This window comes from Pogona vitticeps, chromosome 5 (assembly GCF_051106095.1).
Source record: "Pogona vitticeps strain Pit_001003342236 chromosome 5, PviZW2.1, whole genome shotgun sequence".
NCBI lineage: Eukaryota > Metazoa > Chordata > Lepidosauria > Squamata > Agamidae > Pogona > Pogona vitticeps.
The window spans coordinates 92,772,188-92,900,114 of NC_135787.1; the positions used below are offsets into that span (position 1 = coordinate 92,772,188).

General features: G+C 41.5%; 2 protein-coding genes, 1 long non-coding RNA gene and 1 other non-coding gene across 27 annotated transcripts; 2 read left to right on the forward strand and 2 right to left on the reverse strand.

The window, feature by feature from the left end:
• Window positions 1–6,335: 6,335 nt before the first annotated feature.
• LYAR (Ly1 antibody reactive) lies at window positions 6,336–53,001 on the reverse strand. Of its 6 annotated transcripts, none has more exons than XM_078394086.1 (9): window positions 52,763–53,001; window positions 51,632–51,813; window positions 29,394–29,508; window positions 28,515–28,622; window positions 26,736–26,819; window positions 21,900–22,239; window positions 20,759–20,833; window positions 13,606–13,691; window positions 6,336–6,670 (listed from the first exon to the last, which is right to left on the reverse strand). In XM_078394086.1, the coding sequence occupies exons 2-9, from the start codon at window positions 51,751–51,753 to the stop codon at window positions 6,599–6,601; spliced, it is 1,002 nt and encodes a 333-aa protein (XP_078250212.1). In that variant the 5' UTR covers window positions 51,754–51,813; window positions 52,763–53,001; the 3' UTR covers window positions 6,336–6,598. The 6 variants fall into 6 exon arrangements, with proteins under 6 accessions (XP_078250212.1, XP_072857132.1, XP_020668969.2 ...); XM_073001031.2 differs by having other exon boundaries at window positions 21,885–22,239; XM_020813310.3 differs by lacking the exon at window positions 6,336–6,670 and adding an exon at window positions 11,683–12,009.
• LOC140707956 (U1 spliceosomal RNA) lies at window positions 8,630–8,790 on the forward strand. Its single transcript, XR_012088084.1, has one exon. It is a non-coding gene; the product is annotated as a U1 spliceosomal RNA (small nuclear RNA).
• A 271-nt stretch (window positions 53,002–53,272) lies between the features above and the next one.
• Window positions 53,273–113,425, forward strand: ZBTB49 (zinc finger and BTB domain containing 49). 19 transcript variants are annotated; one of them, XM_073001024.2, is made up of 9 exons: window positions 53,273–54,162; window positions 56,965–57,317; window positions 58,781–58,951; window positions 95,064–96,133; window positions 98,161–98,207; window positions 99,221–99,294; window positions 109,607–109,689; window positions 110,032–110,193; window positions 111,210–113,425. In XM_073001024.2, coding segments are annotated over exons 2-9 (2,280 nt in total). In that variant the 5' UTR covers window positions 53,273–54,162; window positions 56,965–57,315; the 3' UTR covers window positions 111,881–113,425. The 19 variants fall into 19 exon arrangements, 16 of the variants coding, with proteins under 16 accessions (XP_072857125.1, XP_078250207.1, XP_072857126.1 ...); XM_078394081.1 differs by having other exon boundaries at window positions 54,017–54,162; window positions 95,064–95,222; XM_078394077.1 differs by having other exon boundaries at window positions 54,031–54,386.
• Window positions 60,783–118,304, reverse strand: LOC144589453 (uncharacterized). Its single transcript, XR_013545563.1, has 3 exons — window positions 118,197–118,304; window positions 89,588–89,667; window positions 60,783–60,979 (listed from the first exon to the last, which is right to left on the reverse strand). It is a non-coding gene; the product is annotated as an uncharacterized LOC144589453 (long non-coding RNA).
• Between the last annotated feature and the right edge of the window lie 9,623 nt (window positions 118,305–127,927).

Here is a 127,927-nt window from a genome sequence, read left to right on the forward strand (position 1 = left end):
ATATGTATTTCAATTATGTCTATCAATTTACATGACAAACCCCACAGACCCCAAGAACCAGGATGAAACGGGTTCAGTTAAGTAGGGCACAAAAGCGAAAACTATCAAACATAGAAACAAGGGAAGACTTTAGGTTTAGAGTTCAAGACTGCAAAGGTGTCTGATTTCTTCACACAATTTCCACAACATGATATACCTATTCTGGGTCAAAACCAATCTCCATCATCAGAACTGGACACAAATACAGTAAATACCACTTTGATCACTTCAGAATCAAAATGTGATGATGTTAGAATCACTGAGGTGTCACAAGCAGGTTCATCTACCACATGCCTCATTACTCATCTCACCTTGCCTGTAAAGTCTCTCGATGCCTCTACTGAAAATGTTGAATCAAGTTACTTTACAATACATTATGGGGCTGAAATAATTGCTGAAAATGAAAATTTAGTGGACCATGGTGATGGGAGTTGCCACTTGTATCCTGTAATGCACCACCTTGGCTGGTAAGCAATGAGAGTTATAAATGAAGACAGGTTGACTAGCAGCAATTTACTGCTGCAGTTTATGGCATTAGACTTACACTGGCATTGCTAACCAATAGGATTCTGGCCAGGTTTCACAGAGAAGACAACAAGGAAATAATGGCTGGAATCCTGTTGCTTGGCACTATAAATTGCAACCCAATAGACCCATTGATTCAGTGAGGATTTGGTGAGTTAGCTTCTCCAGAAGTGCCATCGATTCAAATAGGCCTAGAGACCTATTTGTATGAAGTAAACTAGAGACCTATTTGTATGAAGTAAACATCCTCTCCCCACATCTCAGCCTATCTGACTCACTCACATTTTGTTATGTGCTGCTAGGGTCTTTCTTCTCTGGTGGTGCTCCAATCCAGGCAGGACCTCAGACTGCCCATTCCCACCTCCTCCGGCAGCTGACCAGTCATCTGCTGCACAGGGAGAATCCCCATCCCACCTCCTAAGCAGAGTAGTAGGCTGTGCAAAGAGGCCCGAATTAATTCAGGCCCATCTCTAGGCATAATCTAATCACAACATACTTTACTACAGTAAGTTGCAACTACACTATGCCTATTTGAATAAAATGCACTTACGGAGGAGTTGACTCACCAAATTACCACCAATTCAGTGTGTCTATTCTAATGTGATTTGTCCTCTAAGCCAGGGGTCCCCAACCTTTTTCACCCCGCTGACTGACTGGGGAAGGCCGGGCGAACAAGTGCACACTCTTTTGCACAAACGAGCGTGTGCTCATGCGCCTGTGCAAACAGTGGCATGGTTCTCATGCACATGACAGCGTAGCACTTGTGCAGACACATGTGCACTCATGCGCAAATGGCAGTGTGGCACTTGTCTGGGTGCGCTTGCACGCATGCACAAACGGTGGCACAGTGCTCACATGGCCAAGCACGCACGGATCAGCTGTGTGGGGTGTGAGTGCGTGTGGGGGTGGGGCGGAAGGTCTGTCTCCGTGGCCTGGTCTGGCTCAGGCCACGGACCGGCACTGGGTCGTAGACTGGGGGTTGGGGACCTCTGCTCTAAGCAATAGGATTTTAGCCAATATATTAAACAGTAGAGGTAACAAAATATTCCCACTATTACTGAGTGGGGGAAATGCATGATTTATGATTATTTAATGATTTTTAAACTGATATATTAACCAAGGAAGATACTGTAACATTAAAAGACATGTGAGGGGATTGGATTGCATATTCCTGCCATAGCTTCTAGCACAATGTCTGGATACATGTTGAATTACTGATAATTATATAATTTCTTCATAGAATTGTACCATGGAGCTATCAGCTACTGACCCTACTGCTGTACTCACTTTTTTTCCTGATCTCCCTCCAAATATCAGCTCCTGGTTTGTACCCATTGTGACTTGCCCCTTCCATAATTCTTTGTAAATCTCCTAATGCAACCAATCTGATTTCTGCCACCCATTTTCCTTTCTTGTTTGTGGTTCTGCCTTCAGTATCTTACCTTTAAGACATTCATCATGATCTCCCTTCTGTTCTAGTATTTCTATGGGATTTTACTTAGTATATCCTTAAGCTTATTGTAATTGGTTGTCCCACTAGAGGGGAAAATACCTTGGATCAGGTATATTGTAACATCATGCATGGATATAAGACGAAGCCATTGCCTAGCTTGGGACAGTCAGATCATATATCTCTTTTTTTGATTCCATCGTACAGACCCCTTGTTAAAAGAATCAGACCATCAATTAGAGAAATACAAGTGTGGCCAGTGGATGCAACTGAGCAACTTCAAGATTGCTTTAGGAGCACTGATTGGACACTGTTTGAGGAGGACAATGTTGATACTTATGCCTCGACAGTACTGTTTTATATCAAAAGCTGCATCGATGTTATTGCTACAACAAGACAAGTACAAGTGTTTTCTAACAACAAGCCTTGGCTAAATAAAGAAGTGCGCCTTTTATTAAAAGCCAGAAATGCTGCTTTTCATTCTGGTGATGAACTACAGTATAGAGAGGCCAGAGCTAAACTGAAAAGGGGCATTAGGAATGCCAAAGCTATGTACAGCCAGAGAATTGAACAACACCTTGAAAGTTCTGACACTCGCCGAGTGTGGCACGGCCTACGACAAATCACTGGTCAGAGTAACAAAAACAGTCTGTGTAGCAGCAGTGATTTTTTGGCTGAGCAGTTAAATCAATTTTTCAGCCGTTTTGAGGTGGAAACAGGAACCACCATTATTCCAGCACCTACTGTCCATAATACATCACTAGAATCTACCATCGACAGACAACCACTAGTACTGCAGATTTCAGATGTGAGACGCGCTTTCCAGAATATTAATATTCGAAAGGCAGCTGGACCAGATGGAATCATGGGACGAGTTGTTAGGGGCTGTGCTGCAGAATTAGCTGGAGTTTTTACGGATATTTTCAATCTATCCTTGTTGCAGTGTTCTGTCCCCACTTGCCTGAAGACATCTATTATAGTGCCAGTCCCGAAGCAGTCAGCTGTGGTATCTCCCAATGATTATAGACCAGTAGCTTTAACATCTGTTATTATGAAATGTTTTGAGAGATTGGTGCTGGATTACATTAAGACTAGTCTTCCACCTTCTTTGGATCCATGGCAATTTGCATACAGGAGAAATAGATCTACTGATGATGCTGTGTCCATCGTACTCCATACTGTATTGAGCCACTTAGAACAACAGGGAACTTATGCGAGGCTGTTGTTTGTGGATTATAGCTCTGCTTTTAACACCATTCTACCAAATAGGTTGTTTTTAAAAATGATCAACCTGGGATTACCTCAGGAGATCTGCATGTGGATAAAGGATTTTCTGACAGATAGGCCACAGTCAGTAAGGATGGGATCCCACCATTCTTCTACCCTGGTACTAAGTACAGGAGCTCCCCAGGGCTGCGTGCTGAGTCCCTTCCTCTATTCCCTGTACACACATGATTGCACCCCACTATATAACACCAATGCAATTATTAAATTTGCGGATGATACGACAGTGGTGGGACTCATAAATAAGAACAATGAGTCTGCTTATAGAAAGGAAGTACAAAGATTGATACTATGGTGTAAAGAAAATCATCTCACACTTAACATCAAAAAAACTAAAGAACTCATAATTGATTTTAGGAGGAAGAGAAATGTACATTTACCACTGTACATAAACTGTGAGGAAGTGGAGAGAGTTGGTAGTTTTAAATTTCTGGGTACTTACATCTCAGAGGACCTCTCATGGACTATAAATGCCAACATGCTAATAAAGAAGGCACAGAAGAGGCTGTATTTCCTGAGAATGCTCGGGAAGTTAAATTTATCACAGCATTTACTTCTGTCCTACTACCGTAGCACCATTGAGAGTGTCCTAACTTATGGCATTCTGGCATGGTTTGGGAGTAGCTCTGTAGCGGACAAAAAAGCTCTACAGAGAACCATTAAAATTGCCCAGAATATCATTGGGCTCCAGCTACCAACCCTGGATGACATCTTCACATCCCGCTGTCTGAGGAAGTCACACAGCATCCTGAGAGACTCTTCCCATCCTGCTTATAACTTTTTTGAACTGTTACCGTCTGGCAGAAGATATAGAACAATTAAGACTCGGACCACACGTTTTCTAAATAGTTTTTATCCTAGAGCTATAATTGCAATTAATAATGAGCTTAAAGACCACCAGTAGTGAATAATTAGTTGGACTGTGTTACTTGGCCTGAGGTGTACATGTTTGTATTTTTAGTGGGGGACTTCTAGTGGGTGGGGAGTGTTTGGGGAATGTTATGTGTGTGCATGTGTCTGGTCTCTGGGTGTCTGTGAATTTCGTTGTATGGTATACTGTGTATATACTTACAATGACAATAAATTATATTATTATTATTATTATTATTATTATTATTATTATTATTATTATTATTATTATTATTATTATTATTATTATTATTATTATTATTATTATTATTATTATTATTATTATAGTCCATTGTGGACATTGCACCACTCTCACCTTTCCTTTTTGTTAGTATAACAAATCCTTACTTTCACCCAAATTTTCTACTACTTTCACCTTGTTGACAATTTCCCCCTTGTTGATCAGGATTATGTCCACAACAGTTGATCCCCTTGTCTCTTCTTCCCTCCTTCGGATCGTGAAGTTGTCAACAAGGCAAGTGAAAAGTTTGTTGGATTTTGCACTCTTGATGGAATTTGACTTTAAAAATATATTAGTTTGAGTCACCAATTATTACTTATCTTACCTCTTGGAATGTTTGGTAGTCTGGTCTGATTGAGGAGGCATCGTCCAAATGTTGTTTGGCATCAGATACTATAAGATTCCTAGACTGGTATCACTGGTCTTTCCCTCTTTTGATACTTACTCAGGTGCATCCTTTTTCTTTTTAGCAACATGGGCATGATATTGTATAGCAGTATCAGGCCATTTCCTGGTGTTTTGAATCGTGGACCGAGAAGTACAATACAGTGGTGTCTCGCTAGACGGTTGCCCCGCTTTACGACAACATTGCTTTACGATGGGTTTTTTGCATTCATTTTACCCATCACAAAATGATTGTTCCAATGCGACTTTTTCACACCACGATCACCCGTGCCCGCTTTAGAGCACTTCAGAGGCTTTTCCTGCACAGTCAGGAAAAGCCTCCAAAGTGCTCTAAAGCGGGCGCGGGTGGTTTTGGGGCACCCCCGCCAGGGCTCTGATGGTGTAGAAGCATTTTTCCCTTCCGAGGCTTGCCGAAGGCTGGAGGAAGAGGCGGGAACTTTAAAATTGCTTTCAGTCAAGCCTCTGCAAACGCCGATCACTGTGCAGAGGAACCCGCGCGAGTCCTCCCATGGTGCAAGGTAAGCCCCGGGGGACCCCCAAAGCCAGGGAGTGTGGTTTCAGGGCACCCCCACCAGGGTTCTGATGGCTTCTCCTGTACCATCAGAGCCCTGGCGGGGAAACCCCAAAACCACCCGCGCCCACTTTAGAGCACTTTGCAGACTTTTTCTGCCTTTTCAGGAAAAGCCTGCAAAGTGCTCTAAAGCGGTGGTTTCAGGGAACCCCCGCCAGGGTTCTGATGGCTTCCCCTGCACCATCAGAGCCCTGGCAGGGGTACCCCAAAACCACCCGCGCCTGCTTTAGAGCATTTTGGACGCTTTTCCTGCACCATCAGAGGACTAGTGGGGGACCTCCAAAGCTGGTGATCGCAGGGAGGGGACCCCCCGCCAGTCCTCCCATGGTGCTTCCCCAGCTCCCTACCCCTTAAGTTCCTTTTTTTTTAAAAAAAATTCCCCTGGGAACGCATTAATTAATTTTCAATGCATTCCTATGGGAAATTTGGTTTTGCAAGATGATGTTTTCGCAAGACAGTGATTTCTATGGAACGGATTAACATTGTCTTGTGAGGCACCACTGTATCCCACATTCATAAACCGGAAGTTTTTTTTTTAAATTAATTGAATGTTTCTCACTTGTTCAAGATTTGTGGCTTGGCCTCAGCCCACTGACTTAGACAGTACAAGTATCATAGAGGTAGCAGGCAGCCATTCAACTGAGAGGAAGAGTCTCAGGCTTCACACGGGCCTGGTCAAGTCACTAGCAACTGAGGACTCACCCACCAGCTTCTTTCTTTGTATATACCCAGCCAAATAGTACCCAGCTATTCAGCTGAACAGGAATTTGGGAGGCACTTGGGTTCTGTTTTCTCTTCAGCACTCCATCTTGCTGGCTGAAAATCTTTCCACACACATGCACACATGGATAATTTTTAAAAAACAAATTTGCTACAGAGATCTTCCACAAATAATGTACCAATACATGATATTCACTTTATAAAGTTCTATTTTCAGAAGAAATCTTCCATTCACAAACACACCCAATTATGTGTAATCTAGCATAACAAAATGTTAACTGCTAACTGGTTTTACTATATACAAGGGGCCCAGTCCAAGGGAAGACAGCAATGATTATCCCACTCAACTCAATGAAACAAGTTACCGTAGTTGTTAACTCATGTCTTAGTTGTTTTCACAGGTAAAGGTTCCCCTTGACATTTAGTCCAGTCGTGTCCAACTGTAGGGCACTGCTCATTCCCGTTTCCAAGCCGTAGAGCCAGCGTTTGTCTGAAGATAGTTTCCACCGTCACTTGGCCAGCGCAACTACACACAGAACACCATTACTGAGGTGGTACCTATTTACCGTATTTACCACTGAGGTGGTACCTATTTACTGTATTTTTTGCTCCATAAGATGCACCTGACCTTAAGACACACCTAATTTTTAGAGGAGGAAAACAGGAAAAATATATTCTGAACCAAATAAGTGTAATAAAATATTTAATAAACTATAACAGAATAACATTTGAACTATGTAAAGTGAACAGCAGTCAACAGTGGCATTAAGAACCATTACCACTGTCATTAACAAATGGAGACTTAAAGCTTTGTGTACTCTAGTTTATGTACCATAAATTTGTGTACCATAAATTTAAGTCAAGTACCATATAGACCCTTATCAGCCAGTGATAAGACCTATACACTACCTATATTTTATATTTCCTTTCATCCACCTCCTCCCCCATGCTTATAGAAATGTCTCAATGACAGATGAGATTGTTGTGCAACTCTGCCCAGCTACAGCTCAAGCCTATATTAAGTTAGAAATGGTTCGTCTGATTTGGCACTGCATTGAGAGGTCCCTTTTAGTTGTGTGCAGGATAAATAGTGGAATTAAACTATTTAACAGCTGGTTTTCCTTATTTACTTTAGGTTATGCAAAAGAACAGCAACACAAAGCTTAACCTGATCCCATTCACCAGCAGTAGCACATGCTCAGCATAAGACCAAATCTCGGTTTTCTGACATAATTGAATGTTTATAGCATGCAAGGCACAACAGGTTATTCAACACAAAGCCAGGAACAATGTTCTTAGAGAGCCAAAAACAAACAAACAAACAAACAAACAAACCAATACAAACTATAGTAGCTGAAATCAGGAAGCAGGTACTGTAATCTAGTTAGAAGTCATGAAGAATTTTGACTTTTTAATTTTCAAACTACTGTATCAGCAAGTGTAGTATGTGCTACAGGCAAGAACTCTGTTCCAAAAACACTAACCAAATAACTATGCCCTGTCTCTGAGACTTCCTGGCCCTGTTCTGATTTAGATACATCAAAGAGATACCACAACCATAAGGACTTGGAAACAACTAAAAGTAAAACTGAATTTTGCTTTCCCATGTATGCAGGGTTAATTTCTGATCAGCAGCCAAGGTTGTGTTCTGGCTCATAAAGCATAGTTAGTTTCCTTGCTGGAACACCCTTTGGAAATACATTCTCTATTAGATGCCCAGAACTAGTTGAAAAGTTTGCAAGTCAAATCCAAATTTCCCATAGGAATGCATCGAAAATTAATTAATGCATTCTTATGGGGGGAAAAGTCAGAAACTTTTAAAAAATTAAAGGAAAGTCACTTACCAGGTACTGTAGACTGAGCCTGGCTCTTCACAGTGCCTTGGTAGCCCCCCCCAACAGCCAAAAAAGAGCACCAAACAGCTAAAAACCGGCACCCAGCAGGCAGCCAGCAGCCATTTTGTGCTCTTCTCCACTCCTTCCTCTCCCCACCTAACAGCTGATCGGCGCTGGTCTGAAAGGCTTCCCAGGCAGCTTTTAAAGCAAGTATGCACATTTCTACACAAGCAGGTTTCAACTCAAATGGAGCACCTTTTCACCTAAGCACTAAGCCCAAACAAGCAGCTTTTAAACTAAATTTTACATTTTAAAATGACAATACCAGGCAGTCCCAGGTCTCTCTCCCAGTTCTCTAACCACTTTGACTAGCAAGGAAGCAAGACAAGCAGCCTCTTCACTAACTGAAAGTTTGAATGTCCCGCTTTCCCTGCCTTCCCCGCACATTAGGTATGCTAATATCTGTGCACTGGAGGATTGTGGGAGGAACACCCAGCCCCTGATGGGGAGTCCTGTGGGGCACCCCAAAACACTGAGAAGCTCTCTTGGCCTCTGGCGGGACTGGGGCTGTGCACCCCTGTTCTGAGCAGGAGGTGCAGCCGGGGGAGTCACCATGCCTTTGGGGGGCAGGAGGTACAGGGGCCACTCCAACTCATACCTGGCAGGGGAGATACCATGATCATAAAAGTGGTTTTCCCAGGGTAAGGCTCATCCATTGCATTTGGGGTGTGCTGATCCCTGTGATTTCCCCAAATGTGGGAAAGTCAGCTGCCTAATTTATGGTAGTGGGTGTCATGGTTTAGGTTATTAAGGCTAAAATGTAATTTCTGAATGGGATTTGTAGTCATGGAATTGTGTAGAAGGAATCCATATTGGTCTCTGTTAGCATAACTAGATGCTTTGAGAAGCTGTTTTAGAGCTAGTTGGAATTTTCCATGAAGCAGACTTGGCCAGAGATTATAAGGGTCAAGACACAACACCAGGACGATGATGAACAACACCTGTACATCCAATGGGAAATGTAGGTGGAGTGGGGAGAGACAGCCCTTTGCTCTGATTGGTTAACATCACAGAAGAGTGGAGAAGGGGGGTCCAAGCATGGAAGAAGAACGGAGACAGAAAGAAGACTTGATTTTTGACTTGATTTTTGCTTGGATTTTTAGATTGATTCTTAGGATGGACTTTTGAGTTCCAATTGCTAGTTTTTACTGTTATGCTAGGATGTAGTTTATAGTAAGATAGAGAAAGGGGGGCTATGCCTTGCCTACCTTTCAAGCTATGTTTAGAGTTTTTTATTTTCATAGCTGGAATTTGCTATAGTTCTAACTGCTTTGTGTGATGAGATGGGTTTTTGAGTTAAAATCTTTTAAGGCATATGGGTTTTGTAATTAAGAAATGAGCCAGAGAGGTTCCATCTTGTTTCTTTGTATAAAGTATCTTTGCTATGCTGACAAGTTGTTTTCTAGGCGAGCAGAGAGAATGTTATTCTGAAAGCCTGAGAAAGGACTCGGTGTGATTAGATAGATGGGAATTGTTGTGACTCTTTGATAAACCACAGAAAACCCAAATAACATCTGGTGCGTATGGGAAGGAAGTCATGTGATGTAACAGGACTGTTTGCCTAGTAACGAACTCTGATTGGATGACATCGTGGGAAGGTGCGATGAGCCCTTGCCAGTTACTCTTGAAAAAGGAACTTTTTGCCTATGGACATTGTCTTTCCAAGACCGACCTTTCAGTCATTCGTGACCTACTCTTCAGCCATTCGGGACTCACCCTAATGTCTTTTGAGACGGACTGGTGGCCTACCTACATGGACTGGTTCCTATGCTTTGCTGGATTACTTTTGGACTTATGGGATTTTTCCTAAGGACTGTGCATGGACTATTTTCTATGGACTGTTACCTATGGAATATTCTTTATGGACTTCTTTTCTTGGAATACTCCATATGGACTATGCACTTGTAATTTTGTAAGGACTATGGTATATTTACTGGATTTTTCTTTTCTAAGGACTATGGGACATATAATGGATTTTTATTTTTGTTTAGGGGTTTTTATTCTATAGGATCACTGAGGACTATAGCCTTTTTATAACCTATTTGGATTATTTTGTTTTTACTAATGAATTACTGGACTGGAACTGTTTTTATTCTTTTTAATGGCTTTTTGTGTTTTTGTAAGGTTTTTGAACTCTTTTATATTTTTCATGTTTTCTTTGCCTCACTACATCTGTGTAACTAAACAGCACAATGCTAGTTTATTTGCTTTGGTTTAATTTGGCTTTGATACCTAGTAACATGCTTTTTCTTTAATAAAATAAAAATTATAAAACTCATTTGTTTTCCTGAACAGTACACTTGTCATAGGGTCATCTGAGAGTGCTGCCTCGGCCTAGCTTACTTAGAGTCCTGTCAGTGGTGCAAGTTAAGTCTAAGGACTACAAAGCCCACTTGACCTTTTCATAATAATATCCGAGAGTACCAGGGTGTTCTTATGTGGGCAGACCTGCGAGAAGGAGTGTTGTATCAAGGCTAGCTGAATTTGGACTCATTCAGCCCATTTTAGCATGTGCAAACTCCTGATTGCTCTCTGTCCAAGCTTACACGTGTGTTCTTGGACCCGTGTTTGTTGGCACTTTGATTTATGGAAATGTACTTGAATGCTATGCTTTTGCAACAAACTGAATATCTCTAAATACTTTATTTTTCTAATAAAACAATAATTCTTAAAATCCTACGTTTGGTCTCTCAAACAGCAAAACCGCAATATTATTTGTTAGGCCACAGATATGTTGAGTCCATTAATTGCCTGAGTTTTGTTCATCTTGGCAGACTCCAAAACTCATGATTTTTATCTTTGGTTTTCTTCAGTTAATTGCTTATTAGAAGGGACTTGGGAAAAGGAGTAAGTGGTCCTGCCTGGCTGGGTAACCGGACTCAGCTCAGCTGTATTAGGGGTACGCTTACACCTGGAACCTCTCTGTTCAAGCCTCAGGTGATCTTTAGAAGACCCTTGAGTGCTCACAGTGGGGGACTGTGTTTGTGGTTTTCCCTGGTCTTTCTAGAATCACTATTTCCCCTTTGTTCCTTGGCTGTTTTCACTGCCTTCTGCCATTTAAATTTGCTTCCATAGGCCTGTTGGCCCTGCTGGTTTTCCAGGTGGGCTCTAAGAGGCAGATCCTGGAAAGCCAGCAGTGCAGATGGCAGAGTGGTGAGGTCCAATGTGGCTGCCACAGCAAGCAGCCTCTGGTGCCAGTTCAGAGGCCTCCCAGCATAGCAGTGGGAGGATTCTGGGTGGTGGTGGCTGAACCCTTTTTTACAGTATTCACTCCATAAGACACACATAGTTTCTCTCCCACTTTTTTTGGGGACAAACTATGTCTTATGGAGCAAAAAATACTTGCATTTGCATGCTTTCGAACTGCTAGGTTGGCAGGAGCTGGGGCAATTGATGGGAGCTCACTCCATTGTGTGGATTCGATCTTATGACTGCTAGTCTTCTGACCCTGCAGCACAGAGGCTTCTGTGGTTTAACCCACAGCACCACCATGTCCCTTTAGTTTTCACTGGTACTTACGTTTAATTGGGGGGTAAGTTCTACTGGCCTATGATAGATTAACAATGGGACTGAATTCCATGTATTAACTGATTTTTGTTAACTGAACAATTCAGATTAGAAAGAAGAAACTCAAGTCTCTATAAACAATATTAGAAAGATTTTAATGAAACTTTTCGTCACTTAAATATAGTTTATCAATATAAATGGGAAGTAAAACAAAAGGAACTCATAATAAAATACAAGCTCTCTTTTGCTGCTATAACATGAAAATAATTTCTACATCCAATAACACAACTGGATAAAATGTACAGAATCTGATCATTTGACCACAATTCTATTTTAAAAGTTTAACTTTTTCCTTTAATACTCTGAACTTAGGATTGTTGCTGACTTTCTTATTAAACAAAGCCAAAATTTCCTCTTCAGATTTATGATGGCCACCTGCTACTGCATAATAGTGGGCTAAAACCTAAATAATAAAAAGAAAAGAAAATCTGTTATATTTAAACTTTTTCATGCTATTATCCCTTTAAATTGGGCAGATTTTCTGGACCCAAACCTTCCACAAGCATCCATTTTTAGATTATAAATGAAAGCATGCAAGGATGATTTCTTCCACTCTCTTATTGGGGATGCTCTGCAAATATAACCCCACTCTCAACATTACCACTTCAGACATACAGTTTTGGCTGTATTTTACCAGTGCTTAAGGATCTGCACAGATTCCAGGCACAATTTTAAATGCAGAATTGATTTTCAGATATCAACTTGTCCACAAATTCTTCTTCTGAGAACTAAAAACCCCTAGCTTTGGGGTTAGTCAAGATGTAGTATTTTCCATAGTGTCGTGTAGTTGAAAAAAAATTGCGCAAGCTTTGGATAGCATTTCACTGGTGCTCTTTTCTGTTTTTAAACTCACAAACTGTTTTCATACAAATGCCATTTATAGTATAGTACGATTGCTATAAATCACTCTTTGAGAACATACAGACTTGTGATCTTTGTTCATGTCAAAAACAATCCAATGATTCTTCTGGAGTGGAAGCATCAGCTAACAAGGAGCTACCCATGCTCTGGAGAAACCCAAATGTCTTCAGGGATGCCCCTTATTTAATCTCTGCCTTCCTCCTCAAGAGAACCCAAGGCAGCTCCTTCCATGTCCCTCAACATTTACACTGTAGAAACACACATTTGTTTTAAATAAAATGTTTTCAGTTGTAAGTCCAGGAAGGGCCCACAGAGTGCAAGCCCTGCTGAAATAAACTGGATTTACAACAGTAGAAGTTAACTCTAAGTCTCAATGGGACAATTCATTTCTACATGGATTCTATTTAGTTTCTGATCAGCCTATAGCTTAGTGGTGATTACATTCCTGATGCTACTGCAGGCTGCAAAAACAAGTTGTATCATATGCATGCAGAAGGTCCAGTGAAGTCCAGTGGAGGGGAAGGAAGGAGAGAAAATAAGTGGCTATTTCAAAGTGATGTCTGGATCCTAAGCATATGCATTTTATTTTCAAAGCTAAAGTCATAGTCAGTCCCTTGCAGATTACCTTTCCTAGTTATAAAAAGACAAATGAAATATCATGAACATATTATGAACAGGATGCACGGATGAAGGTGGAATTTATATTAAAATGCAAACTCCAATTTTTCAAATACTTGTATACTTATAGCCCCTAGACCTCAGCCTTCCATTGGAAAATATGGTTTTCCTAAACATTAGTTTAGTTGCTATTTTATGAAACTTCTGGTCAGAAGTTCAACAAACTGTCACCATAAAAAATTCTAGGGGCAGATGATGCTGTATACTATTGTTGGAACAGGAATGATTTACAAGAGAAGAAAGCAGAGAACATCACAGAAATGCTCTTCTAACAATTGTTTAACAAGACTTTGATGAAGCAGCAGTCCACAGTTTGGTTGCTGTTCAGATAATCACACATGGTTAAGAAAAAAAATATGAAGAAATAACTGAATTATCTTCAGAACACTTTTTAGTGATGCTTATGCGGGGGAATGTCTACCCGATTGTACTCTGTGTTGCATATAGCACTCCAACTTACCTTTTTCCTTAGTTTCTTAATTGATATTTCATTGTCAGGTGCCTGCTTCAGAACAGCTTTTATGGTTCCTTTCCAGCTGAACTTATCTGCATTGTTGGTAAAAAAATATAAACAAATAAAAGAAATGATCTGTATAAATGATGGGCAAAGTAATGAATATCACCTCACAGTGCCACAAAAATCACTCCCTGCTTCGTAGAAAACTTGCTGAGTTGAAATTGTTTTGTTCTACCACTGAGTGCAGCAGTGAATATTACTCTTCTAGGATGATTAAAAATAAGTTTGTATATAAACACACACACACAAAGAGAGAGAGATTGAGATAGAGAGAGATTTTCTGTTATGGTCTACCTTTCAATAGGTAACATTATCTTTCCAACTCAAAGAAAGTAGCTGCATAGATTGCAAATAAGTAATATAAATATGCTGATCCATATATTTTTGCAAGAAAAATCTTGACCAGTGTCCTGTGGCCTAATTAGAGTGGAAGGTGAATAATATAAATGGTCCCTCAGCTCCAGCAGGTTTCCTGTTGCACAACAAGTTGTGTGAATATTTTTGCAACCAGTACAAGAACAGACACATGAAAGGAGCCTGCCAGAGCAAAGGCAGGAAGATGAACCTTCTATTCCACATTTAGGCAACAGAATGCTGGTCTACATTGTAAAAATGAATGAACACCAGTACAGTAAGTTGTGTATGTTTTACATTCAATACCATATTTTACGACCAGGAGAAGCTTTAATTTTTTTTTGACAATACTTGAAAATTTGCTTATTTTTTAAAGGAAGTTGCTTGCTTTTAAAAAGAAAACAAGTAGCTCCCTACACTCTTCTTAAAGGGATAAAAGGGGTTGGATCCTGACTGGGAATTTAAGCAGTATTCTCTAAATTCTTTGTTTTCATCAATTCACGCGAACTCAACTCAATACATCTCAGTGAGGAACTTTCAGATCTCACATGATTCCTTGTCTCCAGAGGACAGTACGATTACTTCTGCTTGCCAGGGTCACCATACTTTGCACAAACTGTCTTACGTGCAAAGTTACTGCCCTTCTCCTTTGACAAGGAAAGTATAAAGAAAGAGAAGTATAAAATGGACTTATTGTTGAAAAAAAGAAGTTACAGTGGTGCCCCACTTGATGACGATAATGCGTTCCAGGAAAATTGCTGTTAAGTGAAATCATCGTCAAGCGAAAAAACCCCTATTGGAATGCATTGAAAACGGGTCAATGAGTTCCAATGGGGCAAATACCTCATCGTCCAGTGAAGATCCTCCATAGGGTGGCCATTTTGGGATCCCTGTTTTGCGAACAATCGGTCCGGAAAACAGCAGGGAGCCATTTTGCGAACCGCCAATCAGCTGTTTCTAATCATCGTCTAGCAAAAAAAGATTCCCGAAGCAGGGAACTATTCATTGTAAAGTGAAAAAACCCATAGAAACATAGCTATAGCAATCGCAAAAAAGTCATCGTCAAGCGGGGCACCACTGTAATATGGCTTCTAATCCTTAAAAGTTCATGGAACTAAGGAACAGAAATTATCGTACATAATTGATGTTCAAGCATCATTTGGCTAACCATTACTTGCCCAACTATGCATAATTTGCTAAAAAAAAAAACCTTCTCATTCACCTTCTCTTGTTCAGAACACCATAAATAATTTAACTCCTACAGATTGAGATAATTCTGTGGTTTCTTGCCCTCTTCTGGAAGGGTAACATTGGAAATGTACATATCCACTCCTAAGTTACACAGATGTGCAGAACAGATTTCATTCGCCTACCCATTTTCAGTCTTTGAAACAGACAAAAGAACTCCCCACAAACAAACAGGAGGAAAGAAGCCTGCATGAAGGAAGAATTGATGGCAATTAAGTGAAGGCAATTTTGCACAAATGGACTGGGTGGTAGGAAGGCAAAAAAGGCTTAACTGAAGAGGCAGACATTCACCCAGATGACTTCGGGTCCAACCAAGAAATGATAAAGTTAGGTTACCTACCTGTAACTTTGGTTTTCCTAGTGGTACTCTGTGAATTCACACAAATGGGTTAATCATGTGCCTGCGCAGGACATTTGGAAGATTCCAGAGCTTTAGAAAAGAGTCAATTAGCTCCCCCCGAGGGTATATAGGCTCCGCCTCCTCCAGCTTCCTTTCAGTTCCCTGAGTCCACCGTTACCGTATAAAAAGTAGATAAGCAAGGTATCATAGAACGGTATTGTGACGGACGGAGGGGAGGGATGTGTGAATTCACAGAGTACCACTAGAAGAACCAAAGTTACAGGTAGTTAACCTAACCTTCTTCATAGTGGTCTCTGTGAATGCACACAAATGGGGGAATAGCAAGCTGTACTCACTGGAAGGAGGGCCATCACAATATTAAGGATGACAGTATCGCCTGTCCAAACGCTGCATCATTTTTAGCTCTGACATCCAGGCGGTAGTGTCTGGCAAACGTCAGAGGGTTGGCCCAGGTAGCCGCCCTGTATATGTTCTGTATTTGAACACCTTTGAATAGAGCTGTTGAAGTGGAAACCGCTCTGGTAGAATGGGCCTTCAGTCCATCCAGTACAGGCTTATTGGTAAGCTGGTAAGCCAGCTGTATGAGCTGAACAATCCATCTGGATATTGATTGTGGAGAAGCAGGAGCATCTTTATGTGGTCCATGATAACACAGGAGGAGACGCGGGGAGCACCTAATGTATTTGGTGCGATGAAGGTAGAAGGCAAGAGCTCTTCTGACATTGAGGGTACAGAGTTTGCACTCTAGGGACATGAACGGAGAAGGAAAAATGTTGTACGCACGATGGGCTGGTTGATGTGAAAGTCTGATACCACCTTTGGCAAGAAGGAGATGTCCAGGTATAAGGTGACCTTGTCAGGATGCATTTGAAGGTAAGGAGGTCTGACCGGAGTGCAGCCAGTTCACTCACTCTTCAGGCCGATGTGATAGCCACGAGAAAGGTGGTCTTCAAAGAGAGCAGTTTCTCAGAACAGGTAGCCATGGGTTCAAACGGTGGCTTGGTAAGGGGTTCCAATACGAGTGGAAGGGACCATTGTGGTACAATGTGCTGTGAAGGAGGCCGCATATTCTGGCGGCCTTTTAAAAATCTTTTATCTGTAGGGTCAGAGAATAGCCTGCCGGAGTGGGATCGAGGTTGATGAGCCACTATTGCCGAAATGTAGACTTTGAGAGTAGAATGAGCCAGCCCAAGAGGCATAACAGAAAGGTAAGTACCGTGGATAGGGACTGTACCGTACTGTGACCATGCCTTCAGCTTGGGCAAATTTGGTAAAGGCTTTCCATTTGCTTCATATAGGTGAGAAGTAGACAGCTTTCGCACTTGATTTAGGACTGCACGGAATTGGGGGTTATCATCCATGCCATCAGGTGAAGAGACCGGACATCGGGATGGAGAAGGGCCCCGTCGTCCTGTGAGAGGAGGGATGAAATTGGAGGTAGGTGGAATATCTCCTCCATTATTTCCAATAGGTGGGCAAATCAAGGCTGGTGCGGCCACCATGGGGCAATGAGGATTGCATTCGTTTGGTACTGGATAATTCTGGTTACAGTCCTGAGGAGCAGTGGTATTGGAGGAAATAGGTAGGTTAGTGTCTGGACCACGGTATGAGGAAGGTGTCTCTGAGGGAGAAGGTGTCTATCGGTACTGGAGCAGTACCGATCACATTTGGCATTCAGATGGGACGCAAAGAGACCTATCATGGGCTGTCCCCATTGTTGGCATAGTTCTAGAAAAACTGTCTGGTCGAGAGCCCACTCGTGCATTCTGGTGGGCAGCCTGCTTAGGTGGTATGCCAGGGAGTTGTCCCTGGACATAATATGGATCGCTTGAGGGAAAATGTGGTGCGTACGACACCATTCCCAAGACTGCATGGTTAGTCAAAGGAGAGGCCGGGATTGAATTCCGCCCTGTCTGTTGATATAGTGCATCACTGTGGTATTGTCTGTTACCAGCTGTACTGCATGCCCCTTTATGCATGACAGAATGGCTTGAAAGGCTTTTATAACAGCCAACAGTTCTAGCTGATTTATGTGAATGGCCTTTTGGCATGTAGTCCAGAGGCCGTGTACTCGTAACTCTTGGCAGTGCGCCCCCCAACCTGACGGGCTGGCATCCATGACGACCTGTATGGATAGGTACGGAGGATGAAATGGTTTTCCCAGTGACAGAATGTTGGGGATAGTCCACTAGATGAGATGTCGTGCTACGTGCGGAGGGACCCGTAGCTTTTCTACAGAATGTTGGGGATAGTCCACTAGATGAGATGTCGTGCTACGTGCGGAGGGACCCGTAGCTTTTCTGCAGGAGGGTCCGTCACGGGATAGTATTGGGTGAGGAATCAGGACTGAAGTGGCCTGAGTTTCAGTCTTGCATAGAGTACCACTGAAGTGGAGGACGCCATCAAACCTAAAATGCGCTGAGTCTTGTGCGTGGTTACGGTTGTGGACAGAGTGAATCTGAGAGCCGATGCCTGGATCTTACGAATCCGCTGGGGCGGTAGAAAGGCTCTCATGCGAACAGAGTCCAGGGTTGCTCCTATATAGGAGACTATCTGGGAAGGTATTAGGTTTGACTTTTTCCTGTTTGTAGGGAAATTTTTTTATTCCCTTGTCCGAAGGTATGCCACGACTGGTGCCATGCATTTTGTGAATGTCCTGGGGGCTGTGGAGAGCCTGAACGGGAGAGCGGTGAATTGGAAGGTGTCATGGTGGAACCGGAACCAGAGAAATTTTTGATGAGACGGGTGGATGTAAATATGGAAATAGTTGATGGTGACGGACCAGTTTCCCTGAGACAGAAGAGGGAGAATGGAGTCAAGAGTCAGCATATGGAACTTCTTGTATAATATGTACTGATTGAGGTCTCTAAGATCCATGATAGATCTTATATCACCATCCTTCTTGGGGACTGTGAAGTAGCGAGAGAAAAAGCCCTCGCTGGTGTCTGAGGATGGTACTCTGATTATAGCCCCTTTGGATAGTAAGGACGAAATTTCCAAATGAAGTGGCATGGAAAATGGAGTAGTTTTGACCAAATTTGCTAAAGGGGTTCATGAGAATTCAATCAGGTAGCATTTCTCAATGATGGTAAGAACCCACTTAACCAGTAGTGATGGTGCTCCATTCGTGAAGGAATGGGAGCAATCTGGTAGTAAGTGAAAAATTAGGAGAACTGCTTACCCCTGTGGTGAGTCTTATGAAAGGACTGCTTGGGGTTATGAAAGCGTTGTTGCTTGAACAGCGGGGCGGTGGACTGTTGGGTCTGATAACTGCAGTCCTGCTGTTGTTTGTTATACCGAAAGGTTTGGTACTGAGTGGAAGATTGATACAGAGGTCTTTTGTAGCCCTGTTTGTGGTACCGATACGGCTGGTATGGTATGTAGGATTTTGCTGTCTTCCTCATTTTATGAATGTTCTCCATAATCTTGTCAGTTCTGGAATTAAATAGTCCGACAGCATCGAAGGGAAGATCTTCAATTTTAGTCTTTGTGTAATCGAGGATATTAGCTGTTCTGAGCCATGCGTGGTGTCTGACAGCTATCGCAGTTAGCATGGACTTGGAGGCGGTATCTGCCGTGTGTTTTGCAGCGAACCTCTGTTGCCTGGTGAGGGTGTTAGCCTCTTTGTAAACACTGAGGGCTTCAGTTTTAGAAGGATCAGGCAAGGATGGTAACATCAGGAGTATTTTATCCCAAAGATGTTTCTGGCTTGTTTAGAAAAATCCTTGCAGGCAATGCAAGTCTGATCAAGTTGGGATTCACCCAAACAAAACAAGCATTTGTCATGGCCATTTGATAAAGGAATCCTGCGGGAGCAGACGGCACACTGCCTGAAGCCCTGAGGGGCCACAAAACAAAAACGGGATCCGTCGATGGGGGGAGAGGGAAGCGACATAACAACGGCAAATTAAAGAATAAGGCAGGTTCTGTCAAATAAACTAATAAAATTAAAAGGGAGGCAAGAAAAGACTAGCTACGCTAGAATACTTATAATCACTCTGCTCTTCCTAACGTCCTACAGGAAAGGAAGCTGGAGGAGGCGGAGCCTATATACCCTCGGGGGGAGCTAATTGACACTTTTTCTAAAGCTCTAGAATCTTCCGAATGTCCTACACAGGCGCAGAACTAACACATTTGCGTGCATTCACAGAGACCACTACGAAGAACCATGGTACTTCATAGCTTTCTTTTCAAGGAAAACTCACTTAGGCAAAATATTCAAATATACTACAGTGGTGCCTTGCATTACGACGTTAATTCGTTCCAGCAAAATCACTGTAGAATGAAAACGTGTTAATCCGATTTTGAAAAGCCCATAGAAACGCATTAAAACCAGATTAATGCATTCCTAGGGGCTTCAAACTCATTGTCCAGCGAAGATCCTCCATAGCGTGGCCATTTTCGCTGCCTGTGCAGTGAGGAATCCATGCGAAAATATAGCGGGTGGCCATTTTGTTTACCCGGTGGCCATTTTGAAACCGCCGATCAGCTGTTTAAAAAATCATCGCTTTGCGATAATCGGTTCCCAAAGCAGGGAACTGATCATCACAAAGCAAAATTCCCCCATAGGGAACATCGTTTTGCGATTGCTTTTGTGATCGCAAAAACATCAACGTCAAGTGATTTCGTCGTCAAGGAGCGCCCGTCTTGCGGGGCACCACTGTATTAGGGAGTGTGCTATACCAGGGGACATCAGTCTTTCTGGTTCAGTAGAACATTTGGAATTTTGGAGAAGTGCCACAAAAGGCCCACCATTTTGTAACTGTTGTGGTAGATACATCCTGTCACAGTATACATTTTACAGGACCTGAACTAGAGAGGCTGCAATCCACACAAGAACCCTGACGAGCTCTCACAACATTGACCACCATGCCCAAACAGGGAAGATTACAGATAGTTGAGAGATTCTATACCTTTCTACAGCCCAGGTGACGAGGAGACCCAGTCATTGTTGGGGCCTGTGTCTTACATCACCTGCGTATAGCACTCAGTAATTTGTTTCCAGGGCAAGGGAGCTATTCCCTATACATGTTACATTTATCTTATTCTTTAACAATGATACTAACTCCCAAACCCACTTAGCTACCAGGTTTCTATTGTTACAAACATAATACACCTGAAGTTCAATCTTACAATTGTCTCTATGCTCCTCCTCTCTTTCTTCAGTTTCTGAATTTTTGGGTTTTTTTTGTACAATGGAAAATCCACCTGTATTTATGCATGGGGAGATAAACAAAATGAGAATAAGTGTTAGGAAGTTCAGAAATAGAACCATTAGAAGTAAATACTAAAGACCTGTAGTATTAGGCCCATTAAAACTAGTTCATGTGTTCATGCATCATGTGAAGCAACAAGGATCTGCTCTGCCTAATGTTTCACAGAAGACTCTTAGAAGCAAAGAGAGGATTTTGCTTGATACAGTCAATCCCCGATTTACGAACGGCCCTATTTATGAACATTTCAACTTACGAACCGCTCTGATAGGGAAATATTCCCTCTACTTGTGAACTTGGATTTGAGTTAGGACCTCCCCCGCCGCCCCACCCACCCACCCACCCACCGCCACCAGCGCCGCTTTCAGAGGTCCCCGGCCAGTCCTCCGAGCACCATCGTAAGAAAAAAAGTCACTTACCAGGTACTGTGGGCCAAGCCTGGCTCCTTACAGTTCCTTTGTGGCCTCAGAACAGCCAGAAAAAGAGCAGAGAGGCGGCGGCCATTTTGTGAGGTGACCACATGGCTGGCTGTCTCTCAAGATGGCTGCTGTCTCTCCAGGATGGCTGCAGCCTGCCTGCTGGTTGCTGACTCAGCTGTTGGGCGCTCTTTTTCTGGCTGTTCCACGGCTGTGGGGGTGCTGTGAGGAGCCAGGCTTGGTCTGCAGTACCTGGTAAGTGACTTTGTTTTAATTTTTTTGTTGTTTATAACTTTTTTTCACATAGGAACACATTAAGTAAGTTTCAGAGCATTCCTATGGGAAATTTGGATTCGAATTACAAACTTTTCAACTTAGGAACGTCCTTCTGGAATGGATTAAGTTCATAAGTCGAGGGTTGACTGTATTGATAGATCTTGCACATCTCAAGTTCTTCCATTGTGATTTGTAGAATTAAAACTGATCATGGCAATATTTTCTGCTCTCATTCCTGTTTTTGAAGGGTCTCATTAGTTTCAAATATATACTTTGCTGCTGTTTTGGTTAAGTATAGCCCATAGTTCTAAGATGCTACAATGGATTTTACAACATGTAATGCAAAATTTGTACTTTCTGAGACATTACGCTTGCATTTCTTCTTATTCGCTTTGGTTCTTGGTTCTTTGGTATTAAGACGATTTCCATTTACTTCCAGTACAGCTGGATCAACTCTCTGCTGCTTTGTCATCTTCAGACCATTGCTTTCAGAATTTTTTGAACTCAGTTCCTCTCTTTTTGACTTCTTGCATTTTAAAAGTCCAGTGCTCTCTTGTTGAGGCTGTAAACTTAATTCTTTTTCTGTTTTCCTCTTTTCCTCCGTTTGTTCCCTTTTTCTCTTTAGCTTTGTAACCTCTCGTTTCACATTAGTATCTTCTGATGGCATTGACATAACTTCACTTTTTGCAGATTGGTTTTCAACTGTCTCCTGTTAGGAAGGTGACATTGGGATTAAACTTGAGTATAATCAAACTTCTCATTCAAGGTGAAAGCATCAGCAGTTTAACCTCAGTGCTAGACAGAGAGGCAATATTAGCTATGCAACATCAAATACACTAATAATCACAGAAACCCAATTGTCAATTCATAAGAGCACAGTTTAGAACCCCAAAATGCGGGAACTTCCACCTCATTTCCAATATATCAGCTGAAATTCTCTTGCTTAGCACAGTAAGTCACAACTAGAGTAGGGCCATTTGAATCAATGGAACCTAGGGAGGAGTTGACTCACCAAATCCTCATTGATTCAGTTGCCCTACTCTAAGATAACAGGATTTCAGCCATTATCTCAGTAATTTTTGACGCAACCCTATAATATATGCAAGTAGTACTCAACTTTGCCGATGTGAGAATTGAAGCTAAAAAGAAAACACTTAACCATTATCTTTACACTTCAGTTAATGGAGAGCACTTTTTTATGGGTTACTCTTTTATTATTTATTATTTATTTATTTTATTTATTTAATTTATATGCCGCCCACTCTACCCAAAGGTCTCTGGGCGGCTTACAACAATTTGGTTTGCTCTGTATCTTAGGCCTTCGTCTACGCACTTCCTGTGGGTGGAGGCTCCACCTGATGCCAAAGCACCATGAAGCCAAGAAGGAAAACTGAAGACATAATAGTAATTATCATTGATGCTTAAAATAACTGAAGTATAGAGACATAAGGTAAAGGTAAAGGTTCCCCTTGACATTTAGTCCAGTCATGTCTGACTCTGGGAAGCAGTGCTCATCCCCGTTTCCAAGCCGTAGAGCCAGTGTTTGTCTGAAGACAGTTTCTGTGGTCAAATGACAGCGCGACTAGACACGGAATGCCGTTACCTTCCCACCATGGTGGCATCTATTTATCTACTCACATTTGCATGCTTTTGAACTGGTAGGTTGGCAGGAGCTGGGACTAGCAATGGGAGCTCACTCCGTCACATGGATTCGATCTTACGTCTGCTGGTTTAACCCGCAGCACCACCACGTAGTAAAGACGTAGTAGTAGAGACGTAGTAAAGGGCAATTCCCAGCATTCAGGTTATCTTAGTCTGTATCCTATAGTCTCCACTGATATGGTGCTTGCACAATCACTGCCATTGCACACGTGATGACCTCTGTGAAGAAAACTTACCATCTGCTTGTATAACAGTAATGCTTCCACAAGCAGTACAAATCCATGTTACTATGCTGGTGAGACTTTCTGCTCAGTGGAAGCACAGTGGGATACAGAGCTTTCATGAAATGGTAGAGAACTGTCCATCTGTCTTTGTAACCTATAAAATTATACCCTAGCTGGATAGAATGAACTCAAGAAGTGGTTCATACACTAGACCAGGTGCAAGCAACTTCCAGAGGTTTGGGGGCTGCACGCATGAATACACATATGAACCACTGCGGTTACCCATACCCATTTTAAAAAATTACATAAAAAGGCCACTGCTCCCTTGGAGGAGGGGAGGCTGTCCCAATTTTAGGCCTCAATTGCATAGTTTCATGCAATCATCCCCTCTGCCCCCAGTATGTGTAAATCTTTCTGAGTGAGGGCTGTTGGCTTTTAATGGGTGAATACAGGGTGTTGCACTTGGCCCACGGAGCGGTACTAAAGAATGTGAAGATATGGGTTTTATAGTACTTGTTTCCTAGGACTTGCAGGTGTTTCATCTTGGCCAGAGGCCTACCTGTTGTTGTGGAAGAAGAGCCAAGGCCACACCTCAAGACTTATAAATGTAACATTCCTTGCTAATGGCCTACTAGCTTGGGAAGGAGAGACGGGAGCTGTAGAAAGTTACAAGTTGGGCATGGACTTGCGAACAAAGGACTGTATGCTGACTGGATGCCATCATGAAGCAGAGACTTTTAAAGTCTTACAGAAACTTAATTAATACTTAGATGCTTGGCATTTAAACAGTACAATTGTATCTTTTTGTATTTCTTTTGTTTTATAACTTTTTACTCTTTTAAATAAATATTTTATATTTCACCCAAGTGTGACTCTTGGGGACAAGGATGCAAGTGTCTAAAGAAAGTACCTTAGCCACAAGGGCTATGTTTGCTATTTTTTATTTGGGTAAGTCTGGTGTGCAAGGTTCAAAGTACACAGCTAAAGAGTTTTAAGTTTAAATAAGTAAGTTATTAGAAATCTAGTGTTAGAAGGTTGTCCATAGTTGCCCAGTCACACACTTTCCAGGTCTCACCCAATCTAGAGAAAAGGTAGTGGACATTGAGAACTACAGTTGGCTCCTTCCCCTAGTGGAATGGCTTCTCTAAGGAGACACATTCCTGACAAAGAATATACTCCTAAGTCCAACATTTTTCTTCATTCATTGGAGAATCACATTCCTGAACTGGATATTTAGCACTGACGTCTAGCAGGATGCACCAAATTTGATAAAGATGTGCACTATTTTTGCTGGAACACATTGCACTCCAGCCATGGTGGGGTACAGAGAGTAGTAAGGTGTCCAACGTGCCCAGCAAATTGCATTACATTTTTTGCTAGCTTGCAGAGGATTTAATCATCATCAGTGGCTGCCAGAGTGGTGCTAGCAATGACATGCTTACTAGAGACAGCCAACACAGAATTGGGGGGGGGGCTTTCCCTACCACTTTAATCATTCTGTATGTGGTGTGTAAAAAGGAACAAACCAGGCTGAAGATCATGTCACCCACCCTGGTGTCACAGCCCAATATCAAAGGACCAGTGTGCTTTTTTTATCATCATCAATGGAAAACTCAGCAGTGGCCAGAGGATTGGAAAAGATCAGTCTACATCCCAATCCCAAAGAAGGGAAGCGCCAAAGAATGCTCCAACTACCGTACAATTGCACTCATTTCATACGCTAGCAAGGTTATGCTCAAAATCCTACAAGGTAGGCTTCAGCAGTATGTGGACCAAGAACTCCCAGAAGTACAAGCTGAATTTTGAAGGGGCAGAAGAACTAGAGACCAAATTGCTAACAAGCACTGGATTATGGAGAAAGCCAGAGAGTTCCAGAAAAACATCTACTTCTGCTTCATTGACTACGCAAAAGTATGGCAGAAAGTGAGGACTTAACCTCTTAATGAGGGTGAAAGAGGAGAGCGCATAAAATGGTCCGAAGCTCAACATCAAAACAACTAAGATCATGGCCACTGGTCCTATCACCTCCTGGGAGGTGCCCTCAGTCTCTCACACCTTCCTTTCCTCCTTCCCTCATTAACTTGATCCTTTTCCTTCTCCTGCTTGTTTGCAGTCATTTCTGGAGGAAGCAGTCATTCAGAAGCCCCGGATTGATTGATTGCCCAGGGGTGTGTGTTACTCCACAGCTGTAACCAATGAAGCAGGCTTATCTCCGATCTCTGAAAGAATGGAGGATTTACAAGTGCCCTGCTGCAACCAAGGAAGTAACAGGGAGAGGTGGCTTACAATTTGAGGTTTGGCTGCAGAGAGTGGGGGTGGGAGGGAGGGGGTAGCACTCTGCTCATTACCCCCAGGGTTTTCACTTTTACCCCATTTGGGGTAATTTACCTCTGTTCCCCGACCACTGATCTGGACAGTATGAAACTGAAAATGTTTGGGCCATAATGAAAGGGTGACTGCCCATATTGCTGAAGACAGCTGTGCATTTGACCTTTTTAGACAGTGCTCTACACTGGCTTAATGCAAACCATCTCTTGCGATCTATGGAATTCACTGTTCTTCATGATATGGAAGATGTAGCTGCAAACCATCCACTGAGAGTAAGTCCCTAGAAAGAGGCCTTACTCCCAAATAAGCTTATACTTGATGGGGCTACACAGAAATAATTGAAACAGAGATGAAGTGGGGGTCGAGGAGCAGGACCTATGTACTGCTAAAATAAAAAAAAATGGAAAGAAAGAGGAATAAAACTGCAATATTTGCTCTTTGGCCTTAAAGCCAAAGCAAACAAACATCACTGACAAAGTGATAAGAAATGGGCAAGATGCATATACACCCTTATGTGGGACTTCCACAGGGCTTTTTCCCCCTTTCTGTTTGGCAGACAAATACCATGGTCCATTTGGGTACACATTCCATTAATGTCCACATATCTCATTACAGATATGTCAGATTCCTATCTTCGGGAGACATGAGTTTGTAGAAATATCTGGGGGGGGGAGCAAACTATGAAGCCATAATATTTACATAAAGCAAACATACAGATCTCTGTAATGCAGTTGCCCAAGTGAACAAGATTTTTTTATTTGGCACACAGAAAAAAAGGGATGATTTTTTTCTGTTAATTTTTTTAAAAAGCAGTATTTACAAAGCATTTACATACAATTAGCATTTAAGACAGTAAGTCTGATTTCCACTGATTTTACAGCTAGATTATGATTCAACATTGTTAGTTAGAAATTAAATTCTGGCTACAGCAGAGTCAAAATCTGGGGATTCTAGCAGTAAAGCACTACCATAAAAATGTCTGATTTCTTACCTTTCTGGTAGCTTCGGAAAAAATATTCCACACCTGGTCTTGTAGAGCAGTGCTATGTATTTTCAAACTGTTGGCCATCCAATTCTATTCAGGCAGAAAATTGTCACATTTCAATTTTAGCACAATGATGCAGACCCACTTCCTGATAAAAGTCATTAGACGTATGTGACATGCCCCTTTCATGTCCCCAAATTATTTCATTAACCTAAGGCCCACGCCACATTCCCTTTTATGCTGCCACCAGTTGATCTCTGTCAACAATATTTACTTAGAAAGATTGAGGGCCATATGGCGTGTAAATTATAACAAAACAGGTTTATTGGATACAGTTAACATAAATAGGTTCCTAAAAGACTTTAAACTATTCAGTAGATTTGTATCAACTTATTTCACATGTAACTCTAAGTTCCATACTCTCAACTGTCTCCCTTAACTCCTCACAGACGAACTTTCCTCTCTGACTCCTCACTCCAGACTCTCCTGATTATCTCGACTAACTGCTCTTATCTGCCTCACCCCTCCCTTCTAGTTTGTCTGCCTCTGCCTCTCAATAACTCATTGGTGCATGCAAATACCCTCATACATGTGCAAAGGCAGGGTGATCGCTACAACATATTTGTAGTGCTCTGTTCATCAGAAGGCAACATCCATCTTTAGCTCATACATCTTTTTCAAAATCTGATAATATCCAGAAGCTGAGTAGTATATGTGCCACACACTGTTTACTTTTCGTTGCATCTAACAACAGGTTGTATCTACTGGTTACTTAATAATGTTGCATTTTTAACTACCATGTTAGCATGGAAGCACACTAAATCAATTTTATTACTCAAATGCAGCTGAAGTCGCTATTCATGTGTTCACTCAAAGTATAAGGAAGGGGATTGTGACCCTTGCCCTACCACTTGATTTACTGCTTGACAGCTAAACTATTTGGCAGACTGTATTATCTAAACAATTATTCAAAGGAATAGGTGAGCTGATCATAAATTGACCTCCTTTGCAGATACAAAGACTCAGTGCCAATCTATTGGGGGTGGTCCCAGAAGCGCAGCCCCATTCCTCATATTATGAAAGCCAGAAGGGACAACAGGGCACAAATGGTAAAAACTACTTTTTGGCAGGAAGCCAGAGTTTTCTCTTTCTTTTTTCCAGTTAATTGAATTGTCACATGTTTATTTAGAAATGCCAATATTTAAGGCAAACTTGAAATTACATTTGGAGTGAGTCTTGCAATGACAAAAGGATAATGCCTGAAGGCATAATGCTAGAATACCTCAAGCTCAGTCTGTTTACCACTGCAGCTGACATGAAGCTCAGCACAGCTGCAGAAAAAAGAACTTCCAGAAGTAGAAGCAGAGATTAAAGGAAAGGGGCCTGGAAAGCAACCACCCCATGGGCATGTTCTATGCTAGAACATCTACATGTAAGGGGAAATGCAGAAATTTGTTAACTCTTTACATGACAAAACCCTGCCACATCAACCTGACTTCTGCAGAATTCTGAAATGTGGGGGAAAATTTCATCCCACTTTTTAGGAACAGTTATTAGTGAGGGGGAGCACTGGCCACAGTTTATTACTTGGCTGTAACCAAGATCAATATGATTATTTCTACAAATTCTTTAGGAAAACTTGTCATCATTCATCTTTTTGTCAAGAAGCAATAGAAACCAATTGTTTCACAATACAAGAGTACAAATATCTATCGGAAGTAAGTCCGACTTTAAGTCTTATTCCCAGTTGAAAGTACACAGCTACAGTTAGCATCTAAAACATACCTGAAACTTCTGCTTCTTTCTTGGTATATTGTCATATGCATACATCTGTTCCAAAATATCTTTAACTTTGGGGTTAATGTTTGTTTCCCGTATTGCTTCATGAATCTTCTGCAAAGAGAAATGCAGTTCTAAGATGATGGTGATAATATGATTACACTAGATAAAAACAACAGAGGGGTTTCTCTTGGTCTCATTTCCATCACATGTGTGTTTGACAGCTACAAAAGAATGCTGTGGAATGCTCTTTCTTGGGAAATTAGATTGGCCTCCTCCCAGGATGGATTTGATTTAAATCACAATTAAAATTTTAAAAATCAGATTGTTTTTGATAATTTAAATTTTAAAAATCAATTTTAAAAATTTAAATTGAGAGTTAAATCTATTTGATTTTTAAAAAAATATTGACATTTATCTACCCTGTCTCCTTCCTTTTATCATTCTACTGACCATTGAAGATCTACAGTCATGTGGGGGGGAAAATACACCCTCTTGGAATTCTATGATTTTATATATCAGGACATAATAAAAATCATGAGGTGTTTGTGCTGATATATGTGGCACTGTGCATTATGGCGAAACATATCCACTTTGGTCTTGTTTGTCCAAAGGACATTGCCTTAGAAGTCTGGTGGTTTGTCTATTATTATAACACACACACACACACACACACACACACACACACACGTGTGTGTGTACAAAATGCAGAATTCTTTGTTGTCTTAGTGTTTTCCCTGTATGATTTTAAATATATTTTCCGCATTATTGTATTGTTTTATTTGAGATGTCTCAAAGACCATATATGGAAAAATTGTGGAGAATGACCATGAGGACATTAATTTGTAAAACATTAACTGTAATATTGTTAGGTGTGAGCTTTACCTGAATCCATTCTTGCTGTTTCATATCTCCTTTGTGGGTTTTGGCTTCATGACCCTTGCCACCATACTTTTGATCTTCACTGAGACACTTTACATGGTATTTATAATCATCACCCCTGAGAGGTTAAGAATAGCACATATAAACAATTATTATGGAACACTCTTTAATATCTTTAAAAGGGATACCTTAGAAATCAGTAACTTAAGAGCACAAGAGTGCTGTCCTCTGAAGATGCCGGCCGGCCACAGAGACTGGCGAAACGTTAGGAAAAAGAGTCCGAAAAACCCACAACAACCATAAGAGCACAGTTCTTTCAACTTTGGAATGTTAGAATATCTGTGTATGTGCCAGAGAAGCTACTGGTCTGTCTAACCCAGAATTCTATTTGACAGCAGCTCTCAACAGTCCTGGGCACACATGGGTCGCACAAATTTGCCTGTACATTTTACAACATCCTCAGAGAAGCATATTTCCCCTCTGTTTTCACTCTTTGGTGAATTACACATTCTCTGAAAGTTTTACCTTAAAAAATCTAGCCACCTTTACTTAGTGCCACTAGGTGAGGCTTTAGACTAAAGGATAGCCACCCCCAAACCTATTCAAAGTTTCTGGGTTGCCCTTTCAGTGTGCTAATCTGCAAATGCCTTCAAGCCCCATCTGGGATTAATATTATTTGATTAAGTGAAAAAGCTTCTTAGGTAAACTTTATTTTTTTCTTCTTATTCAGGTCTTGGTATCACGTTGCCTGAGCTGATATAGGTCTGTCTTCTATGACTACAAATACATTTACACTTTTCCCATGAATTGCATGGGTTTGAGCAGCACTGTTTGGTTATACAGTGGTGCCTCGCTTAACGACGTTAATCCACTCCGGAAAAAACCTTACTAAGCGAAAACATCGCTAAGCGAAATTAAAAAGCCCATAGAAACGCATTAAAACGTGATTAATGTGTTCCTATGGACTTAAAACCTCACCTTTAAGCGAAAATCCTCCATAGCGCCGCCATTTTCGCTGCTTCTTAAGCGAGGAAGAACAGCGGGCGGCCATTTTGTTTTCCCGGAGGCCATTTTGAAACCACCAATCAGCTGTTAAAAAAGGGTCGCTTTGCCATGATTGCTTCCCTGCGATCATCGCAAAGTGAAAAAACCCCATAGGGACCATCACAAAAACTCAGTCGCTAAGCGATTTCGTCGCTCAACGGAGTGATCGCTATGCGAGGCACCACTGTACATAAATTTTATTCCAATCAATCAATCAATCAATCCTGTGTTGCTATTCACCTCCAGGAGGTGTCCGAGAAAGGTGGGCTGTGGACTTATTGAGGCCCCTGTTGTTGTTGGTGTGGTAGCCTCAAGTCTGATGGCAGAGGCCCAGCGAGCCCCCTCTGGCATGGTGGCTCCATGTGGTGGTTGGGGAGGATGCTGGGGCATGCTGTACAGATAATACAGTAAACTCATCTGTTATATATAAGTTTGTGTCTGTGTGTTTCCCCGAAAATAAGACAGGGTCTTATATTATTTTTGCACACCCACCCCAGCATTAGGGCTTATTTTCAGGAGATGTTTTATTTTTACTCATGTACAACAATCTACATTTAGTCAAATGCAGTCATGTCATCTTCTTCTGGTTGCTGCACAATGGTGGAGGGTGGGATTTCACTTAACTGAGGCTTATTTTTGGGGCAGGGCTTATATTACAAGCATTCTGAAAAATCATACTAGGGCTTATTTTCAGATTAGGTCTTATTTTCGGAGATACAGGATATTTATGCTTTGTAGTTATGTTTTTGGGAGCATAAGAGTTATACATGGCTTTTGAAGTACATGGAGCTCCAGTGACCCTATTCCTAGCATTGGTGAAGGGTGGATAGTGCAATAAAGCATAAAATACTTTGTTTTCTGACCAAAGACCTTTTCAATATACAGTATACAATACATTAAAAAGGGGAAAGATTTTTTCCAGTTTAAAACAGGTAATTATAATACCTCAATAGGATGCTTGTCATCCATCTGATCATAGCATTCTTCAAAACAACCAAGCTTACTGCACATGTTTGTGGCAGCTATACAGCATTATGATCATTGACAAAACAAAATTCAACTTCTTGTCTGCAAGCGCAAATTGGGCTAGAGTAAGTGATAAATAACTGATTTTCAGAGAGCAGACATGATGCGGCTTCCTCAGAGGTGCATTTGGCAAATGACCAGATGATAGATGACAGAAATCTTTTTCTAGGATCCATATACAGTGGTGCCTTAAATAGCGAGGTTAATCCGTTCCGCAAAAAACCTCGCTATTCAAATTCATCGCTATTCAAAACACGGTTTCCCATTGAAAAGCATTGAAAGCCAACTGGAACGAATTGCCATCGCTAATGGAAAATCTCCATAGGAAACCTCGCTATTCAAAATGCGGTTCCCCCACTGAAATGCATTGAAACCTATTCAATGCTTCTCAATGGGGGGAAAAATCCACAACAAATTAAAAAAGAGTCAGAGCAAGGTCAAATTGGGTTAACAAAGGGTTTATTCAGTGCACTTTACGATCTCAAACATTTCAAACCCTAAACCTTAACTTTAAACCCTTTTAAAAACAGTGATCGCGCGGCTGTTTAAAAACTCGCTAATCGAAAACATGGGACCTAAAACGGACTCACTATTCGAAGTGCGGTCCCGACGATCGCTATTCAAAAATCACCTACAGGAAAAATCGCTAATCAAGGCGAAAAAATGCCCCCAAAACCACATCACTATTCGGTTTCTTCGTTAACAGAGGTGCTCGCTATTCGAGGCACCATTGTAAAAGGGGCAGAACAATAAAGAGTGAGTTATATCTTCAGTTTGATTACAGCCATAGACACATATTTCTTCTGAAACTGGGGTATCACCCTTCAAGATATGCAGAGGGCATCTGTTGGAATTTGAGTTCTGTAATAAGTTTATGGAGCTGTGGGAAGGTTAATCCTCAAAGTAGTATAGCCTTGTGTGATGAAGTTGAGGACACCTATGACAGACAGGTCAATAACCACTCCTGTCCATCACAATGGAACCTTGATTCAGGAGCCAATGGTTGTACAGAAGAGGCGGGACTAAGGAAATATAAGAGGAATGGAAGTCAGTTAAAGATCAGTTAGAGTTTGAGATGAGTTAGGGATGAGAGTTAGAGAGAAGCAGTTTAGGCAGTTAGGACCAGCCTTGTGTAGGTAAAGGTTCCCCTTGACAATTTTTGTCTAGTCATGTTCGACTCTAGGGGGCGGTGCTCATCGCCATTTCCAAGCCATAGAGCCAGCGTTTGTCTGGAGACAATCTTCCGTGGCCAGTGCGACTTAGACACGGAACGCTGTTACCTTCCCACCGAGGTGGTCCCTATTTATCTACTCGCATTTGCATGCTTTTGAACTGCTAGTTTGGCAGGAGCTGGGACAAGCAACGGAAGCTCACTCTGTTGCGTGGATTTGATCTTACGACTGCTGGTCTTCTGACCCTGCAGCACAGGCTTCTGTGGTTTAGCCTGCAGCGCCACCACATCCCTGTAGCCTTGTGTTAAAGAAGAGTAATAGAGAGATGGGGAATAAGATAAGAAATGAATAAATACTCTGATTAAAATGATTCTACCCAAATATAAATGTTACCAAAGCACAATTTATTAAATGAATAAAAGACGATCCATGATTCACTTTACATGATTTCCTGATAAACACTTAAATAAACATTGTTACATTGAAGTACTGTGATATATTTGATAGAGTGAGAATAAATCCTCTGGTGGCAGCGGAAAAGGGTTGAAAAATAAATGTCATACCCGAAAGTGGAACCTGGGTTGTGTGGAAGAACAAACAGGGGAACTGGGTGTGTGTGACAACACCAAACAGAGAATTTTGGCCCAACAATGGCAGCCCTTACCTGGCATCAAAGTCAAAAATCCAATTCCTAAGAGCTTGAGGACTAAAAAAAAGAAACTTCTCAATGACTGTAAACCTTTAACTGACACCACTGTGCCCGTCCTCCCATCTCCAATTGCTCCAGCCAGCAGTACAGTGGTGCCTCGCTTGATGATTACCTCATTAGATGAGGAAATCGCTTGATGATTAGTTTTTTGCAATCTTGCGATCGCTAAACGATGACTGAATGGGCTTTTTTCGCTTAACGTTGATCAGTTCCCTGCTTTGGGAACCGATTTTTTGCTTAACGACAATCAAAAACAGATGATCGTTGGGTTTCAAAATGGCAGCCCGCTGTGCAAAATGGCTCCCTGCTGTGCTTTAGGATGGATTCCTCGCATTACAGGCATTGGAAAATGGCCACCCTATGGAGGATCTTCGCTGGACGCTGAGGTATTTCGCCCATTGGAATACATTGAACCGGTTTTCAATGCATTTCAAAGGGCTTTTTCATTTCGCTTGACGAAGATTTCGCTTAACAGCGATTTGAACAGAACTAATTATCCTCATCAAGCGAGGGACCACTGTACTTGGTCAGGGAGTGGTCCTCCATGCTATTTAGCGTATCTCAATATCTAAAATAGGCCAAATCAATTCTGGCCATACTTGAAGGGAGAGCCAACTCTGCTCTAATATGAGCCAGAGTCCCTAGAGAGAACCCCAGTATCTGCCTCATGAATTTATTCTGTACAGTCTCTAAACTGGTCTTGATGTCTCCCCGTATTTCTGCCACATAAAACATTTGAACCAACATTTTAGGCAAAATTAAGGGCAGGATTGATTAGCTGACCTCTCTGACATAACCCTCCCCCTCTTTAGTTGCCCTGGCACTCAAGAAGGTTAGGACATTTAGGTGTTGTTTCTAAGAAAGTTTCTCAGCAAAATGCAGCTTCAGATATTTAAATAATTGCAGTTGTTCAAGGGTATGTTAATTAAATGACCAATTTGGGGCCTTTCTCCCCAAAGACTTAGTTTTTGAATAGCTCTTGGAGCTTAACTGTTCTCAACATCTGCCTTACACTGGCATCTGTTTTGAGGGACCATATAAAATGTTTTCCCCTTGTAAATAACCTGGCACTATAAGATCTGTTAAAACCCTGGACTGCATTTTAAGACTACTCTAAGGGTGACATGGTCACTATCGGGTCTATCATCAATTGCTACTGATTATGCATAAGGGATCACAGCAGGTGAACCCAGGATGTAGTTAACTACATTTGTTCCCTTATCAGTTAATTATGTTTAATAACCTTTTGAGTCATCCTAATGGGAACCATTAAGTCAGGCAAGTTAGAATGTATAAATCAAGTGAAAGAGAAATTGGTCTTACTTGTTAATTATCTTATCTTGAGAAGTTTAAGAGTATATCTCCTCCAAGCTCAAATCCTAGGGCTTTTTCCATCATATAATAATTGTTGCCCAATTTGCTAACATTTAAATTACCACAAATTAGAAGAAGATAGTTAGGACACACAGTAAAATTTATTTGACAGTCTTGTCAAATAAATTTTTCAGCTTTGTCTAAACCTCTGTTGCCAATAGGTGTTGGTGGAAGATAGACATTAGCACAAATTAAGAGGCCTAGTTTGATAGTCTCTTGATAGTCAAACTCTTGGTAGTCAAAACCTGCCAAAAATTACAGTTTAAGTCAGCTATTTCCTCCCTCTCCTAGAGTAGAAGAGATTGAGATAGCTAAACCACTACCACAGCCTAAAGGGGAGGTTTTCTGGGCAGAATGATCCCATGTCCTAAATCCCTGTAAATTTAAAAAGTTTTTCTCCAAGAGCCAGGTTGTTGTTGTTGTTGTTGTTGTTGTTATTGTTATTATTATTATTATTATTATTATTATTATTATTATTATTATTACAGTGGTGCCTCGCTTAACGATTGCCTCGTTTAGCGATGTTTTCGCTCAACAATGGTTTTTTAAAAAAGAATTCTATGCATTATTTAACGATGTTTCCTATGGGCGATTTTCGCTTAGCGATTTCGGGACCATGCTTCGCATAGCGAATGCATTTTTAGGTCCCCTGTTTTGCTTAACGTTTTTTCAATTTTAAAAGTGTCTTAAAATGTTCAAAAATGTTTTAAATGCTTGGAATCGTTAGTGCACCTTCTAAAACGTGTGCAAACTTAATTTGGCTTTGATCTGACCTTTCGTTAATTTTTTGTGAATTTTTTCCTCCCCCATAGGAAACAATGGAGCCGTCAAAAGTTGGGCTCCATTGTTTCCTATGGGGGAGAAATAAATTCACAAAAAATTAACGAAGACTCAGAACAAAGCCAAACTAAGTTTGCACATGATTTAGAAGGTGCTCTAACGAACCCAAGCATCTAATACAGTTGCTGACGTTTCGTTAATTTTTTGTGAATTTTTTCCTCCCCCATAGGAAACAATGGAGCCCAACTTTTGACAGCTCCATTGTTTCCTATGGGGGAGAAAGAAATTCACAATAAATTAACGAAGACTCAGAAACTGTTTTAAATGCTTGGATTCGTTAGAGCACCTTGCAAAACCTGTGCAAACGTAGTTTGGCTTCGTTCTGAGTCTTCGTTAATATTTTGTGAATTTTCTTCTCCCCCATAGGAAAGCATGGAGCTGTCAAATTTTGACAGCTGTCAAAAGTTGGTGGGGGAAAAAATTCAGCAAAAATTAACGAAAAGTCAGATAAAAGACAAATTAAGTTTGCACCCGTTTTAGAAGGTGCACTAACGACTCCAGGCATTTAAAACAGTTTTTGAACCTTTTAAGACACACTTAAATTTGCAAAAATGGACATCGCAAAACCATTGAAATGCATTGAATAGGCTTCAATGTATTCCAATGGAGGAAACATTGTATCACTTAATGATGTTTCCTATGGGTTTTTTCGCTTAAGGACGGCAATCCGTGCCTATTGGAACGGATTAACCGGTTTTCAATGCATCTCTATGGGAAAACGCGTTTCGCTTAACCATGTTTTCCCATAACGATGTTTTTTTAACTAATTAACATCGTTAAGCGAGGCACCACTGTATTATTATTATTATTATTATTATTATTATTATTATTATTATTATTGTTAATTGTATTTATACCCCGCCTATCTAGTCATTTCGACCACTCTAGGCAGTTTCTTGGAGGCAAATTATATTAAATGCGTAAAGGTACAGAATGAAATCTGAACCAACTAGTTTATTTTTCCATCCTGCAATATTCCAGGATAGTAGGTTGAGAGGCTAGCTTTGTTACTTACCTGCCAAGTCAATCCTGGAAGGAGGCTGCCAAAGGGGAATATCTGTTGCCCAAGAGCCGCTGAGAGTCAGGATCAGTAGTGATTCCAATTTGGGAAGGCAGATAACTAATCCCTTTGGATGTTTGCTGAAGTCTATGGCTTCCAGGGAGTTTGTAATCAATAGGAAGGTTCCTGATGCTTGATGTTTCTCTCACTTGGGAGCTTTGAATTTTGGTTTTATCTATAGAATCATGGGACTGGTTAATTGAGATACTACTGCGGAAGATTACAAATGGAGGGCAAACCAACTTCTCTCCATGAACCAAATTCGACCCAGGGTGAAGGCTGCCATATTGTATAAGAGATTTGCCAGTGGGCTTGTAAAATTTATATTTAGATGGTGGTTGAAGAGTTTGACTCAATGACATTACCTGTTCTTATGGATTTGAGCTTTTGACAAAGGATGTGGTTCTAGTTTTGAAATTAAACTGCAATTAATCTTTTTAGGCATTTTGTTACTGTAAAGGTATCTTTGTATTTTATTTATTTATTTATTTATTTATTTATTTATTTATTTATTTATTTATTTATTTATTTGCCGCCCACTCTACCTAGAGGTCTCTGGGCAGCTTACAACAATTAAAATTCAATACAATAAGAGATAAAATGATTAAAATACAATTAAAATACAATTAAAATTGCCATCAGGACCCACAGTTGATGTTATTTCAATTAAAAGCCTTCTGGAACAGGAAGGTTTTGACCTGGTGCCGAAATGTCATCAACGTCAGCGCCAGACGAATTTCAGTTGACAGGGAATTCCATAGTCTGGGGGCAGCAGCCGAGAAGGTCCTTTGTCTACAAGCCATTCCTCTTACCTCGAGGGAATGGCTCTTTCAAAAGAGCCCCCTGGCTAGATCTTAACTGCCAGGTAGGCTCATATGGAAGGAGGTGGTCCTTCAAGTATCCAGGGCCCAAGCCGTTTAGGGATTTATACGTCAGGACAAGCACTTTGAATTGGGCCCGGACAGCAACTGGTAACCAATGTAACTTATACAGAATCGGCTTGATGTGCTCTCTAGCAGTCCCACCACTCACCAGCCGCGCAGCTCGATTCTGGACCAGTTGCAGTCGCCGGACCGTCTTCAAAGGCAGCCCCACGTAAAGCGCATTGCAGTAATCTATGTGGGATGTTACCAGTGCATGTGTAACTGTCATGAGACTCCGCTTGTCCAGGTAGGGCCATAGCTGGTATAATTTCCGCAGCTGAAGGAAAGCGCCCCTGGCCACCGAGTCCAGCTGGGCTTCCAGTGTTAGACTGGGGTCCAGGAGCACCCCAAAGCTGCGGACCCTGTCCCTTAGGGGGAGTGTAACCCCATTCAGGGCAGGGAAATGGCCCTTCAACCTGTCCGGTGAAGCACCCACTAACAGCACTTCCGTCTTGTCAGGATTGAGTTTCAATTTATTAACCCTCATTAAGTCCATTATCAGGTCCAGACACGAGTTCAGCACAGAAACTGCCTCCCCTGGATTGGTGGAAAACAAGAGGTAGAGCTGAGTATCGTCAGCATATTGTTGACTCCTCAGCCCAAAACTCCTGATGACCTCTCCCAGCGGTTTCAAGTAGATGTTGAACAGGTTGGGGGACAGTATTGAGCCCTGAGGAACCCCATGACATAACTGCCATGGGGCAGAGCAACTGTCCCCCAGCACCACCCTCTGGACACGGTCAGCCAGGAAGGAGCGGAACCACCGCAAAGCGGTGCCCCCAACTCCCAACCCAGACAGCCTATCCTGGTCTTTGGATGGATTATATGCATTCCCCTTCTGAATGATATTGCTCTACAGTGGTGCCTCGCTTTACGATTGTCCCATTTAACGATGAAACCGCATTACGATGAACTTTTTGCGATCGCTTTTGTGATCGCAAAATGATGTTTCTTATGGGGGAATTTTGCTTTGCGATGATGGGTTCCCTGCTTCGGGAACTGATTCTTCGCAAAATGATGATTTTCCAACAGCTGATCGGCGGTTTCAAAATGGCCGCCCTATGGAGGATTTTCACTGGACGGTGAGTTTACAGCCCTTTGGGATGCATTAAATGGGTTTTAATGCATTTCAATTGTTTTTTTCTTTTCACATTACAACGTTTTCATTCTACAGCGATTTCGCTGGAACGAGTTAATGTCGTAATGCGAGGCACCACTGTACTTTTAAACTTATATAAAAGGTTCCAGAAGTTGTGGGCATGCTTAACATCAGCAAAAGTCAGAAGCATCTTGTCTCTCTACATTTGAGCTTTGTGATGTCATATCTATTAAGGGGTCTCAATCATCTCCTAGTATTGGATACCCATATGTTATTTGGCCTTCTTAGCGGCCAGTTGAAAATAGCAATATGCGGTGTGTGGTTGAGGGCTATTCATTAAAGGTGTGTGGTTGAGGGCTGTTCATTAAAGAGTCTTTTCTGCATGTTGCCACTGCAGGTGAGGCTGAAAGATGATTACTTTCCAAGTTTCATCCTGCCATTCATCTACAAGTATTAGGTCTGCATTTGAAAAGGCTAGATTGAAGACCTCAGTAACATTTCTTAAGTTACATATTCTAGCCAGGGACCTTGAAGTCTTCTCAGAATTAGTGGCATTATTTTCTTCAGAGGCCATATAGGACACTGGCCCTTTACTCAAACATTTTCCTCTCTCGTTTCTGATGTATCCATCACATTTCCAGCCTAGTAATCTCCCTGGACTGTATGAATGGGGTTTGGTGGAGATGCTGCTTTTAAAATCCCAGCTCTGTCAGAGCAGCAATACATTGTAGAGTTGCTTTCGTGTCAGAGATTTCTTGTTTTAAAGAGTGCAGCTTATCAAAGATGTTTTGATTTGCCTGTGCTGAGAAGAAACACTGATTGCATAGCTGAGTGTAAATATTTCTGGCATGCTCACTATCCAGTTCATGGGATGTTTCTGCAAGTTCCTCTGCAACTTTATCCTTGGATCCAGGGGTTGCAGAATATTAATGTTTATGGGGCAGATCCATTAATACAATTGAAGCCCTTTCTAGAAATCCTGAGTCCAGTGACCAGTTGCCAACTGTATTTCCAGAATGAAGGTCCCCTACTGCAGCACCTAGGTGATTCCCACCATTGTTCATGCCTCAGCTATCTAAAATAGTTGGAGTACTTGAGGCAATTGCCCCAGATTGCCTTTGCACAGGAGGAATGGAATAATTATGCTGTACAGTAGGATCTAGGAGAACACAAAACTCTAATTGATTTTTGGGATCGGCTGCTAACAACTTTGTTTGCCTAAGCATGGGATATCTAGGCCCTAGTGACAACCATAGGTTAAATCTATAAATTTAACTTTACATAAAAGCAGATAGTTGAAAACAACAACAACAGGAGGAGCACGGTTCTGAAGAAGTAACAGTTCTTATATAAACCTGCAAAAAACTTCTCTCTTCCCAATGCTCTTAATACTCTTGGGGACACAGAGTCAGTGGCAAATAAATACAGTGGACCCTCGACTTACGAAGGTCCCTACTTATGAAAATTTAGAGGTATGAAAAGCTCCCGCTGCAAAATTTTGGTTCAACTTGTGGCCAGAGCTTTGAACTACGAAAGGGTGGGAAATTCAAAGCCGCTCCCGCTACCCTTTGTCTCTGGTCCCCACTGCCCTCTGCCTCCCATCCCTGTGGGGACAGGAAGCAGAGGGCAGTGGGTGCAGCTTTGGAAGCCCGGAAAGCCAAAAGTCGCTCCGCGCCTGCTGCCAGCTTCCAAACCCCCTCCACTGCCCTCTTGTCTCCCGTCACCATTGCCCTCTGCCTCCTGTTCCCATGGGGACAGGAGGCAGAGGGCACTGGGGACAGGAGGCAGAGGGCAACAGGGACGGGAGGCAGAGGGCAGCGGATGCAGCTTTGGAAGCCCGGCAAGCTGAAAGTCACTCCACGCCCGCTACCGGCTCTCAGTTTCCCAGGCTTCCAAACCACCTCCGGTGCCCTCTGTCTCCCATCCCTGTTGCCCTCTGCCTCCTGTTCCCATGGGGACAGGAGGCAGAGGGCAGCGGGGACAGGAGGCAGAGGGTGCAGCTTTGGAAGTCCGGGATTTTTCTTCTTTGGCTGGAATGGATTAAATGGTTTTCAATGCATTCCTATGGGAAATGGACCCTCGACCTACAGACCACCATTCCAGTACAGATTAATTCCGTAAATCGAGGGTCCACTGTATAGAGGCACATTCCCAGGACAGCACAAAAAGCAATGTTCCCCTCCAAGGCTCTTCAAATAGTAGACAGACCTCTTTGCTCACTTAGGCAACAAAAAACATGAAAGGTTGCTAAGATACAGTCATGGCCAAAAATATTGGCACCCTTGCAATTCTGGATTCTTGAGTTAGTGAGGAGAAAGGAGTTAAGGAAATAATATGGAGTCTGTAGAAATAAAACAGATCAAATTTAGAATGTCCATTGTTCAGATGAGTGCTATATAAATTAAATGAATAAATAGGATAATAGATTATAAGGAAATATGTGAGAATATTGTAAAGGTTATATGTCTGTTTATTGTTTTTTTCACTTTAGTTTGAACTATGTGATAAATTACATTTCTTACTTTCCTTTATATCTGATTTCCACTAATAAAGTGTTTTTGTTTGACACCCTAAAAATGTCCCTCTTTATTTCCAAATAACACTATCCTTCCCATTCCAGTTTGAAGGAGAAACAGCATCTGTGCTGAGTTCCACTACCTTCTTAAATCTTACTAAATGGTTTATTATACTATAAGGCTTCAGCATTGAGCTGGATAAAGGAATGGATTATGCTGGATAATCAAAGACTTTTAAAATTAGGACATGATCTAAGACTAGGATGGCATGCATATATAAATCTTTTATTTCTTAAATCTTTTATTTTTTAATCCATTCTACAAAGAAACTTTTATTGTTTTTATTGTTTTACTAAAAAAAGAGTTCAGATTTTAAAACTCCACTGAGACTGCAAAACTGCTTAATAAGGCAGGAAAAGTGGGAGAGAAACAAGGAGGTTCAAGGCTGCAGTGTTTTAATTATTTAATCGCTTAATCATTGGAAGCTGCCTGATAAGCCGAGTTATTTTGCTTATTGGGTGGCCTTTGGAAAGGAGGAGTGCAGAGAAAGAATTTATCAGAATGCTGAGGCCTGGAATGAAGCTTTATTTGCAAATCCACACTGACCCGTTGAGGTTAACCTGTTGGACTTGGAGAAAAAGCTGGTTGTCCACACAAGTGGGTTGTTTGTTTATATGGGGTCTACTTCCACCTAGACATGAAATGAGATTTTCCTGCTCTTCATTCCCAGAGCTCGACTTTGTCAGAGCTTATAACAGGCCCCAAACCTCCTACAGTCATAGCCAAAAATATTGGCACCCTTGCAATTCTGTCAGAAAATGCAACCCTTCTCTCAGAATATTGTTGCAATTGCATATGTTTTGGTACTCACACGTTCATTTCTTTGGTTTGCGTTGGAACAACACACAAAAAAAAGAAGAGAGAAGAAAAGTCAAGTCTGATACAGTCCCACACAGAAACCCAAAAATGCACTGGCCAAAATTATTGGCACCCTGTCTAAATTGTAAGAAATAAATTATTTTCAATCATGTGATGCTGCTTTAATTTGTATTTAGACATACCTGTCACAAGTAAGATGTGTGGGCAATATAGCAATCAGACTTGCAACCAGTTAAGATGGAGAAAAGTTGACTCAACCTTTGTGTTGTGTGTGACACTGAGCATGGAGAAAAGAATGAAATGTAAACAGCTGTCTATGGATTGGAGAAAAAAATTATGGAAAAACATCGACAATCTCAAGGCTACAAGTCAGGGATTTGTGTTCTCAGGTTACCATATGTCACCCTGATATAGTCCCAAAGGAAAATATAATAGACCAGGAAAAGATTTCTGTTAAGGGAACTGGGGCTGAGGTTGTGGTCTTACCAATGGCTCAAATACTGGTGCAATACAAGACATGGTCTGGAATTTGGAAAGTGGCCATATCTGATCAAATTCCTGCTCCATGTTTAATAGGACTAAATCTGGCTGAGCATGTACAGAGAATGAGTTGTGACAACTCATTCTCAGGAAAGACTAATTAAAGCCACTGAGGAAAACAATGACAATGATAATCTACCTGAAGACAGTGAAGAGAAAGGAACAGCTTATTTAGTCACTATAAGAAATGCTAAGAATCCCTCCTTTATTCAAGAACAAAAGGAAGACCCTACCTTAAATGAATGCTTTGCACAACTTAAGCAAATTCCCCTGAAAATCCTTAATGATAACATATAGAGGAAGACCTATTATATAGAGAAGTTTTAGTGAATCCTACTAGGGGAGGAGGAAGTATACACAAACAATTGCTCGTACAAATTGTTGAAAGCCTTCGCGAATAAATTGTTAGTGCCTTTTAAATATAGAGTGATCCAGAATTAGTGGTTGAATATGTAGATAAGTTATAGAACTCATTACAACTGCCCTGCAAACAGCAGCAGAGAACTTATAGAGCTCTCAGGAAAAACAAAAACGATGGTACGACAGTAAAGCCAGGGAAAATGAGTGAAGTGAATTACGTAGTTCAGAGGGAAGGAGAAGAAGGCCAAAAGATGGTACACATGAATATGATCAAGCCCTATCATAGAAAGGAGAATTTTGCCTTATATGCTATTAAAGAAACTCCCAATGAGAAACTGAGTTGCAATGGTGGGAAGGGAGGGGTGATCCCCAGGATAACCCAGAAGAAGCCATTATTAGCCCTGCTCTATTACCAAAGCAGAGAGAGGAAATTAAAAACATTCTGCAGAAATATAAACAAGTGTTCTGAAATAAATCTGGTGTGGCCAAGGGTGTGGTGCACAAGAAAGATACAGGTGATGCACAACCCATAGCCGTCACTCCTTACGAGGTAACAAGGCCCTATGTTGCCAAGGTCCGTGGGGAACTTGATGAAATGTTGAAACAAACATTATTAATTCTTCCATGAGTCCTTGGGCAGCATCAATAGTGTTGGCTTCTGTATAAACCACCTCACTAAAACCGATGCTTACTTGCTGCCTCAGTTAGATGACCTTACAGAGGCCACAGGGAAATGCAATTGTATTTCAAGCCTCTACCTAACTAAGGGGTTTTGGCAGGTGCCAATGGACCCCAAAGATAGAGAAAAGACTGTTTTTTGTAGTCCCTGGGCCCGTTCAAATTTCAAGCAATGGGGTTCGGGCTCAAGGATGCAACCTTTCAGAGGCTAGTAGACCAAACCTTACAAGGGCTGAGAGAGTTTAGGTAAAGGTAAAAGATCCCCTTGACATTTAATCCAGTCATGTCCGACTCTAGGGTGCAGTGTTCATTCTCGTTTCCAAGCCATAGAGCCAGCATTTTGTCCGTAGACAGTATCCGTGGTCACGTTGCCAGCATGATTAGACACGGAATGCCATTACCTTCCCAACATGGTGGTATCTATTTATCTACTTGCATTTGCATGCTTTCGAACTGCTAGGTTGGCAGTTTACAGTAGTTTATATATTTTTAATTTTATTTTTAAATTAATTATTACAAAAGCAACTATACAACAAAAGGAGAGGCAAAAAAAACAGGACTGACAGCTAAATACAACAAAAACATATAAACAGGAGGATATTTGCTTTCATACAATATCTAAAAAGCTCTTGACTTCATGACTGTGATGTAGTAATCTCTAATGCATTCTCTACTCATCTCTGTTTCTGGGCCCAATCATAAAACATTTCCCAATTTTCCTTAATATATATTCTTGGGTTCTCACATAGTGTCTCTGATAAGCTATCAATTTTCAGAATATCTAATAACTTTTTAAGTCCTCTTTCTTCGGAATTTCCTGCATTTTCCATCTCTGGGCCCAGATCAGCCTTGCACCTGTGAATACTGTATGTACAACAGTATATATTTAATTTTTTATCAATAATTTCTGCAATTATAGTCAATAAAAACATTTCTGGTTTAAACGTTATTTCCTGATGTATAATTTCTTGTGCAATATCTTTTATCTGTTTCCAAAAATGTTTTGCTTTATTGCAAGTCCACCACATGAAAAAAAAGTTCCTGGTTGCTGAGAACACCTCCAATGTAAGTTGCTTGGCTGCGATACCATTTTTGGTAATTTTACAGGTGTATAATACCATCTATGAAACATTTTTAAAACAATTTCTCTCAAGTTTACTGATTTGAGCCATCTATAATTCTCGTTCCACATTTGAGTCCACTAATTTATATATTGCAACTGAAGTTTTGCACCCATTTGTTTATCAGTTTTACCCTTTCGTATTCTACATTATATTCTAACAAAAAGTATACATTTTCTGTATAATTTTCTCACTAGTATAAATCTACAATTCATCCACCTGTACCTTCCCCTCATAAAAGCCCACTGATTTATCTTTTTTAAAACTTTGGTTCTAATTTTAGCCTTGTCCACCAATCTGTTTGTAAACCCAATTGCTTCAACTCTTCTGTATTTTTAATTGTACTTTGATTAATAATTCTTTGTAGGTATATCTCCATTCTATCATTAATGAGGGTTGAGTAAAGGCTTCCAGCAGTGCTACCCAGATCAGGATTTTTTATACAGTACATTTGCTCTCGAAATCTTTGCCACACCTGGTATAATGCTTTCCTTACTATATGATTAAAAAACCTATTTGATCTTAACCCTTGCTGTACCATATATATGCATGCCATCCTAGTCTTAGATCATGTCCTAATTTTAAAAGTCTTTGATCATCCAGCATAATCCATTCCTTTATCCAGCTCAATGCTGAAGCCTTATAGTATAATAAACCATTTGGTAAGCTGATTGAGGAGACAGGGAAAGACAGGAGGGCCTGGCATGCTCTGGTCCATGGGGTCACGGAGAGTTGGACATGACTTAATGACTAAACAACAACAAAGCTCATTCCTCTTCTTTATTTTAAGTCCTGTAGAGCTTTTATTCTTGGTTTTTTAGCTTGCCAAATTAATGTAGAAATCACTGCATCAACTTCCTTAAAGTATTTATAATTCAGCAATATTGGTAAATTTTGGAATACAACCAACAGCTTTGGCAAGATATTCATTTTTATAATAGCAATTCTACCTAGCAGTGAGAGTTGTAATTTAGCCCAAATTTCAGGTTTTCCTTGTCTTTCTTTAAATATTGGAAGATAATTGTCTTTCATCAAAGTACTTGTTTTTTTGTGATGCATATTCCCAGATATTTAATCTTTGTCTTGTGTTCAAATCCTGTTTCCATTTCTAATTTCTTTGTCTCTTCTTGTCTCATATTTTTTGTCAAGAATTTAATTTTTTCATAATTTGAGATCTGCGACTGCCCCAAAGTTTTCAATCGTATCTATAATTCTCTGACCAATTCCTCTGGGTTTTCTAATAATATTACCAAATCATCAGCATAAGCTTGTTATTTACATTCTTTTCCATTTATTCTCAGCCCTCTGATTTTGGAATCATTCCTTATTTGTTTATTTAGTATTTCTAGTGTCAAAATGAAAAGTAAAGGTGCTAGGGGGCATCCTTGTCTTATTCCTTGTTGAACTTGAATCTCTTCTGAGATTTGACCGTTAATCTTGACTCTTGCTTTTTGTTGTAAATAAACTGATTCGACTGCTTGTAAAAAAACCTCCTTGAAGTCCCATCATCTTTAATTGACTCAACATAAAGTTCCAATTAACATTATCAAAGGCCTTTAATGCATCTAAAAAAAAATCAGCATCATTTGTTTTTCTGGATGCGCTTCATAATATTCCAATATATCTATCACTATTCTTATATTTGTTCCTAATCTCCTTTTAGGGAAAAATTTAAAGAAATAGCAATGAAATTTTATCAACATTTATATTAAAAGAAACATATCTTTGCAACAACAAGAAAAATATTTCCACCCTGGAAATTTTTGGAGCAACAGTTTAAAAATCTGAACAGTCCTATAGCAATATATGAAATAACAGAAGCTTGGAAAAAAAACAGAAGAATAACAAGACACTAGGGCCAGATGGGTTGCCAGAAGAATATTATAAAATCTTACAGGAAGAATTGATGTCACATTTTAAAAAACTAGTAGAAGCTATCGAGAAAGGTGGAAAATTTCCTGAATTATGGAAAGAGGGACAGATACCTTTAACACACAAATCAGGAATTGAAAGCAATCAAATTAAAAATTACAGACCATTAGCAATTTTAATGTGGACTGCAAGATATTCCCACACTTAAAAGAGCTACTGGTCTGTCAAAGTAAGATGATGATGCAACATCTGGGGATGATGCAACACCCATGTAAAGGAAGATGATGCAACCCTTGAAGTGATTGGACAGAAGCATCAGTTTAACTGTATATAAGGAAACATTGTGAACATGAATGTATCTCCTTCTTTCCTATATGCTACTATCCTCTATGTTACTTTGCCACACGGAAGGTCTGCTACTTTGTACATCTGTATATATTTGTTAATACATGTGTCTTTTTGTAGAAGAGCGTGTGTGTTTTTTCCTTCAACCAGAGAACTCTGCACATTAAACAGCAAGAAGCTGACATGGTCTATAATTTTTAATTTGATTCCTTTTCGTTCTTGATTTGTGTGTGGATTTGTGTGTGTGATTTAAATGTGGACTACAAGATATTCCCCCTGAATGAATTGCTGCCTTGTCGTGGCAAAGGGGCTTGAGTAATTCAGAGAAGCTATGGGCTATGCCATGCAGGGACATCTAAAACAGACAGGTCATAGTGGAGAGTTCTGACTAAATGCAATCCTCCTGGAGCAGGAACTGGCAAGCCACGTCAGTATCTTTGCCGAGAAAACTCCATGGACAGAAATAAAAGGCTAAAAGATATGTCACTGGAAGATGAGCCCCTATGGTCGGAAGGTGTCCAACATACTACTGAGGAAGAGTGGAGGACAAGTACAAGTAGCTCCAGAGATAATGATGTGGATGGGCCAAAGCTAAAAGGTCACTCAGCTGCAGACACGCCTGGAAGTGAAAGGAAAATCCGCAAAGAAAAATACTTCGCAGAAACCTGGAATGTAAGATCTATGAACCTTGGTAATCTGGATGTGGTCAAACAGGAGATGGCAAGAATAAACATTGACATCATGCGCATCAGTGAACTAAAATGGACGGGAAAGCGTGAATTCAGTTCAGATGATTATCATATCTACTATTCTGGGCAAGGATCCCATAGAAGAAATGGAGTAGCCCTCACAGTCATGTTGTGGGGAAAAATGAGTGTGAAAAGCTGTACTGGGATATAATCTCAAAAATGATAGCATGATGTCAATACAAATCCAAGGCAGACATTTCAACATCACAATAATCCAAGTTTATGCACCAACCACCAATGCTGAGGAGACTGAAATTGACCAATTCTATGAAGACTTACAACACCTTCTAGAACTGACACCAAAGAAAGATGTTCTCATTATAGGGGACTGGAATGCTAAAGTATGGAGTCAAGAGATAAAAGAAACAACAGATAAGTTTGGCCTTGGAGTTCAAAACGAAGCAGGGCAAGGGCTAATAAAGTATTGTCAAGAGAACAAGTTGGTCATGACAAACACTCTTTACCAATAACACAAGGGGCACATGGACATCACCAGATGGGCAATACCAAAATCAGATTGATTATATTCTCTGCAGTCAAAGATGGAGAAGCTCTATACAGTCAGCAAAAACAAGACCTGGAGCTGATTGTGGCTCTGATCATCAGCTTCTTATAGCAAAATTCAAGCTCAAACTGAATAAAGTAGGAAAAAACACTGGTTTACTCAGGTATAATCTAAATCAAATCACTTATGAATACACAGTGGAAGTGAAGAACGGATTTAAGGAACTAGACTTGGTGGACAATGTGCCTGAAGAACTATGGATGGAGGTTCATAACATTATAAAGGAGGCAGCAACAAAAACCATCCCAAAGAAAAGGAAATGCAAGAAAGCAAAGTGGCTGTCCAAAGAGGCCTTAATAGCAGAGAAGAGAAGGGAAACAAAATGCAAGGGAGATAGGGAAAGTTACAGAAAATTGAATGTACACTTCCAAAGAATAGCAAGGAGAGACAAGAGGGCCTTCTTAAATGAACAGTGCAAAGAAATAGAGGAAAATAATAGAAAGGGAAAAACCAGAGATCTATTCAGGAAAATTGGAGGTATTAAGGGAACCTTTTTTGCAAAGATGGACATGATAAAGGACAAAAAATGGTAGTGACATAACAGAAGCAGAAGAAATAAAGAAGAGGTGGCAAAAATATACAGAGGAATTATACCAGAAAGATCTAGATTTCCCGGACAACCCAAATAGTGTGGTTGCTGACCTTGAGCCAGACATCCTGGAAAATGAAGTCAAGTGGGCCTTAGAAAGCATGGCTAACAACAAGGTCAGTGGAGGTGATGGCATTTCAGCTGAACTATTAAAAATCTTAAAATATGACGCTATGAAGGTGCTACACTCAATATGCCAGCAAGTTTGGAAAACTCAACAGTGGCCAGAGGATTGGAAAAGATCAGTCTACATCCCAATCCCAAAGAAGGGCAGTGCCAAAGAATGCTCCACAATTGCACTCATTTCACACACTAGCATGATTATGCTAAAAATCCTACAAGGTAGGCTTCAGCAGTATATGGATCGAGAATTCAGAGATGTACAAGCTGGATTTCGAAGGGGCAGAGGAATTAGAAACCAAATTGCTTACATGTGCTGAATTATGTATGGAGAAAGCCAGAGCATTCCAGAAAAACGTCTACTTCTGCTTCATTGACTACGGAAAAGCCTTTGACTGTGTGGACCACAGCAACCTATGGCAAGTTCTTAAAGAAATGGGAGTGCCTGGCCACCTTATCTACCTCCTGAGAAATCTATATGTAGGACAGGAAGCAATCATTAGAATTGGATATGGGACAATTGATTGAATTCCAAGCCGGAATAAATATCAACAACCTCATATATGCAGATGATACCACTCTGATGACAGAAAGTGAGGAGGAATTAAAGAACTTCTTAATGAGCATGAAAGAGGAGAGTGCCAAAAACGGTCTGAAGCTCAACATCAAAAAACCTAAGATCATGGCCAGTGGTCCCATCACTTCCTGGTAAATAGAAGGGGAAGATATGGAGGCAGTGACAGATTTTACTTTCTCGGGCTCCATGATCATTGTAGATGGAGACAGCAGCCTTGAAATTAAAAGACACCTGCTTCTTGGGAGGAAAGCGATGACAAATCTTGACAGCATCTTAAAAAGCAGAAACATCACCTTGCCAACAAAGGTCCGGATAGTCAAAGGTATGGTTTTTCCTGTAGTGATGTATGGAAGTGAGAGCTGGACCATAAAGAAAGCTGACTGCCGAAGAACTGATGCTTTTGAATTGTGCTGCTGGAGGAGGGTCTTGAGAGTCTCCTGGACTGCAAGGAGAACAAACCTAACCATTCTTAAGGAAATCAACCTTGAGTGCTCACTGGAAGGACAGATCCTGAAGCTGAGGCTCCAATACTTTGGCCATGTCATGAGAAGAGAAGACTCCTTGGAAAAGATCTTGATGTCAGGAAAGTGTGAAGGCAAGAGGAGAAGGGGACGACAGAGGATGAGATGGTTGGACAGTGTCATTGAAGCAACCAGTATGAATTTGACCCAACTCCAGGAGGCAGTGGAAGATAGGAGGGCCTGGCATGCTCTGGTCCATGGGGTCACGAAGAGGCGGACACGACTAAACGACAACGACAAATCAAGAAAAAGGGCTTTTCTCAGATCACACAGTTCAACTTAAAAAATTAGAGTACTACTGGCATAAGCAAAGCTTAGTATGAAGAAGGCATTTTGTCATAGAGCCTCTTAACCTCTGTTTCATGCTTCTTTTTCAGTGGCATATATTTCTGTTCTATGTTTTGTTAATTAAGCAGTACCACTTCAAACATAACCATATACAGTGGTGCCCCGCACAGCGAGGTTAATCTGTTCCGGATTAACCTTCGCTGTGGGAAACATTGCTGTGCGGGAGGGAAAAAGCCATAGAAACGCATTGAACTTTGGCTTTCAAACTCACCGTTCAGCGAAGTTCCTCCATAGGCGGCAGCCATTTTCGCGCCCTCCCCGCGCAGCCATTTCGGGGCTTCCGCAGCGTTTTCGCGCGCTCCCCTTGCTTACCAAGGGCGCGAAAACGCTGCGCCCCGGCCCCTTTCGGCTGTTCCGGCGGCCATTTTTTACCCGCCGAACAGCTGATCGGCGGGTCGCAAAGCGAAGGTCGGTAAGCGAGCAGCTTACCGACCTTCGCTCTGCGATTTTTGCCCATTGGGGCCATCGTTGTGCGATCGCTTTAGCGATCGCAAAAGCGTCACCGTAGAGCGAATTCATCGCTCTATGGTGCGCTCGTTGTGCGAGGCACCACTGTAGTCCAAAAAGCAGTGTATTTCTGGATTTACCATTTGAAGAATAAACTTTAGAAAAATACTGGAATAGACTATATTAGAGATGAGGGCTTCATCTACAAACACAAAGTCCACTTGCACAGGTGGCTGGCCTGATTACCTCCCAACCCCAGACCACTTACTGCATGGTGCATGTAGCCAGAGTCATCTTCTGCACCCAATCACAGCAGTAGCTTGGCTGCTGCAGCCCCACCTCATTGCTCACCCACCACTCGGTGGCTGAGCAGGGAGACTCATCCTCCTGCCCCCTTGCTGAAGTGGCTGGGCAAGCAAGAGGGGCTACGGCAGCCAGGCAACTGCTGTGATTGGGGCACAGAAGATGATGCTGGCCATGCATGCTGCATGGTAAGTGGTCTAGTGGGATCTGGGGGTGGGTATGTATCAAGCCAGCCACCTATGCTAGTGGTCTTCGTATCTCTAGACTATATTATAGAAATGTTTATCTGATTATATGTCACTATTCAAAGGAACAGATTTATAATCCTAAATCTATCTGTTCCCATGCCTATAGCACCATTATCATCATACATACTTATAGCAAATGTAGATTTGGCGTTGACAACTTCAGTGCTAATGAACTTCATTAGGTACACAGTTATTTAGCAGTCTGATTCTACTTACCAGAAATCTCTGCCACAATCCATACATGAAAGGCACTGGCAGCTCCAGCATATATTTACATGTTTTCCAACATGTCCCTTCTTCACAGATTCTCCACATGCATTACAGGTAAAAACAACCATCTTGCAAACTAGCTGAATGTTTTTCAAGAGCTATTAAATTTGATAGTCTTCCAGAAAATTCTAAAAATAGAATTGACAGCTGTTATACAGTACCTAAAACAAATATACTTTAAAAAACAGTTACTAAAGAGAGATCTGACACAGATATACAGTATATCTATCAAAACAATACAAGAGTGGAGGAAGCGATTAGTCCGAACAAGCACATAACAGATATTTAAAGGTGGGGAAATTCTGTGACTGTTATGGCACCAGTCTAGGGTGCCATAATGTTCAAAGAACTTTGAACACCAGCACTGACTCAAAATAAGTTCTGGGAAACAGAGAATCAATACAGTAGGAAACCATTTCCTCTGCTCCTAATGCTACACTGATGATAATTTAATTTACAAGGGTGAAATTGGCAATCCATCTCATGAAATACATACAGTACTCCCAAACTCATTTCCCCCTTCTCATGGAGAGAAAATAAAAAAAACACAACATCTCCCTGTCAATGTATCACACCTGTTTGGGTCTAAATGTGCAGTCTACCACTTGCCAAGACCCAGATATCCGCAATGTCACACTACAACACAGGGGTGGCTTCTCATCCTTTATTCTCCTGCAACTCTTTCCTGGCCCTCAACTTGCAGTTATTTACTCTGGAATGCAGTCTGAAGCAAAGCGTATCAGTAAAACGATCCAGGCAGTTTGCTAACTTGAGAAAGTTACGCCTCCTTCGCAACACTGTCAAAACATATTCAGCAATAGGTATAAGGAGCAGAAGCTCACGCACAATGGGCCAGGTAGCTCTCAGGTTCACTCTCGCCGTTTGGTCTAAGGAGATGGAAGTGGCTGGGATGTGAAGAATGCAACCACTGGAACATTTTAAACGGAAACCCCCGCCCCTCAATTTATTAAATCAAGAAACCTGGCACAAAATATATACATCTAGGCCAGGAAGCGGAAACCAGGAACAAAAAATGTCGTGCTATTCGTACTTTACATGTCAGAAATCAGGTCTTACCGCAAGTAATCCCTTTGCTAAGTAGTTCTGGTTCCCTGAGGAGAGTTCCTGAGCGACACACGTGTTTCCACAGAGTGAGCTAAAGTTCTAGTTATACAGAGGTCGGTAAGATTCAAATGATCGATGAGGAAAAAGAGAGGAACTACGTGACGTTTACGAGGCGACCGGAAGAACTATCTGGCCCTTCTGCCTTCATTTTTGACCATGGAGATTTGTTTATAGAAATGGCAAGGGAAAACGCGACACGGATCCACTCTACCCAGAGGGCATTTATGACTGGCGACCTTTTAAACTCTAGCCAGAAACCTCATCCACTATTAGAAATACACCGCCTGAACTTCCACGACAGTGGCGTCGTGAATCCCTGACCATTTCCATGATCAACTTGCATGGATGTACAAGCAGAATCGCGCTCCCTATTATAACCTCCGACTGACTATTTGATGCCTCTGCTTGGTTTGTTTCCCCAGGGCGGAAATGACGCAGAAGAAATCGAGGATTTTAATGCCTCTGCAACTGTTCAGGAGTAACGCGACCTCCTTACTGTGCTGTTGTTATCTATCTCTCTTAACGAATCGCTTCCGACTTGCGTGGCCTCCGAAAGGTCCTATCGCGAGCAGCTTTGCCGGGTTTTGCAAAGGTCCTATTGAGTCAATCGATCTCACGCTCGGCCCCCTCCCCTTTTCGAACTGCTTTCAGGTTTTCCTACCAATATTGTCTTTCCCAGTAAGCCTTGTTTTCTCATCATATGGCTAAAGTATGATAGCCTCATTTAGTCATTTTGGCTTCTGATGAGATTTCAGGCTTGATTTGCTGTCAGAAGATGACTGACTATATGCCGTGCAGTCGGTTCCGACGAATGACAATGTTTTCTAGAGATGGCGGGGCATCGGAAGTGTTTTAACATTCCGTTTTGCTGGCGGTGCCCTGGGACTCTGTAACTTGCCCATGGGCTGCACAGGGTGACTCTTTTCCCAGGAGGCTCTGGAACGCATTCATTTGTTTTTCTGACTGTCCACCGTATCCTTAGAAAGTTTACCTTTCCGTAAAAGACAATAACATCCTTCTCTCAATTTTTCATCTCTAGTGGTAATAGGATTCTCGTATTCAGTCATACCGACGATCTATTTGTAATTATTTTTAAGCGTTCATTTCTGAGGAAAATGGTCCTTTCTCAAACCAACCACGTCCAATTGTTGATGACGTGTGTAAATCTATGCTCACATGTGGGGCCGACGTGACGCAATAGGAAGTTGTACGGAAGCGCCGCGCGGCCTTCACGTCCTGGAGGCCCGGGGTCTGGGAGGAGTTTGCTTTCAGGAGGAAGTTGGAAAAGCTGCGTCTGCCTGAAACGGAATGACCGCGGAGCGACCTGGTCCGTTGTTTGCTTCTGCTTTCTGGTGCGCAGCAGATCGGCCAGGTTTTATTCGTTTTTAAATGTCACGTGTAGCTTGAAAATCTCCACTCTGACATAAAATCCAGTGCGAAGCCTGTTTGCTCAGTACTAAGCCCCATCAAGAAGACAGGAGGGCCTGGAGTGCTCCGGTCCATGGGGTCACGAAGAGTCGGACACGACTAAACAACAACAACAAGCCCCATAAAGTTTGATCGGAGCTTGATAAGTGTAAGTGAAATCCCATTTAATTCCATACTGAGTAAGTACGTTTAGGTTCCTTCTACCTCCAGGGTACATTAACGGGAGTAATGGAGAAAACTATTTTTACTGCTATCATTCTGTTAAAATGGGAGCACTGTATAATCAACATCCATCACAGCAGTCTGAACACTAAATGTGACATAGATTGGAAGAAATTACCAAGACAAAAGACTCAATGTTGGGATGTCGTTAAGGCACTGGAAGGGAGCCAGGAAAAACAGTTGTTCCTAGGTTCCCCCAATGCAGTGCAATCCAATTCACCCAGGCTTATTTAGAAATAAATCTATGAGTTCCCAGATTAATGTGTATAGGATTGCAGCCTTTGAAAATGTGTTTGTCTTGTTTTCCCTCTTTGCCATTTTTGTCAATCCACAGTATGTACAATTGTGGCTTTGGTTGTTGTGTGTTCATGTAAATGTAGGGCTGCCAACCTGCACATAAAAAAAAAAAATTCTGCCACCAAAGGTAGACATGCTCTGTCTACAGGATATTTAGGGTAAGAACAGGTTCCCACTCATTTGGAAAGTGCCACTCAACAAACTGCTTCTGTGTACCTGCAAAATGACTTCTTTTGGGGAAGATAATTGCTTTGTATTTTTTTAAAGGACTGAAGTTCACTATTCATGGACAAAGGAGAGTCTTTGCTATTGGAAGCAAAGTTATTTAATTCCATATAATCACTCTGTGTTGTGGATTTAAGTAAAAACACAGCACTCCTCGTATTCCATGCTGAATGATGCATAAAATCTTATAGAAAGTCTTTAGAAAGGGTATTTGATAAATACCTCTTCCCCACCAAGCTGTGTAGTCTTATAGCATTTCATTAAAGCAATAAAGTATATGATAGCCCAGTAAAAGAAAAAGCTAATTTGAATTTCAAGAGTGTTATCTCCCTAATCAAGTTACTTCCACATGTATTTAATCTCCAGGTATCATAGCTATTCTGTTTTAGAATGATAAGAATTTTAGAGAGAACTAGATTGGGAATGCATCCACATTTACTATAATCACTGGCAAATGCATTGTTGCATACTTTATGTAACATAGTGCAATATTCTTTCATGTTTAGAGGTGGACAACTGGCACTTTAACAGTAATGCTGATCCCTTTCCTGGCTTCAAGGTTTAGCTCTTCATGTTTATAGAATTTATAATGTTTTTAGAATTTATAAGGAGCCTCATGACGCAGTGGTTAAACTGCTGTACTGCAGTCAAAACTCTGCTCACAGCCTGGGTTCAATCGCAGGTAGCCAGCTCAAGGTTGACTCAGCTGTTTATCCTTCTGAGGTTGGTAAAATGAGTACCCAGCTTGGTGTGGGGACAGTCTATAGCCTGCACAATTAACTTGTAGACTGCCCAGAGAGTGCTTTAAGTGCTATGGGGTGATACATAAGCAGCACACTTAGCTTTTATAAACTGAGAAATACCTGCTGACCCAAGATGCAGCTGCATCACAGATAGTGAGATTGTTTAACTCAAACCCTGTACAGTCTTCATCTACATATTTTTTACAGCTGAAATCAAATTGGCAGTTTGGGAGTGGTCCTTTTGTTCAAATTTGATTCTCCTGAGGAAAAGAAGGGAAACACTCTCATAAAATAAATCAGGGAAGAACACATCTCAGAGTCAAGCTAGATTTTATTTGAGATCCTCATCTTATGATCTGTTGAACCTTCTACTCCAGCTACTCATCCACTGATTCCCCCTTTCTTTCACTGTACATACCAGTTTGATGCCTTGGGAAATGAAAGGAATTAAGGTTTTCCCCTTTCTCACCAGTTATTTTGCACATAGTGTACTGCTGTACAAGTTGCACCTGGAAATGTCATTTTCCACAAGGTAACTGACGTTGCAGTTATATTTTGGTTCCTGAGGACTAGTGGCAGCCTGTGTGATGCACAGCAACGTGCTGGGTGGCAAAGAGAGAATTGGCTTCAATCTCTGTCTTCCATTTGCTGCTGCTAATGTAGACCTGTGAGAAATAAAGATGAGGGATGTTCGTCCAGTACCATTTTTACCCTGAGCTGGAGGAAAGTTTGAGGGTTGTAATACCACCTAACCACCATTTGAAGCAAGTATTACAAGCTCCTTGGTCTTGTATTCAGATGCTCTGATTATATGAGGCTCAGTGGCATTGGAAACTGGAAGGAAATGGCATTAATGTTAGAAGCACCTGGTGATTAATGTGTATGATACCTTAAGATCTGTTTTTGGGCCTTGCTGTGTGTTCCAGTGCTGTTAGAGATATAAGGGTGGGCAGTGCAGTAATTTTATATTGTGTTCGCACTTCCTGGGAGGATCCATCAGGTTCCCTTCATACTGCATTCATATGAGCATTTAAAAATTGAAGCATTTGATTTTATCTTACTATGCCTGAATTACTTAATTAGTTTGCTTAAATGCTGTGATGAATTTGGGAGTTGGGGTATAAAACATCCGCTTTTAGTATACTTTCTTTGGATTGTGTCTAGAAATGCAACAAATGTTATGAAGCATACTAAGTTTATTTAATATACTTTAAATATATGCCTTGTTTGAATATACAGTGGTGCCCTACTTGACGCTTAGCCCGCATGACGTCGAAACCGTTTTACAACGAGTTTCTTGCGATTGCTATTGGGATCGCGAAATGATGGTTCCAATGGGGTTTTTTCGCTTGATGTCGATTAGAAGCCTGCTTCGCAAATCGTTTGTTCGCTAGACGACGATTTTTCCAGTTCCGCAAAATGGCTTCCCTTCGTAAAATGGCTTCCCTCCCTTCTCAAAATGGCTGCTTTCTGGACCCCTGCTTCGGAAGACAGTTTTTTTAAACAACTGATTGGTGGTTCTCTATGGGCAATCTTCACTGGACGATGAGGTATTTCCCCATTGGAACACATTGACCAGTTTTCATTAACATGTAAGTGTGAAAATATCAACTTTTGGTTCACTTCATCTGGATGGTGTCCAGTAACAATATCTAGCAGGATTAGTCCCCAAGTAACTTTTTTGTTATTAGTATCTTTCTCTAATTATCCATAAGGTGCACACAGAAGTTATATTTGGTATGTCATAAAATACAGTGGTGCCTCACTTAACGATTACCTCATTAAACGACAAAACTGCTTGACTATGAGGTTTTTGCGATCGCAAAATGATGTTCTAATAGGAAAAATTCGCTTCACCATGATTGGTTCCTTCTTCAGGAACTGATTTTTTGCTAGACGACTATTTTCAAGCAGCTGATCGGTGCCTCTAAATTGGCTGCACGCTGTGCAAAATGGCTCCCCGCTATGCTTTAGGACGGATTCCTCGCTATACAGGCACCGGAAAATGGCCACCCTATAGAGGATCTTCACTTTACGTTGAGGTATTTAGCCCATTGGAACGCATTGAAGGGTTTTCAGTGCATTTCAATGGGTTTTTAAAATTCGCTTGACAGCGATTTCATTTAACAGCGATTTTGCTGGAACGGACTAACGTCGTCAAGCGAGGCACCACTGTAGACATTTTAAAAATTGAATTAATATAGAGGTCCTCAAACTATGGCCCGCAGGGCACATCCAACCCACCTTGTCTTTTTATCCGGCCCAGCGGTCAGTTGTTGGTGGTATAGTGGTTGCTTGCGCAAGAAGGAGAATTTCCTTCTTGTGCAACTCTTCCTCAGCCATTGGAGGAGGAAAGCTCACCGGATTATAATGCTGAAGTCATCCCATGCACTTTCCTCCTCCGACAGCTGCAGAGTGTCACACTCCTGCTGCTGCCTGTGAGGAGAAGGAAGGAAGAAGACAGAAGAGAAGTGAGAACAGTAGGTAAGTATGTTTAGGGGAGAAGAGGGGCCCTCCTCATCTTTCAAGGAATAAAATTAGGCCAGTTTTGGAAACTAGTAGAAGTGAATTTCTTTGTATTGAATTTGTAATTTAATATCTACTAGATTCTTTATAATACCATCCAAAATCAAACTTTTCTATAGAGCAAAAAAGGTAGTACATTCTTACTTTTTAAAGCCACTTTTGCCATTAAAATAAAATCCCATCTTCCATTTAATCACTTATTAACATTATAATCATTAATTTACAATAACTTTGCATTTAAGAAAAAAATTCACCCCATCAAGTAAAAAAGGACCTGGGTCATTAAAAAAAACTTGATCCATTCGTTCATATTTGTTTCAAACTATAGTCCGTCCCCCCAACAGTCTGAGGGACAGTGAACAGGGCCTCCTGTTTAAAAAGTTTGAGGACCCCTGAATAAATTTTTTCATAATCTACAGTCATTTGTTTTGTATATCTTTATTAATTAATCTAATAATTTTTCCTGTGACTCTAATGCAATGTATAAATAAAACTGTCTCCCTGAGATATTTTACTTTCATTGTTTTAGGTTATTAAGGCATTCTAACATGGATGCTTTTGCAAGCCATAGCTGCTACCTCCTTCAACAGCTTCATGACCAGCGCATTCAAGGACTCCTCTGTGATTGCATGTTGGTGGTCAAAAGTGTTTGTTTCAAAGCACATAAAAATGTGTTAGCTGCTTTCAGCCAGTATTTCAGGTATGTTGCTAAAATGCTTTAGTTGGAGCACTAATTAGGACCCCATTCTTTAGTGCACATGCTTGGAAGTCTCAGTTAAATCAGTGTACCTTAACTTCCCTATAAACTTGTTGATAATTCTGTCCCACAAGTCATATAAACAGGTTATGACTCCAGACAGGTGTTCTTTCTATACAATTTGGAGACATAGACTTATGTATGGGAGAAAGGTGCCTCTCAGTGCATGTTGATATGGACATTGGGTCTAGCCATGGACATGCTGTTCATACAAATCAAATAGAAATCTTGTTTTCACGTAATTCTTAAGAGATTTGTGGCATCCCTATACATTTCTATACATTTTGACCAAACTCCGGGAGGCAATGGAAGACAGGAGGGCCTGGTGTGCTCTGGTCCATTGGGTCACGAAGAGTCAGACACGACTTAATGACTGAACAATAACAACGATACATTTCTAAGATGGTTAAGTTGTGCAAGTGTTACTGCAGGTATGAACTGGCTCATGGGTAGCTGGATTAGCCTGATTTCACTGAGATTTCTGAAAGTAAAGTAAGGTAAAGTTTCCCCTTGATATTTAGTCCAGTTGTGTCCGACTCTAGGACACGGTGCTCATCCCATTTACAAGCCATAGAGCCAACGTTTGTCCGAAGACAGTTTCCATGGTCACGTGGCCAGCGCGACTATAGACACGGAACACCATTACCTTCCCACCGAGGTGGTACCTATTTATCTACTTGCATTTGCATGCTTTCAAACTGCTAGGTTGGCAGGAGCTGGGACAAGTGACGGGAGCTCACTCCATCGTGTGGATTTTATCTTACAACTGCTGGTCTTCTGACCCTGCAGCACAGAGGCTTCTGCGGTTTAACCTGCAGCGCCACCACGTCCCCTTTGAAAGTAAAGTACAACACCACAAAACACTTCAGAGCAAAAATAAAACTAACATAAATAATAAGTGGAAAGTTATACAGTAGTCAGTAAAATTCAATAAAATCAAAGCCTAAAAATGACTATCTAATTGTGAACTCATTCCAGCTAGATTGGGAGGATGGCTGAAGCGACTGTAGATTAGTACACAACTAATCTTTAGCTTGAGGAGGAAGAATCATAGAGGTTTAGACCTGGAAAAGATTCTAAGGATGATTAATTCCAACCCTCTGCTGAACAGTTACTGCATCTCTGACAGATGGACACCAATCTTTATTTTAAAACCTCCAGTGAAGCGGATTGTGCACCTTCCAGGGCAGTCCGTTCAGCCATTCAACAGCTCTTACCTTTAGGAAGTACTTTCTAATGTTTAGCCAAAGTCTCTTGCAATTTGAATCCATTTGTTGAGATTCTACCCCCTGGAGTAGCAAAACATAAAGTTTTTCACATTCTGTTTCTGTCCTTCAGATGTTGGAAAGTGGCTTTTATACTGCCTCTCCATCTTTTCTTCATCAAGCTAAGTATGCCAAATTCCCTGCTATGTTTCTCAGAGGGTTTGGTTTCTAAATCTTCTACCAACCTTTTTGCTGCCCTCTCAGTATGTTCCAGGTTGTCAATATCCTTAAACTGAGGTGCCCAGTGGAGGGAAATCTCATTGTGACAGAATGGAGTGATGCTGCTACTTCTCTTCATCTGGACACTGTGCTCCTGTTTATGTAGCCTAGGATTAGGGTGTTTTTGCAGTTGCATCATACTGTTCGCTCATATTAGCTTGTGGTTTACTAAGACCCATAGATCCTTTTCACACATACTACTGCCAAGCATAGTGTCACCTATTCTGTAATTCTGCATCTGTTTTTTCTGCCTAAATAAATAGTAGTTTGCATACTTCCTTGTTAAAACCTTTTGTTTCTTTTGGTCCAGTTCTCCAATCTGCTGTGGTCATCTTGAATCCTCATTTTCTCTTCTGATGAATTGGCTATCCCTCTCAGTATTTAAGTCTGGGTAGATGGAAATGTTCTGAAACAGTTTTTGTGTATTGACATTCCTCCTGAGGTCAGATTTTTGTCCATCTTTTGCGTAGAGATTGTCCTGCTTGTCCTATATAAGAGTGCAGAAAAGCACATTAAAAGAGATTACATTAGAAGAAGAACAGGTAAACAGCTCCCTGATGTTATGTACAACATTTTTGGGATCTGTAATTGTGTTGCCAGAGTAGATGTGAGGACAGAGCAGGCATCTTGGTTTATAGCATAGTTTAGTCCCCATCTCTGTCAGTGCTGTGTAGCCCATTTTGCTTGAGTTTGGGGTGGGGTTTCATTGTGGTGAGAACCGGTCAAGTTTCAGGCAAGGTCCTGACACTGACCAGGACTCCTTGGTTCCAGGCTCCTCAAACCCGGGGGAGAGGAGGATGGTCCTCTAGGCCAGAGAACCGGCATCTGAAGCAGCAGAGATGACAGAAGGGGGAAATGGGATTGCTGAAGGCAAAATGGACTTCACTAAAAAAAAAATCTTACATTAGAAGTGAGCCTCCCGCCCTGCCCCCCAAGCTTGAATCAGGAGAAGAAGGGGAAAGAAGAGAGAAAGGGAGAAGAGAGAGAAAATTACCTTGTCATGAAAGTAGAGCAATTTAAGATAAAAGCCTCGCTGCTGTGACTATCTGAAATATCAATATCAAATCCTATTTACTTCAAAGCATTGCATAGCCTTTAAATTTTTATTGTTGTGACTTGGTGACTGTGAGAACTGTCACTGTTAGGCATCCTTCAGTCTCGAGAGAACATGGTAACGTGCTCTGCATGGAGGACATGGAACAGCATCCAGTGTGGCTGAGAAGGCCAATTCGAGAGTGGCAATCCCTTTCCATGTTGTTTTGACACTGTATGCAAAGCTGGAGTGTCCTCTGCAGAGCACGAAGCCTGGGTAAAATAATATGGATGATAGGCTGTTACCCCAGCAGCAAATCCCCCCTCTCCATGTCGCTGGCATAGTCTAATGGAAAGGCAAGAGCCAATACAATTGGTTCCAACAATGTCGCAGGAGTTGCCAGAACGACACGAACTGCCTCCAGGACTTCGGCTCTGGATTTTGCCTCAAGGTTAACTCCTGAAGCCTTTTCCATCAGTGGATATAGCCACAAAGCAGTGGAGGTTTGAAATCGGAGTTTTCCTTCTCCTAGATGGGCTGCCTTCCAAGGCTGATGAGCCCCACCTACCCACGAACTGTCACTACAAGGATTGCAATAGAAGAAATTGACATCTTAGACTGAATGTATAAAGGAAATTGTTAATCAGCCATATTTTACAGCTGTGTATAAAGCTGAGTCATGCTGACTAGGCAGAAGGCTGATGTAATTATTTTGAGATCCCCTACGCTGAGATAATGTTACCTGATTGGTCATATGTACTATGTAGTGTCCATAGGAACACACATGTGTTACAGATAGTTGGAGAGTTGCTAGAGGACATGCTGTTGGAGTATTTTGTGAAGAGTTTACATATGTAATATAAGCTTTAAAGAAGAGGCTGTTGTCTCTTTTTTTTCTTCTCTGTGAGGACCTTGAAGGCTGGTTGTATCCCTGCTTTGCTCAGCGGACTCTAAAACAAATACTTAACAAGAACTTTCTACCCAGAGGGAAGCTCCACCCCACTCTTGGATCAGACATGTAAATAAGACTGAGAAAGGAAAGTAAGGTTATAACAACATGTGCTGACAGAAGACTTAAACAGCATTCTTTAGAGGAAAAGAAAACATCTGACAAAAAACGTAAACAGCACCCCTTATTTACTTAAGAAGGAAGAAAAAATAATCAATATGACAACAAAAGGTGGAAAAGAGAGAACTCAAAGAGGCTCACCAGCACAGGAACAATCTCAGTGGGATGTTGGGGAACTCATTTAAGGACTGGCAACAGAGTATTCAAGAGGTGTTATCAACAAGGCTACAGCAATTACAAGAAGGGATGGCTCAGCAATGTGTACAAATAATTTAGGGATGCAAATGACTGATATTAAAAATCAAATTACAGAAAAAAAACAAATAGCCAGAATAGATGGGACATCAAAAGCAAGCAAGATTAAATTACTCTGTTAAATCTACAAATGGAAAAAGCCAATGCCTTAGAATCTACCAGAACAAAAAGACACAGTGCAAGTGATTACTTCTTATTTGGCATCTCTCATGGAGATAAAAATCTCCCCAGAGAAATTCATGTTAAATTTATGAGAAAGATCTTTCGAAGTCTTAAGAAATATACAAGGCAAGGAACCTAATAGAAAAGACAAAGAAACTAAGATCTTGAAACATATTTTGTGGCAATTGACAGAAAAGGAAAGAATATGCAGAGTTGACATACTACTTGAAAACAAATTCAAATTATTTATAATGGTTGGTGCCTGAAGGTGACCTCTTTGAATTCTGGAAACAGATATATTACCGTATTTTTCCATGTATAAGACACTACTTTTTCCTAAAATTATTACACTAATAATTGAGGGGCATCTTAAACACAGAAGTAAGCTGAGGGGAGAACAAAATGGCCTGTACCTTGCCTCTGTAAATAGACTTCCTTCAATCAGAAGGCTTAGCTTCCTAAAGTCAGGAGACTTAGCTTCCTCTGATCATAAACGTTATGGAACTGACTTTAGCTGATGTTGAACAAACCAATTGTAACACACCTCGTTAGAGGTGGAGTCTGTAGGCTCAGAAGGAACAAGGACTCGTAATGTGAGAGTGTTCTGAGCCCAGAGGCTGAATAATTTTTGAGTTACAAAAATATGTGGGGGAGTATCTTTTAAATGGAAAAATATAGTAATTCAAAACTGAAGGCAAAAGATTTTATGAAAACAAAGGAGAAATAGCTGGACAAAAAAACAGATGAGAAATAAGAAGAGGAGAAATTAAGTACACTATCAGTATCAGAGGGAGAAAGAAGCTTGACTAGAGCAGAAGAGCAAGCGAGAAGGCCTAAAGGAAAGTGCACTATAGAAACAAGAGGATCCAGAAGGAGGAAAGAAAACCTCAACAATAAAAATGGACTAAATGAATAAAATGGTTAAAGACTAGGATATAATGGGTATAACATGGTAGAAGAGTAATATTTAAAAATCAGTGACTATTAAAGAAAATGCAGATAAGATGTTTTATGGATGATATATGATTTACTCATGATACACAATGTCAACAATTAAAAAAAATATATAAATGTTTTTAAATATTTATTTATTTATTGAATTTGTACCCGCCCATTTAGTCAACTGACTACTCTGGGCAGCTAACAACATATAAAATAAACAATTTAAAATATAGAACAAGTAATACATCAGTAGACAAGAACTCAAAATGAAAGAACAAAATAAATCAAGAAGTGGCTGGAGGGAAGGCTTGCCTAAATAGCCAGGTTTTCAGTTGGCCTTTGAAGATGCCCAGCGAAGGGGCCATACATATCTCAGAAGGGAGGCTATTCCAAAGGCAAGGAGCCATTGCCAAGAAGGCCCGGTTTCTTATTTTTTCCTTCCGGGCCTCCCTCGGCCTTAGGCTCCTCAGCCTCACGTCCTGGCTAGATCGAGTGATACGAGTAGATTTAGGTGGGAGAAGGCATTCCGTCAGATATCGAGGCCCTAAATCATTTAGGGCTTTGTACATAAGCATTAGAACTTTGAAATCAACGTAGAACCGAATGGGCAGGCAGTGTGAGGCAGCCAGAGTGGGGGAGATATGATGATGTTTCCTCACACCACTAAGAAGTATGGCTGCCGCATTCTGCACCATTTGGAGTTTCCGCATTGATCTCAAAGGTAGCCCCACGTAGAGAGCATTACAGTGGTCTAACCTTGAGATTACAAGCGCATGGACCAGAGTGGTGAGCGACCCCCCCTCTGGGCAATCCGCCACAGATGAAAATAGGCGGATCGGACCACGGATGCCACCTGGGATTCCATGGTAAGCGCCTGGTCCAGATGAATCCCCAAGCTGCGAATCTCATTCTTCACGGTGAGAGTCACACCCCCCCAAAAAGAGAGGGCGTTTCCCAAACTGCTGATGGTACGTCTGCCCACCCTCAGGACCTCCGTCTTGTCCGGGTTCAGCTTCAGTCCATTCTCCTGCATCCATTGCAGTACAGACCCCAGACAGCGCTGCAGGGACAGAACAGCATCCACTGTAGTTGGAAAAAAGATGTAGAGCTGTGTGTCATCAGCATATTGATGGCACGCTGCTCCACACCCCCGATGACCTCGCCCAGTGGCCACATATAGATGTTAGAGTATTGGGGAGATAGCCGAGCCGTGCGGAACCCCACAATTGAGGCTCCACGGGGCCGACTCAGTCTCCCCAAGCTGAACTCTCTTAGGACAATCTCCCAGGAAGGATCGGAGCCAGGCCAACGCCAAGCCACCAATTCCCAACTCAGAGATCCTCCTCAGGAGGATACCATGATCGACGGTATCAAAAGCAGCTGAGATATCGAGGAGGACCAACAGAGACGTTTTCCCCGTCAGCCTCCCTCAATAGGTCATCATACAGGGCGACCAATGCCGTTTCTGTACCATGGTGCGGCCTGAAGCCTGACTGGAACGAATCCAGGGCATTTGTTTCATCCAAGTGCGCCTGAAGCTGATTGGCCACCACCCTCTCTACCACTTTGCTAATGAAATAAACGTTGGCGACGGGCCTGTAATTGTGAATATTGTCCGCTGCCAGATTGAGTTTCTTTCTAATGGGCCTAATGAGCATCTCCTTGAGGGTGGGGGGAACCCTGCCCTCCCAGAAAGACTCATTAATTATCGCTGTGGCCCATTCAGTTGTTATAGGCCTGGCTGCTTTGATTAGCCAGGCTGGGCTAGGGTCAAGAGAGGAAGTGGTGGCCCGACAGCGAAATAGCGCCTTGTCCACAATGTCACAGGCTGAAAATGGTCAAAGCTCACCGGACAAGGTGGAGTGCTGGATATCTCTGCTCGATCCACTGTCACCAAAAAAGGAGAAAGTTCCTGCCGAATGGCCTCCACTTTAGATTTTTAAAATGCTGCAAATTGGTCAGGTGTGATACTAGAAGGAGGCCCTTCACCCCGACCAATTCCGAATAGGTTGCAGGCTATACAGAAAATTTCCGCCTGCTGATTGGAAGCCTCGCTTATCCGGTCAGCAAGGTGAGCTCGATTAGCAGCCCTTATCTTGGCCAGATAATGGTTAGTCGCAACCCTGACAGCTTCTCTATTATAATCCGTTGGTTTCTTTCTCCACTTTCTCTCTAGCCTTCTCCTAGTTTGCTTTATTACTCGTAGTTCCTGGCTAAACCAGGACGCTGGCTGAGCTCTGCATTGGATAGGGTGTTTAGGAGTGATCGTCTCGACAGCCCTAGTGGCGGCCGTAACCCAACCGTCCACCAGAACCTCGACAGGAGCACCAGCCAGATCAGCTGGAATCCCTCTCATGGTATCCTGGAATCCTATAGGATCCAGTAGCCGAGGGTGGACCATTACAATAGATCCATGCTCCCTCCGAAGTGGGAGGGCCACTGAGAGGTTACATTATATTAGGTGGTGATCTAACCATGACAAGGGAGCAGACACAAGGTCTGTCACCATCAGATCATGCTCACTCCAGTCGGAGGAAAAAACCAGGTCTAGCATATGACCACCCATGTGGGTGGGACCGTTAACATGTTGGGACATGTTCAAGGAAGCCATGGTTTCCAAGAACTCAAGAGCTGGACTGGAAATCTTTGCCTCAGCATGGAAGTTGAAGTCACCCAAGACCAAAAGTCTCAGGGACTCCAACAGTGCTGGAGACAAAGTCCGCCAGCTCTGTTAGGGAGATGGCTGGGTCACGGGGAGCACGGTAACACAGCAAAATCCCAGTACCATCCGTGGCAGCTATTGACACGTGGAGGGCCTCCAGACACAGCTTCACCACCACAGAGCACCTAGTAATCTCCAGAGTGTTTTATATACAATGGATACTCCCCCCGTCCCTCCAGTCTACCCTGGTGCTGGACCACATATTCGGGAGGACAAACAAGGGCCAGGGGTGGACCCCCTTCCCCACTAATCCATGTCTCGGTTATGCACGCCAGTCTGCATCCTCTTCCAGAATAAGATCATAAATAATCTGGAATTTTAGAGTGGAAGGCCGGCTGATCTGGCTACCTCGATCCTGACAGTTGGTCAAAGTCCCAGAACAGTATACAACTTTCAAGCATCTGCTCACTGTTCTTCTGACACGAGTAGGGGCCCTTCCAGCACCATATCTCCCTCTACCCGTAATCACCCGGATATGCAATGGCTCCTCGCTGGGAAGGGAAGCCTTCCATTCCATAAAATTAACAAAAATAGTTTAAAGTGCAGATAGTTCAAATAATAATTCAAAAAAGAAAAAATATTAACTAAATAGTGTGGAAAATATAAAACACAGGAAGATACACAGGAAGAGACTTATTATCCTTTTGATTCCTGGCTCTAGGCAGAGCACAGCTGACAAATAAAGCTCAAGGCAGACACAAGGAGCTCACGACTAGAGCTCGTGAACAGGAGAGCAAACAGAGTTTGCCACAGGAGTTCACTGGGGGAAGCCCCTAACAAAGTTTTTTTGGTTCCTTTGGGTATACATACAACTATATTTAAACTAACAAAACAAGAGGGACAGGTATCCTAAACAAACAGTTGAAAATTAAAAAAGAAGGGATTAGGAAGGGTAGAGACAACTCAGTTGTGGTTACCTGCAAAGCTTGTGCTATGTTTGTCTTTCCTCCTGAGTGTAAAATGATGTATACGTGTAGCAAGTGTAAACTTTTGGCATTGTTTGAAGAGAAAGTCAGACACATGGAGCAGCGAGTAGCCACACTCAAGGCTATAGGGGAAGATGAAGCTTAGATTGATAGAACTCTTGAGTAGCAGCAGCTGTCAGAGGGGGCACTGTTGATGGAAGAAAACCAAAACATTGTCATGGAGGAAAGTGTTGTAGAGGCTACAAACAGAGTGGAGGAACCACCATGGAAAAGAATCACAGGAGCGAAAGAAGAAGACACTCTTTCCTGGTGGAACTACAAAACTGCTTTCAGTTACTTGAAGAAGAGTCAGTCGGACTTCGTGCAGAGGAGACCCCACAGGAGGATATGAGTAGTGCTGAAGCACAGCAGAATATAGTCACTGAACCTACACCCTACAAAAAGAAGTGGAGGAGAGTAGCTGTAGTAGGGGACTCCCTACTATGTGAAATTGAGACTGAAATATGTCAGAAGGATCCATGGACTTGCCAGGTATGCTGTCTCCCTGAAGGACGAATAAGGGATGTGATGGAAGGAGTGCCATCACTCATAAAACCTACAGATACATATCGCTGTCTTCTTGTCCATGTGGGAAGAAACGACACAGCCAAGAGGAGCTACCAAGAAATCATGTCTGACTTTGAAGCTCTGGGAAGGAAACTCAAGGACTTTGGGGCCCAGATAGTTTTTTTTCTAGCCGCTCAGAGTGGTATAGATGTATCAGATGGGCGGGATATAAATCAAATAAATAAATAAATAAATAAATAAATTTTTCATCCATCTCCTCAGAAGAGGAATCAAAAGGGGAAGGAAGATCCTCTGTCTACAAAGGTAGTGTCAACGAGGGAGATTTGGTTTTTGGGACCACAGGCCAAGCTTCCTGGAAGGACTGCTAGCAAGAGACGGTTTGCATCTAACAAGGACTGGGAAGGATGTGTTTGGCCACAGCATGAAGAACTTCATCAGTAGGGCTTTAAACTGAATTGGAAGTGGGAGGGAAATGCAAGCACAGAGTTAAGGATAGATGAAGCCTTACACACAATAGGAGGAATAGACCAAACTGATCAAAAGGGCAACAGTAATAACATTAACAATAATAGTAATAGTCATAAACAATAATCGTAATCATATTCATAAGCATGTACAAGGACAAACAGGCCACAAATCACAGAACCTCTGGTGTCTGTATACAAATGTATATAAATGCCAGGAGTATGGGAAAGAAACAAGAACTGGAAATTTTAATTCAGGAGGGTAACTATGACTTGATAGGAATAACAGAAACTTGATGAGATGACTCTTATGACTGGTATACAGCAATTGAGGAATATAAAATAATCAAAAAGAACAGAGAGAATAAAAAGGGAGGTGGAGTGGCGGTATATGTCAAAAATATGCATTTTTGTACAGGAATACAGGAGGAGGAGATTAGCTGTTCAATCAAGAGTATCTGGATCAATCTAGTTGGGGCAAAAAAAGGAACTTGGTAGTTGGAGTCTACTACCAACCACCCAATCAAAGAGAGGAAGTGGATGAAACTTTAGGAAAACAAATTGCAGGATTTTCAAAGAGACACAATGTAGTAGTGATGGGAGATTTCATTTATCCAGATATATGTTGGGAGGCAAATTCTGCCAAGTATGGCCCTTCCAAGAAATTCCTGGCCTATGTTGTTGATAATTTTCTCCTACAAAAAGTGGAGAAAGAACCTAGAGTATTTGCTGTCCTTGATTCTGATCAACAGAGATGACTTGGTGTGGGAAGTGGCAGTAATTCCACTTTCTGTGTGAGATTGACCCTGTCCTTCTAGAATTCTTGATGTCAAAGGAAACAAAAGCAGAATGTAGCCACACACTTCTGCTGGATTTTTAAAAAGCCAATTTTAATAATCTCAGAAGTAAGGTCCCATGGCAGGAGATCCTAACAAGAAAAAGAGTCCAGTACTTCTGTGTTTTGAAATAGGATTTCATGTCCAAGACAAAGAAAAGGAAGAGGGGCTCAATTCCTATTTTAGTTCAGTCTTTTCCCACAAGACAGACTATGAACTTTCAAACAAAGTGGAAGTGGGGGGCGGGACAAGATTGTAGCTGGAGATTGATAAATAGTCAAGGAATACCCTACCACCTTGAACGAGTTCAAATCTCCAGGGCCGGATTAACTGCATCTGAGAGTACTGAAGGAACTGGCTGAAGAACTCTCAGAACCACTATCCATTATTTTCTTGAAATCATGGGAATCGGGGGAGGTGCCAGAGGATTGGAGGAGGGCCAATGTTGTCCCTATCCCCAAAAAGGCAAAAAAGAGGAACCTGGGAACTACAAGGCAGTCAGCCTGACATCAATCCCAGGCCAAATTCTGGAACAGTTCATAGTCATTGTGCAAACACCTAGAAATCAATGCAGCAATAACTAGAAGTCAACATGGATTTGTTAAGAACAAATCCTGCCAAACTACTCTGATCTCATTTTTTGGTTAGGTCACCTCCCTGATAGGCAGGGGGAATGCTGTGGACGTAGTATATCTTGACTTCAGCAAAGCTTTTGACAAAGTGCCTCATAATCTCCTGATTAGCAAGCTAACTAGGTGTGGGCTGGATAGATCGAGTGTCAGGTGGATACACAATTGGCTACAGAATTGTACTCGGAGGGTGATGACTAATGGGTCCTTTCTAACTGGGAGGAGGTAACAAGTGGGGTACCCCAAGGCTGAGTCCTGGTGCTCTTCAATATTTTAATTAATGACTTGAATGAGGGAGTAGAGGGAATGCTTGTCAAATTTGCTGATGATACAAAATTGGGCAGAACAGCTAATACCCTAGAAGACAGAAACAAAATTGAAAATAGCCTTCTTAAGATGGAGCACTGGGCTGATAGCAACAGAATGAAATTCAACAGGGAGAAGTGTAAAGTACCAATTGCACAGTTACAAGATAGGGGCTACCTGGCTCAGCAAAACTACAAGCAAGAAGGATCTTGAAATTGTGATAGATCACAAGCTAAATATGAACCAAGAGTGTGATGTGGCTACAAAAAAGGCAAATGCTATTTTAGGCTGCATTAATAGAAGTATAGTTTCCAAATCCCGCGTGATGCTAATTCCCCTCTATTTAGCACTGGTTAGGCTTCACCTTGAGGATTGTGTCCACTTCTGGACACCGCACTTCAAGAAGGATGCTAACAAATTGGAACAAGGATGATCGGGGGGCTGGAAACCAAGCCTTATGAGGAAAGGCTGAAAGAATTGGGCATGTTTAGCCTTGAGAAAAGAAGACTGAGTGGTGATATGATAGCACTTTTCAGATATTTGAAATGCTATGCTATCATACCAAGGAGGGGCATGTGTGTGAGCGCGACACGCACCTCCACAAGTGCAACATGCCCACCCCGAGCGCGACATGCCCCTCCATGAACATAACCCCCCTGAGAGTGCAACATGCCCACTGTACGTGCGTGCGAGGGGCAGAGATCCGTCTCTGCGGCCCGGTTCCAGGAAGCCCACAGACCCCTGCCTCTGACTATTGGTTCTGGGGGACTTCAATATTCACATGGAGGCCGAGGTTTCCAGTCCAGCTCAAGAGTTCCTGGAAACCATGGCTTCCTTGGACTTCACCCAACAAGTTAGTGGTCCTAGCCACGTGGGCAGCCATATGTTGGATCTGGTCTTTGCTGGCAAGCAGAGAGAGTGTGCTCCGATGGTGGCCGACTTGATATCAGCCCCCTTGTCATGGTTGGATCACCACCTTATTAAATGCAGTCTCACAGTGGCAGTTCCCTCCTGCGGGGAGCTTGGGCCCATTAAGATGCTCTGCCCCCACAGGTTACTGGATCCTATTGGATTCCAAGATATGTGGGGATTCCGGCTGACTTGGTTGGTGTTCCTGTCAGTGCTCTGGTGGGTGGCTGGTATACTGCTGCCACCAGGGCGGTTGACACAATCACACCTAAACACCCTTTCCGCCATCGAGCCCAGCTAGCCCCCTGGTTTCACCAGCAGCTGAGGGCCATGAAGTGTAATTGGAGAAGGCTAGAGAGCATTAACGGAAATTAATTTAAAAGCCACCAGGATCACGTTTAACCTTTACCTTCCTAGGGTAAAGGTTGCTAGAAGATCATTCTTCACTGTCTGGATAAGCGAAGCTCTCAACAAGCAGGCAGAACTTGATCACAGTGATAGGCCTCCCACTAGTATTTCCTGTGATCAGTTTGCGGCATTTTAAAAATCTAAAGTGGAGACCATCTGCTGGGACTTTGATCCCTTTTTACAGACTTTAGATCAAGTTGAGATATCCAGTGCATGGTCTTGTCTGAAGAGGTTAACCTGCTTTCAATATGTGACGTCCAATTGGACTGGGTGCTTGCGCGCTGTCATGCCACCACCTCCTCCTTAAACCTTTGCCTAACTTTGCTCATCAAAGCAGCCAAGCCAGTAACAACAGAATGGGCCACGGCAATAATGGGTCTTTCGAGGAGGGCATGGTTTCTCCTGCTCTCAAGGAGACATTCAGTAGGCCCATTCGAAAGAAACCTAATTTGGCGGCAGATGAAATTGGTAATTATAGGCCTGTCACCAGTGTTTCCTTCTTAACTAAAGTGGTCTAGAGGGTGGTGGCTGATCAGCTTCAGGCACTCCTGGAGGAAACTGACGCCCTTGATCCGTTCCAGGCCATGGCATGATATAGAAATAGCATTGGTCGTTCTACAGGATGACCTCCAAAGGGAGGTTGACAGGGGCAATATGTCCTTGTTGGTCGTCCTCGGTATCTCAGCAGCCTTTGATACCATCAACCATGGTATCCTCCTGGGGTGTGTCTCCGAGCTGGGGATCAGTGACTTCACTTTGGCATGGCTCCGTTCCTTCTTGGGGGACTGTCCCCAGAGAGTGCAGCTTGGTGAGATGACTTCCACCCCATGGATCCTCAAATTGTGGGGTTCTGCAGGGGTTGATCATCTTGCCAATACTATTTAATATCTATAGGAGGCCGCTGGGCAAGGTCAGCTGAAGTTGTGAGGCTCGGTGTCATCAGTACACTGATGCTCTACCTCTCCTTTTCTCCAACTGCAGTGGATGCTGTTCCAACACTTGAATGCTGCTTGCAGCCTGTTCTGGGGTGGATGAGGGCAAATGGAGTGAGGTTGAATCCAGACAAGATGGAAATATTGCACATGTCCCTATCTAGATGTGGGGGCACTCACGACTTTGATTCATGCACTCATAATCTCAAGAATAGACTACTGCATTGCTCTCTACATGAGGCTACCCTTGAGGTTGTTGCAGAGACTACAACTAGTTCAGCAGCCAGATTAATAACTTGGGTGAAGAAATTTCAGCACATCTCCCCCATTCTGGCTGCTTTCACTGGCTACCAGTTCATTTACGCATCATCTTCAAAGTTATGATGATAACATTCAAAGCCCTCAATGGTTTAGGACCTCGGTACCTTGCAGAACACCTGCTCCCAGCCATATCTGTCTGTAATAGGGCGGTTCAGGGCCTTGACACTGAAGGAGGCCTTCTTGGCGGTCACCACCCACTTGTGGAACAATCTGCCCGTGGACATACACCTGGCACCCTCGTTGGACGGGTTTAAACGAGCATTGAAAATTTGGCTCTTCTGTCAGGCTTTCCCTGAGCATTAAGTTGCTGATATCTCTGCTTCCCTTTTATTAGCCTTTCTATCATCTTCATACCCATCTGTTTTAATTTATCATACTACTTATTGTATCAGTTGAATGCTTGTATTATTTTATTCTCATTGTATTTTAATATTGTGTACTTTGTCTTGTTGTCGTTAGCTGCCCAGAGTGGCATGCCTGCCAGATGGTGCGGGGTATAAATCTAATAAATAAATAGGCCCCTTCCAACTTCACTTTTCTACAATTCTATTATTATGTTTGGTGGATAATTGTATAGGAAATAATTTCATAATTAGACTCAAAAAATAGTCTGGAAAACATGGATTAAAGAAGAATGTGAAGGTCTAATCAGGGAATAGATGAATTAGTAACTAGAGAAATACTGGAAATTTTGCTGTTTTTCTTTCTATCTTTTTAGTGTAATTGTACAAGTTGATGTAAACGTAATAGCTCATTCTCTGGAATTTTACCCTTTCCCAATCCATACCTACCCTCTACCCCTAAATTCCCTTCCACATAATCCTACCCCAATTGAAAAGAATAAAAAATCCAAAATAAAAAAATGCTTTTGAAAAAAAAAACACAACCTACAAACAGTATTCAGTCCCACCAAAAAATACAACAAATGTTTCAGTCAGCAGATGATAAAAGAGACCTCCTTACCACTGCAGGAGTATATCGGATACCTTGTGGTTATGGCCAGGTATATATTCGGACCACAAAATGCAGCATCCACACCAGAATAAAAAAGCATGAAAGACATTGTAGATAGACTAAAACTGGAAAAATCGGCAGTATCTGAACATCCCTGAAACAAGCTGGTCGTGAAATCCTATTTCAAAATACAGACGTACTGGACAACACCAACAATCATTATGTTAGACTAAACAGGAAAATCCATTGAAATCCACAAACATCAGCACAACTTCAAAAAAGAAGAAGAAGAAAGTCTAAAACTCAACAAAGCCTGGATCCCAGCACTGAAAAATACAGTCTGTGAAAAGGTCAATGAACTCTACCCAGCTACAAGGAGTGGTGATCTCACACAAAAGACTAGCTAACAACACTTCTCAATCACAGTGACAGATCACCTCCCCTCTTGTCACATCAATACACCCATAACAAAAACACACCCTGATCACCCAATCTCCTGAAAAGGACAAAAAGCTGACCCCACAGCTACAAATACTGAACTATCCCACACACTGCACCAGAACACAGTTCTAACTCCTCTCCTCTGAAGATGCCAGCCACAGAGACTGGTGATACGTTAGGAAGAAAAACCTCCAGAAAACGGCCAAATAGCCCAAAAAACCTACAACAACCATTTTAGAAAAATAGTTTGTGCTTGAGAGCTTGTTTGTAAGCAAGTATACCGTGCCACCAAGCAGGGATCAATTATTCTTGTCAAGGATAGGTTGTAGAAGTGGGTGAGTAGTCTGAGTTAGGGTGACAACTAGTGGTAGTCAGTTGCTTTCTCTCCTGGTCTGCCTCACAGGATTTCTTTATTATTTATTTATTTAGGGCCTTTTTCCTTAAAAGTACCCACATCAACTTACATCATTGAAAGTACAATACAGTGGTGCCTTGCATTGCGACGTTAATTTGTTCCAGCGAAATCGCTATTGAACGAAAACGTCGCAATGCAAAATAAAAAAGCACATAGAAACGCATTAAAACGTGATTAATGCATTCCTAGGGGCTTCAAACTCACCATTCAACAAAGATCCTCCATAGTGTGGCAATTTTCGCTGCCTGTTAAGCGAGGAATCCGTCCCAGAAAACAGCGGGCGGCCATGTTTTTTCCCGGTGGCCATTTTGAAACCGCTGATCAGCTGTGTGAAAATGGTCACTTTGCGATGATCGGTCATCGCAAAGCGAAAATACCCCATAGGGAACATCGTAAAGCGATCACAAAAGCAATCGCAAAAGTGTGTTGCAAAGAGATTTCGTTGCTAAACAGAGAGCTTGCTAAGTGAGGCACCACTGTATTTAAAAGCTAAAAACAATTTCTCTTGCCTGGTTAATGTGTTCTTTAACCATATTGGATGGCTGTTGTAGCCTTTGTAGATTGAATTTAGATTTTGTGAGTCCGAGCAGATGCAATTATATCTAACAACTTTGGCTGTAGAGTGTAGCCAGTTGTTTTTGTAGTGTACTCAGGATGGAACCTGGAGGCCTGCAAGTATATATTATAAGTAGATACATATAAATCTAATAAATAAATAAATAAATAGTACAGGGGTCCCCAACCCTCAGTCCATGGCCTTGGTAGGACCAGGCTGTGGAGACAGATCTCCTGACTCACGCATGCCCCCATCCACGTATGCAAGGATTCATGCCTGCCCCTACCCATTCACAGGTGCACGCCTCCCCATGCATGGAAGCATGCAAGCCCACAGACACATGGACGCACACATGCAACCCCCCGCATGCATGGACTTATGCACCTCCCCCGCAAGCACGCACAGACACCCCACACACACACTAAACTGCTCCATGGTGTCAAAAAGGTTGGGGACCACTGCCCTAGTAAATCCAAAACAGGCATGTCCATCATAACAATTATATTTAAACTGCCCATCTGTTTTATTTAGTTTAAATTTATGTTTGTTCATCTTCCTTCAGTACATTATTGTGCCAAGATGAAAACAACGAAGAATCTTGTGGCAATTTAACTTTTTAAAAATTTATTGATAAAAAGGAAAATTACAAATAACAGAAATAAAACAAAAATACAAACTCAGTAGTAACTATTTACAATACACAACAAACATTTCCCACCTGTGCCACATTCACCCTTGGGACTTGGTGACCAGTAATATCAATTTGTACCGCTTTTCACCCCATTCCTCTCCAAAAATACATTGATTCTTCTGCTAGCATACAGCCTTTACCCTTCAAAAATACATATTTCAAGTATAAATCCTATACATCTTTGAAATCATTAGATTGCTATTCCTCTTCTTATTTTCATTTCACATGTTAACATTAATTGCTAAACTCCACATTTCTTTATACCAATCTTCAAGATCAATTTGTCACTTTTCCCATTCTTTGCAAATATTAATCTTGCTACTGTAATCATTATAACAGCTAACTCTTTCTTATCTTTTTAAAAGTGATCATTCTTAATTATGCTCAGAAGGGCAATAATTGGTGATATTTGAATATCACATCCAATAATTTTCCTAATTTCCTTAAAAACCAGTGCCCATTCTTTTTTTCTATTTCACATGTCCACCACAAATGCATATAAGTCCCCTTTTCTGTTTTGCATCTCCGGCATTGAGATGGTATATTTTTATATATTATATGCAATCTTACTGGAGTTAAATATCATCTCCATGCTACCTTATAACAATTTTCTTTTATTTATTTATTTATTTTATTTTATTTATACCCCGCCTATCTGGTCAGTGAGGACCACTCTAGGCGGCTTATATACATATTATATACCCTTATATACATATTATTCATTATTCTTTGTGACCATATCTTATTCCAATCTTCTCCTTTAATCTCTTCCTTAAAATCCTCCTGCTACTGGTTTTTCATTGTTGCTTGATTGAGTCCTGAATGTACTAAAATTTTATGAATTATGCTAATTATTCCCTTTCTTTTACTTCTTTTTGATCTTGTCTTTGTTCAAACATCTCCTCAAATTTTGTCAATTTTCTAGTCTCTCCTTTTCTTATCTACTCTCTAGTCCAACTTTCCATTAGGAATATATTAAACCAAGACATTCCCTCTTCCTCCCCCAAAATTTCCTTTCTAGTATTTTTATCTTTTTCATTCAATTCTTTATTGGGTTTAACCCTTTCTCTATTAATACTTCTTTAAGTTTATTTTTAAGAGTTTTGGGAAAGCTCTGAACCTCCACTACTTGTAATAAGGGTGAAATAGGTGGACTCGATATAGATCTATGATTATTCCAGCACTCTACCATATTTGTCAGACAGGAGTTAGTTATTCTCTAGATTTCTTCCACAATTTTTTCCTTAAAGACGAATCCCTCCATTCTATCAGGGTATTCTGGCATTTCCAGTTTCCTCCATATTAAGTTTCTATTATGTACTATAATATTTGGTAGATACCTAAATTGATTTGTGGTGTAATGTGAGGTAATTCAAGCCCTCCTCCTCATTTTTTGGAATATACCATTGCTTCTTATTAATCCTTGTTCGCTTATTTCCATTACAATATTTATTAACTTCTGCCAGTCTTTCAAGTATATTTCTCTGATTTTTCTTGGGCGCATCCAGAATACAAAGTTAAGTTTAGGGATAATCTTCATATTACATTACACTATTCTACAAAACCAAGACAATTTTATTTTTTATGCTGATTTATCTGTTCATTAATTTCTTTCTTCAGTTTATCCATATTTAATTTAATTATGTCTTGTAAATTCCATGTAATATAAATTCCTAAGTATTTAATTGCACTATATATTCTTCCTTTTAATTCTTTTTTCAGTTCCTTCTTGTCTGTTTCTGAATGATTTAATAAAATACATTCAGATTTCTCCCAATTTAGTTTTAAACCAGCTAATTTCTTCAAACAAATTCAAATGTGTTCTAATATTCAGCAGTGTTTCCTTTGGATTTGTAATTATTAATAATGTATTATCTGCAAACAAGTTTATTATATCATCCTCTCTAGTATCTCTAGAATCTATGACTTTGATTAAACAATCATTTCTGACTACTTGTGCCAGCACCTCTATTACCAATGTGAATAGAATTGGAGATAAGGGGCAACTTTTTCTCTTTCCTCTTTCAGTCATAGCCTCATTTATTATTATTTTCGCAAAATTCTGCAATTATAGTTGTTGAATTATTTGAACTGTGTGCCAAATCTGTTTTATCAAGATTTTTTGTACATCCAATTCAACCAAATCAAATGCTTTGAAAATATCTAGGGACATCACTCCTGCTTTACATTTTGATTCTTTTGCCAGATGCATTAAATTAAGCACCTTTCTCATTGTATCTGACATCTGTGTACCTTGTAAGAATCTATTTTGGCCTTTCTCAATATATTTCCCAATGAAACTATTTAATCTTGCTGCCAGAACTACCTTTATTTTAGTATCTTGATTTAGCAATACAATTGGCGTATAAGATTCCATGTTTATAGGGTTTTTACTAGGTTTTAAAATTATAACTGTTTAAAGATTCCTTCCAGGACTGGGGAAATTTCTTCTCCATTTAGTATCCCATTTTACGTGTCCTTTAATTGTGGGATAATAATTTTTGAAGGTTTTGTAATTCTCTGGGCCCAATCCATCTGTGCCAGGTGTCTTTCCTACCTTTAAGTTATGTATAATAGCTTCTGTCTCTTCCTCTGTAATTGTTCTCTCCATTATTTCCCTGTTCTCATCTATTAATACTCTCTTAGGTAAAGGTAAAGGTTCCCCTTGACAATTTTTGTCCAGTCGTGTTCGACTCTAGGGGGCGGTGCTCATCCCCGTTTCCAAGCCATAGAGCCAGCGTTTTGTCCGAAGACAATCTTCTGTGGTCACATGGCCAGTGCGACTTAGACACTCTCTTAAAGTTCCTTTTATTTATTCTTCAGTCTTTCCTATGGAAGCATTCTTACTAGAGATGGGGGTATTTGTACAGTGGTGCCTCGCTTAACGATGTTAATTGGTTAAAAAAACATCGCTATGGGAAAACATCGTTAAGCGAAATGGGTTTTCCCATAGAGACGCATTGAAAACCGGTTAATCTGTTCCAGTAGGCACGGATTGCCATCCTTAAGCGAAAAAAACCATAGGAAACATCGTTAAGCGATACAATGTTTCCTCCATTGGAATACATTGAAGCCTATTCAATGCATTTCAATGGTTTTGCGATGTCCATTTTTGCAAATTTAAGTGTGTCTTTAAAGGTTCAAAAACTGTTTTAAATGCTTGGAATCGTTAGTGCACCTTCTAAAACGGGTGCAAACTTAATTTGGCTTTGATCTGACTTTTCGTTAATTTTTACTGAATTTTTCCCCCCACTAACTTTTGACAGCTGTCAAAATTTGACAGCTCCATGCTTTCCTGTGGGGGAGAAAAAAAATTCACAATAAATTAACAAAGACTCAGAACGAAGCCAAACTAGGTTTGCACAAGTTGTGCAAGGTGCTCTAACAAATCCAAGCATTTAAAACTTTTTCTGAGTTTTCGTTAATTTATTGTGAATTATTTTCTCCCCCATAGGAAACAATGGAGCTGTCAAAAGTTGGGCTCCATTGTTTCCAATGGGGGAGAAAAAAATTCACAAAACATTAACGAAAAGTCAGCAACTGTTTTAAATGCTTGGGTTCGTTAGAGCACCTTCTAAATCGTGTGCAAACTTAGTTTGGCTTTGTTCTGAGTCTTCGTTAATTTTTGTGACTTTTTTCCTCCCCCATTGAAATGCAGTGAGCCCAACTTTTGACAGCTATCAAAAGTTGGTTTCAATGCTTTCCTATGGGGGAGAAAAATAATTCACCAAAAATTAACGAATAGTCAGATCAAAGCCAAATTAAGTTTGCACACGTTTTAGAAGGTGCACTAACGGTTCCAAGCATTTAAAACATTTTTGAACATTTTAAGACACTTTTAAAATTGAAAAAACGGACATCGTTAAGCGAAACAGGGGACCTAAAAATGCATTCGCTATGTGAAGCATGGTCCTGAAATCTCTAAGCGAAAATCACCCATAGGAAACATTGTTAAATGATGCATAGAATTCTTTAAAAAAAACATTGTTAAGCGAAAACATCGCTAAACAAGGCAATTGTTAAGCGAGGCACCACTGTATATACAAATATACCTGCACAGCTGGAGTTAATGAGGGTCCAGCCCCTGGGGCCAGACTGTCCACTCACATGTCCACTGCCACCTCTGGCAGCCCCACTCATCCCTCCAGTCGCTCCGGAGCGCTATTCTCGTCTCAGTCGGCTACCCACTCCTGGTAGAGGGAGGGAGGATGTCTCCCTGGAAGGCTGCCAAGTGGCTAGCCGAGCGGTGCTCCAGAGCAATTGGAAGGAAGAGAGGGGCCACTGTCATAAGCAGATGTGTGAGGGCCAGGCCCTCATTAAATCCAGCTGTGTGGGGATACTTGTATCGAATACCCCCATCTCTAATTCTTACTAGTATATAAATCTTCGTAAATTTTTTGAAAAGCTTCTACTTTCTCTTTCATTTTATTACATTTATCCCCATTCTGATTTTGTATAACTCCTATATTGTTCTTTCTTTTTATTGACTGGGATGCTTTAGCCGAAAGCTTCTAGTTTTATTACTAAATTCAAAATATTCCCTATTTAAATATATTAAATCCCTCTGGACCTTTTCCATATGAATCCCTTCTGATTCCGTCCTTTCAGTTTCTAGTGCCACAATTGTTTTTTCTCTCTTTAGTTATTGTAACTTCTTTTTCTAGCTTTTTAATATTATATTCTAATATAATATTAAACCAATAAAGGACACTCTGACACTCATCCAGCAGATCTTTCCAGAAGACATCAAGGCCCTCTTCCAACACTGCCTAACGACCAGCTATTTCCAGTGGGATAATGAATTCTATGAACAGACAGATGGAGTGGCCATGGGCAGCCCCCTCAGCCCAGTTATAGCAAACTTCTACATGGAGCATTTCGAAAAACTTGCCCTGGCTTCGGCACCCCTCACACCCACAGTCTGGTTCCAATATGTGGATGACACCTTTGCAGTTAGGAGCCACGGTGAAGAAAAATTGGAAGTATTTCTGAACCATCTCAACAGCATCCACCCAAATATACAATTCACCATGGAAAAAGAAATAGAGGGCCAACTCCCGTTCTTAGATGTCATGGTCCTATGCAAAACTGACCTCCGACTGGGACACAAAGTCTACAGAAAACCCATCCACACAGACCGGTACCTACACAAAAACTCCAACCACCACCCACATCAAAAAAGAGGCATAATCAAAACACTGGTAGACGGTGCAAATCGGAACTGTGAAGCTCAGTTTCTCAGCACTGAACTCAACCATCTGAATTGGGCCCTACAGGCAAATGGCTACTCCAAAAATGAAATCACAGGAGCCATCAAACCAAGAAAGCAACACAAAACTGAAAAAGAAAAACAGCCACCTACAAATAAAGTATTTCTGCCATATATCAAAGGGGTCATGGGGAAACTTTTGAAAAAACAACTTACAAACAATATTCAAGCCCACCACAAAAATACAACAAATGTTATGGTCAGCAAAGGACAGAAGGGACCCCTCACCACTGCAGGAGTATACCGGATGTCAGCAAACACGGGTTCGAAAACACGTGTAAGCCTGGACAGAGAGCAATCAGGAGTTTGCACATGCTAAAATGGGCTGAGTGAGTCCAGACTCAGCTAGCCATGATACAACACTCCTTCTCACAGGTCTGCCCACATAAGAACACCCTGGTACTCTTAGATATTATTATGAAAAGGTCAAGTGGGCTTTGTAGTCCTTAGACTTAACTTGCACCACTGACAGGACTCTAAGTAAGCTAGGCCGAGGCAGCACTCTCAGATGACCCTATGACAAGTGTACTGTTCAGGAAACCAATTGAGTTTTATAATCTTTATTTTATTAAAGAATAAGCATGTTACTAGGTATCAAAGCCAAATTAAACCAAAGCAAATAAACTAGCATTGTGCTGGTTAGTTACAAAGATGTAGCGAGGCAAAGAAAACATGAAAAATAGAAAAGTGTTCAAAAACCTTACAAAAACACAAAAAGCCATTAAAAAGAATAAAAACAGTTCCAGTCCAGGAAATCATTAGTAAACACAAAATAATCCAAGTAGGCTATAGTCCTCAGTGATCCTGTAGAACAAGAATCCTGTACTAAAAAGAAAGATTCAGTAAAAGTCCCATTATCCTTAGAAAAGTCCAAGAGTATAGTCCATATGGAGTATCCCAAGAAAAGAAGTCCATAAAGAATATTCCATAGGTAACAGTCCATAGAAAATAGTCCATGCATAGTCCTTAGGAAAAAGCCCATAAATCCATAGGTAATCCAGTATAGTAAAGGTTAGTCCCATGTGTCACGAATGAATGAAGAGTCGGTATGGAATGACTGAAGGATCGGTCTTAAAAGACAATGTCCATAGGCAAAAAGTTCCTTTTTCAAGAGTAACTGGCAAGGGCTTATCGCACCTTCCCACGATGTCATCCAATCAGAGTTCGTTACTAGGCAAACAGTCCTGTTGCACCACATGACTTCTTTCCCATACACAGCAGATGTTATTTGGGTTTTCTGTGGTTTTGCATAAAGTCACAACAATTCCCATCTAATCACACCGAGTCCTTTTCTCAGGCTGTCAGAATAACATTCTCTCTGCTCGTCTAGAAAACAACCTGTCAGCATAGCAAAGTTACTTTATACAAAGAAACAAGATGGAACCTCTCTGGCTCATTTCTTAATTACAAAACCCATATGCCTTAAAAGATTTTAACTCAAAATCCCATCTCATCACACCGGATACCTTGCAGTTGTGGCTAGGTATATATTGGAATCACAAAACGAAACATTCACACCAGAATCAAAGAACATGAGAGACATTGCAGACTAAAACAACCAGAAAAATCTGCAGTAGTTGAACATGCCCTAAAACAAGCTGGACATTAAATTCTATTTCAAAATACTGAATTACTGGACAACACCAGCAATCATTACATCAGAATGCACAGGGAAGCCATTGAAATCCACAAGCACCAGCAGAACTTCAGCAAAAAAGAGGAAAGTTTGAAACTCAACAAAACTTGGCTCCCAGCTCTGAATAATACAGCGTGCAAAAGGTCAACGAACTCAACCCAGCCACAAGGACGGGATCACTACACACAAAAGACCAGCTAATGACATGCATCAATCACAGTGACAGATAATCTCTCTTCCGTATCACAACAAGACACACTAATCACCCATCTTCTGAAAGGACAAAAGCCTATCTCACAGCCATAAATACTCACTCCCAAGCATACTACACCAGAGCACAGAGTGCTGTCCTCTGAAGATGCTGTCCACAGAGACTGGCAAAATGTTAGGAGGAATAACCTTCAGAACACAGCCAAAGAGCCAAAAAAGGCCACAACAACCATTATATTCTAATTCCTGAGTTATTTCCCCTTGTTACTTCTTAATTGTATGTGCAACTTTTATGGCATTACCTCTGGCCACAGACTTCATAGCATTCCATATTATCTTAGCCTTTTCATCATGTCCTTTCATATTTGTTTCCCAAGTCCCTTCTATGTTCTTTTGGAATCCTTCAATGATATTTTGATATCGATAAATGTTTGTGTTGATCTTCCATCTATACACTTCTTTATAGTAACAGTTTATTAACAATTCCATGTTTACCCTGTCATGATCTGAGATTTGAATAACATCAATACTTGTATTTTTTATCCTTGATCCTAATTCTTTGGATATTAATATATAATCTATTCTTGTATAGGTTTTGTGCACTGATGAGTAACAGGAGTATCTTCTTTCATCCTCTTTTATTTCTTTCCACAAATCTTTTGAACTTGTATTTTTTATTAAATTGTATAATGTAGCACTTTTTGTTTATCTGCTTTCTGTACTTTGACTTATCTTTTAAGACATCCATAGTCATATTAAAATCTGCTAATCTCCTTTCCTTAATTTATCTTGTCTGCTTAATATATTTACAAAGACTTCTTCCTGTTTCTCATTGGGTGCATCAATCTTCCCCCTTAATTAACTTGTATCATTAAGTACCTTCCTTTTGTGTCTTTTTCCACTTTTTCAAACTTAAAGTCACATCTTTTGGAAACTAAAATTGCTATTCCTCTTGTCTTTGAAGAACCAAAGGATTTTTCATATCCATCACACCAATTACATTTCAATTCATTTAGACCCTCTTTGTTTTGGGTGAGTTTCTTGTAAAAACACTGTGTCCACATTACTCTGATTCAACATACCTTGTATCTTTGCCCTCTTTACATTTGTTCCTAGGCCTTTAACATTCCAAGTAATTAATTTTATGTTTTAACCAGTACTCATTATACTTCTTCCTAGTCCCAAGTTTCTTGTGCTCACCCTGACTCTCCCTATAAGCGACATGAAAAACCCTAATATTATTACACCTAAAGTTCCCTCCCTTTCACCCCCCCCTACAAGTATTTACCTTTGAATTAAATTCCACTGGTTTCTTGGCCTTTGGTGGGGAAAACATGGTCTAGTCTGTTGTCTTGGCTATCTCCCCTTGCCTTGCCCTGTCTTAACCTGTTTTAATGCCCGAACCCTTCTCCCCCATAACTGCTCTACAAATTATGCGAATCCAACTTAAATCTAGTATGTTTTATCATTAACACTGATAATCCGCATTTTAAGCCCAGTTCCCTTTTCCTTTGTATTCCTTAAAAGTTATATGAATCAAGTCTTTAAAAAAATCTAACATAAACATCAGAGATTCTATATTATATTAACAGAATATTGTCTACCATTAGTACCGCAGTTTCTCTATTTTATTACCCCTCTTTTTCCTCTCACAACATTTTATTATTTTTCCCTTACCAGTTCTCCCCTTTACTCTCTGGGTCCTTCCCATCTACTCACTTTTATTACCTTTTCCTTTGTATTCATTAAACGTTGTATGAATCAAGTCTTTACAAAATTATCTAACATAAGCATCAGAGCTTCTATACTATATTAACAGAATATTGTCTACCATTAGCACCACAGTTTCTTTATTTTATTACCCCTGTTTTTCCCCTCACAAAATTTTATTATTTTTCCCTTACCAGTTCTCCCCTTTACTCTCTGGGTCCTTCCCGTCTACTCACTTTTATTACTTTTATCTGGATTTCCCCTTATTAAACATTGTTGGAACCCTTCCCAGAACTCCCCATTTAATTATATATTTATTTTGTCATCTACATAACTTTTTATCTGGTTTGTTTTTTCACTCCAACCACTGTTCTTCCTTTGCAGTCACCTCCTCTTCCTCCATCTGTTGCTCTTGCTTCTGCTCCTGGTTATCCAGTTTGGTTATTTGTTCATCCCTTTCTTCTTTAGTTATGAGCCCAGCATTTATCAAGAAATCTAAAGCTGATCTTACCAAAGTGACATTGTAATATTTTCCATTATGACAGATTTTCATATGAAGTGGGTGACCCCATATGTACTTGATGCCCTTTGCAATTAAAATAGCTGTGATAAATTTTTATTCTGTATGCCATTGTTTCGTTACAGTAGTCATGCAAAACAATAATATAATCACTAACATCGTTAAGATTCTATAGTTTCTCTCTGAACACCTTCATAAGGTGTTTTGTTTTCCTATAGTTTGTGAATCTGACCAGCACATGGTACAATTGACCTCTGATCTATGCACCTATTCAAAGTCATATAAGGTCCATTGCATTTCAGGTGATATCTTACTTAGCCTCTCCAGTATTAATTTTGCTAATTATTTTTCTCTTTGGCCTTTTTCAGATAATCCTTTAATTTCTATATTCGATCTTCATGAAAAATCTTGTTGTTTAATCAACTGGGTCTTTAAATCTGTGATGTCTCTTTCTTGATCCATAAGTCTGAATGCATTCCATTCCACCAGTGCTTTTACTCTCACAATCTGTTCATCAATACATTTTACTTGAGTCCCAGGTTTATCACTTTTCTTGTAATCCTCTTGCATTTTAGCCACTTTCTTGTCAAGATCCAGGAACTGCACATTCCGTTTTATTATTATTATTTTCTGAAGCTAAAACATTTTTGGTAACTTTTACTATGGCTTCAAATATCCTCTTTGTATCTATAGATTCTGAGTCAGCCCTAGAGGAGTCCTCTTGTGATTTTTGTGATTTATGTGATATAGTTGTTTCAACTGAAGCTTTTGACAACCGCTTTAAGCTATGATCAGAGGGTTTAAAAAGTTTAGATCCAGATCTGGATGCTGATCTTGATTCAGAGTCTTCTCATTTCCAAACAACTCTATTTTCTCTTACATTTTAAACTGCAACTCTGCTTTCCCTCTGTCTTGATCTTTCTTGTCTCATAAATATCCTAAGAATATGCTAGGCTACTCTACAAGCAGAGTGCTCCATGTTCTAAAATCACTGGTCTCTTGGCATCCGTGGTGTCAGCACTTCAGTTGACTACAGTGGTACCTCGCAAGATGACGACCTCGCAAAATGACAAATCCGCATGATGACGAGGTTTTGCCACTGCCATTGCGCTTCGCAAAACAGTGTTTCCTATGAGGGAATTTCGCTATACGATGTTTTGGTCTGGCCACATTGGTTGCCCCCCCTTTTGTTGTTGTGAGTGGTATAGAGAGGGCCTGCTGCTCCCTACCCGGGCACTGAGGCCAAGTGGAAGGCCGCGGAAGGACAAGGACAGCCGGCGCAGGGACCGAAGGCATCGGAGAAGATCGACGGCTTTGGGGGGGCAGCACCGGCTTCCTCCCCGGCGGTGACAGTGCATGAGCAGCTCCCTTTCCCCCCCTCTGGGTTCCCCTCCCAGGATTCCCGGCCTTTTTTCCCCGGAGTAGGAGAGCGTGTCCAGTTCCCCTCTTCCTCTTGGCTCCCCTCCCCTTCCACACCAAGCAATGCTTACCGGAGGCGTAGGGAAGGCGGCGAGGTGGTGGCTGAGGAGTGGGGGGATCGTGAGTGGCTTTGCGGATGAACGGAGTTTCCCGGCACAGTGAGGCAAGCCCAGGATTTCCCCTTGCCTCCTTACACGAGCGGGACAGCACGCACCGGTTCCCCTCCACCCCTTTTGCTTCCCTACCCGCCCACAGCAAGCAAGTTTAGGATTTGATGGGTTTTTTGGGCTCTTTGGCCGTGTTCTGAAGGTTGTTCTTCCTAATGTTTCGCCAGTCTCTGTGGCCGGCATCTTCAGAGGACAGCACTCTGTGCTCTGGTGTAGTTGGCTTGGGAGTGCAGTATTTATGGCTGTGAGATAGGTTTTTGTCTTTTTCTGTAGATGGGTGATTAGTGTGTCTTGTTGTGGGTGTATTGTTGTGATAAGGAGAAGAGATTATCTGTCACTGTGGTTGACAATACACCATTCACCTTCGCGAATACAAGTTTAGGATTTCTTGGCCACTTGGTTTTCCTCCCAACTTGTCACCCGAGCGGGAAGCAAGTGCCGGCTCCCCGCCTCCTCTTGGCTTCCCTCCCCTCCCACACCAAGCTGCATTTACCGGAGGTGCCTCTGGGGAGCGAGGGGTCACGAGCGGCTTCAGGGACGACTGGGGTTACTTGGGAAGCTAGCGACAGTGAGGTTTTTCCCGGGGTGATAGCGGAAGGAATTCCCTCCCCGGGCACCTTTAGCCTTAGTTTTTGCCCTTTCAGGGGGGTGGGGGAAGCCCCTGGGGATTTCCCAATCTCTGCAGAGAAGGACGTTGCTTTCACCATCAGGGCAGGGGCTCCCGGGACGTGGAGGGGGAGGTCCCCTTTGTTCTTGCTGGCCATGTGCGCACTCAGGAGCTCCCTTTTGGCATTGAGCAGGGGTTTCCCGGCCTGGGACTCAAGAGGGGAAGGTTCCCTCATTGCTAGATGGGCCACGTCTAGCAACTCCCTTTGTTTTTGCTGGCCACGTGGGCACTCAGGAGCTCCCTTCCAGCGCTGAGCAAGGGTTCCCCTGCCTGGGGGACGAGAGGGGGAGGTCACCTTAGTTTTGCCAGCCACGTGGGTACTCAGGGGCTCCCTTTCACTGCGGCGCGGGGGTCCCCCGGACGGAGTTGAGAGGGGAGGTCCCTTGGTCATTAACTGGGGCCAGGTGGACACGGAGGAGCTCTCTTCCTCCAGGGACTATCAGCAACACGGGGCTTGCAGTGGCAGCCAGCCATTGTTCAGTTTAATTCAACAGCTGATCGGCGGCTCCGCAAAATGGCTTCCCTAGGGTGTTTTTGGCACCAATGTGTCAGAAGACATCTATTTAAAATGGCTTCCCTATGGGCGATCTTCGCACAACAATGACTATTTTCCCCATTGGAACACATTAAACAGGTTTCAATGCATTCCAGTGGGGAAACGCTTTTCGCATGACGATGATTTCACTAAACAGCGATTTCAACGGAACACATTATCATCGTCTTGCGGGGCACCACTGTATATGAGTTCTCTGTAATTATTATTATTCAAAAACACCAGGCGCAGCCAATCAAAATTATAAAAACATTGACTGGCATTATATAACTGATACAAGTTTTAACCAAACACCTAAGCATCTGTGAAATACCGGAGCAGTATGTATGCTGTTCCTAATATTGCCATTTTTTGTAGCTCTGATGGTGTGATTTCCAAGATCTGCAATTGCTTATAGTACTGTGTGAAATTTCTTGCTATTGTTCCCAAAGGCCAGCTGACTGCGAGGACCACTGAAGTGTGTTTCATTCACAAGCAAGATGTTTCGGTTGCCAGGTTTCTGTATTTTGTTAGTTTTTCCAGTTCTTTAGCTTCTACTCTGGCATTCCCTGGAATTGCAGTGTCAATAACCCAGACATTTCTTTATTCTATTACTACTATGTCTGATGTGTTATGTTCAAGGTGTCTATCCATTTGGATCTGAACATCCCACAAGATCTTGACTTCCTTATTTTCTGACACCTTTTCTACTTGATGTTCCCACAAGTTTTTTGGAGGCCGGCAAGTTACATTTTTTGCACAATGATCAGTGCACTAATTTTACCACTCTATCATGTCTAACTTTGTAATCTGTTTGTGCAATCTTTGGACATTCACAGATGAGGTGTGACATGGTTTCATCTTTTTCTTGGCAGAAAATATTTGCTGAGAGGACCAATTCCTTGGATCTTAGCTTTCATCATGTTGGTTTGGAGTGCTTGTTCTTATGCAGCAAAAATCAAACCTTCAGTTCTTTGTGGCCTCTGTGAATCACGCTCTGGGTGATCTGCACATGTGCGGAGCCTTGTCAGAATATTCTAAAGCAGGGGTCTCCAAATCTTTCAGTATGAGGGCCACATCATATATATTGGCTTCTTATATGGCCCACACATAGGAAGAGGAGAGAAGGAGGACCCAAGCAATTCCCCACCCCCACTGTGTTTGCAAAGACAGTGGGGGTAGGGATAGTTTAAATCAAGCTTCGCTCTTCCTATCCCTGCTTGGGCATAGGAAGAGGAGGGAAGGGGGACCCAAGCACCACCTCCGTTGTCTTTGCAAAGACAGTGGGAGTGGGGGATTGCTTGGGTCCCCCTTCCCTCCTCTTCCTAAGTCCGGGCCAGATAAGGATGTGGCCCACGGGCCATTCTAGAGCTTCTGTGATGAAAACTATTACATTAGTACAAGCCCTTCCCCCCTAGGATATGTACCTTGGTGCCAAGGCTCTCACTTCAGTTTCTCTTCAACCGCTTTGTTGAGAGCCTCACTCGTAGCTTCATTAAGTTTTTCTCTGGAAAAAAAGAAAAGAAAACCTTTTATTTTTATTTTAACTCACAAAACGCTATAGCAAGATTTTATACTATACTATGTCTTTTATGTATTTTATCTTTGTATAATCGGGTCTATGACCACATAATAAAACCTTTTCTTACTTATTTTAATCTTATTTCTCTGCCAAAAGGGGATTGAAAATAAAACAGCCAATACCATTGTACAAAACGATGGTAAGGTCGCACCTGGAGTATTGCTTACAGTTCTGGTTGCCGCAGCTCAAAAAAGACATAGTGGAACTGGAAAAGATGTAGAAGAGAGTGACACCTCCCTTATGAAGAAAGGCTACAGTGTTTGGGGCTCTTTAGTCTAGAGAAAAGGAGCCTAATGGGGGGACATGATTGAGAAGTATAAAATTATGCAGGGGATGGATAAAATGGATAGAGTGAAGCTCTTTTCCCTCTCACACAATACCAGAACCGGGGGACATTCACTCACATTGAGTGTTGGGAGAGAGAAAACAGACAAAAGAAATTATTTCTTTACCCAGTGTGTTAGTATGTAAAACTCCTTGCCACAGGATGTGGACATCTGGCCTAGATGCCTTTAAAGCCATGATGGGGACGTTTAATCTCCAGGCTTCAAAGGAAGGTACCTCAAAATGTCAGATGCAGGGAGGGGTATCAGGAGACAGGTATCTAGTTGTCCCATGTGCTCCCAGAGGCATCTGGTAGGGCCACTGTGAGATACAGGAAGTTGGACTAGATGGGCCCTTGGCCTGAACTAGTCTGCATTGGATCCCTCTCTTACCATGGTGTATAGACAGAGCTGCACATTTGTTAATTTGCCAATGAAATTTGGATATCTTCACTGAAATATTTACACTGTGTTTAGCAGTGCTTCTATCTATGTGCAACTTTTTGCATATGGTTTTAGGTCATCCATGTAAAACAGATGTTGAGTTTGCCTTGTAATAACATTTCATAATTTCTCAATTTTTGGCGAGAGTCCAAGTTTTGCATTTACATTGTTCCAGTAGCTTTGCAGCAGCCTGTCCTTGGTTCCTCAACAGGGCCTGCTGAGCCCTGTAGCCTGTTTGTCACCAGATGCCCAGGGGGTGTAGGGAATGCTAATCAGATTTTCAGATGACACAAGATTGGGTGGACTAACTACCACAAAATTCAAAATGACCTAGTTAGGCTTGAGCAGTGGGCTGAAAACAACAGAATGAAATACAGGGATAAGTGCAAAATACTGCACCTAGGAAAAAGAAACCAAACAGACTTAAAAGATGGGGATACCTGGCTCAGCAAAACTACACATGAGAAGGATCTTTGAGTCATTGTAGATCACAAGCTGAGTATGAGCCAAGGGTGTGATGTGGCTATAAAAAAGGCAAATGCTATTTTAGGCTGCATTAACAGTATAGTTTCCAAATCCAATGAGGTGCTAGATCCCCTCTATTTGGCACTGGTTTGGCCTCAATTTGTCAGCAGTTTAAGAAGGATGCTGACAAATTGGGACAAGTTCCGAGGAGGGTAATAAGAATGTTCAGGGGGCTGGAACTGGGGCTGGAAACCAAACTCTATGAGAAAAGACTGGAAGAACTGGGATTGTTTAGCCTTGAGAAAAGAAGACAGAGATAAGATAGCAGTTTTCAAATACTTGAAAGGTAGTCATACAGGAGTAGGATCTGTTCTCGATCATCCCAGAGTGCAGGACATGCAACAATGGGCTCAAGTTACAGGAAGCCAGATTTCACTTGAAAATCATGAAAACTGTCCTTTTCGAGCAGGACGGCAGTGGAATAAATTACCTCAAAATGTGGTGAGTACTCCAACAACTGTCAAACCTACAGTTCAATGCATTCCAATGGGGGGGAGGAATTCACCAAAAATTAACGAAGACTCAGAACAAAGCCAAATTAAGTTTGCAAAGGTTTTACAGGGTGCACTAACGATTCCAAGCATTTAAAACAGTTTTTGAACATTTTAAGACACACTTAAAATAGCGTAAACGGACATCGCTAAGCGAAACGGGGATCTAAACTGTCATCGCTAAGCGAAGCAAGGTCCCGAACATCGCTATGCGAAATTTCCCCAAAGGAAACATCGCTAAACGGAGCGCAAGATCGCTCCAAAAACCTCATCGCTAAGCGAATACGTCGTTAAATGAGGCAATCGCTAAGCGAGGCACCACTGTACTTTGACATCATGTTGACTAGGAATTTACTTACCATATTGAGAGGAGCCGTATGGTCTCAGCCATCAACATTTACATGACATTAATGTTGGACACCAGAGTGCAGAAGAGTGCTTTGAGAAGGCTGTCCTTTCTTCTGTGTTTGCACAAGAATACCTATCTGCTGGGGCATTTCATGCCAGTGATAAGCTGACTAGTTTTCACCCATTCATATGAATGTATAGATACCATGATAGAGAAAAACAGGTTTTTCTTTTACTATTTGTTTTTATTGATGGCAAAAAAACTTCCCCTACATCCATGACGATACCACAGAAATCCCTCACATGGTGGCTGAAGTCCTGTTGCTTTGCGTCATAAGTTGCATTAGAGTAGGTTCATTGAATTAGTGGGGATTTGGTAAATCAACTCTTTCATAAGTGCATTTGATTCAGATAGGCCTAGGTTGGTGGCAACTTAACTTTGTTGAAGTTTACTATTTCAACTACACTGTCTCAAATCATTCAGCCTGAATACGTTGGCTCTGGGATCCTGGGACATGAAGTCTGAGAAAATACGTTTGCCTATATCTGTTTCTTAATAAATACAAATATCCATTTTTATTTTTATTTTTTTGAAGTTACTGTGAGAGGATGTACATCTGCGCAGTCAGTTCAGTGAGCACTATGATATTCCCAAGAGACATATGTATAGGCTGAAATCCAATAATAAGTCACAACTATAGTCATCCAATTGATTGAGTGGATATTTGGTGAGTCAAGTACCCTGTAGACACCATTGATTGAATGGGCCTCCTCCAGTTCCAAGTTACTACTAGATTTCAGTGTGATTCACTAGCTTCCAGTGAATTAGTTCTTCAAGACTTATCATTTGAAATGTATTTCCAGAAATGTATTATTCATAGCAACGAATGAACAATAGTGATAATAATGACAAGCGGATGCCGCTTCTGTCAAAGCTTCCTTTCCTCAACATAGCACTTAGTTAATCTCCCAGAAGTCTGTTGAAGATAAAATGGAATTAGAAGTTTCTGGAAGACCATACCATCATAGAGTAAGAAAACTATTGAGCTGGAGAAGATCCCAAGGGTCCTTGAGTTAACCGTCTACCAAATTTTTATTATTTATTATTTTTTAATTTATTTTATTTCTATCCCACCTATCTGATTGTATTCGACCACTCTAGGCGGCTTACAATAAAAACAGTAATATAATTTTTACAACATTACAAGTAGAACATAATAGAGATAGAGAACAAATTAGAAGAACAAATCGTTAAGGGTTTTCTGTTGGGAAGGCCTGCCTATACATCAGTGTTTTTAGTTGTTTCTTAAAAATGCCCAGCGAGGGAGCCGCGCGAATCTCGGGGGTAAGTTGTTCCAAAGGCGAGGAGCCACTGCCGAGAAGGCCCGATTTCTGGTCTTTTCCTTTCGGGCCTCTCTCGGCGTTAGGCTCCTCAGCCTCACCTCCTGGCTCGCGCGAGTGACACGGGTAGATCTTGGTGGGAGAAGGCGTTCCGCCAAGTATCGAGGTCCTAAACCGTTTAGGGCTTTATAGGTAAGCATTAACACTTTGAAATCGATGCGGAATCGGATGGGCAGCCAATGCAATGCGGCCAGAGTGGGTGAGATATGTTGGTATCTTCTCAGTCCACTGAGTAGTCTGGCCGCCGCATTCTGCACCACCTGTAGTTTCCGCAGCAGTCTCAAAGGTAGCCCCACGTAGAGCACATTACAGTGGTCTAATCTTGAGACTACAAGCGCATGCACCAGAGTGGTGAGAGACCTCACATCAAGGTAGGGCCGCAGCTGGGCTATCCGCCTAAGATGGAAGAAAGTGGAGCGGACCACGGACGCCACCTGGGTCTCCATAGTGAGCGCCGGGTCCAGATGGATCCCCAAGCTGCGGACCCCATCCCTGGCGGGCAGAGTCACCCCCCCAAAAATGAGGGAGTTTCCCATATCCCCAGGTGTGGGGGCGCCCACCCTCAGTACCTCCGTCTTGTCCGGGTTCAGCCTCAGCCCGTTCTCCTGCATCCATTCCAATACGGTCTCCAGGCAACGCCGAAGGGACAGAACGGCATCTTCTGCAGTTGGAAAAAAGGAGATGTAGAGCTGTGTGTCATCCGCATATTGATGGCACTGTGCTCCACATCTCCTGATGACCCCCCCCCCAGCGGCCTCATATAGATGTTAAACAGCATTGGGGAGATGATCGACCCCTGTGGGACCCCACAATTGAGGCTCCACGGGGCCGAGACATTCTCCCCAAGCTGTACTCTTTGGGGATGGTCCTCCAAGAAGGAACGGAGCCAGGCGAAAGCTCGGCCACCTATCCCCAACTCGGCGAGCCTCCCCAGGAGGATACCGTGGTCAATGGTATCAAAGGCCGCTGAGATATTGAGGAGGACCAGCAGAGACACTTTGCCCCTGTCGGCCTCCCTCAATAGGTCATCAGTGATTGGAATAATGTGCATAATATCAAAGCTTGGAAAAGTTCCTTTTTCTGGACTGCAGATCTCATAACTTCCCACATAGCATTGAGTTCCATGATTTCATTGCTTTCTGTATACACTTTGGAGGCAACTCTGCAAACAGATTTCAGCTGTTCACAAACCAGCTGGGAACTAAACATTACTACAAATGCAAAATTTACTCAAAGTTTACATAATCTCCTTGAAAAGCTGGATTCATTCATTAGCTGAGCACATGAAAAGGCTTGTTTTTCACAAAATAATCAGCTCAGTGACTGCATTTAAAAAATTATATATCTAGTTTTATCAGAGCTAGATACTTAGTTTTTAAAAACAAAATCTTAAAATCCAGATTAGCTGAACAGTCATGGCACGTCTAAAATCCACTTCTACTGAATAATAATAATAATAATAATAATAATAATAATAATAATAATAATAATAATAATAATAATAATAATAATAATAATAATAATAATAATAATAATAATAATAATAATAATAATAATAATAGAACTGCAGAACTGGAAGGGACCCTATGGACCATCAAGTCCAACCCACTTGGGAGGCACAATGAGGAATCAAACTGCCAACCTCTGGCTCCGCATCAAGAAGCCTAAACCACTGAGGTATCTAGCAGTTTTATTGACTTGTACATTAACTCAAAATGTTTTTTAAAATGGAAATGGGCAGTTTTATGTATTTTTTACTTTCCTAAAGAGGTGTGCTTTTCCTTTCTAGGTCCCTGTTTCAAAATTCTCCAAGCCAGAAAAATGATGTATTTCACTTGGATATTAAAAATGTCGGTGGCATAGGTCAGATCTTGGACTATATGTACACATCTCATCTTGACCTCAACCAGGACAATGTACAAACTTTGTTGGATGTTGCACAATATCTGCAAGTACAAAATGTTTTGAATATGTGTCGTTCATTTTTGAAATCCTCAAGGGCTCCAGAGCAGCTAGATAGTATGCCTTATAATAGTGCCCTTTTGCTGCAGAGTACTTTAACTACAGATCCTGATTCTGCTGATTATGCTACTAATTTACTGCGGGTATGTTCATCAATTGAGCACTCCTGTACAGTTTCAAATGACCATCATCTACAAAGGTCACAGCCTGCTGAACTCCACATTTCATCTGATACTGTAAAAAGACATAAACAGGATTCTGTGGATGATAGTTGCGCAAATCATTCATTTAAACAGTCAGATTGTCATTACAGACTCCGTAATGTTTATAGCAAACACTGCTATAAGAGCACAACTTGCACTAGCAGCAAAAAAACACCAAAACTGTCCTCTGATGTCAGTGCTTCTGCAAAAGAAAGCTCTATTAAGAATGTTTCGTGTACCATTAGCCAATCTGATTGTATTTTGGAATCATCAAATAGTTTAACACTGGTTCAGCCCTTAAATGAGTGTCCCAAGGATGAAGGTTTAAAAGATGAATCTTTACAGCTGAGGCTTAAAAAACACATACATCTAAAGAAACTGGATTTCCTACAATCTCAAAAATCTCTGAAACAGTCTGCTATGCTTCAGATTGCTGATGGAGACATTGCAAGGGAACCAGAGTTAGACATGCAAAATAGCTTGAAAAGGATAAATATTGGAACAAATGATCAAAAAGAAGTTCAGCATCTAGTTAGTTTGGAGCAAAATGTTGAATTTATGCCATCTCAGGAATCTTCTGAACCAGCTAGCCAACTACAGACATTTCTTCCAGAGAGGCAATATCCTTGTGCAGTGTGTGGAAAAGCTTTTAAACATCCAAGCAATCTGGAGCTCCACATAAGATCTCATACCGGTATAGTTGTTTAATATATCTAGGGCAACAGTTCAATTACAGAATAAAAAAATTAAGTATTGTCTGGCCACTGAAAAAAATAGATATGACACACCAAGGTACCTGGTATAACAACTTCAGTCATCTAGTAGTCAAATTCCACATTCCTCATCACATAATCTCGAATGGGCTTTAAAAATTCATATATCTCCTGTAAAGTTATGCAAGTAGTTCCTCTGTCAAGGGCCAGGCATTGGTTTCTTAGAATTTAAAGACCTGACGCCTCACCCTGACTTTCTTGTATGAACTGCAGAATAAATTTTTTTCTTGCCATATATGAGTGGCCACCGTATATGAGTGGCTTATAAAAAGAGTATGATTTTCATTCTGCAAGTGGCATTAGTTCATCAAGAATTTTTAAGAAAACCAGGAAGCATGGTGAAGTGAAAATTAATCGCTGTGCTCATTGATTTCGAAAGTAAAAGAAACTTAGAGGTATATACCATACATTTACATAAAGTGTTATAGCCATTTAAAGAATGTTCTGTTCATTACAGGACAAATCATTAGCCAAACAATTATAAATCAAATCTGTATATTTCCAAAATCTCAGTAAACACAGAGATTGAGATATGTTTATATTTATTCTGCAAAGCATACCAGCAGGATGGATTTTATGTAGATTTTTTAAAATTAATCGTGATTTAAATTGTGATTCAAATCAATTTGACTTTTAAAAAATCATTGATTCTATCCACCCCTGTATACCAGTCTAATATTTTCTTATTCATATAATGTCAGAACCAAAGAGCAAGAGAGAAGTGTGCTATTTACTTCCAGCTTTCTGACCATTTGTCCTCATTGATTAAAATTGGTTCTGAACCATGTAATGATGGGATAGTACCAAGCACTGCTGTAATCTTTATTAGGTTCCAAATGCAATGATCACTGGTATATACTAGTGACATATATAAAGGCTCATATTTGAATCAGCAGGTGCCCAAAAGTACACTTCAAGGAGCAGTGTTGGCAGTCATGTGGAAATATTGGCAGTTTGTTTAGGCCTTAGGGCAGTGGTGGCAAACCTTTTTAGGCTCACGTGCCCAAACTTGGGGGAAAAAAACAAAAAACAGTGGCCACACCCGGAGGACTCGGAACCGGAAATGCGAACCTGGAATGGGAAGTGGCGGAACCAGAAGTGGTGGCGGAAGGGGGATCCCGGCACGGAGGTGCCTCAAGGCCCCTCCGCTGCCAGCACCAGTTGCTCTGGATCCACTTGCCGAAGCGCCAGCACTGGCTGCAGCCACCTCCTGAGGTTTGGCTGGGGGGTGCCGGAGGGAGTAGCGATCTGGCGGCCTATGGCTCGCATGCCATCAGAAAGGGCTCCACGTGCCAGCTGTAGCACGTGTGCCATAGGTTCGCCATCACTGGTCTAGGGTTTCCTAGGCCCATCATTCAATGATTTCTTACATCTAACTATCCAACACAGAAAGTGCTGACTCAACATCCATGTTTTTTAAAAAAATATATTAAATACTGAAACCTTTGTGCCATCATTTTGTTTTTGTTTTAATTTGTAAATTGTTAAACAAGTTTGATAAACACAGGTCTAAATCCTGTAGTAGACCTTTAGTCTTGATGGGTGGGATAGAAATCCAATAAATGAATAAATAAATAAAGTCCTGTTTGTCCTCAGTTATGCAGTGAAAACTGATGATGTCATCAGCTAACACCAGTAACATTAAACTAATTAAAACCTTCATCTGGCAGATTTTTTACTTTAAAAAATCCCTCCCCTGCTTCTGAGTCCCAAGGCTCCCAAAGGTTTCCTCGGGGCAGAAGGGAGCCCTAGGGAGCCTCCGAATAAAAACTGGGGGTGGGGTGAGGGATAGGATGCTTTTAATTAGTTGAGTTAAACGTTACCCTTGGCTTCTAGAGTGTAACTTTACAAGAACACAGTTTTGGCCACAAGGTAAAAATTTCCTCAGCCTTTCTCAAAAAGCAAGGATAGATAATGTCTGTGACACATTATTCTTTCTTTTTTTTAGGTGAGAAGCCATTTGAGTGTAATATTTGTGGGAAATGTTTCTCACAGGTAGGAATTTTATATTCTTTTTTCTTTGAGTCTACTTCTGTTTATATGCCATACCTATATTCTTTTATAATCTTAGATATAGATATATTATAATATATATCTCCCTCTCTCTCTCAGATATATAATGGCATATATATCTTATATGCCATTCTAGGCTCTTAGAGGCTAGGAGCCATTAATTTCCTACCAAATGAAAATAATTGATTATATTTTTCTGCCTCCTCCCATCCCCAAGTATTGCTGTGTAGCATATCCTCATTTAGCTTGGAGCTGGGATTTTTCCATTGGCATGATCCAGAATACTCAGGTCTGGAATTCACAAACACTGGCCTGTCAATTGTTTTCATGTGCTGCTTGCTAAACCTTGTACGTCTTCCTTTGTGGACAGCATAAATAAAAGACACATCATGCTATATTGCATTGTCACTAATTGTGTCTATCAGAGTAACAGACTTCTGACAAAATCTGTTAGAAACATAGCAATGGAGAAGTTAGATCTTCTCCCCGATTCTAGGTAATAGTTTTGGGGATGCAGAGTGTAGTTTCTGTCTTGTCTTGGTAGATGCAGAGCATAGCATCGGACTTGGAGCTCCAAGTCTTGCTATGATGGTAACACTGTTCTTTCCCCTATGTCAAAGCAACAACAGGGTGATACAGAAGTCCCTACAAGAGACCTTTTGTGCAGCAAGGAGGCTGGGAAGCCATTACTTACTCATCCTGTGTTATGCCTATAGCTTTGGGCAAAAGTACAGCAATGCTCTGGGGAGGGATTTTTTTTTTCATTTTTTTTTTCACAGAGATAGGCAAACAAGTTTGCACAGGATACTTAAGTTGTCAGTTACTTTTTAAAATGATAGCATTTAAACCCCTTTATTTGTTAGGTGTCATACTGTGAACTTTCAGAACCTAAAGCAAATATACTCATTTTCAAACATAATTCTCACAAACCTCATGTTGGTACATGATTTACTGGTTAATCTAGCTGTGGTGAAAGCTTGTGCTTGCCTTTGTAGGCAGGAAATCTTCAGACTCATTTACGTCGACATTCTGGTGAAAAACCTTACATCTGTGAAGTCTGTGGGAAAAGGTCTGTATGACTGTGAAACTCCTGTGTTGCAATATTGGCTTCATTCAGGTGTCCATAGCTTTTGTTTGAGGGTTGGTAACAAAGCAACAAGTTTAATTGCTACCTGCTACTTTCTTAATGAAAGATTTCTAAGTAGCTTTAAAGGTTTTCATTCTGGTTGGAGAAATTTCCAAAACAGGATTACAAACATGATCAAACTGTGGTTTGCAATTCTGGTTTGGATAAATTGCTTACAGTACAAATTCTTCATTGAAGTCTGTCTGATTCATATTCCTAGGTTGTTTTGTGCCTATGGAAAGCATTTCAGAAACATCTGGCACTCGAGATAGACCTCTTCGTGGTAGTCCCACCTTCCCCTAGAGTGCATAACTAGGCACGGCTCCTGCTCTTTCTCCTCCTTTTTGGCCACCACACATTGGAAACTTCAGGGTTTTTGTTTGTTTGTTTGTTTTTCCCTTTCATTACTGTTTCACTCCATCTGACTTATTGACTTGACCTATTGGAATATTCATCTTTTCCCTTACTCTTTCCCCTTGAACTTTGATACCCATGTTCGGAATTTTAGAACTTTTGACTCACATCATCTGATGACTGCCCATGCTTTGTCAAAGTTAATTTCTCACACATATAATAGTGTGGAAATGTTTGGATTTTTCAAAAATGTGTAGAGTTGTTGTTGTTTAGTCATTAAGTCGTGTCCAACTCTTCGTGACCCCATGGACCAGAGCACTCCAGGCCCTTCGGTGTACATAGCAATAATTGTGAACTGTAAAATTTAATATGGAAGGGGGGATGAGCAATGTATCGATTAGTCCAGTAAATGGCAGTGCTCTCTGTATGCAAGTTGCTAAAGAACCAGATTGCTGGGATGCCATTTTGTCTAGCCAATGGTTTACTTACAGAGAAGCATTCAGAGGAAACAACAATTTTATTTATTTATTTTATTTATATCCCGCCTATCTGGTCGGGTTAGGACCACTCTAGGCGGCTAACAACAAACTACTCCTGCAGGTGGCTTTAGTGGTCATTTGGTCTTACAGATGTTTGATGTAATAGCTATGTGCCTCTTAAGCAGGGATGTTTATGTGTGATAAATGTTCAAAGAAGCGGATGTTATGATAAGTTGCTGGGAATGCAGAAACAAAGTAAAAATACATTAAAAATTAGAGTATGTATATCACTGAATTAGCAAAGAATTGCTAATATTTGTCAACTGGGAATGGAAAAATACAGTGGTGCCTCGCATTGCGATGATAATTCGTTCCGCAAAAATTGCTGCAGAACGAAAACGTTGCAATGCGAAATTAATGCATTCCTATGGGCTTAAAACTCATAGTTCAGCAAAGATCCTCCATAGCGCGGCCATTTCTGGTGCCTCTTAAGTGAGGAATCTGTCCTAAAGCACAGCGGGCGGCCATGTTTTTTTCCCGGCGGCCTCACGGGGTGCGTGGGGTTTAGGGTCAAACCCGAGAAGCAGACCGATAACCGTGCACCATGCAACAATCGTAAGAAAACTTCTGCCCTAAAGCTGGGCACCTGGAATGTACGGACAATGACCCCTGGCTTTCCTGACTACGGCTTTCCTGATGACCTGCAAGAAATAGGCGATGTGCGCAAGACAGCTGTCATTGACATGGAACTGAGTAGGCTGCAGATAGACATTGTTGCCCTGCAAGAGACAAGACTGCCAGACTCGGGATCTGTCAAAGAAAAAAACTTCTCATTCTTCTGGCAGGGAAAACCATCGAATGAGACCAGGGAGCATGGTGTTGGCTTTGCAGTCAGAAACACCCTTCTGAGATGCATTGTTCCACCTACTGTGGGGAGTGAAAGAATCCTGTCTCTGCAGCTCCACTCATCAGCAGGACCAGTAACCCTCATTAGTGCATATGCACCAACACTGTCATCCACTCCAGAAGTGAAAGACAAATTCTATGATGATCTGGCAGCTACTATCAAAAAAGTCCCTGAAAGAGAGTCACTGTTCATTCTTGGAGACTTTAATGCTAGAGTTGGTGCTGATCACAATTCTTGGCCCACTTGTCTAGGCCGTTTTCGCATTGGAAAGATGAACGAAAATGGCCAACGCTTACTGGAGTTTTGCTGTTAGTATGGTCTTTGTGTGAGCAACACATTCTTTAATATGAAGCTGCAACACAGAGTTTCCTGGAGACATCCAAGATCCAAGCATTGGCATCAGCTTGATTTGATCCTCACTAGACGTTCTAGCCTTCCTAGTGTTACGATCACACGCAGCTACCAGAGTGCTGATTGCGATACTGATCACTCCCTGGTGTGTAGTAGAGTAAAACTGCGAACAAAGAAATTGTATCACATGAAAAAGGAAGGAAGACCACGTATTGACATCAGCAAGACTCGCGATCAAAGAAAAGTGAAGGAATTTGCCCAAGCACTTGAGGAAACCCTTCCAGGTCCAGCTAATGTAAATGCACCTGAACGATGGGAACACTTCAAGACCGCTGTGTATAACACCGCCTTGTCCACCTTTGGGAAGAAGACCAGAAAGATGGCTGACTGGTTCAAAGCCCATTCAGAGGAGTTAATGCCAGCCATCGAGGATAAAAGAAGAGCTCTAACAGCATACAAAACCTGTCCTAGCGAGTACAACCTGCAAGCTCTTTGAGCTGCTCGTAGCCAAGTCCAACAGGCTGCCAGGAGATGCTCCAATGATTATTGGCTTCAGTTCTGCTCTCAGATACAGATAGCAGCGGACACAGGTAACATCAAAGGAATGTATGATGGTATCAAGCAGGCCCTAGGTTCACTACAGAAGAAATCTGCTTGAAGTCTGCTACAGGTGTGATCATCCAGGACCGAGCACAGCAGATGGAACGCTGGGTGCAGCACTACTCTGAGCTATATTCCAGAGAGAATGTAGTAAGCGAAGAAACATTAAATAACATTGAGTGTCTGCCTGTCTTGGAAGAGCTGGACAGCGAACCAACTTTAGCAGAAATAAAAGCGGCCTTGGATTCCGTCGCTTCGGGCAAGGCACCTGGAAGGGACAACATCCCTGTTGAAGTGCTGAAATGTGGTAAGGAGATCATCACCACCGAACTGTATGAAATCTTTTGCCTCTGCTGGAGGGAAGGTGGAGTACCACAGGACATGAAGGATGCAAACATCGTCACATTGTACAAGAACAAAGGAGACAGGGGCGACTGCAATAACTACCGTGGCATCTCTCTTCTTAGCGTTGTAGGGAAGCTGCTTGCCCGTGTGGTGCTGAAGAGGCTCCAGATGCTTGCAGACAGAGTCTATCCAGAATCACAGTGTGGATTTCGAGCTAATAGATCCACCACTGACATGGTATTCTCCCTCCGACAGTTGCAGGAGAAATGCAGGGAACAACAACAGCCACTCTTAGTGGCCTTCATAGACCTTACAAAAGCATTTGACTTGGTTAGCAGGGATGGCCTTTTTAAAATACTTCCCAAGATTGGATGCCCACCTCGTCTCCTTAACATCATCAGATCCTTCCATGAGGGAATGAAAGGCACTGTAGTTTTTGACGGCTCAACATCAGATCCCTTTGACATCCGAAGTGGAGTGAAACAGGGCTGTGTCCTCGCACCAACCCTTTTTGGGATCTTTTTTGCTGTCATGCTGAGGCATGCCTTTGGAACTGCAACAGAAGGTGTCTATCTCCGGACTAGATCAGACGGAAAGCTCTTTAATCTCTCCAGATTGAGAGCAAAGACCAAAGTCCAACTGAAATGCATGCGGGAGTTCCTCTTTGCAGATGATGCAGCCGTTGTTGCTCACTCTGCTGAAGACCTCCAACAACTCATGAATCGTTTCAGTAAGGCCTGTCAGGACTTTGGAGTAACAATCAGCCTGAAGAAAACACAAGTCATGGGCCAGGGCGTGGACTCACCTCCTTCTATTACCATCTCCACACAAGAATTGGAGGTTGTTCATGACTTTGTGTACCTTGGCTCAACCATCTCTGACACCCTCTCCCTGGATGTAGAGCTGGATAAACGCATTGGCAAAGCAGCTACCATGTTCCCTAGACTCACAAAGAGAGTATGGCTCAATAAGCTGACGACACATACCAAGATCCAGGTCTATAGAGCCTGTGTCCTGAGCACACTCCTGTACTGCAGTGAGTCCTGGACCCTTTGTGCACGTCAGGAGAAGAAGCTGAACACCTTCCATATGCGTTGCCTCCGACGGATTTTTGGCATCACCTGGCAGGACAAAGTTCCAAACAGAGTAGTCCTAGAACGAGCTGGAATATTCAGCATATATACATTACTGAAACAGCGACGTCTACGTTGGCTTGGGCATGTCGTGAGAATGGCTGATGGTCGGATTCCAAAGGATCTCCTGTATGGAGAATTAGTGCAGGGAAATCGCCCCAGAGGGAGACCACAGCTGCGATACAAGGATATCTGCAACCGGGATCTGAAGGCCTTAGGAATAGACCTCAACAGATGGGAAACCCTGACATCTGACCGTTCAGCCTGGAGGCAGGCAGTGCTTCACGGCCTCTCCCAATTTGAAGAGACCCTTGTCCAGCAGGCCGAGGCAAAGAGGAAGTCACAAAAGCAGCAAAACCAGGGAGCTGGACAGGGGACAGATTGGATTTGTCTTCAGTGTGGAAGAGATTGCCACTCTCGAATTGGCCTCTTCAGCCACACTAGACGCTGTTCCAAGTCCTCCATACAGAGCACGACACCATAGTCTTTCAAGACTGAAGGATGCCTAATGCTAAAAATTTTGAAACCGCCGATCAGCTGGCTGAAAATGGTCGCTTTGCGATGATCGGTCATTGCAAAGCGAAATCCCCCCATAGGGAACATCGTAAAGTGATCACTTTTGTGATCGCAAAAAATGTGTCGCAAAGCGATTTCATCGCTAAACAGAGCGATCGCTATGCGAGGCACCACTGTAAACAAGACAGAGAATATGCAAGTCTGTGTGATACAAGATTTAAGGAGAAGAATTTATTGTTTGTATGTATTGATGGATAAACATATTACTATTGTGTATGTATATGTGCTAAGACTAAATTGCTTAAAGCAATGGTCTTTAGATACTGTATGTACTGTTTACATTTTAGAATATGACTGAAATATTGTTGCCTAATTATACGTTTTTGCTTTTTGGAGAGATAATTTTCATGTATATGAAACAAATGCAATGCAGAGGAATAAAAGTTTGGCTGATTCACTTTTCTACTGAGAAATAGTAGGATAAAAGGACAGGTTGTCTGAAGAGAGAACTGCTGCACCATAAGAGAAACAGTAATTTATTTTTCTGCCGAGAAGAAGGATGAAGCACTTCTACAATGATACTCAGGTGGATTTTAATATTTGAAAATGTTGGGAACTATCTGAGTTCCATGCAAACAACAAATATTTTCCTTTGGGGAAATGAATTGTCTGCCATGGAAGAATGGGCTTTCTTCTGGTCCCACAGAATTCACATGAAAGCAGCTGCATGGAAGAGCTGAGGAAGGGGTTAAAACATAATGACCCTTTGATCTTGCTGTTGTCAATTTTGATGAAAGTCATGTTCAGATGCCATCACACATTGATGTGGACACTACTATTATCACTTTTCTTCCAGGTCCTCCTCCTGACAGTAATCTCCGTGGCATCACTGATCAAAACAACACAGAGCATGGACAGGACCAAACTGGGATATCTTATCAGCAGCACATCTGCCTTCAATAGCTCCATACTTACCAGTAGTCTAGTGGCTTTAGCATTTGGTGTCAGTGGCACATCTACCTAGTTTTTTCATCAAAACAACTTTTTTCTCTTTTACAAGCAGCTTTGCTATTACGTCAATTATCAGCTGTACCTAATTTATGAAAAAAAATCTATGACTAGGACAATATCTGCTTTCATGTCAACTGCAACAATTGCTTCAGCACTCTCTCTCAAAGCACCTTGGTACTCTGAGAGTACTGGTATCAGCTGTTGTTTGCGGTACTTACCAATACAGCTTCAATGCTGACAACTTTGGTACAGACTTCCACAGTCAACTCTTCTTAGCCTGAACAGTTGCTTACCATACAGGCAACATCTAAGGCCCGGTCTCCTACTCCTAATGCTAGTGACTCCCACTCCAGTTATGACTCTTCTAATGATGGTAAAAATAGCAACTCTGTGTCTTTTTTGCCGTTATTGCAACTCCAATCTCCATCTTTCCCAGATGCTTTAATCAGTGACCAAGTTGCACTCTCCCCCTCAAAGAACACTGTTACCTGGGCACACCAGTCTTGCCACATGGCTGTTCCACTATACTGGAGACCAGAATACCCATCTTCTTCAAGTGAATCCAGTTACAAACTTCATTTCTGGTTGGCATTCCATTCTTACATTCTTGCATGTTGCCTGCCAGTCTTGGTGCATGCCCTTTTGACTACTCAGACCTGAGGAAATTTGAAAATATTTATTTAATGTTTAAGAAAGAGTGTGTACTTCTCAGATATTTTGCCAACATCTATCATTGTCCGGGTGCGCAGGGAAGTCTAAGAAGAAGCCACATGCCAAGCCACTGGAGATGGAATGCAGAAATTTGAACACTTTCAGTAGTAAGATTTAGTATACTGCAGCCCTTTCTTTCCTAAATGCCATTTATCAGGCCTGCATCAAGGTGTACCAAGAATTCCTCTGGGAACAGGTGGCCCCCAGTCTTTGGTAAGCTTCTTGAAGATGACAGCCAAACATCCAAAAAGATAAACATGTCTTCTATTATTTGAGTTTGTAGCAGGGCCTAAAACCTCATGCTATGTATTGGGCATTTCCAAAGAACATTCAGATGGCTGTTCATCAGAACTATCTTTTCTGACATCCACAGGCCATTTCAAACTTACATTTATATCTATAGTTCTTTATCAGGGGAACAAGCTCTTATTGGAGCCCTATAATGCAGCAGTCCCCAATCTTTTTGGGACAGCGGACTGGCTGAGCCTCTGAGGAGGGCAGGGCACCGCATGCTCGCTTGCACGGGTGCAGGTAGGCTCTTGGGCACATGCACAAAGTGGTGGGGGAGCATGTGCCCGCGTGTGCGCCCACCCCTTCTCGCGGGCGCTCGGGCACATGCGTGAAGGGGTGGGGGAGTGCTCATGTTGGCGCTGGCACACGTGCACATGCACAAAGTAGCTGTGGGGAGGGGAGTGCATGCGGGGGGGCGGGAGGTCTGTCTCCATGGCCCAGTCCAACTCAGGCCACAAACTGGCACTGGGTCGCGGACTGGGGGTTGACAACCTCTGCTATAGAGGACATTACCCACAGGTACTATGCAGCCTACTCCAGAATTTCAGAAAAGGATGGTGTCACTCTACCTTGTCCTTGATCTTACCCCCAAGAAATTTCAAAGGGCCACCTTGGTGTCTGTTCTCCCTGTGTTCAAGAAGGGAGACAGGATATCACTGTCCAGGTACAGGTACTTCATCCTTATATTATGATCCCTCCACATATTACCATCCATATACATATCCTTCCTCCATTTCACCCTGGGCCCTGAAATCTTTCAATTCATAATTCTCCAGTTGGCCTCACCATGACACAAAGTGTATGGCAGTACCAACAGCATATCTCCACAGCCTCCACCTGATGTTTTTGTATATGGAGAATTGTCGATTGTTACTGCAATCTCCAAGTCATCTCTCTATTGGGGAATTCACAAAGCTATCCCTCCTCACTGATGAATGATCAACTACTAGGCATGGGATTTTCGGATTTTTTTTTCACTATAACTACCAGAATTCAGCAGAAATTCCTCCAGCTAGAATTCTGGTAGTTTTAGCCCAAAAATCCATGTTTTCAGTAGAGTTTCAGGATCCTTTCCTTGCCATGGTTGTCTATGTAGATAGCCATTTAAAACATGGACATGGGTAGAGCTTTCTAAGCTCCATGGGAACAGTGAAGCATCAGGGGATGGTGTTTATTAGTGCCTGTAGAGGGTGCTTCTAAAACAACTTACCATTTCCCTAATGGACACGTTCTAACTTATGTCATGCAAGATCCAGCCACCATGGTGTTAACCCACAGAGATCATGGACGCAAAATGTGACTGCAAGCTTTGTATTAGATGATGTTATGTGGCTAAATGTCATCACTTAAACTTCTCTTGCAGGCACCACAGAACAGCTGATTTGCCTGCTTCTTTAACCTTCCTCCACCATCAGGATACCTCAGTTTTTCCTTTTAATCTAAATATATCTTACTGTTATACTGATCTATCATTAGCAAGGATCGAAAGTATGATGATTCCTCTGCCTACCAGTCAAATGATTTGTCATGGGCTTTCATCACATACACCCTCTGTTCTTTCCTTGTGGAGCCTTCCACTGGTGCTAGTGCAGTTCCAGTGCAAGCTGCTTGATCAGTTAGCCACCTGAGACCTTCAGTTGCTCATTATGTGTTTCCTGCAGTTGTAGCCTTTTCCCTGCAGGTTCTTTAAACTGTCTGCACTTCACTGTGGCCTGGCATTTCTCCAATTTCATAGAGACAAGGTAGTAGTATTTCAGAATTTACTTTTTCTTTCTCCTGAAGGTTGTCTTTTCTTTTCATTTGAACCAGTTTTTACATCAAAATCTATGATTGCCTGAATGTATAGTATCACTCAATGTCTGTAGAGCAACTTCATTTTACATGGACAGAACCAAGATTTCTGTCAGGTATCCCATCTGGATATCCCACTTGGAGTAGGAATTGGCAAGCCACTCTAGTATCTTTGCCAAGAATACCGCATGAACAGAAACAAAAGTCTAAAAGATATGACACTGGAAGATGGGACCCTCAGGTCGGAAGGCATTCAACATGCTACTGACATGACTAAACGACTAAACAACAACAACATCCCATCTGTTACACAGGTCCCAAAGAGGGGGCCCTAGTTTCTGCAGAGATGTTGTAAGTCACTGCAGCTCTCCAGTTTGTGTACGATATGGCAAAGACCACATTGTCCACAGTGCTGTGATCCTATTTGATCATGTCAGTTCTTTGATTGGAGTCAGTCTGTAGTGCAGCAACCAGGTTTCAGCCCTCTAAAAGTACAGTCTGGATATCAAAGCACAACAAGATGCAGCCCTTGGACATGCTGTTCTCTGTTCATTTCAGTAGTGACAAACATGCATGCCTTCTGGTGTGTGAGTAATAGAGACTATGGAGAAGACGTTGCTTCTCTTTGAATGTTCACCTATGAACTCATACAACTCATCTTCTTCCCCTCAGATAATGCCCCTTTATGAGAGTCAAGCTCCCTCTTCTCTGCTGTGGGTTGCAATAGCCAAGAAACTGGAAGGAAAGGGTAGGAGCCATTACTAACCACGAGCAAGGCTACCATCAAGAGGTCTATCTCAAGCTTTAGATGTTCCTGAACTGTTCTGTGCAAGCTAGAGATGTAAAATTTCAAAAAAAAAAAAAATCAATTTTCCAGGAAAAAACACACGTTTTCCCTGGGTTTTTCCCCCCAGAAAAAATGGAAATTTCCAGAAATTTTACATCTCTAGAGCAAGCACAGAACAACCCATATGTGCAAGTTCACAGATGTCAATTCAAGTTACAAGTAAGCAACTAGTGAACTTTAGACAGGCTTGGGTGGCAACAGCAGGTCAAGTTGATATTCCAGTAAAAGTCTTAACCGTGAGAGGACAAACAAATTCCAGGATAGCATCAAGTCAGTTATAGTCCAACTAACTGAGAATGTTATGCATTAAAAAACACACACACACACACACACACACACACACACACACACACACACACACACACACACACACACACACACACACACACACACACACACACACACACACACACACACACACACACACACACACACACACACACACACACACACACACACGGATAACATACTCAGCTTACTGTATTAGCCATTTTCATGCATGATGTGGTGTGGGTATTTTTCAGAACTGCAACTATCTTGATGCACAAGAGTTGTTATAACGAGTTAAGTTTTGTACCACCCAGCCATGATTCATATATTTAAACATCCATGAATCAGCTTGGTGGATTGCGAGCTTGTTGCCACTGCATTGCAGGAACCAATTGTATTAATATCAGACATCACAATAAAGTCCTTGCATTCATGTAGTCATTTATGAAAGAATGGTGACTGCACAAAGAACAGTGGTAATTCTATGGACAGTCTTTGTGTGGAAATGTTAATTCATAAATTGAAGCCATCAGGAACTTTGCATATTTGTCCAGACAGTAATATGAAGCATTTTGAGTGCAAGAACTGAAATTTAGTTGTGAAAACACTTACAGACAAGCTTAAAATGTTTTTTAAAATTCTGTTACAGATTTGCAGCATCTGGGGATGTCCAGCGCCACATTATTATCCACACTGGAGAAAAACCACATCTATGTGATATTTGTGGTCGAGGTATGTTGAAATTAAGATGTACCTAGGATTTAGGAATAAACTACACGCTCCATGTCACTCTGGTGTTGCAATATAGGTGTCTCTAGCTGGTCTAGTCCTCCCCAACCCAAAGAAACCTTGCCTGTGCCTTGCATTCAGGAGATGGCCCATTCTAGCTAGTGTGCAACATTTGGCAATCCTTACTATGACTTGCAGGAGAAGATGAATCAGTCTGTGGTGAAGGGTTGCAGTCCCGGTGAGCTGCAGACTTGCTCTATTTCTGAGTACTGTTGAATAGCTTGACACAGAATATTTGGACCATTTGTGGCTTATTTCAGTCCTTTTTCTTTTATATCATTCTAGGATTTAGTAACTTCAGTAATTTAAAGGAACACAAGAAGAACCATATAATAGAAAAAGTTTTTGCCTGTGATCAGTGTGGAAAGTCATTTAACTTACCACGGAAATTAGTAAAACACAGAATCAGACACACTGGAGAGAGGCCGTACAGTTGCTCAGTTTGTGGTGAGAAAACCTAACCATTTCCTTGCTTATTGTATGATTAGATTTTTAATGGGTAATGAAATAACAATAATCAGATGCAGCAGTTCCCCAGCATCTCTTTGATACATAGAACTTTGCTCTAGTGATGTTGTTCTGTTGTGGAACATATCTTAAACAAGTTGTCAAAATGAATATAGGTTATGACGATGACCGTAAGAAATGAAACTAATTCCCTATTCAAAAGGATGCAGAAATAGTAGTAGTAGCAATTGCTCTTGTAAGATAGAATACATTATTCAGCTAAGTAATAACTAAGGTGCAAAATAATAGCTAATTAAGAAACAGCACATCCATAATAAGAGACAACATATAAAATGTTTGATTAAATAAATACAGTCACTGCATAAAGTGTACAATTCCTCCTCAGTGGGATCTTTCTCTTCTTTACAAATCAATATAGATCCTGGGATTATGAAGAATACCTTATTTTACATCTTCTTCACTATTGTGTTTAAATGACACATTAGGTATTGTAATCAATGGACTAAATCCACAAAACTTTCTTCCAGCTCCCTCCTTTCTGCAGCCTTCTGCACCATCTTAAAACCAGCTTCAGAAGGTTTCTGAGTCCTCTAAAGCCAGATTTAGGGTCATATTTGTAGTGGGAAAGAGAGGCAGTATCCTCCCCGCTCCTCCTGTTTATTAGAATCTTGCTATTTCATCAGTAGAAATCCAGCACTTTATTGTTCTTTTTAAATTTTGATTTCCTTATTTTAAACTTTATTTTGTATTAAGTTGGAGTGTTCTTACATGGCTCCCACAAGAATTTGTTTATGTTGATAGAAAATATTGAGGGTGCCACCCTTTCCAGTAGCAATAGTTTTTACTGTTTTGCAGATAAGAACAAACTCTAACAAATGAAAAATGCTGGTAATTATAATTACCAGTTAGAAGCTAATATACTTTTGAAATTAATACACAGCACCCTAAAGCAAAAATGGAAGAAAAATATGTAAATATGCTTCCTTGTTCTGTAGGAAAATGCTTCGCAGGATCTGGTGACTTACGAAGACACATCCAAACTCATACTGGGGAAAAACCCTATAACTGTGAGACTTGTAATAAATGTTTCAGCCGTTCTGCTGTCTTGCGTCGACACAGAAAGATACACTGTAAAGTCGGCAATGAAGGTAGAAATACACTAGGTGAGTTTAGTCAGTCAGTGGAGATCTCTGACCTTGAGAAGTCCCGGAGTTCAGAATCATTTATGCAAGAAATAGCAGCAGTGACTTTGTTACCAGTATCAGTGAAGTTTCCCATCCACACAGCTGAAAATTCATCTAGCGAACTGGATAATCCTGGGAAAACATTCCACAAGATGGAGCCCACAGTACAACATCATAATTGTATGAATCAACAAAAACTGAGTTTGGATCCTGTTAAACTCTGCAAATCTCAGCATAAACCTAATCAGACTTGCTCTTACAAAGAAGTGGACCAGCCACCTGAAGAAGAGCCTTTGCATTCCAATGATGTTCCCATGGTTCACCCCACTGTGAACTTCCTAGGCAGCAGTCCTAGTGGTGAATTACGTTGTCGTATATCTTCTACTGAATGCAGAAAAAATGAAGGACCATTTTTCTCCAGTATGACCCTCTGGGGTTTAGCTATGAAGACTTTACAGAATGAAGGTGACTTGAGTCAGTAAGAATTTGTGCTAGAGCTTGGTAAGCCTTTAAGAAGAACTTACATTAACAGAGATGTTCCTATCCTTTTACTCTTATTATTACCACAGTGTCTACTTTTTGTACATTTTTGTCATCTTGTTTATGTTTTTATAGTAGTTTAGTAGTCAAAGTGTTTCACATATATTACTGTTTAATCCTTACTGTCCTGCCTTGTCAACTTTACAGAGCAAGCCATCTTTATAGGGCTCTTATATTCCTACTGCAGGTATAACACACAGCAGAGACGGAGGCTCACCGAAAGCCAGCTAGTCATTTAATGAGAAATGTGATGTAAAATGGGATCTTCACAATTAAGGTTCGACTGACTTTGGGTGTCCCAAATAAAATAATTTCCTGACTTAATTTGCACCTTGTCCCACATCCATAGCATTTATTTGCAATAGTATGAAAACATGTGACTTAACTAGTAGGTTTTTACACATAAAAACCCCCTTTCTTACATGCACCCACCTATTTAAAATGGCAACTTTTGCATTGGAACAGCATTTCAAACATGTGCCAGAATGTTAATCCAGAAGAAAGGTATGGCCATATAAACGGGTCATCCTAATTAATCCCCCAGTTCCCACCTGGATTCTGTTCCCAAATTTAAACTGTTTCCATTTAATGAATTAACTGTTTCCATTTAATTAACTGTTTCTGCATTTACCAAACATAATTACCTCCATAAACTGGATTCAAAATAAAGTGTACAGTTCACTTGGAAGAAGAATTCAGAATGTTGTGTGAGTGGTGGGACATGCAAAGGCAAGAAGAGGGAAGGAGGTAGAGGAAAGGACAAGAAAATTTGGCAGGGAATTACAACGGCCCTCTTATGTGCATGTTAGGAGGTGCATTCAGAAAAAGTGCAATACAGTGTTGTATTGTAAATGCAGATGTCATTTCAGTGTTTCATCACCACATCTCCAAAGTGGGACTTAGCTTGGGGGTTAGAATTCTAAAATGTAGAGCTCAAAGGGATTCCTAAGGTCATCAAGCCCAACTCCCTGAAGAAGAAGGAAATCCATCACTAAAGCAGCCCTGGCAGATGGCCACCCAACTTCTGCTTTAAAACATCAAAAGAAGGGGGGGGGCATAATCTGTCCCATTGTCAAACAGCTCTTACCGTCTTCCTAATGTTTAGTCAAAATCATTCCTCTTGTAATTTGGATCCTTTTGAGTCGTATGGAGCCAGGCAAAACAACCTTGCTCCCTCTTTCATTTGATAGCTCTTGAGATATTTGAAGATGGCTATCACATCACCTTTCAGTGAGTAGGGCCTCTCACCTCTAACTAGAGTAGGGCCGGTGAATCAGGGAACTTATATAGGTGTTGACTCACCCACTAAGTCAGTGGACCCATTCTGATTGTGACTTATTACTGGATTTCAGGTGATATTTCAGGTGATGTTTGATGAAAGCAGAGCAAAGTAATACTATTACTTCCTTCATTCTGGACACTAGTATTGGCTTTTTTGCCACATAAATATGTTTTTTTAATAAACATTTTATTAGTTTTTCAATCTATCTACATTGTTTTGTGCTTGTCAAACATCGTGTTACATGCTTGCTTACAATTATTTGTTTTTTTACATCTCAGTGTCTTCCCGGTTGTCCCCCCAAATTCCAAACATCTTTCAAACATTCAAACCATTCATGTACAAATTTTAGTATATAGTATGACTACTATCATAATATTACTCTCATATTATATAATATTCTCAAGGTCCTCTAATAACATTCTTATTGAAAGTGGTTCCAGATCCATGACCCAGCTTTATATCTAGTTTAGTTTACTTAAAATAAAAAACCACCATATTACATCTTTACCCTGAATAGGGCTCCCTTATTTCAATTTAACTCTCCTTTTTAATATACCCTAAACTGAAAAGGGGCATTAGGGATGCCAAAGCTATGTACAGCCAGAGAATTGAGCAACATCTTGAGAGTTCTGACACTCGTCGAATATGGCATGGCCTACAACAAATCATGGGGCAGAGTAACAAAAACAGTCTGTGTAGCAGCAGTGATTTTTTGGCTGAGCAGTTAAATCAATTTTTCAGCCGTTTTGAGGTGGAAACAGGAACAACCATTATTCCAGCACCTACTGTCTATAATACATCACTAGAATCTACCATCGACAGACAACCACTAGTACTGCAGATTTCAGATGTGAGACGCGCTTTCCAGAATATTAACGTTTGAAAGGCAGCTGGACCAGATGGAATCATGGGACGAGTTGTTAGGGGCTGTGCTGCAGAATTAGCTGGAGTTTTTACGGATATTTTCAATCTATCCTTGTTGCATTGTTCTGTCCCCACTTGCCTGAAGACATCTATTATAGTGCCAGTCCCCAAGCAGTCAGCTGTGGTATCTCTCAATGATTATAGACCAGTAGCTTTAACATCTGTTATTATGAAATGTTTTGAGAGATTGGTGCTGGATTACATTAAGGCTAGTCTTCCACCTTCTTTGGACCCATGGCAATTTGCATACAGGAGAAATAGATCTACTGATGCTGCTGTGTCCATTGTACTCCATACTGTATTGAGCCACTTAGAACAACAGGGAACTTACGCGAGGCTGTTGTTTGTGGATTATAGCTCTGCTTTTAATACCATTCTACTAAATAGGTTGTTTTTTAAAATGATCAACCTGGGATTACCTCAGGAGATCTGCATGTGGATAAAGGATTTTCTGACAGATAGGCCACAGTCAGTAAGGATGGGATCTCACCATTCTTCAACCCTGGTACTACGTACAAGAGCTCCCCAGGGCTGTGTGCTAAGTCCCTTCCTCTATTCCCCGTAGACACATATGATTGCACCCCACTGTATAACACCAATGCAATTATTAAATTTGCGGATGATACGACAGTGGTGGGGCTCATAAATAAGAACAATGAATCTGCTTATAGAAAGGAAGTGTAAGAAAATCATCTCACACTTAACATAAAAAAAACTAAAGAACTCATAATTGATTTTAGAAGGAAGAGAAATGTACATTTACCACTGTACATAAACGGTGAGGAAGTGGAGAGAGTTGGTAGTTTTAAATTTCTGGGTACTTACATCTCAGAGGACCTCTCATGGACTAAATGCCAACATGCTAATGAAGAAGGCACAGAAGAGGCTGCATTTCCTGAGAATGCTCGGCAAGTTAAATTTATCTCAGCATTTACTTCTGTCATACTATCGTAGCACCATTGAGAGTGTCCTAACCTATGGCATTCTGGCATGGTTTGGGAGTAACTCTGTAGCGGACAAAAAAGCTCTACAGAGAACCATTAAAATTGCCCAGAATATCATCGGGCTCCAGCTACCAACCTTGGATGACATCTTCACATCCCACTGTCTAAGGAAGTCACACAACATCCTGAGAGACTCTTCCCATCCTGCTTATAACTTTTTTGAACTGTTACCGTCTGGCAGAAGATATAGAATAATTAATACTCGGACCACACGTTTTCTAAATAGTTTTTATCCTAGAGCTATAATTGCAGTTAATAATGAGCTTAAAGACCACCAGTAGTGAATAATTAGTTGGACTGTGTTACTTGGCCTGCAGTGTAGATGTTTGTATTGTTAGTGGGGGACTTTTAGTGAGTGGGGAGTGTTTGGGGAATTTTATGTGTGTGCATGTGTCTGGTCTCTGGGTGTCTGTGAATTTTGTTGTATGGGTATACTGTGCATATACTTACAATGACAATTATTATTATTATTATTATTATTATTATTATTATTATTATTATTATTATTATTATTATTATTATTATTATTATTATACAGAGTATACCCTTTTACAGTTCCCAATGTACATATTTTCAATATTTTCAAAATATACATATTTTTAATATTAAGGGGCCCTTCCTTATTTTCCCTTTTTTCATCTTTCTAGGTAATTCCCTCCCTGATTTCTCTTTTCTCATTTAGTATTTCTGTGTCTCTAAGCATTCTGCCATCTTTCATATCCTCTGAAACCATTTTATACATCTGATTTATGTCCACTAACTCCTTATGTACTTGGTCTATCTTCAATGGACCTTCCAGGCTTTTTTTTGTTAATTTTGCTGTTGTTATCTCTTTGTCTTCCCTTAGTACTCTCCTCTCCTGCTCCTGCTTTGATTGGCATACATCATCTGGAATATTCTCATTTCCTTCTTCGTTGTTCCCTGTTGCTTGCGGACTATAATTCTTGTGATGTTGATTGGATAGTTTTGCCTGTTGATAGTGGGATCTCACTATTTCTAGTATTGTTTGAAGAGTAGATTTTATTTCATTCCAAAATTGTCCTTGTTGTGCCATTCTGTTTATGAATGCCCAAGGAACAGTTTTTAAAAGTTCCACTTTAGGGTTAATTCCTCCAGCCAGGCGCATAAAAAAATCAAGAAGAAATAAACAGATTCTCAGACTTAAGCAACAGCAGAGTGTTCAAGGTCACCCCTCCTGGGCTCCATGCCAAACGACTTCAAGTAGTCAAAACAATGTCCAGGTTTAGCTTACAGGAAAATTTCTTAAGCTTTATAACGCCAAATTGTAATATTCTTGAAGTATATTTCAAAAAGGTTATTTTCTTCAGCTATCCCTCTCACCAGATTTTTTGCTGCTTTATAAGTTACTGAGATAGATAGCGATTCTTTTTTTCCATATATAGAAATTGTTTTCTCCAGGGGTACATAGGCAATTAGTTGTAAAAAAATATCTCACCCGATGGTAAACAGCGATGCCAGATGCTGGTCGTTGCTTCTCTTAGCAGGCTGCTGACGACTTGCAAGCGAGCCCAAGTTGCTTGTTTCTGCCCGTTGGCTGATTAGGTAGTTTCCTGGATCAAACGGGGGTGACCACCGCCGCCCTGTGATCAACAGGCTTCCCCCCCAGTTCACTACCCCTCCAGGGTGGTTCTGAAACCCTGCGGTGTCCCAAAACAGGTCAGAATTCAGCCCAGGGGACAGAGCTCTGTCCTCCTGCTGCTGTCTCGTCGCGACATCAAGCCGGAAGTCTCCTAAATATGTTTTTTACACATATTTAAATTGTGATCTACTAAGATCCTTTTCACAAGTATTAATGCCAAGCCAGCTGTCTCCCATTATCTATTTGTACATCTCATTTTTCCACTCATTTTATTTTTTCTGGCTATCAGTCTATTAAACTGTCATGACTTCTGTGTTCTGAAGCATTAGCTACCCCTCTGAGTTTGATGTCAGCCACAAATTTGATGAACATCCTTCCTCTACTCTCATCCAAGTCATTTATAAATGTATTGAAGAATACAGGGTCTAAGGCAGAATCCTACAGTGCCCCACTTGTCAATTCTCTCCAGGATAGCAAGGAACCATAGATGTATAGTCTTTGAGTATGGCCTGTCAAATCAACTACAAATCCATTGTGTTAACAGTAGCTTCTTCTTCATGGCCTCCGTGAATGCACACAATTGCGTTTAGTCTGCACCTGCACCGGGCTCCTCAGAATATTCTAGAGCTTCAAAAGATAACATAGATGAAGGTTGCCCCTATAGCGCATGCTCCACCTGCCTCAAGCCTCAGTTCCATTTTGCCACCTTAGCGTTCAGAACTTCTTGTGCTAGAGCTTTATTTTGTCTTAGATTTTATGGCGTTTACCACAGATTTTGCTGACTACATTTTTTATCTTCACTTGAATGTTGCCCCTCGTATTTCACTTTGTACTGTTGGTTACGTTTTTGGATTATTTTGCTCGATTTTCTCATCTACGACTCGGATCGTATTCCTGCGCTTTCCTAACGGACTGTATTGTATTGGTGTTGGCTTATCAACCTTCGGACTGTTCCCAGTTTTCTCTTGCTATCTCCTTGAAATTTTGGTGTTTTCAACTTGCACACTGCTATTTTGGACTGTTATTGGCTTTTCGGGATTGTTATTCTGTTCTTGCTCCTCTGTGCGTTCCTGTCTTGAACTCGGTCTGTCCACGGTTTATCACCTTTTGACTCAGTGAGTCTGATTTTGCCTCACTTATTTCAGAGTTCCATCACTTTATGTCCACCTTGGGCCCTTTTAGAAGGTGTCTTTCGTGTACCCGTAAATTACCATTCTCGGACGGTCATAAATGCTGCCTGTTTTGTCTAGGGGAGGGTCACAAGCCCCAATCCTGCAAAGAGGGTAAAAAGTTCACCAGACCCACATTGAAAGCTCATCAGCAAAGACTTAAATTGTTTCTCTGGGACAAGACACTGTCGGCCTCGAAACCCACTGCTATGGAGACCTCCCTGACTCTCTCGGCAACACCTTGACCTGAAGGGACAGCTCACTCTCCACCCATCTTACTGTTGTCGAAGTCCTCGGTGAAGACCTGGAAAAAGCCATCAAACTCGGCGTCGAAAAAGCAGTCCAATTCAACATCGACAGTAGCTTCAAGGACGACACCAGTAGACAACCTGAGAAAGAAAAGGGCTCCAGTTAAAAAGGACAAGCATTCTCTTAAGGGAGATTGGCTTCAAGACATTCTGCCTGTCTCAGCCTCACTCCCATCACCCATTTTGGAGGATTCCTCTTGAGACCGTGAGTCTCTTTCTGAGGGTGTTGGATCGCTTCCACCCCGGCAGGCTAAAGCTCTGACCCCTTTACAAAGCCGTTCACCTAATCCTTGCCAGCTAGAGGATATCTTGTCTAGCCAGGCTTCTGCCCATTCCAGCCCTGTGTCTACCAGGCAGGCAATGATTACTCAGCTGCCACACTCTGGATCTTCAGTTCAGGGCTCCCCGCCCTGAAAAAGAACCACTAAAAGAAAGCATGTCTCTCTGGATTGACACTCTCCTCCACATTGAGAGATGGTTATACTACCCCGACATTCTCAGCGTTGGGACAAACCTACTTATGATGACCCTATATACACAGAGGTTGACTGAAAGGGGACCCGTCACCGGCATCGAGATGACAACTACGACATGGACTCCTACTACGACATCGAGGGGTGCACTCGACACAAGAGGATCCAATATGTCTATGCCTCCTATTCATCTCCCTATCACCACCAAGGCATCGGCGTCAAGTGGTCTACGAGATTGACCCTGTGCTACCTAAACATACCAAACATCGTAGCATTTCCAGACAATGCCCACAGCACTCTCCAGCTCAAGGAAAGGCTTCAACTACGGATTTGACAGCTCCTCAACTTCAGGCTAACCCTCCGCCTGTTCAGCAACCACCTAAGCATTTGGTCCACAAACAGGGACACAAGGCAAGGCATGCACCACCATCCCCAGTGTCTTCTTTCCATGAACACTCTATTTCATTTGCTGAGTCAGAACAGGAACAGGAGGTTTTTTCAGAAGCCTCTGAAAAAACCCCCATGGATGGTAGAATGTCTGATTCTGATGCGGCTGGATAAAAGCACATCCCAAACCTCCCAAGACAAGGTACTGTAATCAACAGCTATGGCAAATTCCTCTTTCAATTGATTTACTAATTCTATCCTGTATGCCTAAATGGTTCTCACCTGGACATGTCAAATGGCTACTACACTTTTCTAACAGATAAGGTGCTAGTGTGGTAGACTATGTTATAAGATCTTCTGCTGTTCTCCCTTATGTATACTCCCTAGCAATCGATGACACGCCAAAAAGTGACCATCTCCCCCTTAGAGTGTCTTTAAGATTCCGACAAAATCCGTCAGGGGTATTAACAGACCATAAAATGCTGTGCCATGTTTTAGGTGAGAAAAAGCTTAAATGGTCTATTAAAACTGATGACAGCATGAGGCAGATGCTGAGCACCAATAAACTCCAAGAGCTGCTGCAACATGCTCCTGGGGACCCAGAACATTTGCAAGGTCTATCAGGACTCCCTGGAAAAGACCTTAATGTTGGGAAAATGTGAAGGCAAGAGGAGGAGACGACAGAGGATGAGATGGTTGGACAGTGTCACCGAAGCAACCAACATGAATCTGACCCAACTCCGGGAGGCAGTGGAAGATAGGAGGGCCTGGCGTGCTCTGGTCCATGGGGTCACGAAGAGTCGGACACGACTAAACGACTAAACGAACGAATGAATCAGGATATAATTCTTGCACTTAAAGCACTCTTAACCATTACATACCCAGAATGAACGTCTGACGCTCAGTGGTCCTGGTTCAATGGGGATGTAAGACCAAGAAAAAAGAGCTGAGCAGAGCAACAAGAGAGGTGAAACGTATTGGCACTGATGAAGCTACAGCTTTCCTGCAACATCTATGGAGAGAATATAAATCTCTACTTAAAGGGGAAAAAAAGCCTTTCTGCTTAGAGAACTGGAAATCTTTGGGTCAGGCCCTCATTGAGGGTAATGACCCCAAATTCTGGAAGCAAATAGAAAGAGGCTTCTCACAGGAAGCCTTTGAGACTGCCAACTCCATCACACCAGAGGTATGGGTCTCCCACTTCAGTCGCATTTGGGGGGTAGTATTCATCAAACATTACACATGAGACCCTCTCTAATCCCCCTGAATGGCCACCTGTTTCCCCCACAGAAATTGGGGATCTGATTCAAACGCTTCAGAATGGCAAGGCTCCCAGTGAAGATATGATCCCCGCTGAGGTTTTTGCTATTGACATTCAGTGGTGGTCTCCCATTCTAGCCAGTCTATTCACCTACATTAATAGTACAGGCAACCTTCCCACAGGATGGCAAACTAGCATTGTTGTGCCAATTTTTAAGAAAGGTATTCTTCTAGATCCTTGTAACTAGACCTATCAGTCTTCTCAATGTGGCCTCTAAACTTTATGCTAGATACCTCCTGAATAGGATTCTAGATTGGGACAACAAACATTCTATCATCTTCGAAGAACAGGCTGGCTTCAGAAAAGGCAGAAGTACAATAGATCAAACCTTTGTTTTACATCATGTAATTAGTAAATACACCAAGCCTCCAAACAAATATCTTTACGCTGCCTTTGTGGATTTTTCATCAGCCTTTGTCCTGATAAATAGAGAACAGCTATGGTATAAATTTGGAAAAACAAATATTGATAAGAGACTTCTGTGGCTCATACAGCAACTACATAAAGAAAATATGATGCAAGTGTATATAGGCTTACAGGGAGCTCTATCACAACAGGTTCACATTAGCCAAGGGGTGAAACAAGGTTGTATTTTAGGGCCTTTTCTCTTCAACTTTTATATAAACAGCCTTATCCCTCAAATGGCTTCCCTCACATTCTTCCCCCCAACCATTGGCTGTAGTAAGATCTCAATACTGCTTTATGCTGATGAACTGGTTTTGCTGTCTTTGACTAAAATTGGTCTTAAAATAATGCTGCCCAAATTTGAACAGCATTCTGTAAAGAGGAATGGCTAACAATCAACTATACCAAAACAAAGATTATGGTCTGTGGGAAGAGAGCCCATAAGCATAACTGGTCACTGGATGGGCATGCTATTGATTATGTACACTCATTTAAATATTTCTGCCTTCAATTTTGTGAAAAACTCTCCTGGAGACAGCACTTAAATACTACCATCTTATTGAGCACCAGATCAATAGGGCAATTAAAGATTTTTCTACAGCAGAGGAGGCCAGCTAGTAAATCCTGATCTCAAGGTGTTGTCAAAATTCTATCACAAATGCTCTAAGGCAGTGGTCCCCAACCTTGGGCCTCCAGATGTTCTTGGACTTCAACTCCCAGAAATCCTGGCTAGCAGAGATGGTGGTGAAGGCTTCGGGGAGTTGTAGTCCAAGAACATCTGGAGGCCCAAGGTTGGGGATCACTGCTTTACAGGACAGAACTATGGGGAGAAGCAGCCAAGCCCAAATTACAAATCCTGCAAAACAAATTCATGAGGCTGATACTGGGGCTCCCCCCAGGAAGTGCCTTGGCACACCTCAGAGCTGAGTTAGGCCTACTCTCAATTGCTGCTAGAATCGATCTGGCTTATCTTAGATATTGGCATAGACTGAACAGTTTGGAGGACTCCTCCCTGACAAAGTGCTGCTGGTTAGAACTGAAATCTGGTGGATGGGCACAACAATGTCACCAAAAATTAAACGTCCACAAACTTCTGATGTAAAAGTTCCTTAGTTTAAGCTCTTGTGACCTTAAGTACTGGATATTTGATCTTGATGCTAGTGAGGATAGGGTGGCTATTGTTGGGCCCCGTTGTTCTACCTGATATGCCCAACTTCATGCAAAACCAAAATATTTTGAGTCATTGACTTTTTCCCAGATTCACAGAGCTTTTACAGAATTTAGATTTGGACAGATGGCCTCAGCATACCTTGAAGGGAGATATAAAGGAAGACCAGTTGAAGAATGAAAATGTGTTTTTGGCTGCAACCAGATTGAGGATCTAATTCATTATCTACTGTTCTGTCCTCTCTATAAAAATACTAGAGAAAGATTTCTGTCACCCATCATTCAGATGCATTTTAACTGTACCACCACTGAAAGAGTAGTAAGATTGCTTGCTGATACACAGTTGCACATTACACATGCTGTAGCACAATTTGCACTAGTAGCTAAGAAACTGAGTCAGGGATCATAATGCCACATAAGTGTTAAATACAGTGGATTGACGTTATACGTTATGACAATATTCTTAGACCGGGTTTTATTGGTTTTAATACTTTTAAGGTACAGTGGTGCCTCGCTTAACGGTGATAATCCATTCCAGGAAAATCGCTGTTAAGCGAAAACATAATGCAAAAAAACCCCCATTGAAACACATTGAAACCCCTTCAATGCGTTCCAATGGGGTCAAAACTCACCATCCAGTGAAGATTCTCCCTAGGCCAGCCATTTTTGCTGCCTGTCTTGCGAGGAATCCGTCCCAGAAAACAGCGGGGAGCCATTTTGTTTACCCGGCGGACATTTTGAAACTGCCGATCAGCTTTTTAAAAAATGCCATTTTGCGAAGAATCGGTTCCTGAAGCAGGGAACTGCTCATCGCAAAGCGAAAAAACCCCATTTAGACCATCGTTTTGCGATTGCAAAAAGATCATCGTAATGCGATTTCGTCGTAATGCTGGGCAATAATAAAGTGAGGCACCACTGTAATTATCTGTTTTAATTGGATTTTATATGCTACAGTAGTCACTACATTGTAAAAGTCTATGGCCAGAAACAAAGTTATGTATGTATGTATGTAGTATCAATGTGCTTGCTTCTGCTTCTCATTTTTTCTGTGGTTGCCATCTGTATACATGTGGTGTTGTTGTCAAACACTGTTATGGCCTGATCCATTTTAACTTTCAGATCTATAAGCAATTGCTTAAACCACACTAGCTCTGAACATACGTTCTGAAAGAACAGCAAACTCTGCTGCAGCAGTGGATGTGGCAACAGAACTTTGCTTCCTTGATTTCCATCCCACCATCCATCTCAGCAAACATTATTGTAAAACCTGATACTGATTTCCTGTCAGCTATGTCATTGGCCCAATCACTACATAAACCTTTAATTTTAAATCACTAGAGGGTTGTATTAACAAACATGTGTCAAGGGTACCTTTTAGATATCTAAATATTCTTTTCACCCCCAACTGGTGTTAGGCAGAAAAGAATATGTGTTGGCTTTGCAGCATGCCTACTCAGAATATTGATTCCTACAGCAATGTTTGGCCTTGTCCAGTTTGCTAGATATTGTAAACTTCCAATTGCTAATTGGTACCCTTCTTGTTCTTCAAACTCTTTGCTTTCATCCTCTTACTTTTGAAAATTTACTGTACACTTTTGCAGTCCCGCATGTTGTATTTTACTTGCATTTCCTCTATCTTTAATCTCTGATTTAGGACATAACTATAGTCTTTTTGCTGAATTTAAACCCCCAAATAATTCTGTATCTGGCCTAGGTTCTTTAGTTTGAACTCTTTTTTCAATTGTTTTTCAAACAGGTCAATTTGAGCTTCTTCTTTTGACATAAAGCATATGTCATTGACGTATGCTAGCAAAATATTTTGCTCTTTTCCATTTTCTTGGACATAAAGGCATGGGTCTGCCAAGCTACTCTTAAACTTCAGTCTTTTCAGTGCTAAATCTAGACACTGGTTCCAATATTATGCAGACTGTTTAATCCCATAAATTGCCTTGTTTAACCTATACAACATTCCTGGTTGAAAACTCTTAAACCCAGGTGCCCGAGCCATGTATAGTTCTTCTTGCAAATCTGCATTCAAGTATGCTGTAGTTATGTCAAAGTGACTAACTAGGTAATTTCCTGAAACAGCCAGACTTAATGCTAGCCTCAAAGATTCTCCCTTTACTGTTGGGGAAAAAAAACCTCATTATAGTGTACATTTTTTCTTTGTGTGTATCCCTGAGCCACAAGTCTGTTTTGTACCTATATTCCCGATTGATCTGCATTTTTCTTTTATAGACCCATTTGCTTCCAATTGCTTTATGTTCCAGTGACAATGTGGTTTCTGTAAACACTCCATGGTCATCCATGGATTATAACTCTTCTTTCATGGCTTATTGTCATTTCATTTTCTCTGCCTCAGGCAGAAGCAACACCTCTTCATAAATCTTAGATTCATGGAACACATGACACTCTTATTTCCCCCACGCCAAATCTTGATGTATTCCTTTGTTAGATCTTTCTGACCTTCTGGGAACCTCTGTTTTTTCTTTAACAGGCTGACTATCTGCCTCACTACTTTCCCCATCATCATCCTCTGACTTGAGCTTCCTTCAGTCTCTTGCTTTGGAACCATCTCTATTTTCTGAGATTTTTCATCATTGTTTATGGGTATGAACGCTTCTGAGTTTGCATGAACCTTTTCCCAATTTTCGTGTTCACAGAAATTGGCTGATCTGGAAATAACCACATTTCTATTTCCATATAAGAATCTATATGCTTTAGACCCTTTTTCATACCCCAGTGACCTCATTTTCTTGGCTTTTGGTCTCCCTTTCTCCTCGATTCTTTTGGAATGTGCACCCAGGCACTGCATCCAAACACTCATATATTGCAGGGAAGGTTACTTGTCATAAACATGAAATATGGGGTCTGTTCTATGGCTGAAGACCAAATTCTATTAACTATGTAGTTAGCCATCTGAAATGCCTGTCCCAGTACAAATTACTCATGTTAGCATCTGCTAACAGGGTGTCTTCCATGGTTTGCAGGACTCCATTCCTGCATTCTGCCACACCATTTTGAAATGGAGAATAGGGACTTGTTTTTCTGTGATGTATCCCTATCTTTGCCAGCCACATCTGGAACTTTCCAGACATGAATTCAGAACCTCTATCTGTCTGCAACTGGCCCACTTTTTGGCCATAACGTCTTTCCACAAAGTTCACCCATGCTCTGAAATGATCAAATACTTCTGTCTTATTTTTCATGAGAAAGAATGAGAAATGTGTGTGGTCATCAACCAAGACAAAAACATATTTAGCTCATCCCATAGATGGTGCTAGAGGCCCTATTATAGCTGCATGGACCAATGGAAAGGACTCTTTGTTTGCCTGTTACTCTCCTTGCTTATTTCTGGATCTTTGATTTTGCAATGTTGCATACATTGCAATCCAGAAAATTCTTACAAGGTTTCATTTTCAAACCTTTTGCCAGCATTTGCATTTTTTCTACCACCCTGAAATTAACATGACCCAATCTCCTGTGCGTCAAATGAGCACACTGGTCATGTGGTGGTGTGTTTTTTACTATGGCATGTGTTACTTTGTTTTGTGTTCTTCCCTTCAGTACATATAAATTATTTTCAAGTTTTGCTGTGGCACACACCCTGTTCCCTTTCTTAATTGCACATGTACTATCAGCAAATGTAACTGTAAACCCCTCCTTGTCCAAACATGAGACACTTAGGATATTACAGTCTAAATTGGGCACAACAAAATTGGTTAACTTTAAATAGAACATATATAAGATGTTTTGCAGATGGCATATGACTCCTGAATATTGTCAAAGATGTATACAGATGTATCAAATATCTGTTGGAAATGTGAAACACATGTGGGAAGCTACTATCATATGTGGTGGACTTGTAGAGTAGCAAAACAATATTGGATAGGAGTACATACTGTGTTATAACAAATATTTCTTTGTAAGGTTCCATTAACCCCAAAACTGTTTTTATTGAGTATGATACCAGATAATATCACTAAACCAGTGGTTCTTAACGTGGGCAATAATATCCCCCAGGGAGTGATTTCATTTTTCAGGGGGGCAGTAGAACGAAAAGGGGTGGCGTGGGGGCACTGAAGCAGAAGGGGCGGTGGGGGGCTGCTGGAGCAAGCCAAACCTGTAAAGGTGGCTGCAGCCATGGTGCTGGCAGTGGATCCGGTGCCGCCGCCAGACGATCCAGCTCTTTCTGCCTGCCACGTCTCGCCTTTAGGGGAGCACTGAGTGTGGATCAGGTGGAAGGAAAGGGTCTCTCGGGTCCCCGTCCTCGCCTGGTGAAGTGCTGCCTCACACCTGGGTGGGAAGGGAGAGATGAGCCCCATTTGTCCATCCTGCCTTCCCACCCACCTTCCCGCCCATTCCAAGGGAAGCGTGGAGAGAAACGGGTCAGTTTGGGGTGGCGTGGCAGGATTTCTAGGGATGGGGCTGGCTCAGGTCATTTTCTTGTTGTCCTGTTGTGGCTGGCTGGCTGTCGGGGGGGAAGAAAGTTCACCTGGCCAACTTTAAATGGTTTTGAGGGACGTTGGACTTGAGATCTTCCCCTGTCTCCCATGTACATGGGTGTGATGTGCCTCTGTGTGTAAATTCTATGGGAGAGAAAGCTCTCAAATTGAACTGAGAGCGCTGAGGGCAAAATCCATGGGGCTGTCATAGAGAGACTTAAGCAAACGCATGGCAGAAAGTCAGCCGCTCCTCTTTTTCCCTGAACCCTGAGGATCCGTTCAGTATAGGTGAAAAGGGCAGCATGTCAGTGGCTTGAGTATAACAGTTTGCTTCAAGAAGGGGGTGGCGGGGGCGCTCCAAAAGGTTTAGACTACAACTCCCACAATCCCCTGCCCTTGACCCACCTTCCCGCCCATTGCAATGGAAGTGTGGAAAGAAACGGGTCGGTTTCGGGCAGCGCACCATCTCTCATTGAGTTATTCAACAGTTCAGTTGTTTATTGTTCTGTTGGGTACTTGGAAAGATGTTTTTAAGGTAATTCGTTATGGATGTTGTTGTAACCCTCCTCCCCATTGTGTGAGTAAATGTTGCAAAGAGTCTTAGTTGCTCATTACTTTCTGACTATTGTAAAATCCTTAGGACTGTGAAGTGATTGGCATAAAACTTGAAAATTCTTCTCAAAATCTTCTGAAAAGATAATGTGAATATGTACTGCTTTGTCATGGTGAAGGGGCTTGAGTAATTCATGGAAGCTATGGGCTATGCCATGCAGGGACACCCAAGACGGACAGGTCATAGTGGAGAGTTCTGACTAAACGCTGTCCCTTGGAGCAGGCATTGGTAAGCCACTCCAGTATCTTTGCCAAGAAAACCCCATGAACAGAAACAAAAGGCTAAAAGATAAGACGCTGGAAGATGGACCCCTCGGGTCGGAAGGCATCCAACATGTTACTGAGGAAGAGCGAAGAACAAGTACAAGTAGCTCTAGAGCTAATGAAGTAGATGGGCCAAAACCGAAAGGATGCTCAGCTGTGGACATGCCTGGAAGTGAAAGGAAAGTCCGATGATACAAAGAAAAATATTTCATAGCAACCTGGAATGTAAGATCTATGAATCTTGGTAATCTGGATGTGGTCAAACAGGAGATGGCAAGAATAAACATTGACATCCTGGGCGTCAGCGAACTAAAGTGGACGGGAATGGGTGAATGCAGTTCAGACGATTACCATATCTGCTATTATGGGCAAAAATCCCATAGAAGAAATGGAGTAGCCCTCATAGTCAGCAAAAGAGTGGGAAAAGCTGTAATGGGATATAATCTCAAAAATGACAGAATGATTTTGATACAAATCCAAGGCAGAGCTTTCAACATCACAGTTATCCAAGTTTATGCACCACCCACCAATGCTGAGGAGACTGAAACTGACCAATTCTATGAAGACTTACAACACCTTCTAGAACTGACACCAAAGAAAGATGTTCTTCTCATTCTAGGAGATTGGA

Coding starts and splice junctions, on each gene's coding strand:
- LYAR (XM_020813308.3), bottom strand. CDS start 51,753: ATGGTTGTTTTTACCTGTAATGCATGTGGAGAATCTGTGAAGAAGGGA. Junction 26,820..28,514: donor GAAAGAAGCAGAAGTTTCAG/GTATGTTTTAGA, acceptor CTGCCTGAATAG/AATTGGATGGCCAACAGTTT. Junction 12,010..13,605: donor TTAAGAAACTAAGGAAAAAG/GTAAGTTGGAGT, acceptor TTTATTATTTAG/GTTTTAGCCCACTATTATGC.
- ZBTB49 (XM_020813304.3), top strand. CDS start 54,119: ATGACCGCGGAGCGACCTGGTCCGTTGTTTGCTTCTGCTTTCTG. Junction 58,952..95,063: donor GCTTTCAGCCAGTATTTCAG/GTATGTTGCTAA, acceptor TTTCCTTTCTAG/GTCCCTGTTTCAAAATTCTC. Junction 96,134..98,160: donor CCACATAAGATCTCATACCG/GTATAGTTGTTT, acceptor TCTTTTTTTTAG/GTGAGAAGCCATTTGAGTGT.